General features: G+C 50.6%; 7 protein-coding genes and 1 long non-coding RNA gene across 24 annotated transcripts in view; 5 read left to right on the top strand and 3 right to left on the bottom strand.

Annotated features, from left to right (window-relative positions):
• TIE1 (tyrosine kinase with immunoglobulin like and EGF like domains 1) overlaps window positions 1-4,740 on the top strand; it is a 19,240-nt gene extending 14,500 nt beyond the window's left edge. For 2 of the 3 annotated variants that reach the window (XM_049094346.1, XM_025420452.3), the window contains 6 exons: window positions 448-561; window positions 663-733; window positions 1,779-1,819; window positions 1,906-2,002; window positions 2,086-2,185; window positions 4,268-4,740. In XM_049094346.1, the coding sequence (XP_048950303.1) occupies window positions 448-561; window positions 663-733; window positions 1,779-1,819; window positions 1,906-2,002; window positions 2,086-2,185; window positions 4,268-4,339 (495 nt within the window). In that variant the 3' untranslated portion in view covers window positions 4,340-4,740. Of the gene's footprint in view, window positions 1-447; window positions 562-662; window positions 734-1,778; window positions 1,820-1,905; window positions 2,003-2,085; window positions 2,186-4,267 lie in introns of those variants that run through there. The other variant, XR_007402400.1, reaches the window with a different exon arrangement.
• A 12,960-nt stretch (window positions 4,741-17,700) lies between these two features.
• On the top strand, window positions 17,701-36,544 carry MPL (MPL proto-oncogene, thrombopoietin receptor). Its single transcript, XM_035699201.2, has 12 exons — window positions 17,701-17,813; window positions 17,962-18,094; window positions 18,389-18,567; window positions 19,071-19,369; window positions 19,762-19,924; window positions 20,171-20,297; window positions 26,328-26,506; window positions 26,661-26,803; window positions 28,892-29,051; window positions 29,277-29,373; window positions 31,399-31,486; window positions 31,694-36,544. The coding sequence occupies exons 1-12, from the start codon at window positions 17,735-17,737 to the stop codon at window positions 31,931-31,933; spliced, it is 1,887 nt and encodes a 628-aa protein (XP_035555094.1). The 5' UTR covers window positions 17,701-17,734; the 3' UTR covers window positions 31,934-36,544.
• A 567-nt stretch (window positions 36,545-37,111) lies between these two features.
• CDC20 (cell division cycle 20) lies at window positions 37,112-40,812 on the top strand. The gene is made up of 11 exons (XM_025420448.3): window positions 37,112-37,239; window positions 37,316-37,517; window positions 37,616-37,764; window positions 37,852-37,948; window positions 38,115-38,243; window positions 38,357-38,553; window positions 38,698-38,792; window positions 38,937-39,165; window positions 39,313-39,438; window positions 40,066-40,183; window positions 40,561-40,812. The coding sequence occupies exons 2-11, from the start codon at window positions 37,337-37,339 to the stop codon at window positions 40,737-40,739; spliced, it is 1,500 nt and encodes a 499-aa protein (XP_025276233.1). The 5' UTR covers window positions 37,112-37,239; window positions 37,316-37,336; the 3' UTR covers window positions 40,740-40,812.
• Window positions 40,813-40,947: 135 nt separating this feature from the next.
• Window positions 40,948-45,720, bottom strand: ELOVL1 (ELOVL fatty acid elongase 1). Of its 5 annotated transcripts, none has more exons than XM_025420449.3 (8): window positions 45,565-45,720; window positions 43,077-43,137; window positions 42,715-42,905; window positions 42,455-42,535; window positions 42,236-42,292; window positions 42,046-42,151; window positions 41,819-41,955; window positions 40,948-41,690 (listed from the first exon to the last, which is right to left on the bottom strand). In XM_025420449.3, the coding sequence occupies exons 2-8, from the start codon at window positions 43,120-43,122 to the stop codon at window positions 41,472-41,474; spliced, it is 837 nt and encodes a 278-aa protein (XP_025276234.1). In that variant the 5' UTR covers window positions 43,123-43,137; window positions 45,565-45,720; the 3' UTR covers window positions 40,948-41,471. The 5 variants fall into 5 exon arrangements, with proteins under 5 accessions (XP_025276234.1, XP_025276235.1, XP_025276236.1 ...); XM_025420450.3 differs by lacking the exon at window positions 45,565-45,720 and adding an exon at window positions 45,007-45,397; XM_025420451.3 differs by lacking the exon at window positions 45,565-45,720 and adding an exon at window positions 43,596-43,775.
• A 12,199-nt stretch (window positions 45,721-57,919) lies between these two features.
• MED8 (mediator complex subunit 8) lies at window positions 57,920-63,463 on the bottom strand. Of its 4 annotated transcripts, XM_049094108.1 has the most exons (8): window positions 63,334-63,413; window positions 62,698-62,813; window positions 61,702-61,820; window positions 60,634-60,778; window positions 59,971-60,111; window positions 59,693-59,774; window positions 59,082-59,330; window positions 57,920-58,245 (listed from the first exon to the last, which is right to left on the bottom strand). In XM_049094108.1, the coding sequence occupies exons 4-8, from the start codon at window positions 60,634-60,636 to the stop codon at window positions 58,181-58,183; spliced, it is 540 nt and encodes a 179-aa protein (XP_048950065.1). In that variant the 5' UTR covers window positions 60,637-60,778; window positions 61,702-61,820; window positions 62,698-62,813; window positions 63,334-63,413; the 3' UTR covers window positions 57,920-58,180. The 4 variants fall into 4 exon arrangements, with proteins under 4 accessions (XP_048950065.1, XP_025276232.1, XP_035554790.1 ...); XM_025420447.3 differs by lacking the exon at window positions 62,698-62,813 and having other exon boundaries at window positions 63,334-63,463; XM_035698897.2 differs by lacking the exon at window positions 62,698-62,813 and having other exon boundaries at window positions 63,211-63,350.
• A 66-nt stretch (window positions 63,464-63,529) lies between these two features.
• SZT2 (SZT2 subunit of KICSTOR complex) lies at window positions 63,530-114,878 on the top strand. 5 transcript variants are annotated; one of them, XM_025420437.3, is made up of 72 exons: window positions 63,530-63,630; window positions 74,304-74,429; window positions 74,739-74,912; window positions 75,217-75,387; window positions 79,660-79,791; window positions 80,549-80,690; window positions 81,106-81,212; window positions 84,244-84,454; window positions 84,651-84,821; window positions 85,238-85,472; window positions 85,663-85,792; window positions 86,552-86,694; window positions 86,916-87,068; window positions 87,215-87,329; window positions 87,545-87,762; window positions 87,848-88,063; window positions 88,446-88,524; window positions 88,768-88,862; window positions 89,109-89,277; window positions 89,478-89,592; window positions 89,694-89,804; window positions 90,011-90,181; window positions 90,353-90,447; window positions 90,685-90,808; window positions 90,912-91,076; window positions 91,167-91,371; window positions 91,660-91,775; window positions 91,895-92,141; window positions 93,030-93,171; window positions 93,322-93,414; window positions 93,582-93,660; window positions 93,773-94,066; window positions 94,246-94,387; window positions 94,565-94,672; window positions 94,760-94,823; window positions 95,047-95,232; window positions 95,593-95,760; window positions 95,849-95,927; window positions 96,062-96,133; window positions 96,318-96,519; window positions 97,521-97,620; window positions 98,523-98,652; window positions 99,870-100,022; window positions 100,104-100,206; window positions 100,300-100,405; window positions 100,499-100,610; window positions 101,235-101,353; window positions 101,463-101,627; window positions 101,906-101,990; window positions 102,136-102,300; window positions 102,393-102,560; window positions 102,944-103,089; window positions 103,475-103,641; window positions 103,765-103,862; window positions 103,947-104,079; window positions 104,184-104,314; window positions 104,418-104,518; window positions 104,591-104,752; window positions 104,942-105,209; window positions 105,301-105,380; window positions 105,467-105,592; window positions 105,713-105,912; window positions 107,807-107,897; window positions 108,059-108,139; window positions 108,221-108,295; window positions 110,704-110,917; window positions 111,322-111,475; window positions 111,629-111,751; window positions 111,861-112,266; window positions 112,393-112,509; window positions 113,838-113,906; window positions 114,040-114,878. In XM_025420437.3, exons 1-72 carry the CDS (start codon window positions 63,604-63,606, stop codon window positions 114,181-114,183), a joined length of 10,284 nt encoding a protein of 3,427 aa, XP_025276222.3. In that variant the 5' UTR covers window positions 63,530-63,603; the 3' UTR covers window positions 114,184-114,878. The 5 variants fall into 5 exon arrangements, 3 of the variants coding, with proteins under 3 accessions (XP_025276222.3, XP_025276224.3, XP_025276227.3); XM_025420439.3 differs by having other exon boundaries at window positions 104,591-104,767; XR_003125356.3 differs by lacking the exons at window positions 111,322-111,475; window positions 111,629-111,751; window positions 111,861-112,266; ... (1 more) ...; window positions 113,838-113,906; window positions 114,040-114,878 and adding an exon at window positions 109,971-110,093 and having other exon boundaries at window positions 104,591-104,767; window positions 110,426-110,707.
• HYI (hydroxypyruvate isomerase (putative)) lies at window positions 114,871-117,487 on the bottom strand. 4 transcript variants are annotated; one of them, XM_049094107.1, is made up of 8 exons: window positions 117,238-117,485; window positions 117,047-117,158; window positions 115,931-116,111; window positions 115,699-115,777; window positions 115,558-115,607; window positions 115,393-115,462; window positions 115,136-115,270; window positions 114,871-115,024 (listed from the first exon to the last, which is right to left on the bottom strand). In XM_049094107.1, the coding sequence occupies exons 1-8, from the start codon at window positions 117,434-117,436 to the stop codon at window positions 114,951-114,953; spliced, it is 900 nt and encodes a 299-aa protein (XP_048950064.1). In that variant the 5' UTR covers window positions 117,437-117,485; the 3' UTR covers window positions 114,871-114,950. The 4 variants fall into 4 exon arrangements, with proteins under 4 accessions (XP_048950064.1, XP_048950062.1, XP_025276228.3 ...); XM_049094105.1 differs by having other exon boundaries at window positions 115,393-115,444; window positions 115,931-116,045; XM_025420443.3 differs by having other exon boundaries at window positions 115,931-116,045; window positions 117,238-117,481.
• A 695-nt stretch (window positions 117,488-118,182) lies between these two features.
• Window positions 118,183-119,446, top strand: LOC112642641 (uncharacterized). The gene is made up of 2 exons (XR_003125358.3): window positions 118,183-118,321; window positions 118,966-119,446. It is a non-coding gene; the product is annotated as an uncharacterized LOC112642641 (long non-coding RNA).
• Window positions 119,447-137,658: the final 18,212 nt, after the last annotated feature.

Raw genomic sequence — 137,658 nt, 5'->3', positions numbered from 1 at the left:
CCAGTGTGGAGGGAGGGGTTGATGGAGAGAGGTCCCTGAGGAAAGTGGAGGGTCTTGTGGGGAGGATTTGAGACTCAGGGAAAGGTCACTTTGGGCAAGAGGAAGGCCTTCTCCACTTTCATCCAGGAAGGGAGAAGGAAGGGAAGAGGGAGCTGGTGAAGAGGGGAGGGTGCAGTGTGGTCACCAGAGACAAGCCCACTCTTGCCCCAGGAAGAGAGGTGCACCCTGAGCCTGGCCATGGCCAGATCATGGGAAGGATAGCCAGCAGCGTGACTCTGCTGAGGCAGGAGGCGCCGACCCCACCCTGCTGGCTGGGAAGAAGGCTGAGGTGCTGTCCTAGAGACGGAGGGTGCCCGCAGAGACCAGCTGTGAGGCCAGACCTGTCACTGGCCCAGGAGTCCCGGGCTTTTCATCCCTAGTCTTTCCTGACTCTGACCATGCCTGCAGTTCATCCACAGAGACCTGGCTGCCCGGAATGTGCTGGTCGGAGAGAACCTGGCCTCCAAGATTGCTGACTTCGGCCTTTCTCGGGGGGAGGAGGTTTATGTGAAGAAGACAATGGTAAGTCTCAGTCCCCCCTCTCAGGTTCCAATGCCTGCCCCCGGAGCCCCCGACACAGGCCCCTCCTCCTCACCTGACCCCTCAAACCCACTCTCTCCCAGGGGCGTCTCCCCGTGCGCTGGATGGCCATTGAGTCTCTGAATTACAGCGTCTATACCACCAAGAGTGATGTGTGAGTGTGGGGCTCAGAAGGGGCAGGAGGGATGGGTCCCCTCAAGATGCATATAGACATAACCTAAACACATTTTAGACACGTCTCAGGTAGTATAAGCACGATTTGGGTATACCCAGAGTCTCAGGTATACCTTGGCGATGCCCAGCATCTTAGTGGGAAGGGGGTTGGGTGCTAGCTGGAAGGAGGCATTGTCTTGGAAGGTGTTTCGGTGGTAGGACTGGGGTAGGGAAGTTCAGGGCTGTGTTCATCTGATGCTGGGAGATACACTGGAGAGGTTCGGGAATGACCACTCATGGAATGTTCTCACCTTCTTCTCTGAAGGGCAGGGTCAACCCCACCTGAGAACCTAAGCAGAGCATGGCCCCAAAACCCTTTCTTTATGCTCCTCACCCCCAGATGACCATTTTGGCTGCCCTTCTGCTCCTCTTTCCAGGGAACTGGCTCTGGCCATCAGCCCCTCCCCCTTTGGCCTGGCCTGCCTTGCTCACTGTCCACCACAGTGACTGCCCCTCTGACCACCACTCAGCTACTTCCTGCTTCTGCCCCCAAACCCTCTAGATTTCCTGCCCTATTAGAAGTCCCACCCTGGTCTCCCCTGCATGGAGGTTGCTATAATATAAGAGGCAGTGAAGAAGAAGGGCTCTGGAGTCGAATTGTCAGGGTTGGATTTCAGGTCTACCACTTACTAGCAGGGTGACCTTGGGCAAGCTATCTAATCCGTCAGGACCTCCGTGTCTCCATCTGTAGAATGGGCGTAACAATAGCACCTGTATCACAAGGCTGGTGTGAGGGTTAAATGCATGAACGTGTATGTTAGATCAGTGTGGCCCACGGTGTGTGATTTAAATGTTAGCTGTGATGATGTTGAGCCTGGGGGCGGCTGTGAAGGAGTTCCCGTGGAGCAGACAGCAGCTGGCCAAGGTGGACACTTGCAGAGTAGCCCCACGCAGAGGCAGGGTGGGGCTGCCCCCTGGGGTCCACAGACGCTAGACTGCTGGCCCCTCGGCCTAGAAGGTAACTAAGTACATCCTTCTCATTTTAGTTGGTCCTTTGGGGTCCTCCTCTGGGAGATCGTGAGCCTTGGTGAGTTCCAGAGCCTCAGACCCCAGCTCTCTCCTTACCCCCCCACCCCATTCCCTGGGCTCAGAAAGCTCTGTCCCTTCTTGCAGGGGGCACACCTTACTGTGGCATGACCTGTGCTGAGCTCTATGAGAAGCTGCCTCAGGGCTACCGCATGGAACAGCCTCGAAACTGTGATGATGAAGTGTGAGTCTCCTCAGCCTAGAGCCCCGTGACCCTGTCACCTCAATCGGCCCTTACCCCTCCTCTCAGCAATGCCCCCTCTGCAGGTACGAGCTGATGCGTCAGTGCTGGCGGGACCGTCCGTACGAGCGACCCCCCTTTGCCCAGATTGCGCTGCAGCTGGGCCGGATGCTGGAAGCCAGGAAGGTGAGGAGACTGGGGGTGATGGAGACTAGGGCTCACCAGGCTCCAGGGATCCCCTCTCATAGGAACCAGAGAGCGGCAGCTTCTGTGTCCTTGTCCCCACTGCTAGCTGCCAGGATGGCTGGGCCTCAGGATGCCACCCTCCTTTCCAGCTCTCCATGGGTTGGACACTAGGTCCTCCTAACTCTTCCAAGGCCTCGGCAGCAACTCCCTTCCCCAGGTCCCAGTCCTAGACTGCTTACCTGTCTTCCTCTGCTGGCGCCATCAGCTGGCTCTCATCACCGGGCCACCTCTCCTCACTGGGCACAGAGCCAGAGTAACAATGCATGAATGGTCAACTAACGGAATGGATGGATGCGTGAATGAAGGAATAGAATTAGTGGTTGGATGATATAATAAACATATAAGTAAACACACAATTAAATAACCAAATCTAATAATCATGTGAATAAATGAATTATCAGGTAAATATAAGTGAAGAAATATATCAAAATGAGCAAATGCAAAAAGAGTTCTTCATATGAATTAATGACTAAGTAGCTGTAGGAATCAACAAGCTGTCTTAAGGAATGAAGGAATGATCGGTGTGGGGTGGCCTGGCTGGCCCAGTCAGTGGAGCAGATGACTCTTTATCTCCAGGTGGTGAGTTTGAGCCCCATATTGGGTGTAGAGATTATTTAAAATCGTTTTTTTTTTTAAGATTTTCTTTATTTATTCATGAGAGACACACAGAGAGAGGCAGAGACACAGGCAGAGGGAGAAGCAGGCTCCCTGCAGGGAGCCTGATGTGGGACTCGATCCCGGGTCTCCAGGATCAGGCCCTGGGCTGAAGGTGGCTCTAAACCGCTGAGCCACCCGGGCTGCCCAGATTATTTAAAATCTTTAAACAAACACACAAACAAGAATGAATAAATGATCAAATAACTACATAAATTGGTAAATGATTAAAAAATAGCTTTATGAATAGATGAATAAATGAATGAATTCATGAGTAAACAATTCATTTGATGGGTCCATAAAAACGGAGATGAGTGGATAAAGAAGATATGGTATATACAGTTGACTTCTGAACAATGGATAGGTTGGAGGCACCAATCCCCGGGTAGTCGAAAACCTGCATATAACTTGTGCCTGCCCCAAAACTTAATTACTAATAGCCTACTATTGACTGGAAGTCTTACAGCTAACATAAACAGTCAACTAACACATATTTTGTATATGTATTATATACTGTATTCTTAGACTAAAATAAGCTAGAGAAAAGAAAATGTTAGTAAGAAAGTTATAAGGAGGAGCAAATACATTTACCGTACTGTATGGCATTTATTGAAAAAAAAATCTGGTGTAAGCAGACCCATGCAGTTCAAATCCATATTGTTCAGGGTCAGTTGTGTGTATGATGGAATATTACTCAGCCATCAAAAAGAATGAAATCTTGCCATTCACAGCAACATGGGTAGATCGAGAGGGTACTGTGCTAAGGAGGTGAAATACACCAGAGAGAGATAAATACCATACGATCTCAATTATATGTGGAATTAAACAACAACAACAACAACAAAAACAAATGAACGAACAAAAAACAGAAACTCATAAAACCAGAGAACAAACTAGTGGTTGCTAAGACCCACCGATTTTGGACAAAATCGGTGAAGATTAAGAGGTACAAGAGGTAGAAACTTCCAGTTACACAATGAATAAGTCCCAGGAATGAAAGCACAGCCTAAGGAATATGGTCACTGATACTGTAATAACTTTGTGTGGTGGCAGATGGTGAGTGTCAAGTTGCTGTGTTGTATGCCTGAAACTAATATAATATTGTATGTCAACTACACTTTTAATGAAAAATTTTTAAAAGCAATAAAAAAAAAAAACCCTCTTGTTGAACGATGTGTAAGGGGCTCTCAGCTGAACCCCCAACTGTTGTCCGTTCTGGCTCTGGAGGGCCACCCTCGCCCATGGGGCCATGTTGCTTGAGTCTAAATCAAGGTCTCTTCAAGTGGCCCTACCGCATGGAAGCCAGGGGGCCCCAGGCTAGAGTCACCCGCATCCCCAGCCCACACTAAAGCTTTCTCTGCTTCCCAGGCCTACGTGAACATGTCGCTGTTTGAGAACTTCACTTACGCGGGCATCGACGCCACAGCCGAGGAGGCCTGAGCTGCTGTCAAGCCAGAACCGGGCTCTGCTGGCCAGAGCAAATCCGCTCTCCGACCTGTGACTTCTGATCCTTGCAGCCTCTGATCTGAGCTGCCTCAAGGAATTTTTTTTAACTTAAGAAAAGAGGGGATTCAGGGGTGGGGTGGGCTTAGGGGATGCGGGTCCTCATCCTTTAGAGTTGCTCCCATGCCTTCTGCAGCTACTCTTATAGTGACTCCTCCCATTTCTCCTTCTCGTTCAGCCGCTCCACATATATCTCCTCTTCTGCAACTGCCCTCACTCAGCCCTTCCTTCAGCTCCTGCACCCAAGCCAGCACCCACACCACTAACATTTCCCATTCGGCTACTCCCCCACGTCTGGCTTTATAATCAGAAAAAAATAAATGCTCTGAGAAGCTCCATCCAATGTCTTTCTTTTACTTGCTGGCCAATCCCAAGGAAAAGTTAAACCAAAGAGAAACTCGGACTTTCCAAGAAAAAAAACATGGTCCCTAGTTAGACAACCATAGGCCCAAGCCCTGTACTGGGGGTTGTCTCTCCGTGCTCGGGAATGTTCTTGAAGATTCATTTTACACAGACACCACCACCCACGTCTCTGTCCTATGAGAAGTCCAGTTTCCCCTGGTCTCCTGGTCTCCTCCCTGTCTCCAGCCCCCATCAGCAGCAGGCCTCCTGATGTCTCTATGTAACTGCTCGTCCAAACAGTCCGAGCCAGGATCAGCTCCACCTCAGCTCAGACTGACACCTCAGTACCAGACAGATGCTGGCTTGTCTTGAGCTCCCACCTCTGCTTATGTCTCTTGGTGGCCTTCCCTGGCTTGGTAGCCACCTTACTGACCCGCCTGTAGGCCCCAGAGGAGGAAGGCAGAGGTCACTTCCAATTTGAGCCAGTCACGGCAGGATTCCTTCACCTTCCACAGGGTCTTATTGTGTGCTGGGAGGTGCTTGTGCCCTGAAAGCTAGGCCCATATCACAATCTCAGGTTGTGTGGCCTTCAGGTTTGCCCATGCTTTGGATTTGCCACTGCTGTCCTCAGATTTCTCTTCCCCCAGTCCTTAAGAAACAAGATTTGTCTTGCTTCACATGTGTTTTCAGTGAATCAGATGAAATCAAAGAAAGCATAACACAGTATGGCATTGTAATAACATGGATTCTAGAATCACATGGATTCATGTGCAGGTTCCTACTATATCACTTACTGTCTGTGTGACCTTAAGCAAGTCACTTAACCTCTCTGAGCTTCAGTTTTCTCCTCTACAAAATGGGTTTAGTAATAGCTACCTCACTGTTGGTAGCACTAAATGAGATTACACCAGCATGGACTGCATTGGGTCTGGTACATAGTACATGCTCAGTAAGTGTCAGTTGATATAATATACAAATGTAAGGAGTTTGGAAGAGGCGGTGGTCATTATCAGAACCTGTATTCCAAAAAGACTTGAGTGGTTGGAGTGAGGGGCTGAATTTAAGAAGAAGTGCACTGGAGTAATTGGGAGGCTATGCAGGACGGGGAGGTAGGATTTGCTAGAATGAAATTTCAAATCTACTGCAGGGATATTTCAAGGTCCAGAATACAAAGTTGTCCTTGGGGTTCAGGGAACACTTGGGTGGCTCAGTTGGTTAAGCATCCGACTCTTGATTTCAGTTCAGGTCATGATCTCAGGATCGTGAGATCAAGCCCTATATCAGGCTCCACGCTCAGTGAGGAATCTGCTTGGGAATCATCTCCCTCTGCCCCTCCCCCTGCTCATGCTCTCTCTCTCTCTCTCTCTCTCTCTCTCAAATAAATAAATCTTTTTTTAAAAAGATTTATTTATTTATTCATTAGAGACAGAGAGAGAGAGAGAGAGAGAGAGAGGCAGAGACACAGGCAGAGGGAGAAGCAGGCTCCATGCAGGGAGCCCAATGTTGGGCATGAAGCACTTAAATTTTTCAAAAAGTCCTTGATGGAGACGAATATATAAACAAAAGTGCCCCTGTGGGGTGACAGGTATGTAACAAACAATGAAACATAGCTGTATAAATACAGCATACTGTGGGAGAGGGAGGGGACCTGGGAAACAGACAGAAAGTAGAGTCAGGAAGACTTCCAGAGAAAGTGACATTTTAATTTAGCTGCGAAGAAAAAGGAGCTTGCCAGAGGATAGGATCCTGGCAGAGGAAAATAGCACCTGTGATGCGGTATGTTCAGGAGCTGCAAAGAGTTCTGTGTGCCTGGAGCAAAAGGAGAAATCAGCTCTGTGCAGGGAGTGAGTCCAGAGAGATAACGGTCCAGCCTGCGCTGGGCCGTGGAGGCAGCATTATGGAGATGGGACTTTATCCTAAGGGCAGAGAGTAGCTTTGGGAGAGCTGAATGCAGGAGTGTGCCACGATCAGATCTGCATCTTTTAACAGATCACTCTGGCTACTGTGTGAAGAATGGATTGTAGAGGAGCAAGAGTGAAGGGGAAGAGTATGCCCATAAATGTAGACTCACTTTGATGAAATGAACACATTCCTAGAAAGGAAAGAACTACTTAAATGGACTAAACCCCAAAATAGGCCATCTGAAGAGACTGATAACAAGTGAAGAGATTTAAGTTAGTAATTTTAAAACTACTCACAAAGAAAGACTCATGTCCAGATGGCTTCACTGGTGAATTCAACTGTACATTCCAGGGAGAATAAATATATTAATTCTTCACAAACTCTCCTAAAAAATGGGAGAAAATAGTTCTCAATTCAATCTGTGAAACCAGTATCATTACCCTGAAACTTAGAGCATAGACATCATAAGAAAACCTCAGTTTGATAGATCTTATGAATGAGGACATGAAATTTCTCAAGAAAATACAGTTGACTCTTGAACAGTGTGGGTTTGAATTGCATGGGGTCCACTCATATGCAGATTTTTTAAAATAATTAACAGTACTCTAAATGTATTTTTTCTTCCTTATGGTTTCCTTACTAACATTTCCTTTTCTCTAGCCTACTTTGCTGTAATAATACTGTGTATAATACCCATGTTAATCAACTGCTATTAGTAAAACTTCTGGTCAAAAATAAGTGATTAATAGTTAAGTTTTTGGTGAGCCAAAAGATATATGCAAATTTAGTGCCCTAACCCCCACATTGTTTAAGGGTCAACTGTACTAGCAAACCGAATCCAGCAACATGTAAAAAGATTATGTACCAACACCAAGTGGGATTTAGCCCAGGAATGCAAGGTTGGTTTAACATTCAAAAACCTATTAATGTAATATATCAATAGAATAAAAAAATACAACCTACATGATCATCTCAATGCAGAAAAAGCACTTGACAAAATCCAACACCCTTTCATGATTTAAAACAAAGAAGCTAGGTATCAAAGGAAACTTCATCAACCTGGTATAGAGCATTTACAAAACCCCACAGCTAACATCCGATTTAATAGGAGAAACCTGAATGCTTTCCCTCTAAGATCAGCAACACAACAAGGATATCTGAACAACAAGGATATCTCTCCCTACTTCTGTTCAATATTGTCCTGGAAGTTCAAGCCAGGGCACCTGAGCAAGAAAAAAAAATAAACAACATGCAGGCTGGAAAGGAAGGAGTAAAACTATTTCTACTTGTAGATAAATGATTGTGTATATCAGAAATCCTAAGGAATCCACTAAAAAACTATAAGAGCTAGTAAATGAGTTCAGCAAGGTTGTAAGACACAAGATCAGCAGATAAAACACAGTTTTCTTCTACACGCTTGCAATGGATAATCCAAAAATGAAAAGAAGAAAACAATTCCACTTACAATAGCATTTTAAAAAGTAAAATACAGGGACGCCTGAGCAGCTCGGAGTCTGCTTGTCCCTCTCGCTCTGCTCCTCCCCCTACCCAAGTAAATAAATAAGTCTAAAAAACAAAACAAAAAATACCATTTATTAAAAAAGCAGTGGGTAAAATGCTTAAGAATAAATTTTTAAAAGATTTTATTTATTTATTCATGAGAGACATACAGAGAGAGAGAGTCAGAGACACAGGCAGAGGGAGAGGCAGGCTCCATGCAGGGAGCCCGACGTGGGGTTTGATCCTGGTTCTCCAGGATCACACCCTGGGCTGAAAGCGGCGCTAAACTGCTGAGCCACCCGGGCTGCCCTAGGAATAAATTTAACAAAGAGTGCAAAACTTGTACTCCGAAGACTATAAGACTTCATTGAAAAAAATTAAAGCAGGATTAAATAAATTGACAAGCCTCTTATGTTCATGATTTGGAAAACTTCATATTATTAAGATGATAATACTTCCCAAATTGATCCACAGACTCAATTAAATCCTTATCAGAATCTTGGCCAACTTCTTAGTAGAAATTGACAAGCCAGTTCTAAAAGCCATATAGAGAATATTCCTCAGCCATTAGAAAGGACAAATACCCACCTTTGCTTCGACGTGGATGGAACTGGAGGGGATTATGCTGAGTGAAATAAGTCAATCAGAAAAGGACAAACATTATGTGGTCTCATTCATTTGGGGAATATAAAAATTAGTGAAAGGGAATAAAGAGAAAGGAGAGAGAATGAGTGAAAATATCAGTGAGGGTGACAAAACATGAGAGACACCTAACTCTGGGAAATGAACAAGGGGGAGTGGAAAGGGAGGTGGGCGGGAGCTTGGGGTGACTGGGTGATGGGCACTGAGGGAGGCATTTGGTAGGATGAGCACTGGGTGTTATGCTAAATGTTGGCAAATGAACTCCAATAAAAATAATTAAAATAAAATAAAATAAAATAAAATAAAATAAAATAAAATAAAATCCATATAGAATTGCAAGGGACCCAGAATAAACAAAATCATCTTGAAAAAGAATAGCAAAGTTCCAGGACTCACACTTTCGAATTTCAAAATTAACTACAAAGCAACAAATACCAAACAAATTAGAATAGAATAGAATAGAATAGAATAGAATAGAATAGAATAGAATTCAAGAGTCCAGAAATAAACTCATGTGTCTAAGGTCAACTGATTTTTAACAAAGACATCAGGACCATTCGATGGGGAAAGAATGGTCTTCAACAAATGGTGCTGGGTCAACTGAGTAGCCACACACAAAAGAATGAAGTTGGACCTCTTGCCAAACACTATACACAGAATTAACTCAATATGGATCAAAGGCCTAAATGTAAGAGCCTATAACTCTTAAGAGAAAACATAATAGTAAATCTTCATGACCTCAGATTTGGTAATGGACTCGGGACAACAAAAGTACAAGTGGCAAAATAAAAAAACTGATAAATTAGACATCATCAGAAGAGAAAATTTATACATCCAAGGACACTATCAAGGAGAAAAGACGGGATCCCTGGGTGGCTCAGAGGTTTAGCACCTGCCTTCAGCCCAAAGCGTGATCCTGGAGTCCCAGGATGGAGCCCCACATCAGGCTCCCTGCATGGAGCCTGCTTCTCCCCCTGCCTGTGTCTCTGCCTCTCTCTCTCTCTGTGTCTCTCATGAATAAATAAATAAAATCTTAAAAAAAAAAAAAGGAGAAAAGACAACCTACAGAATGTGGAAAATGTTTGCAAATCATGTATCTGATCAGAGACTTTTATCTAGAATATATTAAGACTACAACTCAAAAAAAAAAGACAACTCAATAATAAAAACAATCCAATAAATAAATAAATAAAATAAATAAATAAAAACAATCCAATTTTTAAACAAGCAAAGAATTCGAATAGCTCGTTCTCTAGAGAAGACCTACAGATAGTCAATAAGCTCATGAAAAGATGTTTGATATGATCAATTGTCAGGGAAATGCCAATGAAAACCACAAAGAGATACAAATTCACACCCACAGGATTGGCTATAATCAACAAATCAGATAATAGCAAGTGTTGACAAGGAGAAATCAGGACCCTCATACACCGCAGGCAGGAATGTGAAATTGTGTAACCTGTTTGGAAAACAGTCTGTCAGTTCCTTAATGAAATGTAAGTTTCCATTTGTGTTCCCATAAGACCCAACAGTTCCACTCCTAGGTATCTATCTAAGAGAAATAAAAAAATATGTCCACGCAAAAATTTATACACAGATGTTTATAGAAATGCTATCCATAGTGCCAAAATGTGGAAAGAACTCAAATGTCCATCGGAAAAAGAAAATCAAATGTCCATCGACTGATGAAAGGATAAATAAAATGTGGTCTGTCCATCCACACAACGGAGTATTATTCAGCCATTAAAAGAGAATAAAAGAGAATAAAGTATTGATCTGTGCTACAACATGCATGGACCTTGACGCCATGCTAAGCCAAAGAAGCTAATCACAAAAGACCACCTCTTGGGATTCCCGGGTGGCTCAGTGGTTTAGCACCTACCTTTGGCCCAGGTCATGATCCTGGAATCCTGGGATCAAGTCCCACATCGGGCTCCCTGCAGGGGGCCTGCTTCTCCCTCTGCCTCTCTCTCTCTCTCTCTCTCTCTATCTCTCAAATAAATAAATAAAATCTTTAAAAAAAAAAAAACCCAAAAAACAAAAGACCACCTATTGCTTTTGCTTGTATTTCATTTATATGAAATGTCCAGAAGAGACAAGTCTATAGAGATAGAAAGTAGATGGCGTGCCTGTAGAAGGAAACTGTGTTTTGTGTGTTGATCTTGTGTCCTGCAGCCTTGCTGAGCTCATTTTTAGTTCTCAGTGGTTGCTTAGGGCTGGCTGGGAGGAAGGTGGGGGGACAGGAGGGCAAGAGCTACAAGTTTCAGATTTCTTTATGGAGCAATAAAAAAAAGATCTAAACTCGACTGTGACTGCACCTATCTGTGAATACTAAATTCACAACTTCATGGGTGGCTTGTTTGGCATGGGAATTGTACCTTTATTGAACATAAAAGTGTTCAGAGAAAGAATGCCTGAATGCAGCGAGGTCAATGACTGTTCTGGGGGTGCAGGAGGGACGCGGTGAGCCAGAGGAACTCCGCGGGTGGAGGAATGGGTGAGGGTTGACCATGGCAGTGGAAGGCAAGGGAAGAGTCTAGATCACCGCCAGCTCTGTGCAGGGGGCTGGGGTGATGGTGTTAGCAGTCACTGAAAGTACGGCAGCTGATTGTTGCATGGAACTTACTTGCCAGGCCCTGTTCCAGGCACTTTCTACGTATGAATTCCTTCGATCTTCAACAGCCCTCTTAGGGCTTATTAGGGATTATTATTGTCATCCCCATCTGACAGGAGGGAAAACCAGCTTAGAGAGAGTGAGAAACTTCCAGGAAATCTGACAGCTAGTAAATGGCAGAGCTGGGATCCAAACCTAGCTATGCTGACTTCAGGGTCCTTCTTGAAGCCCCAATGCTATGCTGCTTCTCAGGCACAGTGGAGAGGGGCCAGATTGGGGTATAATACAACTCCCAGGTTTTTAAAAAGGGTTCTCTTTATTTATTTGACAGAGAGTGCAAGTGAGCACGAGCAGGGGAGGGGGGCAGAGGGAGAAGGAGAAGCAGACTCCCCACTGAGCAGGGAGCCCGACTCCAGGCTTGATCCTAGGACCCCAAGAGATATGTCCTGAGCCGAAGGCAGACACTTAAGTGACCGAGCCTCCCAGGGGCCCCAACTTCCAGATGCAGCTTAAACGCACTGGTCACGTACTGGCCAGGTCCTGGGCTAAGGGCAGGCCCCCAGGGCACCCTCCAGAAGATGCCCACATTTGCACTGTGGCCTCATAGCAGTCAGAGCCCGCTACAGACTATGCAGCACAGCAGCACCCAGTCTCAGCCTGTCTAGCTGCAGTTCTCGCCACTTCTCTCTAGGGCTATGGTCTCTAGGCCCCCAGGACGGCCTGGATTGGGCAGGGGGTACAGAGCAAGAGACCAGCCCAGACCCTTGCCAGAGAAATGGTGGCAAAGGTACAGCTCTCCAAGCCCCAGGAAGGCAGCCGGCTGGGGAAGAGATGACTGGGGAAGGCGACCACGTTATCCAGAGGGGCCTCCCTGCAGCCTGTCCAGGCCACAAAAACGGAACTCCGGGCCCGTCAGCCCTGAGTCATTCCCTGTTGGCCCCCCAAGGAACCGGTGATTTCCTGCCTGGCCCTCAGCCAGCCCAGGCTCCTCCCATGGTCTATGCATCCTCTTATCTCACCCCATGCCCTCTTCCAAGGCAGGGCAGGCCAACCAGTTGCTGACCGTCTGGGCTGGTCCTCCTGCTTCCTCTGCAGGAAATATGGATTCAGGAGTCAAAGAGAACCCAGCAGCTAAGAGCAGCTCAGGGGCCAGGCTGTGTTGCAGAGGATGGAGAGCAGAAGGGCTCACCGGATGGGGTCCCATGCAGCTCCCTCGCTGGGGGTCACTGCTGGACGAGGACTGGGGCTCCTTTTCCCATTGACTTGACCTACGCCTCTCTTGATGCCTGCTTTGAACTCAGCCTCCTCCCGTGGAAGAGACTCCAGCAGGCCCTGTGCCAGGCACATAACTGTAAATAAGTGAACAAGGACAGATGAAACGGTGACAGGTGTCTATGTAGAGGTTCAAAGAACAGGCTTTGGGATCAAACACACCTGAATTCAAGTCTCAGCTGGGCCCCTTTCTGGTGATTTTGGATTACTCAATTATCCATCTCAGCCTGCATTTTCGCTTCCCTCAAGTGAGGACAGGGCACCTTGAGAGAGTCATTGGTGTGAAGAAATGAGACCGTGCGTTAGCATCATGGACAAATAGCCAGTGTCCCTTGATGGTATAGCAGGTGCGATGCTAGGACAGGGCTCCTAGGACAGGGCTCCAGGAGGAGGCAGCAGGCCTGCTCCCACCCAGTTTTTACCAAGGAGGAGTGACTTAGGATGACAGCTCCCCTCTGGGAGAGTTCTCGTCTCCTCAAGCTCAGGCCAAGGCTAGCATAGCTGTTTACATATAAAAGCACCCCAAAGAGGCACAAAATTTGGGGGTGGGCACTGAGAGTAAGGAAAGATTGGGTGTTTGCAACCCAGATGCCCTCAGGGCAGCCCTTTGGGACCACCATTTCCATTTATATCCAGTTAGAACAGCCCAGTCCCCCCTATTCCACATCCTCGGGAAGTCCACACCCTCCTCTGTTGCTGCCTGACTCTCCCAGGGTGCACACCCTCAGGATCACCTCTCAACCTGAATTCTCTGGCTGCTGTTCTCTCTTGACTCTGCAAGTATCATCACTTTTCTCCCTTTGTTCCTAAAACACCACGAATTAAGGCTGTGTGTAGAGGACACTTTCAGTGAATGCATCTGGGGGTGTTCTGGGGCTGAGCATGCACAGAGCAGGGAGGAAAACTGAGTCTGGGTATTCGGCGGGCGCATCACTGTGTTGCAACTTTCCTCCTACAGTCCTACTGGAAGTTCTCACTGGTGAGGTTTTCTTCTCCTCCAGCTGCTGTCTTTCACTTTACTACCCCTCTTCCTTTTTCTCTGGAGTTACCACAATAGAGCCCAAAATTCCCACCAATTTCTTATTCTGCAAATTTAACTCTCTGCCTCCTTCTTACCGAGGCCATGCCCAAAGGCTCACCAAGTTGTTCATAATCACAAAAGAGCTAAAGGCTTCTGGAAGGAACGTAACACTGCCTTTCTAATTTTAAATTAGCCTCTCTCCCCTGTTACATATAGTTGGGGGATAAGAAAAGTTGGGGTCAGATCTTGAATCACAAAGAAAGTTCCAACAGGTTGAGAAGCTGGAGGGTTCTGTGCCTGGGGAGGCAAGGGACCAAAGCCCTGTGGCAGAAAGGGGATTGGGTCTGGGAATAGCGAGGGGAGTGTCCTGGGGGGAAGAGATCCCAGAAGGGGAAGATGAAAGGCATAGAGGTCTTTTGTTCCAGCATCCAGAGAGGAGTCTTGGTCCAAAGGATCATATGGAGCCACAAAAGGATTTTAAGCAGGGAAAGAATAAAAGCAAATTTGAGCTTCAGAAAAAGCACCGAGTGAGGACATTGGACCATTTGTCAACTCTCAGCAAACTTAAAACATTGACAAAGGCTTGGGGAAATATGGTGCTCTGACACACTGCTGGAGCAATTGAACAAGTGGGACGTTTGGAGAGGAGTTTGGCAAGGCTGGGGAAGTAAGTGATGGGGAGATGGAGGATCCAGGGGCCTAGAGTTACCTATTCCAGGCTGTCCGACTGGGTGGAGATCTGGGGAAAATGGGGAGACAGGCACGGGCTCACGAGAGCCACTTCTCCTGACTCACTGTTCAGTGACATCATGTTAGCAGCTTAAAATTGGCTGTGGTGGAGTATTTGCACCCCAAAAGCTGCAAATGCTACAAAACAGGGCTCCCTCTTGCCCTCGGAGATAGTTTAACGGTACCCTTACTCCCTGAGCCAGGTTTCATCCAGCATCCCCTTACATTCCCCAAGCAATAGCTGCAGAGAGATCAAATACAGGCTTTTCCAAGTCAGGGCTTTGACCTTATATCCTGAGAAAAGCCTAGGCCTGCTGACCTAGGCTGGACCTCAAGGGGCCTACTGGACTCTTTAGCCAAAGAATGGGCATACCTGAGAGGCCTCCTTTCCCCTAAGTCTCTTCTAGTTCCCCTTGATATTCTAAAGAAGCAAAGGCCTGGGGAAGGCACCTCTTCTCAGGCTTGGATGCAAGAGCAGACGGAGAATGAAGATTCATGGATAACTTTCAGGTTCCAGGCTTGGATGCCCAGGAACCTAGGGTGCGATGCAGAACATAGGAAGAGAAAAATCCGCAAGGGTGTGTGGGTTAGTGATCTGGGGACTTGGCGAAGTGCCTCTGGAACAACAGAGACCTCCAATCAAGGAAATGCAAATTTGAAGTTCAAGAGAGTGGTACCATCTTGGGAGTTACTGGTCTACGGATGGAACTGAAGCCATGAGATCACTTGGGGAATATGAAGGGCAAAGCAAGGACACCTGGGAAGCGAGAACATGTCAGAGAAAGAGGAAAGAAAGAAAGAAACTGGGAGGGAATGTTCCAGGAGGCAGGAGGAAACCAGGAGAATGTGATACATTGTAGAAGCCAAGGAAGGAGGAGAAATATCAAATGTTGCAGAAAGGTTGACCTTGATAAAGATTGAGATGAGAGACACAATGAGGTTACTGTGGCTGGTTGAGAGTGAAGACAGCGGTAGGAGGTCAGATTGAAAGAAGTAGGGGCCACCCCACACAAGACCTTGTATCCCCAGGCAGGGCCTGTGTGCCCTGGGAAGTATTTGGATGTTATTCTAAGTTCAGTAGGAAATCATTAGTGGGTTTTAAGCAGAGGAGGAAAGAAGTCTGATTTGCATTTTAAAACAGCTCACTCTGGGGACACCTGGGTGGCTCAGTACTTGAGCATCAACCTTTGGCTCAGGGCGTGATTTGGGGGAGGGGGAGTCCTGTGATGGAGCCTCGCATCAGGTTCCCCCTGGAGGAGCCTGCTTCTCCCTCTGCCTGTGTCTCTGCCCCTCTCTCTGGGTCTCTCATGGATAAATAAATAAAATCCCCCCCCCCAAAAAAAACCCACCAACAACAACCCAGCTCATTCTGTCCTGTGGAGGCCTGAAGGAGAGATGCCCCCCCCACGTTCTCCACCCTCACCCCTTATCCCCTACCCCCACCCCCAAGAGTGCAGGCAGGTAGGAAGCTACTGCATTAGCCCAGACTTGATCTAGATGGTGGGACGTGGAAAAAAGTATTTAGATTCGGGGTACATTTTGAAAGAATATCGAATAGGACTTCCTAGTGAATTGAATGTAGGGTAAGAGAAAGATAGGAATCAAGGAGTACTGAGGTTTCGGGTTTGATCAAGTGAGTAGACGGTGGTGCCATTTACAGAGTGGGTAAGACTAGAGGAAAAAGAAACAAAATCACAAGCTTCGGGGTCAGAACAAGAATCAAGAGTCTCATTTTGGCCATCTTAAGTATAAGATACCCATTAGACGTGCAAGTGGAGATGCCAAGTAGGCAGTTGGGGATTTAAATCTGGAGCCCAGGGGAAGCCACAGCTGGAGATAATAATTTTGAAGTCATTAGCGTATACATAGCGTCAAAGCATTGGGAGTGTGTGGACATTAAAGATGCACTAGACCGGGAGGTTGGGAGGCCCTGGATTGGGGACTGGGGGAGGCCTCCGAAGTCATCCCCATTGGCCAAAGGAAGCTGGTTCTTGTAACCTGAGAGCTGGACAGAATCAGGACAAGCCTGGCCTCGGGAATGTCTGCAGAGAAATGGTGCCGGAGAAACTAAGACCTCACTGGAGGGCAGGAGGATTCCCACTTACTCCCTCTTCCCGGCCCCCAGTCTCTCTGTAAGCAGCATTCATTCAGGAGGAGGAGAGCAAGGTTGCCGTTGAGGCCGCTTAGCCTGTAGAGCCAGCAAAGGTAGCACCAGCTGAGGCCAGAGGGGCTAAATGGGGGAGTTCATGTGGCATGTGCTCCTCTCTATCCCTGCAGGAGTCAAAGCTCCTGACTGGGGGCACAAAGCCACCTGTAGTTCCAGCACTCCCAGGAGGCGGCCTGGGCCTCAGACAAGGGATCACCCCCACTCGATTGCTACTAATGTGAAGAAGATGAGCACAGCTGAGCCCCTGAGACCAGTCTTTGCAGACTTACACGTGTGTTCGAATCATCTGGGGGGCGTTTGGTCAAGGGCAGATTCTGTTTTAGTAGGTCTGGGGTGGGGCCCACGATTCTGCATTCCTAACACATGCCCGGGGAATGCTGCTGCTGCCCATCCACCGGCCACACTTTGAGTGAGCAAAGGACCAGAGGCAGCTCCGGAGGCTACCCACCGGGATGGTGCACATCCGGTTCCGGGGAGAACGTGTTTGTACACCAAGTTATCAAACTCATTAAACTGGAAGTAGCCACCATCTTGTCATGGTTGTGAGGCCCTTGTTTCTCGAAGGACTACACCTTCCAGCGGCTAAGGCGTCGCTGGTGAGCACTTGGGTTCTGAAGCTTGACCTCCTGCGCTTTACCTGTCAGTGATAAAGGTCTGTGATCTTGGGCAAATCTTTCAACTTCTCTGCTCTGCATCTCAGTTTCCTCGTCTCCATAATGGAAATATGACTAGTGTGAGGATGAGCTGAGGCAATAAAGTCCTGGACACAGAGCAGCATAGTAAATGCTCAGTAAATGTTGCTCTTCTTGTGGATACTACACTCTTCTGGAATAGTTGACAGAGACGCACCCAGAGGCTCCGTCTCCTTCTGGGACATGGTCAGAAATGTAACCCCCATCTCCCTCCGGCACTCAAAGGCCTATATCTTCTCTTTTGAATTCCTCCTACGCTCCTGCCCACTCCCACTCCCCCTCCCCTGGCCCCTGGCCCCAGTGTGGTCTGGACGGGCCCCACAGGGGCAGGGACAGGGACAGGACGTGGGGCTGTATCTGACAGGAACCTGAGGGGCTGGCCTGGGAGGGGATTGGGGCCCGGCTTCCTGAGGGGAGGATGGGCTAAGGCAGGCATACAGCGCCGGAGAAGATGCCCTCCTGGGCCCTCTTGGTGGTCACCTCCTGCCTCCTCCTGGCCCCCCAAAACCTGGCACAAGTCACCAGCCAAGGTGAGGTGTATGGAGGGTGGAGATCACCTATACCCAGGAAGAGGGAGCCCTGGGAGGGGTGCAAGGTAGGAGGTGCCCAGCAGTCCCTTATTCTTGTCCATAAACACGCCTGGGAGGACCAGAGCCCAACTCCCCAGCTGTTCCTCAGGTGCCTCCTTGCTGGCCTTGGATTCAGAGCCTCTGAACTGTTTCTCTCGAACATTTGAGGACCTCACTTGCTTCTGGGATGAGGAAGAGGCAGCGCCCAATGGAACATACCAGCTGCTGTATGCTTACCCAGAGTACGTGCTGGGCTGTGCCACAGGCCCCTGGATCCGCCCTGCATTTACCCCGGCTCCTGTAGCTCCCCCGCCTCTGGCCCTATCAGAGGACCACATGCCCTCAGTAGCCACTGAACAGAGTACTTTGGCCAGCCCCAGCCCCAACCCCCCATACCCCCCAACCCCACCTGTCCCAGGCACTGAGTAGAAAAGTGGCAGTAATGGAAATAGAAGTTGGGCTTGGGCCCAGACCTGGGTCGCTGGAGCCTGTCAAGGTGGCCATGGAGGCAGAGCAGACTCCTCCTACGCCCACAGGGAGAAGCCCCGCGCCTGCCCTCTGAGCTCCCAGAGCGTGCTCCCCTTTGGAACCCGATACGTGTGTCAGTTTCCAGCCCAGGAGGAAGTTCGCCTCTTCTTCCCCCTGCACCTGTGGGTGAAGAACGTGTTTCTGAACCAGACTCTGACCCAGCGGGTACTCTATGTGGACAGTGTGGGTAAGGGCCACCCTCCTGTCACCCTGGCCCCTCTCTCTGCTGCCCTCAGTCCAGCTCCTAGGATCAGCCTGGTTTGTGCCCTTTGAGGGCAATGCGGATGCCCTTCATTAGCAGACCGCCAGAGCTCCTTCAGGACCCCCGTATCATTCTTGGCAACCAGAGCTGGACTTCATTTCATACCAGAGACAACCTGTGCCCCACCCCCCATCGTTAACCTGTTCATTTCCTCATTCAACGGTTACAGAACACCTACTGTGCTAGGTGACAAGGACACAGAGATGAGGGCACTGAGGCTAACAAACCTGCAGTGGAGTCACTGTTCTGATGAGGAAAGGAGAACAGGCCAAGGAACCTCCTTGCCCTGGCCTCCAAGAGCAATGGCCTGTGATCTAGAATCCACGGGCTGTCCCAGCCAGCTTCCAGCTCCCCTCCCTACAGTCCATGGGTTGAACTATCAACTGTGGCACTCAGAGAGTTCTCACGTACCCTGTCTTGCCCCTCAGGCCTGCCAGCTCCCCCAGATATCATTAAGGCTTCTGGCGGGAGCCAGCCAGGGGAACTTCAGATCAGCTGGGAGGCCCCAGCTCCCGAAATCAGTGATTTCCTGAGGCATGAACTCCGCTATGGCCCCAAGGATCCCAGGAGTTCCATTGGTCCCACAGTCATGCAGCTGCTGCCCAAAGAAACCTGCTGTCCAGTTCTGCAGAGACTGAACCCAGACCCAGCTCTGCACCAGCCTCCATGTGTTCAGCCCATGATGCTCCAACAGGACGGACCAGAGCAGACCTTCCCAACTAGAGAAGTATCCTAGCCTTCTTCTACCCCACCTTCTACATCCTCCCCAAGATTTTGCCCCAAGAAAGGGAAGGCCATACTTTGGGGATTCCAGACTGGGCTGGTGCTTGGGGAGTTAGTATGGGCTTGGGAGCCATATCAATTTAGGAATCTCCCACATTGGGTCATTCACACCAACAGAATTGAGTGTTTCAGGCCTTTGAGTTAATGGTGATTTTCCTAGAAAGCTCTGAACACCACCTGAAACCCACTCACCTGGCCCCTAGTCTGTGTGCATATCTATCCAGTGAGGAACTGGGCATCTCTCCACAGGTATGCTATGGGGCTTCAAATATAAGAGATGGAGGCTGTCTCAGTTGAGGCAGACCTAGATTCTGAGGCTGGGATTCTTCTCCCAAGGCTTCATCTCTAACAGTGAGGAGTGGAAGTTGTCTCATCTCGGGGCTCCAGCCGGGTAAATCCTACTGGCTCCAGCTGCGCAGCCAACCCGATGGGGTCTCCCTCCATGGCTCCTGGGGATCCTGGTCCCTCCCTGCAACCGTGGACCTGCCTGGAGATGCAGGTGAGTCAACACAAGAGTGGGAAGATGGGGAGGCGATAGAAAAGATCTCTAGGAGGTGTGGAATGGATATGGAAGCTCTAGGAACTGTGGTGCTTCCTGATGACTTCAAACTTGCCACTGGACAGAGTGAACCATATTTGGGGAGAGAACAAAGAAGGGGGGTAAATATTCCCAGTTATGTGGCTAAAGATGATCTGGAGAGTGGGAACGTGTTGGCCCTAATGGGACTTCCTTCTGTTAACTCAGTGGAAATCGGACTGCAGTGCTTTACCTTGAACCTGAAGAATGTTACCTGTCAGTGGCAGCAACGGGACCACGCTAGCTCCCGAGGCTTCTTCTATCACAGCAGGGCACGGTGCTGCCCCGGACACAGGTGAGAGCTGAACTGCTGATTGGGACGTCACGGGAGAGAGGCACGATCATGCAGAAGGGGAGAGATTGCTCTTGGTCCTCTTCACTCCCCTCCCTTGTCCCCAGACCAACTGGCCTCCATGCTCTCATCCTCCAATAGGTATTTTACCTTCTCAGCCTCTCTCCATCCCCATTGGCCTGGGTTTAGCCCAGATTTAATCATAGCACCTGAACCACTGCAACAACCTACATTCTCATTCACCTGCAGTTTATCCCTCATGCTGCTGACAGAGTGACCTTTGTTAAACTTTGAATGGCCTTCCCATACTCAAATGCATACTGAACCCCTCCACCAGCAAATCCAATTAAGATTTCACCTTCAAGAATTACCACCAAGCACCTCACTGATCTGTCACTCCCCCCACACCCAATCTAAAACCAAGTTTGTGTTTTTCAGATTTTTATTTAAATTCTAGATAGTTAACCTATAGTGTACTATTGGGTTCAGAAGTAGAATTTAGTGATTCATCACTTACAACACCCGATGTTCATCACAATACCCTCCTTGATGCTCATCACCCATCTAGCTCATCCCCTGCCAACCTCCCTCCATCAACCCTTAGTTTGTACTCTCTCATTAAGAGATTCATATGGTTTGTTTCCCTCTCTTTTCTTCTTCCCATATGTTCATCTGTTTTATTTCTTAAATTCCACATGAATGAAATCATATGGTATTTGTCTTTCTCTGACTTACTTATTTCACTTAGCATAATACACTCTAGCTCCATCTATGTCATTGCCAATGGCAAGATTTTGTTCTTTCTGATGGCTGCATTATATATATATATATATATATATATATATATATATATATATCCCACATCTTCTTTATCCATTCATCAGTCAATGGACATTTGAGTTCTTTCCATAGTTTGGCTACTATTGATAATGCTGCTATGAACATCGGGTACATGTACCCCTTCGAATCTGTATTTTTGTATCCTTTGGGTAAATACCTAGTAGTGCAATTGCTGGGTCATAGGGTGGTTCTATTTTTAACTTTTCAAGGAACCTCCGTACTGTTTTCTAGAGTGGCTGCACCAGTTTGCACTCCTGTCAACAGTGTGAGGGTTCCCCTCTCCCCTGCATCCTCACCAACACCTGTTGTTTCTTGTGTTGATAATTTTAGCCATTCTGACAGGTGTGAGGTGGTAGCTCACTGTGGTGTTTTTTTTTTTTTTCTCTCATTGTGGTTTTGATTTGTATTTCCCTGATGATGAGTGATTTTGAGCATCTTTTCATATGCCTGTTAGCCATCTGTATGTCTCCTTTGGAAAAATGTTTATGTCTTCTGTCCATTTCTTAACTGGCCTATTTGTTCTTTGGGTGTTGAATTTGTTAAGTTCTTTACAGATTTTGGATTCTAACCCTTTATCAGATATGTCATTTGCAAATATTTTCTCCCATTTTGGAAGCTGCCTTTTATTTATTTTTTTAGACTTTATTTATTTATGCATGAGACACAGAGAGAGAGGCAGAGACATAGGCAGATGGAGAAGCAGGCTCCCTGTGGGGGGCCGGATGTGGAACTCATCCCAGGATCCCAGGATTCCTTCTGGGGTGAAGGCAGATGCTCAACCACTGAGCCACCCAGCACCCCCCCCAATTAGGTTCCCTTTTAGTTTTGTTGATTGTTTCCATCACTGCGCAGAAGCTTTTCATCTTGATGAAGTCCCAATAGTTCATTTTTGTTTTTCTTTCCCTGCCTACAGCCACATGTCTAGTAAGAAGTTGCTACAGCCAAGGTCAAAGAGGTTGCTGCCTGTGTCCTCCTCTAGGATTTTGATGGAGTACTGTCTGTCATCCATTTTGAATTTATTTTTGTGTGTGGTGTAAGAAAGTTAAAACCAAATCTTGTTGGCTTTACCTACTAAATATCTCCAGAATCTGTCCACTTTTGTTCATCATTGCCATTCCCCTAGTAGGAGCCATCGTGATGTCTCACTTGAGCTACTGAGAAGACTTATTAACTGATCACCTCTTAAATCCTTCAAATCATTCTCCACTTAGAAGCCAGAGTTATCTTTTAAAGTGTAAAAATGAACACAACAGTCTCTGCTTAAAAATCTTCAACAACTCCCCACTGATCTTGGAATTTAAAAAAAGAAGAAGAAGAACCCTATTGTGGCCTCACAGAGTACTTAAAAGACTCAGCCCCTACAAATGCCTTCAGCTTCCTCTTACACCATGCTGCCTTTTCTTCTCTACAAGTCTTTATTTCTTCTACCTGCCACATTGTCTCCCACCTCCAGGTCTTTATACATGCTGTCTACCCAGCCCTCCTGTCCTAACTTCTACTTATCCTTCATGTCTCAACTCAAATGTCACCTCCTCAGGGAACTGGCTCCTGGTCTTCTTCATCAGGTCCAATAGCACCTGATTGTACCACATACCTCTCCTTCCTAAGTACTTATCATAGTTACAATTTTACATTTATACTGTATGTGATTATTTAACTGATAATATCATTCTGTCTCAGGACTCCAGTTGAAAAAGGATGATCTTTTTTTTAATTTTTTAAGATTTCACTCATTTATTTGAGAGAGAAAGAGAATGAGCGAGAGAGAGAGAGCACAGGTGGGGTGAAGGGCAGAGGGAGCAGTAGGCTCCCCGCTGAGCACGGAGCCCAAAGTGGGGCTCGATCCCAGGACTCCAGGATCATGACCTGAGCCAAAGGCAGACGTCTAACCGTTTAACCGACTGAGCCACCCAGGCGCCCTGAGAAAAGCTCATCTTGACTATACATGATCCCTAAGGGCAAAGTCAATGTCTGCTTTTACTCATTAATGTATTCTCACCTACCACAGTGCCTGGAACTTAGCAGTTACTCAGCAAAAATTGCTAAATTAATAAATCATGAAGAAACCGCCATTAACAGTTTTAATGTATTCTTGCAGTTTTTCTATGTACTTACACATATCTATAGATAACATTTAATTTTCAGTATAAATTGGATCACATTATATATATGGTTTGCCAACTTACTTTTTTTCCTTAAAAATGTGTCTTGGAGCCCATTGCAAAAAGATGTAACTGATTCTTTTTAATAACTGCACAGATTTCCACAGTCTAGAGGTGTCATGAATGGATTAAAGGGAAGCAAAACTGACATCACCATTTTTTTTACCCAAACCTGCTCCTCTTCCTTTTGTCCTCCATCAACTCAGTTTTCTGGGCCTGAAACATGAAAGTCACCCTGGACTTCTGCTTTTTCCCCACCCTCCAGGTCCAATCAGAAACAGTCTTGTCATCTCTACCTCTTCAGTATCCCCTGAATCCATCTCTTTTCCTCCACCCCACTTGCCACCACCCTGTTTCTGGTCCTCATCACTTCATACGTGGAGACCATAAAAGTGTCCTATTGGATTTCCCTGCTTCTAGTCTGCCCTCACACATTCTTTCCTACAAAGTGTGGTGACAGTGACCTTCCCAAAGTACAATGCTAATTTTGACAAGTTTCTGTTTAAAATCCTTAAATTGCTACATATTACTACATTACTACAATCCATAATTACTCCAAGACTAAGTTCAAGCTCCTTAAAAAAGTCATAAGGGGTCAGCCCCGGTGGCTTAGCGGTTTAGCGCCGCTTTCAGCCCAGGGCGTGATCCTGGAGGCCCGGGATCAAGTCCCATGTCAGGTTCCCTGCATGATGAAGCCTGCTTCTCCCTCTGCCTCTCTCTCTCTCCTCTCTCTCTCTCTCTCTCTAATAAATAAATAAAATCTTAAAAAAAAAAGTCATAAGGCTATCCACGACCTAGTCTGCCCTCTGCCACTTACCACTCACCACTAGGCCCTCTAAGCTAAGAGCATTCTGTACCACTTAGAATTTCCCCCAAAGCACCATATCTCTTATCTGTGCACAAGCATATGCCTGGGATGCCTGTTTATCCCCTTTGCCTATCCTATTTATAGTCCAAAACTCAGTCCAAGCACTGCCTTGTCCAGGAAGTATTCTCTGACCCTCCCCATCTGGGTTAGATTGTCCTCCTTGATGGGACGCCTGGGTGGCTCAGTGGTTGAGCATCTGCCTTTGGCTCAGGGCGTGATCCCAGCATCCTGGGACTGAGTCCTGCATCAGGCTTCCTCTGAGAAATCTGCTTCTCCCTCTGCCTATGTCTCTGCCTCTCTCTATGTCTCTCATGAATGAATAAATAGTCTTTTTTTTAAAAAAGGGTTTTTTTTTTCCTCCTTGATACCCCTCAAACCAGGCTGTACACACCATAGAAAAATACCATCTGTCTGTTTTTCTACCATTCCCACTGGAATGAGAGCTCCTTGATTATTCCTCTCTATATTCATAGGGCCTAGGACAGTGCCTGGCACATGGATCAACTATCTGTTGAATAAAGAAGTAAATACATAAATTCATTAGTAAATAATTTTAGTAATAGCTAGCCATTTAGGAATTATAATCAGGAAGGAGACATGATTCATTTGTTCAATAAATAATTATTGAGGGTGGCTATGTGCCACACTGTAGAGTGCCAAATAAAACAGAAAAGTTTCCATATTGTTGGGGCTTCCATTGTAGTTGGCGGAAGAGGAAGGGAGGGCTGAAAAAGAAGTAAAGAGACCACGGAACAGGTTATATGACAGAGACTAAGTGAGAGCATGGGGGATGGGTGCTAATTTAGATTGTGTGGTCAGAGAAAGCCTCACCAAGGAGCAGACAGGGAGTGGAGGCCTAAATGGCAAAAAAAAGAATGAGTCACATGGAGATCTAGAGTCAGAGTAATCCAGGGCAAGGTGAAGTGCAAACGCGGTGTACGGGGCACATCTGTAGAACAGCAAGGCAGCCCATGTAGATGAAGGGTGGCACACTGGTGTTAAGAATTATAGGAGATGGGGACGCCTGGGTGGCTCAGCACTGGAGTGTCTGCCTTCGGCTCAGGGGGTGATCCCAGGTCCCGGAATCGAGTCCCGCATCGGGTTTCCTGCATGGAGCCTGCTTCTCCCTCTGCCTGTGTCTCTGCCTCTCTCTCTCTGTCTCTGATGAATAAATAAAATCTTAAAAAAAAAAAAGAATTATAGGAGATGAACTGGATGTTATACTATATGTTTGCCATTTGAATTAAATTTTTTAAAAAAAGAAGCATTAAACAAAAACAAAAAAAAAAAAAAAAAAAGAAGCATTATAGGAGATATGAATGGCCAGGCAGGGAGGAACTAAATCATATGGAGTCCTGTGGGCCCTGGCATGGAGTTTGGCTTTCATTCAAGGGGGGACAGGGAGCCACCGAAGGATTTCAAGCAGAAGAGTGATGTAATATGACTTTCCTTTTAAAAAGATATGTTTCTCTGTGAAATGATGAAGAAGTAAAGGTAGAAGGAGAGCCACCAGTTAGACGTTTGCCTTAATCCAGGCCAGAGATCGAGGTGGTTCATTGAATGTGGTAGTGGGAAAGGTTCAAACAAATGGACAGGTTGGTGATATCTTCTGGACATCCTCAAATCAACGTTTTGGAAGCAAATTCAGGTGGCTCTGTGGAGAACAAACTCCACAAGGGAGTGGTGAAAACGAAGGCAGAAGAGCCAGTTGGGAGGCTATTGTAATCATCTAATAGTAGAACATAGAGAGGTGATTAACAGGCCTACTGTACGAGATGAAAAATATGATCTTTCCACCAGAAAGATGAAGGCTCTTTGAAACAATCCTGTGAAGTAAGGATTATTAACCCATTTTACAGATGAGGAAATGGGAGCAGAGAGAAATCATTTACCAGAGTAGTACACCAATAAGCCAAGACCTGAACTCTAGGGCCCAGGCTATTTTCATGAATCATTTAGCTCTTTGCTTAAGGGGAAGAGGCTGGACACCAAAGTCAACTTCCGAAAACAAAACATCATGGCAGGAAGACAGAAAGCTTTGGAAGTTCATCCAAGGGAAGATTTAGATTATAATCCCTACAGGCCATATCCCGTGGGATGGGATTTATCAGGATTAGTATGGAGGTAGGTCTGGCTCAATGACTCCATGGGGATGATTCTTAGGGATCCCATTTGGGAGAAGTGTGAAGAGGAGAAAAATCCAGGATTACAGCCCTCCCGGTTCTCCCGCTGCCACTTCAAGTCACGAAACGACAGCATTATTCACATCCTTGTGGAGGTGACCACAGCCCAGGGTGCTGTTCACAGCTACCTGGGCTCCCCTTTCTGGATCCACCAGGCTGGTAAGAACTTGCTTCCCTTCTCCTCCCACACACTTTCTGCCCCTACCGCCCCGGACCCCATGCCCCAGGATCACCACTTCTGACCCATGGCCCTGGTGGCATGATATCTCATGCACAAAAGGGCTTAGGCCAGTCCCTGCTGGCATCCCCGTAGTGCTCATCCCCACTCCAAACTTGCAATGGAGGGAGGTCTCCAGTGGGCAGCTGGAATTGGAATGGCAACACCCATCATCCTGGGGAGCCCAAGAGACCTGCTATCAGCTCCGATACACAGGAGAAGGCCATCAAGACTGGAAGGTATGACCAAGGAAAAAATGCCCACAGATCTCACTATACAGGGTATTCCTGAGTTTCATTGGATCTGTTATCAAGAGTGAGGGCATCCATGTACCTGTGTCTGGGTTTGTATATCTATGTTTATCTGATTCAGCTGGGATCTTAACCTGTCCTTGGCATTTGACACTGCTGACTACTCCCATTTAAAGTTTTCTGCTCCCTTTGCCTTTGGGATATCAGTCTCCTGATTCTCAACTACTTCTCTGGCTGAACCTCCTCACTCTTTCCTGGCTCCTCCTTTTCCACCCTTCCTGAATATGTTATGCTTCCTATAGCCCCATTCTAGACTTTTTTCTAGATAAATATATATGCTCACCCTATGTAACTGCTTATAGTTTTAATGACTATGCATTAACCATCACAAACTTACCATTCCAACACCCGTATGGAAAGGAACTTCTATGCCCTAAGTAAATTACCTGAACTTTGGAAGTCTCACTTTTGTCATTGGTGAAATGGAGATACAACTACCTATCTTCCAGAGTTATTAGTAAAAATTAAATGTATAAATATTTAGCATACTGCCTGGCAGATAGAAGGTACTCAATATAACTTAGTTAAATATTACTTTCTCTGCTTTTATTCTCACTAACCGCATGTATTATAACTTCTTACCAGACAGCTCTGCACAAAAGGCCCCTGGGACATTGCAATCCAGTATATCCAAAACTAAACTCCTGCTCCTCCCTAAGTTTATTTTACCTTTTTTTTAAAAAATATTTTATTTATTTATTTATTCATGAGAGACACAGAGAGGGAGAGACACAGGCAGAGGGAGAAACAGGCTCCACAGAGGAAGCCCAACATGGGACTCGATCTCAGGTTCCCAGGATCACACCCCAGGCCAAAGGCGGTGCTAAACCGCTGAGCCACCTGGGCTGCTCTATTTTACCTTTTTATAGGGGTATAAGTTACATTCAGTAAAATACATAGATCTTAAATATACGATTGATCAATTGGTACATGTATACACCCATTTAACCATTGCCCAGATCAAGATATAGGTTATTTCTAGCACCCCAGAAGCTCCTCCTGCCCCTTTCGGCCACACACATACCCCAAGGTAACCATTAGTCTCACTGTATCATTGATAAGTTTTGACTGTTGTTGAACTTAATAAAATGGAACCATATAGTATGTCTTCCTCAAACTTACTTGTTCCCTGACAGTGGCACTACCACTTACCCTGGAATCACCCTTGGCTCTTCCTTCTTTTCCCTTGTCCCTTCCCTCCATTTATTAACACGGAAGTTGAGGTTATTGTACTAACAGTCCTCAGATCCCTACCCCCACTGTCCTAGCTCATCTTTGAGCACCCAGCCTGCCCATCCACCTGCTTAGCGGGTTCCTGAACTACTCTGTAACCCCCAAGCAAGCAACTCAGGCAGCATGACATGCCTCTTCATGCTCCCATTCTCCCTTACTTGCATCACCATTATTGCACTAATTACTCGTAATTATTTACGGGTTTGCATGTCTTCCTCATTAGACTTGTGAGAAACCATGTTTCATTTATCCTCTGTCCCGATGCCTAGCACAGGGCTTGACATCCCCCGCAGTTATGTTTGCTCGCCTCCCTGCTTGTCCACACGAATCTGTCCCTGTATCCTGAGCACCTGGCATCCGCCGCTGGATGCATGTTACTTGTATGTGATGCATGTGAACAGTCTATGTGGCCCTGAGCATCTAAATGTGCCCGGGGTTTCCCGTCGCCTGACCCGGATCCTAGGGAGCACTTCTGGCGGGATGCCCGCGGGACCTGGTCAGTGCTGGGTGCACTTGTGTCAGGAGGAGTAGTTAGTTCTCGGTGCAGGTGAGGTCGGTGTGTCGGGCGCGTTCCTCTCGGGGCTCGGGAGGGCGAGGCGGCTCCGTCTCGCAAGTTTCCGCCGGGATGCATGTATTTTGCCTGGGAGGCCCTTTGCGGGGCGGGGATCCCCGGAGATTCAGGGCGGTAGGGCTTTGGCCCAAAGATGCCAGGCTGCCGAGGCCCCGCCGCCCGAGCCTGCCCATCGCCTCGCTCCCCGCCCCCCACCCCCCACCCCCGCGCAGGTGCTGGAGCCGCCTCTCGGGGCCCGGGGAGACACCCTGGAGCTGCGCCCGCGCTCCCGCTACCGCTTACAGCTGCGCGCCAGGCTCCACGGCCCCACCTACCAAGGCCCCTGGAGCGCCTGGTCAGACCCGGTGAGGGTGGACACCACCTCCGAGACCGGTGAGGGCCGCGCGGGGCGCCGGGCGCTCTGCGGCTGCGCGAGGGGCGGGGCCTGGGGCTGGGGGCGGGACCTGCGGGCCTGGGCTGGGCTGGGGCGGAGTCGGAGGGGCCGGGGCGGGGCCTGTGATGCCGGGGGCGGGGCCTGAGGGGCCGGGGCGGGGTCTGAGGGGCCGGGCCGGGGCTCCGGCCCAGGGCCGCAGAGATCTGACTGGTTTTGTCCCTTAGCCTGGATCACCTTGGTGACCGCTCTGCTCGTGGTGCTGGGCGTCAGCGCCCTCCTGGGCCTGCTGCTGCTGAGGTGGCAGTTCCCTGCGCTCTACAGGTACCGCCCCGGTCACTCAGGGGACAGGGGTGGGAGGCCTCTAAACGAGCATCCCAGGGTTACACTCTGCCAAGGACCGAGGACCACATGTCCACACCTGTGGCTTCAGCCACTTCGTGCACGCCTCCCCTGGGGGTCGCACGCCTCCTTACTCTCTAACGTGCCGCTATACGGGACACCTCCAGCAACCCCACCTCCTGACTCCCCATCTCAGTAACAGGGCTGCTGCCCACGCATCACGCAAACCCGAACACTAGGCACCTCCCTCCCCTTTATCCAGTCTGGCCTGGCTGGCTGGTCATCCCACCTCCTAAACCTCCCTCAAACAGTGGTCCTCTTTTTCCAGCCCTACAGACACTGTCAGGCTACAGAAACAGACCCTCTTCTGCCTCCAATCTAGCCTCCCACAGCCACCCAAATAATCTCAAATCCACATTAACTTGTCACTCCCCTCCTTAAGCCTCATTACTTGCTCCCTAGGATAGAATCCAGGCTCTGGAATGACAAGCAAGGCTCTGTAAAATCTGACCCTTGCCAGCCTTTCTACATCCTCCCACCCTGTGCATCAGCCTTGCCAAACTGTTGGTGATTTCCTCCATAAGTCAAATGGTTTTGCTTCTCACTGCCAGGGACATGCTCCCTGGATGACTAATACCCCTTTATCTTTAAATAACTTTCTCCACCAGCTCCTAGAAACCTTTCCTAAACCTTCCCTGTTGGCTACCCTCTTTGTGCCCCAGTACAGACATCTGTCACAGTACCAGTAGCATTTTACAGTGTTTATTTCTTTATGTATCTTCTCTATACCTTACTTGGTCATCTTTAGATCTTCAGCCCAGTGCCTGCCAAATAGCACACCCTTAAATAAATGTTGCTAATGACTTGCTTATGTGGGAAGACAAAAGCTGAAGAGAAATGTCATGGGAAGTTATAAACAGAAGGATAGAAAAGCAAAATATAACAAACAAATATGATGATGGAATCCACACCACCTCAGTCCTTCTGCTGGTAACATCTTTTGGTTCTTGAAGACTCATCTCAGAAGGGAGCTCCTTCAGGCAGCCTCTCTCGGTAACCCTAGACTAGGTCAGATGTCCCTCCTCTATGCTCTCATCTCTCCTTGAATGTGTCTTTCTTTGAATTTTTAATTCACTCATCTGTATGAGCAGACCGGATTGTCGCCTCTGTGCAGGTAGTCAGATCCAACAAAACAGTTGGGGGATGCTGCTGAATCAGGCAAACTCAGCTTCCTGTCCCCAACTTGCCAGATAAATCACTCCTCCCCTGGAAAGTGTGAGTGAGGTCGCAAAAGAAACCTGAAATGTTATTCAGCGAGTCTTTCCAATGCAGGTTCTCCAATTTACCTTAATCTATCCTCTTCCCAGAGAGACCACCTACCCCAGTAACTTAGTAATAAGCACCGCCCCCCCGGTTCTCTTCATTCACCCATTCAACTAATTTCTTGAGCACCTACTATGAGCCAGACAAGTGTGCTATCTATCCCCTAGAGATATAGGACTCAGCAAACAAACTCTGTGTTCTCATGGAGTTTATATGCTCGTGGAGTGAGACAGACAAACACAAACATGTATGATAATCTAATGTGTATACAATAAGCATACGAGTCAATAAGTGCTGAAAAAGAAAAATAAAGCAGAGCAGGAAATAGTGACAGGGAAGGGAGGTGGTACTGTTTTAGACATGGCAGTCAGGGAAGGCTTCTCCCTCAGGATGGCAGTTGAGCAAAGACCTAAATGACATGGGATGACAAATCAAGAGGAGCAGAGTGCTCCTTTGCAAGTGCAAAGGCCCTGAAGCAGGGCTATTTTTTGCATGTTCCCACCACTGACCCCCCCTTCCCCTCCCTCTCACCAGCGCCCCTCTATCTTATCTCACTTATTGCCTTGACTCTTGCTTCTTCAAGCCTTACTCCCTGACCTCGGCCTCACTCACCCCCAGCTCAGTGGTCTCCCCTTCCCTCTCAATTCACCCCTGTGACTCAGTCTCCTCTTCCTTCTCCCCAAGGAGCCTGAAGCACGCCCTGTGGCCCTCACTTCCAGACCTGCACCGGGTCCTAGGCCAGTACCTTAGGGATGCTGCAGCGCTGAGTCCGGTGAGTGTGTTCCCTTTGCTACTCCCCACTCCCAGCCCTGCCTAGAGTTGGATCCTTGCCCCACTGCCCACTTTTCCAAGGTCCTTGCCCCACCAGCATACCATCCCTGGGCCCTGCCCCCAGCTAACCCTCCTTCCTGCACAGTCCAGGTCTTGCCCCCACCACACCTGCTCTAATCCAGACTCCTTTCCCCACCATCTCTCCCAGCCCAAGGCTGCAGTCTCAGATGCCTTTGAGGAAGTAGAACCCAGCCCCCTTGAAATTCTACCCAAGTCCTCAGAGAAGACTCCAGTGGCCCTGTGTTCCTCCCAGGCCCAGATGGACTACCGAGGCTTGCCCCCTTCTTGCCTGGGGACCATGCCTCTGTGTGTGTGCCCACCCATGGCGGAGTCAGGGTCCTACTGCACCACTCACATCGCCAACCATTCCTACTTACCTCTAAGCTGATGGCAGGCCCCTCTCTCCCCATACCCTGGACAGATCCAAACCCACCAGACTTCTTTTTTCAACCTCCCTACCCACCCCAACCCCACAACACAAACATCTCAGACCTCACGTCCATCCCCCTCTGTCTGTCCTCATAGTTGGGCTCCCTGACACTGACAACGTTTGGTACTGCTGCTGACATAAAGCCGGGTTCATGTATTTGACTAAGCTCCTCTAACTCGCCTGTTTTCTCTCTCCTCCCTAATGCTCGACTCCTTGAGAAGACATCTCCACATCCTCACTTCCCATTTGCTCTTCAGACCATTTCGGTTAGTTCTTCTGCTTTGCTAAGGAAACTACTCAGGCCCAGTTCACTCTAAACCCTGTAATTGCCATGTCTGGTAGGGTCTTGTCAATCCTCAATTTATTTGGTCTCTCTGGGCATGTCATGGTGACGGCTCATTTCTCCTTTAAATTCTCTCCTACCTTGGCTTCCATAATATCACCATCTCTCCTGGCTCTGAGTATACGAGTAGTTAAAAGCACAAACTCTTGAGTCAGAGCTAGGTTCAATTCCTCTTTTACCTACTTGCTAGCTGTGTAACCTTGGGCATGTAATTTAAAGCCTTTGAGCCTTGATTTTCTCATCTATAACACAGAGATAATGACAGAGCCCCGCAGAGTTGTGAAGAGGACAATGAGCTGATCTAAGTAGAGCACAGTGCCTAGGACATAGTATGTTTATATCTGAACTATTGTAATTATTCCTTCCTGTTCTCTTATCCTGGCATCTCTCCCACCCCTTAATTATCATAGCTCCTCAAGAGTCCATTGCCTTTCCTGTAAGCTGGCCATTCCAAAGTTCTTATCTCCAGCCTTGACTTCTACTACCGTACCTGTGATGCTTTCTGCAAGGAATTGTTTATGTGTCTGCCTCCTACTACTAGATGTGAGCTCCTTGAGGGCCACAGCGCCATGATTTATTTGTCTCTTTCCCCCCAGCACCTAGAGCAGTGCTTGGTGCAGGAGAGTAGGCCTTCCATAAATGTTTCTTTTTTCTTTTCTTTTTTTTATAAATGTTTCTTAAGTGAAGGAAATCTTCCTGGACAGTGCCACCTTGATCCCATGCTAAGCTCCCTCATTCTCTAAGCCATTCATTCGCAGCAGTAAATGTGCTTAGGCCAGGGGCACCTGGGTGGCTCAGTCAGTTAAGTGTCTGCCTCTGGCTCAGGTCATGATCTCAGGGTCCTGGGATCAGGCTTCCTGCTCAGCGGGCAGTCTGCTTCTCCTTCTCCCTCTGCTCCTCACTCCCCCATCCCCCCGCCATGTTCTCTCTCTCTCTCTCTCTCTTTCAGATAAATAAATAAAATCTTTATTAAAAATGTGCTTAGGCCATTCTGGTTATGGATTCTCCCGATTCATTCAAACTCGAAAATAAATGGTATTTTTTTTTTATGGGCTACTAAGCATACCCACTATGTTAATCAGGGTCTTGGCAGAAATAGATGGCACACTCAAACTGAGCATCTTGATGAGAGTCTAATAAAGGGTGTATTTATAAAGATGAGGCAGGACTTAGGAAAACCGTCAAGGAATAGTGCCGTACCCCAGGGCTAACAACAGCTGGGAACTGTACCACCCGTAGGGGGCAAGGGGCAAGGGGGGAGTGTGGTTACTAGATCTGGAGAGAGCCACTCTAAGAGAGGGCTGCCTGACTGGAGTGTGACCTTTGGTAGAGAGCCAACCTGTGACGCCATGGCAGAGAGAGAGCCAGGGGAATAAATAGCTCTGGCTCACTCTCCCTCCACCCATTGTTCTCCCCTGTATTAGTTTGCTAAAACTGCCGAACAGACTACCACAAAGTTGGTGGCTTCAAGAACAGAAATGTACTGTCTCACAGTTCTGGAGGCTAGAAGTTCAAGGCATCATTAGGGTTGGCTCCTTCTGAGAGCTGTGTTCATGCCTCTCCCCTAGCTTCTAGGGGTTCCCTGGCAAACGTGGCATTCCTTGGCTTGTAGAAGCATCACCCCCATCTCTGCATTTATCTTCACATTATTGACATTCTCCTTGTGTGTATCTGTGTCCATGCTTCCCCATTGCATAAGGACACCAGTCTCCCTGGATTGAATGACCAAAATGACCTCACCCAAATGACCTCATCTTCACTAATTACATCTGCAGTGATCTTATTTCCAAATAAGGTTCCACTCTGGGGTATTGGGGCTTAGTAATTCAACATATGAACTTAGAGGGAGTGGGGTGGACAAAGTTTAATCCATAGTATCCTCCAATTAGTAGAACCCAAACGGGAACCAAAGCCCAAGGGAATCCATTGATATAGGCCATATAAATCACCCTCACAAGGCACAGGGCATGGTAGAGACGGATATAAGAATATGTCTGAATGGGACAAATGGATGACATCCAGTATACTCATTTTCCTTCCCCTAGCCATGGTCAAGGTTCCAACTCTGGTCCTAGGGACTCAAGACTAGGATTGAGATCCACAGCACTGAACTTCTCACCTTTACACTCACACTTAGCCATCATATCCTGACCACTTTTACTTCCTAAGTCCATCTGCTCCATCTCCACTGAGCTATTGCTACAGCCTGCTAACTAATATCTCTGCCTCCAGTATCTCTCCTTAAACCCAACCTGTCTGCTGATTGATCTTCCTATCCATCCCACTCCATACCCCTAAATCTTTAGCTTCACTCTTCAGAACCTGATCTCTTCCTCGTCTAGTGTTTTCCTACCTTAGGATTAAAAATGTTAACATAATACCAAGCACATAGTAAACACTCGATGTTTATTGAGCTATTTTTATTATCATCCCAACTGGGCTGTTCCACCACTTGGATGTCACCTGTATTTTATTCCTTTCATGCCCTTTGCTTTCCTAGACTTGAGTTCTAGTAGGAGTCCTCCCATCTAACCAGCTCTTTGGCTCTAATTATCCTTCTCTAAAGCCTTGTTCTCCATCCCCTCCACATGAGAAGCAGTGATCTTTCTTTCCTAACTGGAAAGCTCCCTGTGTTTTCTATCCCATTTCTTCCTGAGTAAGGTAACCCAAGCACCTTGCTCTCTCAGCTGGCCCTTGCCTGGCTTCTTCCATTTCCCTCGGCTCTTTTGCCTCCACCTTCAGACATGTATAGGCTCTTGGTACTGGTTCCCTCAAGCTCCCATGCACTGTCCCTGTCTCAATCTCAAATTTCTCACGCAAGTATCCCATGCTTGCTGCCTCTACACGTTCCCCATCCCCAGCCTTCTTTCTCCAGCCCTTTCCTTGAGCACACACTCTTCTGATCCAGCTCTCTCCAATGTTGCTGATGATTTATCGTCAATGGCCAGACCTGACCTTTTCTGTCATCATTCTTCTTAACCATTTTGCATATCTTAGAATGCCTCCCTCTTTACGGTCCATGTCAGTATAATTTCCACTGACTCCTTTCATTCCTTTATTTTAAAATGTATGAAATCCCTGAGGTTTTCCCCCTATCCTTCTTTTTCTCTATAGTTACCCTTACTCCAGAGGTTTGTTGGCTACGTCTTGCATTTAGATATGTTTTGTTTGGCTCCTCTCTATGCAGAAACTTACTGATTCCACAATGTCTAGCAGATAAAATCCCAATTCCTTAGCTTCACATTGAATTCCAAGCTTCACCAGCTTGACTCTAAACAACTTCTACATTCTCTGAGGTTCAGGGTCTCCCTGTCTCCAGCTGCAATTCGTCCATGTAATTGGAAATTAAAAAGAAAAAACATGAATACTTCAAAATCAAAATTAATAACAATATTAAGTTTGGGATAAGAGCCCCATATTTTTCTCTGTCATCATGAGTGATCTAAGGTAATTATTAGAAACATGATTTTTCCAGCCTCTCTCTGGGACAGTAAACAGCATATGATTAGGAGTGAAGGTGTTAGCCGGATAGTTTGGCTCCGCTATTTATTTTTGGCTGTGTGCCTTTGGACATGTTTCTAACCTTTTTCTAACCCAGTTTCTTTTTCCATAAAAAGGGAATAGAGTATCTGCCTTATGGGACCAAGGATTAAAGTCAATAATGTATGTAAACTTTTTAAACACGGTAGTTAGTGGATGGCCAATAAATGGTACCCATTATTATCTTTATTACTGCTGCTTCACCTCTAAGCATATTCACACAATTCATTCAGGTCCTTATGAGAGCGCTGGATTGAATGGGAGTCAGACCTGGCTTCCCACCAACTGTGTGGCTCAGGCAATCCCTTCCCCTGGGCCTTGGCTTTCTCATCTGTAAAATATGGGTATGTTGCCAGGATGGGGAGGATGCACCGTGCTCAGATTAGACTAGTGCATCTTTACAATTCTTGCCACCTCTAAAGCCCCATGGATGGAGGTAAGCCACAATGGCTCTCAGAAGGCAGTCCCAATCTTATATCTCCAGAAAGGCAGGTCTGGGTCCTGATCTTTCTTCTTGACCTTAAGGAATTCATGCCTTTCCCACCCTCATTTTCCCCCATTTGCAAAACAACAACAAAACAATTTTTTTAAAAAATTTTATTTATTTATTGGACACAGAGAGAGGACAAGCAGGGGAGACGTAGAAGGGTAGGAGAGGCAGATTCCCCACTGAGCAGGGAGCCCGATGGGGGGGGGGGCGGGGGGGACGGAGGGGCTCCATCCCAGGACCCTGGGGTCCTGACCTGAGCCCAAGGCAGCCGCTCAACCCCACCGACTGAGCCACCCGGGCGCCCCACAAAACCACGTTTCACGCGTGCTGCTCCTTCCTAGCAGTGCTCCCGCAGGCACCAAGCTAACAAGCTAATAGCTCTGGCTTCTTTCCGCTCCTAAGCTGCCCAACCACTTCCCCGCCCCTGCCCACCTGCCGCCTCTCCCTCCTCTGAACGGCTCGGGGCTGTGGGGCCCTCCACCGAGTTCCGGCACTTCCGTAGCATCAATACCACCCACGGGCCGGCCTCAAGAGCGAAGGGCGGACGCGGGGAAGGAATGAATGGAAGCGGCTCGGGAGGGCGCAGGCCCCGCCCCGGCCCCGCCCCCAGGCCCCTAGGCCCCGCCCCTCTCGCCTTCAGACTCCGGGCCTCCGGGGACCAGCCTTAACCCTCTCGCCCTTCGAATCACGCTCCGCGGCTGGATTCTCGTGAGATCTGCGGCTCGCACCGGAAGCCCCGCCTCCCGTGCCGTCAAAGGCCAATGGGCGAAGGCGACGGTTGCGACGGTTGGGTTTTGAAGGAGCCAATGAGTGCTCGGAGCGGAGAGTTTAAGGAGCGCAGGCCGGCGCGGCGGAGGCCGGTCGGCGATTGGAGCCCGCTGGGAGCTGCAGGTGGGAGGCCGTCGCGGGGCGCGGGCGGGGCGCGGCCGGGGTGGCCCGGGCTGAGCGCGGTCGCGTCTTCCCCCAGGACTCGGCGGGCACCGCGTCCATGGCGCAGTTCGTGTTCGAGAGCGACCTGCACTCGCTGCTGCAGCTGGACGCGCCCATCCCCAATGCGCCCCCCGCGCGCTGGCAGCGCAAGGCCAGGGAGGCCGCAGGCCCGGCGCCTTCGCCCATGCGGGCGGCCAACCGGTCCCACAGCGCCGGCAGGACCCCCGGCCGGACTCCGGGTCAGTGGGGTGCGGCGGGCCGCGGGGGAGGGAGGCGGGCCGGCCGACAGCGCCCCAGGAGCCTGCTCCCACTCTCGGCCTCCCTCTCCCCGCGCCAGGCAAGTCCAGCTCCAAGGCTCAGACCACTCCCAGCAAACCCGGCGGGGACCGCTACATCCCCCATCGCAGTGCTTCCCAGATGGAGGTGGCCAGTTTCCTCCTGAGCAAGGAAAACCAGCCTGAAGAGAGCCACACGCCCACCAAGAAGGTACGTGATCCAGAGGGATTTGGAGCCCAACACCAGCCCGTGCACCCTGGACCATGCATCCTGCCTCACGCCCACCCTGTGTGCCAGGAACATCAGAAAGCCTGGGCTCTGAACCTGAACGGTTTTGACGTGGAGGAAGCCAAGATCCTGCGGCTCAGTGGAAAACCACAGAATGCCCCAGAGGGTAAGACCTGAAGTTCTTGTTTCCGGGAGGGAGGTGTCAGCACGACCCTTAGTCTGCTCCTCCCACCTAAGACTGTGGTGAGGGCAGGTGTTGATCTGACCTTCCAGGCTAGGGGCCGTGGGAGGACCCCGTTGTCCCACTGTGTGGGCCCGCTGGGTTGCCACAGGTTACCAGAACAGACTGAAAGTGCTGTACAGCCAGAAGGCCACGCCTGGCTCCACCCGGAAGACCTGCCGTTACATTCCCTCCCTGCCAGACCGAATCCTGGACGCCCCTGAAATCCGGAATGACTACTGTGAGTGCAGCCTTCCCCTTGTCCATTCATTGGATGGAGGGAGAGGGCCTGGGCACCGGGCACACGGGGAAGCTCATGCTCCCCCTCCCCGTCCCCCTTCCCTGCTCTGTCAGACCTGAACCTTGTGGACTGGAGCTCTGGGAATGTGCTGGCTGTGGCGTTGGACAACAGTGTGTACTTGTGGAGTGCTAGCTCCGGTGACATCTTGCAGCTGCTGCAGATGGAGCAGCCTGGGGAGTACATATCTTCTGTGGCCTGGATCAAGGAGGGCAACTACCTGGCTGTGGGCACCAGCAGTGCTGAGGTGCAGGTGAGACCCGTCCCTCTGCCGCAGGCCTGTGGTGCACAGACCCAGGGGGCTTGTCTGGCAGGAGCGGGGTGGGACACCAGCAGTGCCCCTGTGGGCACCAGTGGCACGTCGCAGTGTCTGATCCTAGCAGCCTTCTCTCTCCAGCTGTGGGACGTGCAGCAGCAGAAGCGGCTTCGAAACATGACCGGTCATTCTGCCCGAGTGAGCTCCCTGTGCTGGAACAGCTATATCTTGTCCAGGTGTGTGGTTTTAGCTGGTCTGTTGCAAAACCTGTCTGATTTTTGCCAGCTCTCCCCAGAGATGCACCTGTGAACTGAAGCAACTCAGTCCTGCTGGCAGTGTGTGGCACTGCCGCTGACCCTCGTTCCGTTCCCTTCCCTCAGTGGCTCACGTTCTGGCCACATCCATCACCATGATGTTCGGGTCGCAGAACACCATGTGGCCACACTGAGTGGCCACAGCCAGGAGGTGTGTGGACTGCGCTGGGCCCCAGATGGACGACATTTGGCCAGCGGTGGCAACGACAACTTGGTCAATGTGTGGCCTAGTGCTCCTGGAGAGGGTGGCTGGGTGCCCCTGCAGACATTCACCCAGCACCAAGGGGCAGTCAAGGTGAGAGTGGGGCTGGGTTGGGTCCTCTGCAGACCCTCACCCGGAACCTGGGAGACGGGATGGTAGTTTTGGACAGAATTACCCTGTGACCCCAGTAGCTCCTTGTCTAGCCCCTGTACCTGCTGATTCCACGTTTATCCTACCTAGGCTGTAGCTTGGTGTCCGTGGCAGTCCAATGTCCTGGCAACTGGAGGGGGCACCAGTGACCGACACATTCGCATCTGGAATGTCTGCTCTGGGGCCTGCCTGAGTGCCGTGGATGCTCAATCCCAGGTAGTCTTTTACCTAGCCTCTCCCTCCCAGAAGCAGTCTTACTCTGTTTAGTCTTCCTTGGGCAACTGTCCCCACTAGTGGCTTCGCCGATTCTATACCCTGATGATTTCCAGAATTGTGACTTCACTCTCGCTCAAGAGGTCAGGACCACACTGATATGTGCGGCTTAACTCCAACCTCAGTCCTGTAGGTGGCAACGCCCTAATATGTCCTAAATTAAGTTTGTCGCTTCTTGTCTCTCTGAAATGTGTTCCTCTTATATTGTTTGAGAGGGCTAGAACCTACTCAGGAATCTGCAAGACTTCCTAGAATCTTTCATCGTCTCTTCATCTAGTCACCGAAACATAGCATTTCTTTTTCTTTTTTTTTTTTTCCTGGGCTCAAAGGCGCACCCTGTCCTGCAGGACGCCCCCTCCCCCGAAACATAGCATTTTTACCTCAGGATCATTCACATGTGTCCCCTCCCCTCGAGGTCACTCTTCTTCCCAGCGGAGGCCCATTTCAAGAACTGTGGTGGTTCGGGTCCGAGTCTGGCACCTGGCGGGGCCCCTGATACTCCAGTGGACTTAGGTCTCATTTGGATAGTGTTGCTCTATGTTGTGCCCTCACCTCAACCCCTCTCCACAGGTGTGCTCCATCCTCTGGTCTCCCCACTACAAGGAGCTCATCTCTGGCCATGGCTTTGCCCAGAACCAGTTGGTTATTTGGAAATACCCAACCATGGCCAAGGTGGCTGAGCTTAAAGGTAGGTGCTAAGCGACAAGCCAGACACAGAAGGCTACATGTTGCATGTGGCTGATCACATGAAATGTCCAAAGAGGCAAATGCAAAGAAAGAAAACAGATTGATGGTTGCTGGGGGCTGGGGGGGAGGGGAGAGGTGAGGAGAGACTTTATTTAGGGAGTGATGAAAACATTGTGCAATTAGTGTCGTGATGGGGTTGCACAACTTTGTGAATATACTAAAAACCAACCAATTGTGTACTCTAAAGGGAAGAATTCTGTGGTATGTGAATGGTCTCAGAGGTGTTCTAAAAAACAAAAGGAATGTGGCCCTCCACACTGGCGGCTGGAGGTGTGTCTATACTCCCATGCACTCATTTGTTCCCTCCTCGTGCCTCAGGTCACACTGCCCGGGTACTCAGCCTGACCATGAGCCCGGACGGGGCCACTGTGGCCTCAGCAGCCGCAGATGAGACCCTGCGGCTATGGCGCTGCTTTGAGTTGGATCCTGCGCGGCGGCGGGAACGGGAGAAGGCCAGCGCGGCCAAGAGCAGCCTCATCCACCAAGGCATCCGTTGAGGACCAACTCATTATCCCAGTTTTTTGTTTTTGTTTCTTTTTTATTTTTCTAATAAAGTCATGTCTCCCTCTCTTCTCCTCGCATGAGCTCTGTCCAAGCAGCCTTCCCCAGAGCTCCTGTCCACTGTCCTCAGAGCCAGAACCATCCCTCCTGTTTGCAGACAGGGCTGGCACCTCTTCATTCACACATGTACACACGCAGCCTGGGTGGTTTCCTCTGTCACTTTTAATGAAGACCTAAGTGAGTGAACAGCCTCCACAGGCTGTAGTCCCAGGCCCCCCACCCACTCTGACCTTTGGTCAAGAAGCTTCTGCTTCAGTGTGGGCTAGAGAAGGAGGAGGGGTCATGGGTCCAGAGTGACAGATTATTGCTGACCTCTTCAGTGTGAGGAAAAAGGCCACAAGACCCTGGTGGGGGCCAGTCCTGAGTGCTCCCCTCCCAAGTTTAAGGCCGGGAGGGGAAGATGAGTGTCCCAACCCTTGAGCCCCCGGCTCTGGAGTGGCAGAGGGTGGTGCGGCCGTGTCCTCGGAGCTGGCTGGGAGAAGCGGGTGAGCGACGGAAGCCGTGGTCCCTGTGTGCCAGCTGTGGGGAGGGGAGGGCCTGCCCCCTGCTCAGTCCGGACCACACAGGGCCCTGGTCACAGGTCACCGGTGTAGGCGGGGAGGACGTCAGATGCTGCCCAAGGTGCAGTCCTGAGGCACTTAGGTGGGCACCTAGCTAGGCCACGTTTCTCAGTTGGCCTTGACTTTGGCGGTACCTGGAGCTCCGTTTTGAAGTACACGGGGCAGCCGTTTGCCTTTGGTATAGGAGTGATACCAGAAGTTGGAGAAGAGCACAAAGAAGATGGTGCCGTACATCCAGATGAGGTGGATGATGACTGGGTACTGGTAGTCACAGCTAGGCATGAAGTAGTACTGGGAGATGTGCAGCGACACCAGCACGAACTGGATCTAGAAGGGAGAAGGCCAGGGTCAGATGAACAGGGGCAGGATAGGGAAAGGCTGAATGCGGAGGCCTGGGGTCAAAGGGGAGGCAGGATGAATAAAGGGGGGAGGGTGGCTCCAGCTCGGCCCCTCACCAGCTGGATGGCTGTCATGTGCTTTTTCCACCACAGGTAGGGCTGAGCCACAGGGCCCAGGGCGGACAACCCGTAGTACAGGTACATGACGACATGCACCGAGGAGTTGATCATGGCGTGGAAAGAGCCCATTCCTCCTGTCGGGACAAGGAGCAGGGTCAGGAGAGGCCAGCAGCTGGTCCTCAGTGCCTGCCCCTCTCCCCTCCACCGTGGCCTTCAGCACTCACCCGGGGCAATCTTTACCCCCCACCACCAGCTCCAGGGAAGCACGGAGTGGTGGAAGACATGGAGGAAGGTCACCTGTCCATCTTTTTTCCGGAGAATAAAGATCACCTAAGAAGAGTAGGGAAATGGGTTTCAGAGCCAGGGTCTCTGCTTTCTCCCCACCAGGTCCTCGTATCTCCTGTAACCACTCACCGTGTCCATCAGCTCGATGAACTTGGAGAAGAGGAAGAGCCAGGCCACTCGAACCATCTGCAAGAGGTCAGACAGCCTTAGGACCCCCACACTACTCCAGAAACGTCTCAGAACTGGCCCATGAGCCCAGGTCACACCCAAACTGCTATCCCCAGGGTGCTTATAACCTAGCACCAGTACCCCCCGCCCCCCCCCCCCACCCCGGCCGCCCCTGCTTACCCTTAGTGCCTCCGGGCTGTTGGAATAGTCTACAGGATCGCAGCGCCAGGTGTAGGTACTCAACCAGCCAGACATCAAGAACTAGGAAGGGGTGTGGATTAGACCACCAGAGGCCCACCCCGCCCAGTCCCTCCAGCTATCTAGCTAAAGCAATGGATCTGAGCCTCTCTGGAAAGGAGATGTCATGCTCTGACCTGACCTCAAAGCCTGCCCCTCATCTTGCCAGCAGGAATTAAAACCTGGGCATCCCAGGGGCCCACCTCATAGACAATGTAGAGGGAGAGCGCCACCAGTGAGAAGTTGTAGACAATCATGAAGCCCCGGAGCTGGAAGGGCTTCCGATTGGCCATGATGCGAGGCCCAAGTGAGAGAACGAAGTACACGTAGGTCAGGAGGATGGAGGTCATTAGCAGGGGGGACCCCATCAGAGGGTAGCCCTGGAGCCGAGGATCTGTGAATAAGGGTCCAGGAGTCAGGAGGAGTCACGGGGTCCGAAGGGGCCCCACCAGGTGGACAGGGGTGGGGTCGGGTCACAGAGGGTCAGGGAGTCCCTAGGGACTCTCCACTAGGAGACAGCCCCAGATCCAGGGATCCTGGGGCAGGAGGGAGGACAGCAGCTTACCTGCATACTTCATCATCTCCTGGTACAAGTTCACGACCGCCTCCATCCTGGCTATGGAACTCTGGGGAGGTGAGGGCGGTGGGTATCAGGGCTGGGTGCCTCCATCCCACCCCTGATCCCCCGACAGGACACAGACCAGACCAGACAACTCCTGACACCTCCGTGCAGAAAGGCCAGAAGGGTGAGGGAAGGAATTGCTGGGGGTCGGGGGTAGGAGGCAGCTTCCCGCCCCTCCACACCTCCCCTCCCTCCCTCTCGGCTCCACCACCGAGATTCTTCCCACCGACCTCACTCCCCCTCTCCCTCCACAGGAGCTCTCCGTTGCCGCGCTCTCCGGAGAAGCTCACCTTTCCTCTCCAGAGTGACTGCCTGTGCCTTGCCCGCCAGTCTCCCACTTCTCCAGCTCTGGGTCTTTTTTCTCCCCGGGGATCCTCCCAATCCACTTTCGGGATGCTCGGCTCCCGGGACGATCCCCCCCCCCCATACTCCCTCCTCTCCTTGGCCCTCCTGGTCCCTCACCTCCCGCGACTCCGTCTCCGCTCTCCGCTCCCTGCTCCCCTCCTCTCCGGCACTCCCCTCCAGCCCTTCCTCTCCGGAGCCTGGCCCTTTGAGACTCCTGCCCCGGCGGCTCCACCTGTCTGACTAGATCTGGGAGCGCCCCGCCCTCCACCCGCCCCCGCTGCACTGCGCATGGGGTGGAGGGTGGGTCCAGGCCACAGGTCAGGGCCTGGAGGAGCAGGACCCACCAGGATTGGGAAAGCCAAGAGGAAAGCATGGGACTCACCACCCACCCACCCACCCCGGACGGCCAGATGAGCTAAGGCTCTAGCTTAGTTTTGAGCCAGAAACCTCCAGCCCAGCCCTAGCCTTGGCCCAAAGAGAGCTGTTGAAAACCCATACCCAGCATCCTCTCCTGATCTAGCCATAAATTCTCGGTTTGCCCTGCTTCGGAATGGGTACGGTCGCCCTTCTCTCCCTGGGAGGGGCAGGGAAGCCAGTGGCATGTGAGGAGGTGGGTGAGTGGAGGAGGTCTCAGGAATCTTCCCCTCCCTTAGGGAGGGTCCTAATGAACTAGGCCCTCTCCCCCTCAGAACCCGAAGGAATGTCGGGGGAGGGCACACTGGGACACGAAAGCCTGGGCCCAGACCCAGGAGGGCCAGGGATGCCGAGGCTGTCCCAGAGGGACAAGGCACTCCCCTCACGGCCAGGGCAGGAGATGCTCGGCGGCGAGCCGCCTGACCCAGGTGTGCCCGGTTCCCTCTATCAAGAGAACAAGCCGTGCAGGCGCTTAGTGAAGAATGTCCGTTTCACCTCCTGACACATCCACCCAGGCCATCGGCGTGCCCCTCGCACACTCAGCTGGGCACACATCTCAGGTACTCCCCCAGCCTCTGGGTTGACCCCCAACCACACCCCGCCACGGTCGGTCTCTGAGCCCTCCCTCCCACACAGCTCTCTCCACCACCACCGACAGGCTGACCCGCGGTGAGCAGGAGCACACAGGTGTTCACGGTCACGCGGAGCCCACACACCGTCCTCTGACACACCACCCAAACAAGCCTCCGTGGACTCTGACACGCACAGTTTCTGATGCTCAGACCCACTCCTGATTCCACTCACGCGGGCAACATGCCCCAAACACTCACACGGCCTCCTTCGCTGGTCCTGCGTTACCATGTGCAAGTGTTCATGCTCACACCCTCGGGCCTACATGCAGATTTACTCACACGTACGTGAGTCACAGATCGGTGTGGTCACAGACATAAACTCAAACACCGCACTTAGAAGTGAGTGAACATAAAATCACCCACACCACATTGAGACACACCTGCCTTCGGTCATGCACGCAGATCTCTCCCACGGATGACAATCCCCATTCATTCATTCACCATCCGATCTCACGGGTCGCCTCTTCCGTGGCGGGGCCTACCTGGCACAGGCCTGTGCTCGCACACGCACACACAGTTCCTCCTCCCCGACCCGGGAGCCTGCCAGCTGGTTATCTCTCCCGCTCTCTCAACCACCTCCTCGAGTTCGCCCTCCACAGACACTCATGCACCCTGGAGGTCAGGAGCGGCTCGAGGCTCTGGAAATGACCTGTCCCCAAGCTTGAGGAGCGCCGGGTGTGTCCCAGGAGGGGAACCAGGCGGGTGCTCCCTTGAAGACGGATGGAAGGGGAAAAGGAGACAGGCAGGGGCCGGGGGAGGGGAAAGAGGAGGAGAAGAGCCCGAGCGAGGAGAGGGAGGGGGAGAAGGAGGGTAGGAGGCGCAGAGGGAGGGTCGGGAGGTGGTGAGAGAAGGCCTAGGTTTGAGCAAATAGGGGCCGGGAGCGGAGGGAGGCGGCCGGCCAGGCCCGCCCCGGAGAGCTGGGACCTCCCACCCACGGTCCCTGGAACCGCCTCGCCCACGGGCAGGGCAGGGCAGGGCGGGCAGGGCGGGCAGGGCGCCCGGGCACGTGGACGGCCCGCGCGTGGAAGGGCCGCACTCACCAGCGGGGGCCGGGCGGGCAGCAGCGGCGGGCTCGGAGGGAGCAGGGCAACACAGAAGTCCCCAGGGCCGGCCTGCCTGCCACTTCCTCATCTGCTGGGCCGACTTTCTGTCACCAGAGGGGGACGGGGCGGGCCGGGCGGGGGGCGCCTGCTGATTGGCCCCGACTCGGCTCGGCCCGAGGGGCGGGCGCAGGGGCGGGCCGCCAGATTCCGGGGCAGGAAGCACGCCCAGCGGGGCTCCCCACCCCTTCCCTCGGCATCCCGCGGCCCGCCCCCCGCCCGCCCGAGGTGCACCTTGCTCGCGCCGGGCCCTCCGGGGACAGTCCACCAACGCGCCCCACGCGCCCTGATGGGCCCTGCCCTCCGGGGCGCCCCCTCCAGGGGGTGGGGGGCGGAGGCAGCACGTGTGTGCCGGGGCTGGGCTGGGGGAGCAGCTGGGCCGGGAAGCCTTCCCTGCTGAGCCCTAGCATTAGGAACTGCTAGGAGGGCTCCGCAGTGGGAGAGTCCGAGTGGCCCGAGGCAGGAACAGTGAGTCACTGGCTAAACTGGCCTTGAAGGCAGTGAAAGGAAAAAAAGGCAAGTGGAGCCAACTGTGGCTGAATGCGGGAGGGAGGGCTTGAAGGCCAAGCCGGGCAGTTCGGTTTTATTCTGGAAGCACAGGAGAAACAGCGAAGGTTTCCGAGGAGGCTACACAGTCAGGCGTGTGTCATCAAATATTTATTGACCACCTACCGTGTGCAAGAGTGTGGTAAGTGCTAGTGACACATCGGTGAGTGAGGCAGATGCTGTCCCAGCATGGGGTTTACCACCCAGCTGAGTCACTTCACTCTGGCAGCCAGGGTGATGAGGTTATTGAGGCAGGCCAGGTGAGAGCTAACAGCCTGACCTACGGAGGTTTGGAGACTGATGGGATGAGAGTGGCGGAACCAGAGACGTCCCCAACACAGGTGGACTCGTTCTCTCTACATATACTTAGCTGTCTACCCGGCTTCCTGCGCTCTCCCCTCTCAGCTCCACACACTCACCCACGAGACTGAACTGGGGTGAGGACCCCGTTTTAGCGGAATGAAATCTCTATCTCCAGGAGCTCCTGGGGTGGTGCTGTGCATATAAGTGACCCAATAACTGCTTGTCAGACTGGATGGTGTAAATGTGGACGGGAAGGGAATTCAGAAGAGACAGTGGTTTGGGAAAAACATATGTTCATAAATGGTGGGCTGGAGCCATGTGGGAGTTCAATCTTAGAGGTAAGAGGCCAGAGCCAAGGTAGAGCTATGATCCAGCCCATCAGTAGCTACCCTTGAAAGGAAAGGGCGGAAGAATTCAAAGGCTCAAATTTCATGGCGTTTTATAACACTAACCCTTCCCTGATCTCGCCTTGAGCCTGCGTTATTCTCCTGGGCCACATCCTGTTGCCCAAGGATGTCTGCATCTTTCACACACCTCCACCCCTCTAAGCCTTGTCCCCTGGCTCAATACAAGGTACAGCTCTCCCAGGTAGTAAATCACCTCCCTCCGCTCCCGCAATCCTACAGCAAAGCAATAATCTGCAACCTCCTCCACTAAGTTCCACTCAGTCCTGTGTTAGTGGTCTCCATATCTCTTGCACCGGGCCCACTGTCTGGTTCATTTGATCCTTCGTAATATTTGTGGAGTGAATATTAGAATAAGTGAGACTGTGAGAAAGCCAAGAGAGGTCGTGGGACCCAGAGTCAGGTGGGGAGGACAGTGAGAATTCAGAAGGCTTTTTACTCCCCCTGGGAGTGGCAGTCTCCCTTGAGTCAATAAATATTTGTTGAAAGCCTAATGTGGTCCAAGTATACTTTGGTGGCTTTGGGGTCACCCCTGCCTCCAGAGGCCTGAGTTTTAAGTCTTCTACTGAGGACCTGCATGACCTTCTGCAAGTCGCTGAATCTCTATAAAACAGGAACTGTGCCTCCCTCATCGTCAAGAGTGGAGGAGCTAGCCCCCACACAGTGCTTAGCACTGCTTCTGTGCTCGACACTTCACAGACACGGTGGGAAGCAGCCCGTACACCACTCGTGATAACCAATGTACCAGTCTTGTGTGTGGATTCATGAACATCGGTTTAACAAATATTTCCTAAGTGCTTACTGTGTACGCACAGTGCCCCGAGAGTACTGCCAAGAGGTTCTGGATTCAGCATCCATCTAGAGACAAGTCAGACACGAACGAAGCAGACTACTGGAGATGATGTGTGTGCAGTCCCACGGGTCAAGTACAGTAGAGGCAGACTTCAACTACCCATTTATTCACTTGGGCCATGGTGGTCAATGTTGACTACATGAATGAACAGGCGCCAAGACTCCCTTCGCTCAGTTCCCAGGAGACACCGTCTTCCAACATCTGATAGATGTCACGTGGCCCCAAGTCCTACAAATGGCATCTCCAGGGCCCTCAGTTTCCTGCAAAACACTTGCAGTCTAGAGGAGAAGACAGACGTCTAGATGACCAATCATAGTAGCAGGTGGCGAGTGTTCCCACAGAGATAAACAGAGGGTTATGAAAGCGCTGAGGAGGAGCACCTTACCCCAGGGTGGGGGTGGGTTCTTGACGGCTTTGTAGAAAGGACACCTAAGGTGAACATTGAAGGGCACTTTCTAGAAAGCAGGGAAACACAGGGGCAGAGGCAGGCACATGTGTGAAGGCACAGAAGCAAGAGATGTGGTGGGTTTGGGGAGCTCTAGGTAGTTCAGTGCAGCTCCAGCTCAGAGGGCAGAGAGGTCAGGGCAGGAGACACAGGCAGGAATCAGTTTATACAGAGCCTTACATGCCACGGTAAAAAGTTTGGATTTTGTTCTGTTTATGTTTTTCAGCCATGGCTGCATGCAATCACCTGGGGAGCTTTTAAAATATCGATGTCTGGCTCTCACCTTCAGATGGACTCTAATGGCTGTTTTTAACGGGAAGAGGCTTGAACATGTTTACGGGCTGTGCGGAAGGAGACAATGGGATCCAGCATACAGAGGGAGGGATTGGCTTCTGACTAAGGAGACCTCTCAGACTGACTTGTATGGGAAAGGGTAAATCTGTCAGGTGACTGGGAGAGGAGGTCATTTGGGGCCTGCAGAGAAGCTGGGTGGAAGGGACAGGTTGATCAACTAGAGAGACTGAAGGGGTCCAGGAACTCAGTCCTGATAAGCTGGAGAGTGGGGGTTAAGGGAAGAATGCCCAGTCCAACAGCTAAAATTCCCCCTCCTTCATGGAACCTTCCTGACCAGCTGAAAGGGAGGTGACTCTCCCCTAGGGTCCCACCCTGTCTGACGCCCAACTTGTTCACTACTCTCTCAGGGGCCCTGCTCTATCCTCATTCCCCGGAAGATAAATCACTGATGTACTTTCTGCAAGGGTTTGGTCTGAAAACCACCATCCATGTGAAGGCCAACAACTCCATTCCCATAATGATCGGAGGCTTGACATGTTTCAGCAGAAACATTTAAAGGAAATGGGATCAAAGAAGCAGGCATAGCAATGAGGAACAAGTGGGAAAAGGCAGGCCTGCATGAGCAGGTGGGCAAATGGGGAGCAGTGGAGGGGCTGCGGCATGGGAGACGCGGGGAGTTGGCTACAAATGACAGGAACTGAGGGTCTAGGCTAGCGGACACCAGAGTGGCAGGTAGAGATGGAAGCAGTCTCCAGGGGCTGTGTCAGGCTTCTCCCTTCCCCATCCTGTAAAGGACTAAGGGCACTTTCTACCCAGTCATCACACAGGAGTTGGGGGGAGGGCTGAGTCTGTGAGGACAGGGGAGTGAAGAGAGGATGAAGGGTCTGTCAGTTAATCACTCTGCATATCCCTGGGCCTTTGCCAGCTAGAGGGTGTCCTCCGCCTGAAGCTGAGACCTTTGCTGAAGGAACCCGAGCTGGAAAGATATCCAGAGGGCAGGAGGGAGAGACTGTGTGCAAACACCCATCATGTTTGTCCGTGGGCAGCCAATGCCTACATGCTGTGGGCAGCAGTCAGTGTTCACTGAACAGAACGAAAGAAACTCCGGTATGGGGAGAGGGCTCTGAGAGGCCCTGCAGAAAAAGCTGTGGAGAGAGAAAAGGGAAGATTTTGGGTTCGGGACAAACCAGGGGAGGTCAAGATGAGGGAAAGAGAGCCAGATCCAGAGGGTGTGTTGAGAAGGGCCAAAAGGGGAAAAAGAGAAAGCGTAGCTTATTGTTCAATACTTTCTCTGGCAAGAAAGGGGCCAGCTGCTTTCCACACACTCCTCAGGTTCGGTTCTGTACGGTTAACTACTATTAGCACTGCTTCGTGGACGTAAAGAGTGGAATCAGAAACGGTGATGGAGGGACGCCTGGGTGGCTCAGTGGTTGAGTGTCTGCCTTCAGCTCAGGTTGTGATCCTGGGGTCCTGGGATTGAATTCTACATCGGGCTGCCAGCAGGGAGCCTGCTTCTCCCTCTGCCTGTGTCTCTGTCTCTGTCATGAATAAATAAAGTCTTTTTTTAAAAAAAAAGGTGATGAATTCTCTCAAGGTCACGTGGCAAGTAAGGCAGCAGGAACACAGGTGTTCCAGGCTGAGGAAAAAGTGTGGACAAAGGGATGGAAGGAGACCAGCACAGCACAGGTGTAGGGAACTGGTACATCTGATTCTGCTTGGCCAAAGGGTACGCGGAATAAGGGGCCTTCATGTGCAAGAAGGTGAAAACATAGGCTGGCCCCAAATCCTGAAGTAGTCTGAATGAAAGAATGAGGAGTTTTGTTTGTATTGGGGGTGTCCCTAAGAATTTTTAAGAAAGATGTTGGTATGACCCCCATTATCTGTTACAAAGACAAACCTGGGGACAGTATGATGTATAACCAGCAGGAAAGGAGAGGAAGGGGATCCAGCTGGGAGGTGTGACCCACGGAAGGCCTGCCTTAGAGCAATGGGAGTAAGCAGGAAGGCAGGACAGAGCAGAGAGGACACAGGATTGACAGGAAGGTGGTCATGCTGGATAACTCAGGTGGGAGCGGAGTGGAGGAAACTAATGCCTTCGGGGACATCTGGAGTTTGAAGTAAGATGGCACATTCCACAGGCAATCTTAAACACGGTTCTGTAGGCTTAAAGAATGGACTTGAGGAAAAAAAGGACTTGAGGGCTTGAGGAAAAAAAAAAAAAAGTCCGAGGATTCCCTGAAATCCCACAAAGTGGGCTGTGGGGGCTCAGACACTTTCCCACCCCTTGCTTTCATTTCCTTTAGGAACTCCTGCCCCCACCCCGCTAGCCTGATAACCACGGTGGTCTCCCCATTTCCCTCAGTCCAGGCTCCTAGTGACACAGAATCCAAGCAAGAACAATAGGAGTTCGTATACGAGACGAGCCCTGCTGCCGCAGAGTGGAGAAATACAGAGTCGGGGGCCTTGGCCATTGGAGCCCTGGAGCCCACCTGCAGCCAGTTACCCTTCAACCCCCCATCCCCATAACCCAAACACACCGGGGTCCCCCTTTCTTTGTGTTTGGCTAGGGCTAGTTTAACTGTACTGTGTTGTAACCAAAGCAGTCCAACACACCATGATGCAATAACGATGAAATTGCTCAGGAGAGAGTAAGGGAAGAGAACAGTAGTTAGTATTTGAGGGCTGACTCTTGACCTCAAGGACCTTTCATGCCGTTCCAAGAAGCTTGGACTTTACCCTGTAGAAAATTATGAGCCACTTAAAGGTTTAGCTTTCATTTTAAGTATGTTCAGTGGAGGACTGAACATGTTCAGTTGAGGACTGGGCTATCACCCCATTTCACAGAGGTGGAAACTGAGGTTCTTGGAAGTGAGACAACTCTTCTAAGGTCACACAATGAATGTGTCCAGATCAGATATAATTTAAGAATGGTGGAACGTACAGGGAAGGAGATGGCAAAGGCAGGTAACCCTGGAAGGATGAGTTATTCACTAGATCAACGAGGCGGGGGGCTCGGAGCAGGATAAAGAGGGCAGAGCCTGTGCAAGCAGTGGAGGTGTGAGACGGCACCAGACTCCCAGGTCCTGGCTCCAGGTGAGAGGGCTCACAGCTTAAGGGCAAGAATAGGGGAGCTGCCATGATACAACGAGGCCTACGGGGCAGGTGGGGAATGTGAAGAGGCAAGCACGAGCTCTGGTCTGCCACACCTGGGGAATTACAACAGCAGCCCACGGACACATGAGCGCAGGCCTAATAAGCGTGGACAAATGAGAAGGGAACTCATCACAAGTACACACAGAAAGAGACTTCTGCATGGTGTAGGGCCCCCTTTAGGGACAAGATGGAGGCCGACTATGGAACTGAGTCTTTACCTGGTTGGGATAGGAGATACGGTTTAGGAGGGAGGATAAAGAACATTTTGGGTGAGGGAGCCTGTCGTTTGGTCTCAAAGCAAAATGACACAATTGAAGAGACCAAACTGGGCTTTATTGGAAGAGGGTGGGTGTCAACTAAATGGGAGAAAGAAAATGTACAAAACTAGATGCAAAAATGACTTCTCACGCCAGATAAATCAGTGTAAAAATGCTCTGCACTCGGTGCTGAGGTGATACCATGGGGGCTGAGATGCACGCAAAGGATCTCTCAAGAGGCTGCTGAGCATGACATCCCCATAGACGAGGTGCAGAGGGAGGAAGAAGTTCTGTCCTCATAAAGGGACTGATCGATCGTTGGTTTAAGCAACAATTGCTGACGGCAGTTCTAGACACTACCTGAGGACAGCGAACGTTTATTGAACATCTATCGTTAAGCACTATTCTGAGCACTTCCTATGTATTAACCTAGTTAAACATCACAGCAATCCTACAATACAGCCACTAATACCATCATCCGCAGGTATAAGGAAACTGAGGAACAGAGGTAAACTAATTAGCCCAAGCCACACAGCTAGTAAGTGGCGCAGCTAGGATTTGAACCTAGGCAGTCTGAACCTGCTCTTTTAACCTAAACGCTACACGGTACTCTCTCTCCAACATCAACTAAATCACACCACTACTGGTAATAGCAGCAGCTAGCACTTCAGAGTGTTTATGCCCCGCTGAGTGCTATACAGTGTGCCAGACACACACATTTCATGCCAAAGATCACACTGCTCTCATGTAGATGGACTGCGATTCAAGCCCTGACAGCTCAGAGTGCTTGAACTTGGAGAACAATAAAGAGCATAAAAGAGGAAGTAAGTGACCTTATTTTGAGTGGCACCAAGTTGTGCCCACACTGGGGTGTCAGCGAGCTTCACAGAGTTCATGGCTCAACTTTTAAAGATGACTGGGTATCTGCAGACAGAACGATGGGGCGAAATGTTCCTTGCAGAGGGAACCATGGGACTAAAGGAATGGAGACCAGAAACAGTTTGTGACTTTCAGGAAACTTTAAGCAGCTTCTCTGGCTTGGGAATAAAGTGGGTGGCAGGACAACAGAGAAACTAAGTCAGGAGAAGTCAGGGGGCCAGATCACACAGAATCTTTTACTTGCCTTCCCAGGAAATTTGAGCTGTTTTTCACTTTTTCAATAAAGTACATGTAATGGCAAAAAAGACAGAAAGAAGTATTCCCCAGGGAATCTGGTGGCTTACTCTGAACCCCTTTGGACTAGTAGGAATTCCTTGAACTCTATTTTCTCTTAAGAATGCATATGTGATCATTTTTCGTTCTCTAAATTACCCTCAAGAAAATGAGTGTTCTAGGGTGATTTGATCCTAGGACTTTTAGTATGTGTGGCACACTGCCCCACCACCCTGCCAGGTACTTGGACTCCCATTTGAGAAACATGGGGAGGGAACTAACTACCAGAGGATTTTAATCAAGGGAGCAATGTGATCCGATCAGTTTAGAAAGACCTGGCAGCCATATCAAAGATGCGTTGGAGTGGGAGAGGGAGTCTGAACACCACTCTTAGGGAAAGAGGCCTAGGGCTTAAACTGCAGGGCAGGATGGAGAGATATTAGAAAGTCACAGAGACAAGATTTGGTACCTGCCTCGGTAACAGGGGCTGGGACCCAGAGAGGGAAGGATTTAGGGTGGCTTCCATAGACCTAGCTCAGGGCACACCCAAGAAACTGGAAAAAAAAAAAAAAAAAAAAAAAGACAGGCTTAGAGGGAAGGATGATTGGACTTGAACGTTCAGAATCTGAGGTACCTATGGATCCTAGGGGCAGAGAGCTCTGAGCTGAAAATAAAAGTGGTGGTCACAGAGACAGCAGGCAGAGAGAGAGGCCAAGAGCTACAGAACAGGAACGGTCAGAGATGTAGAGGCCAAGTGGGGAGAAAGAGATGAGAAGGAAGCGGTGAGCACTATCAAATGCCATGGAGATCAAGTCAGATGAGCACTAAAAAAATCCTGGATTTAGCCAGTAGGTCAACAGTGATGTTTGAGGGGTGCCTGGGTAGTGCAGTAAGTTAAACGTCTGCCTTCGGCTCAGGTCATAACGCTGGGGTCCTGGGCTCCCTGCCCGGCGGGAGTCTGCTTCTCCCTCCCCTCTGCCCCTCCCCACTCCCCCTGCTTGTGCTATCTCCAATAAATACAAAAATTCTTAAACAAACTAGTGATGTTTGACAGAGTAGTTCCAGAAGAATGGTAAAAGGAATGGCAGGTGTGAAAGAAGAGGTAATGTTGTGTGGTCCCTGTATTTCACGAGTGTGGCTGTGAGTCAGTGAGCAGGGATGTGGGGTCAAGGAGTACCATGGAAGAGACACTAAAAGGACACTTCCATGAAAATGGAAGCAGCCCAGAGAAAGTAGTAGAAAGAACAGAGGTGGTATACAAGCAGGGGTGTGGGCAAGAGAAGACCACAGATGGGAAATATGGGTGAGAACCAGAGAAGGCAGTGGAGTGGCAGAGGGCAAGCAGGGAGCGGAGCAGCCCAGGCCTCTGATCGTTCAGTAGGACAGGTTATCATCCCATGGAAAATGTCATTTACTGCTTTCATTGCAAGTCTCTCTGGTCACAGATCTTGCCCACGGGATAGAGGGATGCCAGAGAGGTGGAAGGTAACTTCTGACATACATACTACATGCATCTCTGGGGTAACTTACCACGTCTTTGATGAGTTTTCACTACAGAACTAGTGCAAGCTAGAAAACAATCATAGGGAAGTACTCTGGCAGGATATGGGTATGATAACTTGCAGGTGACAGAGAGGGAACTTCAGTAATAGTTTGTACAGGTTTGAGGGCTGATCTAGGAAAATTCTGGCCTATTTTATATAACATAGTCACGCAATGAGGGAAACAAGCAAAATGCATGGGAATAAATAGGCTTGTGAATCACTGCCAGAGACTTTAAAGCTAGGAAGGATCCCTGGGATCAGCCAGTTGACAAGACGGAGACCCAGGGAAGTCAGGTGCCTTGTCCACAAAGCACGTGGGGAAGCGGCCATGTAAACTCATCCAGAGACCATAACAGAGATCCAGATCTGCCTGTGACCCTAAGAGGCACAAGAACAAGGGAGAAGTTAAAGGGAAGAAGAGAAGAAAAGAGGGAGATTGTTCTGTGGGACACACACGTTGAAGTGATGGGGTGCCACGGCCTTGTCAGATGGGCTGGAGAGTTTGCCTTCTGCTTCAACTAGAAAGCCCCGTCCGCAGAGCAGCAAATGCTTTCCAAGTGTTACTCCTGTGTGTTTGAGGCCATCAGGCCAGAGCCACATCAGAGCCTCCACAGGTTGGCATGAATAACTCTCAGGACTAAACCAAAAACAGACCACAGCCCCTGGCCCTATTCCTGGCCCACCACTAAACTTCAATAAGCGATCCCCCCACATCTGGAAGATGGAAGAAAACGTACAGCTCTTAGTAATTTCTCTGGACAGTAATCAGGCGTTGACCCAGGGTGGGCGTTTGGAAGGATTCAGCCTCCGTCCCGCCTGGTGCTGGGATCAGCTCACACGGCTCCTGTGTCCACGGGGCACAGAGAATACATTGTCCGTAAGGAGGATTATTCTGTACAAGAAGCTCAGACAAAGGGAGAGGTTGTTCCCAGCTGCCTGGGGGAGGTGAGCATGGGGTGGGAAGTGGGACCAGCCTTGCACTAGGGCATTCCTGCAGAGTGCAGCTTCCTCCCTGACAGCAGGACAGGACGTGGGCAATCCACCCCTCCAGCTCAGTCCTCAGGCCAGAGCCCATCGTGGAGCTGGAAGGAGCACTCAGCTACAGCCCATCTATTTTGGCCATTTCACAAAAGTACAAGGTTATGTAAGGCTAGCTAGGTAGGTGGGGCAGCAGACGACCTCAGAAGGGGTAGAGAACGGGGTGACTGGGGCAGTGAGTAAAAGGGAGCTTCAATGACGGAATTCCAGCCACAGGCCAGAGCCGGAGATGCTGTCCTAGGCAATGGCTGTCATGCTGATACGGATTAAGTAAGCCTCTGCCATCAGCGGGATGAAGGCCACACTAAGTAAGAGCTCATGGTTTCGCAGCGCTTCTTTCTCCACCCTGGACATAATCCCAGGAGACAATGGCCTCATCTCATTCTCCAGGGGCCCTGAGAGTAGGAGAAAGCACAGTCCCCAAGCAAAACAGGGGAGTCGGAAACAGAGGAATACCATCAAAGGGAAGCGACACTGTTTACAAATTTTAAATCTGAACAAGTAAGCCCACCATGTCCTCTTCTTCAAAGGAAGCTCCATATATACTCGCTCCCGCGGAAATGGGGGGAATGAGTGTGTGAGGGAAGGGAGATGCTTTCCGTTGAGGCATTTACTGGGTTGTCTGAGTCCCAAAACTGGCAATGCTACATAGGTGTATGCACTCCAGAGGGGGTGGGGGTGTGGGTGGGGGGTTGGAAATGAGAACATGTGTTTCCAGAGTAAAGAATATAGATGTGAGCGCCTCCAGAGTAAAGAATGGGGCCCAAGAGGTGGGTGAGGTCCTGCACATGCTCCTGTTGGGGCAGGACGGCATTTCCACTCTGGAAGGACAAGGAACCCGTTTCAAATATTATGGTGGCAATGAAGGTGGTATGAGCCTGGGACAACAAAGAAACTTGGGGTTGGTGCCTCGCAAGAGGAGAGAATCTTCTGAGGGAATTAAGGACCTAGCACAAAGCTGCTTCAGGGGTTTTAGAGCAGCACAGCTTGAACCCTACCCAGTATGACGTTTAGCTCTGACACTTCCAGCAGAGACGGAAAAGATAAGAACAGAAGGAACACCTGAGTGGGCTGACAGAGCAATAGAGCAGTACTGCTGACATGGAGGAAAGGTCTGGCATGGCCTCAGAGCTGATAACAGGACTCCTCGTGTGGCGGTGTGCTAGGACCAGTAAACTCTACGGATACCGTTTCTTGTCTTGATGGAGCAGGAGTGGATCTGACACATCGCGGACCACTTTTCCAGTCCTTTGCTGCCACAGCCTGGCACAATTCTGACCGGCACCAAACAAAAGCCAAAGGACTGGTGTGTGACAGAAGAGAACAGAAAAAGGCAGCTGGAAGGTATGGGCAGGCTCTCTGCATACCTCTTGGGATTTTTAGATCAAAGCTAATCAAAGCTAAGAAGACATTTTATGGGGAACAAATTGGAACCACCTTGCAGCAACTCTGAAAGTTCTGACACAGGGCCTCTGACCCCTAGAGAGCTCCCTCGTAAATCACTGTCGGCTAACATGGACCCCGTGGCCATCAATTTAAAGGACTTCAGAGAAACCCTTTGGTCTTCTCCGGACTCAAACCCTGCCCCTGCCTGCAAAGGAGCACCAAGAAAGGGGGATTAGGTTGCAGACCCAACTCACTCTGCTCTTCAGCTTTATGTAAAGCATGCAGAGGTCCTGAGGGCTGTCCCCACCCACCAGCAATCTGGCTCTCTCATTTGAGCCACAGTTTTAGTGGACTGGAGGAAAGCCATCCTGGCCCGAGTCCAGGAACCAGGAGCTATTATGAGAGCAATGAAACCCAGAAGAAAGACGGTGTGAAGCGTGATTCCCCTCTCCCTCTAAAATAAGAAAAATGAGTCCAGGGAGAAGGGGCTTCATGTGCTAACAAAGCCCCTTTCTCACACAGTCCTACCTGGTAGAGCCACTTCCTGGGAACCCCACACCTACTAGACCTTCAGCATCTTCTTGGATGTGTATAAGATAGGGTGAAGGAGAGGGGAGGGCAGGCCCACGCTTCACCAGAGCTGTGGGTGGACCCTCTGACCCAGCCCAGAAGCCCCGTTGCCGGCAGCCTGGAGAGATGGCCCTGATGGAACCTGGGCAGGGGGGGCCTGTGGAGCCGACATGCCTCTAAAGACATACACAGGCTGTGACAGTTTCCGGCACCATAAAATATGGACAGGCTTCCAAACAGAACAGAGTGGTCCATGATCTTGTGTCCGTCAGCTCACCGCTGACACGAAGGAGTATCAGATCCCGCTGGGTTCTGGATCCAGGACTGAGGAGGGCAGTGGGAGAAGTGGCTGTAGAAACTATCATTTATTGAATGCTCATTATTTCATAGGCTGTACTGTTTTACATTCATTTTCTCATTTCAGTCCTCACAACAACCCTATGAGGTAGGTATCACCATTTACAAAGAAAACAGGCTCGGAAAAATCAGGTCACTTGCCCAAGGTCACTCAGCTCGTCTGTGGTGCAGCTGGAACCTGTCTGGCGCTGAAAGCCCATGTTCTCTTTATTGTACCCATCTAGTCCAGCTTTGGGAAAAGTTGCCGGCCACACTCACCGCTGGTAGGGATGCATTGAAGCAGACTTGATGTTGGTTTTTATTCCACTTGGCATTTTCCCTAAAAGGAATATGAAGAAAGACACCTGAAGCACCTTAAGACTTTCATGATAAATCAGAGAGGTGGTCTCCCAGGCTCCCTTCTGCCACCCTTTCGCTCTTTCAGCTCAGAACCTCTGTGGCCTCTGACCCCGGGTAGCAAAGATTAGAGGTGTGGGTCCTGACCAGCCCTCTCCCGGAAGGTATCTGGAAAAAAAGGACTGATAGTAGGAGGGGTCAGAACACACCCCAGCAAGTCTCGTGCTCAGCTACTTCCGGAAAAGACAGCTAGACCCCATTTACTGTCACAGGCGAAAGACTGTTCTCTCTTACTGTAACTGCTCCATTTCCTGGAGGGCTTTGGATAAAAACAAAAAAACCAAAACAAAACACAAAACACCTCTTCTAGCTACGCACATCTGAACTCCTCCAGACTGTTCTCATAACTATTAACAGTAGATCAGAGAGATTGAATACAAAGAAAAGAGTACACATAACTTGCTTGTCTTTCAATCCCAGCATCCCTACTGAGTGGTCTTAACTGAGGCCCACCCACTGGTCTAAGACCCCAACAGCACACTCAGTGTCCAGAGTAAATGGGACAAGAAGGTAGTTGACACAGAGCTCTAAGATGGGGCTGGGAGGTGCAGTTCCTGCTGCTCGAAGTTCTTCCTTTCGCTGGTACCTGCTACAGAGTCTCAAAAGAGTTTTTTTACTCTTAAAAATTGATTTCTGGGTCACAGTCCAAGGAGGATAGGAGAAAATCTCCAACTCTGGGATACTGGGGGCCCAGACAATCCAGCTTATCCCTATTTCCTTGCTTTGAGTCTGCTACCATGTCATCCTCCGCCACCTTACCTGTTTGACCTGCCTGGGCCATCTGCACCCCACTGAGCAGTGGTTGCTGTTGGCTCGGAGCTCCTGCCATCTGTACTTGCTGTAATCCTGAGGCTCCAGCAAGGATCGGCCCAGCTCCTGGCTGGCCGGGCTGGCCAGGACCACTACTACCGGAAGGCCTCCAATTAGACAGCCCCTTCCCAAAGGCCACAGCTGCTACTAAGGCATTGGTGTCTGCGGGGTTAAAGGTCTGCTTGTTTGGCCGGAGACCTGAAGAAAAAGGGGAAGTGAGGAGCTTGCGATGCGCCTCTGACCCTGGACTAAACCTGGCAGCAGGAAGACCAGCCCCAGGAGCCTCAGGGCTTCAGCAGCATCCACACTCACCAGCAGCCCAGAGAAAGAGACCCCAAGAGACCCCCACAACTATCTCAGAATTATCCCTTCTCATTTTGCCCCTTTCCTCTGCCTGCTCCAGGGCTGGCCTTCAGTATAAACGGCAAACAGAATGGACACATCCCTCTCCTAAGCAGTTGTCTTCTATCCTCACTTCACCACCACCCAAACCACCAGTCTTAGTCCAGTCATCTTCTCCTCCTTTCCCTCTTCCATTTTTGCCACCAATCCTTCCATACCTCCACTCTCAGATTCCCGTTCCTCTTTGCTGATTTTCTCCAGAAGGTTTGAGCACATTTTATTCAAGCTCTGGATCTGCTTCTGTAACACACATACATTTGTGCAGAGATCAGAGCAGACAGGAAATACTTGTGATGAGGGCTGTTCCTTGTGCTCTTCCAGGGGCAACTTTTATATAATCAACTGCGCACCCCTACCAGACACCAACAGTACTGCCCAGCTTCTCATGAAGGGCCCCAGGGGAGGGGGGAGCAGCAGGGCAGTGACTTGGTCCAACCTGAGCTGCGTCGGCACCGATGCGAGCAGCATCTGTTGTGAGCTGCTTCTCTTGCTCTTCGACCTCAGGGTCAGGCTTGGTTCTCAGGTGGTCAGGGACCACCTCGTGGCTGAAAACAGGCACTCGTCCTTCAGTCTGCCGCTGTAACACACAGATGTTACTGATCCTCCCATGCAATCCAAGACAATTCAATCTGGCTTGCTACACAGCTCCTTCCACTGGCAAATGGTACATTTTTGGGGAAAACACAGCCTGACACTTACAGTATCTGGCTTCCTAGAACACTGTTGCTCTTACTCCCTGCTTCATTTCTATCTGCTCACACCTCTATTTCTACCAGACCTAGAGGCAAGTTTCTCTTTGCTACATTTTAATAAAATACCAAAACAGACAAAAATCACAAAAGAACACACTTTTTCCTCAAGATAGATATTGGAGGAGAAAGGTCTTTGCCTTGGGCACAGAGGCCTCAGGTTTATTTGGCACTACTTGGAAGTAGCTCCCCAATTCCAGAAGGAAAAAAAGGCCTCAATAAAGCAGCCCTTGCTTTCTATTACCACACACTACACATTCAGAACTTCTAAAATTACCAAGCAACAATTGTGCCCTAAGCCCTCATCTAAGAATTTAATTTCCCATGTTATGCCCTTCTTCTCTTCTTACCATGAGATCTTCATCACGGTCTGGAGACAGCACCAGGGGGATGATGACCTGGTTGCGGAACAGCGGTGTCTTTTCATGCTTCAAGACCTTGTTCAAAGTGTTCAACTGTCCAGAGAGCAAGGCGAAGCTGTCCAGGACAGACGGCCTGGTAGTGGTAAGAAGGTGTCACAATGTTCTCAGTAAAGTAGCCTCGAAGGGGTCTTTCAGACTAGGAATACCCAGGCTCACTCGAAAAAGACTCAGAGCACTACAGCTGGACTGGGCAGGAACCAGACTGGATCCCAGGGATTGTGGGGTTATGAAAACGGGACACGCTTTTAGTTTCTAACATGGATGGAGAAATAAGGCAGCTCATTATTTGAATGGGGTAAAAGACCAGTGGCAAAGTAAGAACCATGGCTATGCTTATCATTAAAAATTTATAAACTGAGCAAAAAGAGATCTTTCAGGCCTGAAAACAGGATCCACACTTCCAGAGTAGGTTGGACCTAAAAGACTCAGCAATATCTATCGTAAGAGACCCGAGATGAACGCTGTACTCTTACTATAGTGGGAGGACCCACTGACGGAGTACCTCCTCCCAAAGAAGTCAAGGGTGACAATCAAAAGCTAGAAAAAACTTGGGTTGGAAAACTGGGCATTTCTCTATTTCCGTGCCACAGTGGCCCTAAGACAAACTTCACTTGTTAAATGTTGGGAAACATAGATCTTTTCAAATTAAAAGATGTTTGCAGGACAGCACGGGTAGCTCGGTGGTTTAGCACCGCCTTCAGCCCAGGGCGTAATCCTGGAGACCCGAGATCGAGTTCCACGTCGGGCTCCCTGCAGGGAGCCTGCTTCTGCCTCTGCCTGTGTCTCTGCCTCTCTCTCATTCTGTGTCTCTCATGAATAAATAAATGAAATCTAAAAACAAAAAACAAAAAAACAAACTTGGAAATTTAAAAGAAAAAAAAATGTTTGCAAAGTGATAAATTGTGACATCCCTGGAGATGTCCTATCAATCAGGAGGCCTGCCCCCTCAACCCCCACCCCATGGAGCCCTCCTCAGCTTGCCCTGGCAACCCTTACCAGGTCAGCCGGTCATACTCGTTCTCCAACTTGTATATGAAACTCCCCAGTGAGTTCTTCAGATCAGCCACTTGACTCAGCAGTGCATCTAATGATGCCTCCAGCTGCTTCTCCTCCCTCTGCACCAATAGGAACAGGTTGGTTACCCAGATAGGTGTGGCTATGTCGTATACAGGGAAGGCTGAAAAGCCGGGATGACAGTATGCAAAACTAGTCAAGTAACCCAGGATCTCACTGGTGCAGGAAAGCCAGGCTGTTCTCTATCTTTGGTATTTGGGTTACAGACAGCATCAATTCTTAGACCTTTCAATCCATTTGCCTGACCTCAATTCCTCCTTTCCCTCATTGTCTGCTAATTCATGTCTGGCTTTCCTCTGTATTAGACACTCTCTCAGGGAAGCCCGCGTGGCTCAGCGGTTTAGTGCTGCCTTTGGCCCAGGGGCCGTGATCCTGGGGCCTCAGGATTGAGTCCCATGTCGGGCTCCCTGCATGGAGCCTGCTTCTCCCTCTGCCTGTGTCTCTCCCTCTCTGTGTCTGTCATGAATAAATAAATAAAATTAAAAAAAAAATAGAAACACTCTCACTGAGGCATTTTTTTCAGACATAATCCCTGGGCTTTATTAACTTTTGTGTGCCTCTGCAGTATTTTGTCTTTCTCTTGTCCTAGAACTTGCCTTGTGAGCCTGGAAGTTCTTGCCAGTCACATAATCTCCGGAAAACATACTCATGCTTGTGGAAACGAAGGAAACTAAGGTTTCCCTGAAACTTGTACCCCACGGCCCCTCCCCCACTCCTCATCTGCGTCAGCATTTGAAGTTTTCAAGCTTCTTCTTGCTGGATTAGTCGGCATTCGCTTTATCTCTGTGCCCTTCGCTTTATCTCTGTGCCCGTATTCCTGCGTCCCTTCCACAAGCTCACTCAGCCTGAAGACATTTACTGACAGCCAACCAGGTGCAAGAAAGTAAGTGGCAAGTGAAAAACAAAGACAAAACGCACATGCTCCTAGGCGCCAGAGACACAATTTTAAAATGCTGGGGTGTCTGCAGTTTCCTCCCGTCTGTGGTCTCCAGTTTTACTCCATTTCTTCATCCTCAACAACTAACAGGCTCAGGCTGGGAGAAATGATGCAGAGCTGTCTTGCAAACTCACCAAGGGGCATGAGGAGGGCCTGGATCCGGGGCTCCACTCACAGAGCCTCAGATTTTAAGTAGCTCGGCTCTGGGCCTCCCTCCCCTTCCCCCAATCCCTCGGGCTCCTCTGCAATTCCATCCAGATCCCTCACGTCTACATCCAACAGCTTGGGCAGGGGCCGGAGCCAACTTGCATTTTCTTGAGCTGCCTTCCTTGCATTGCATATCAACCGTCCCAGTTACCGTAGCCTGATCCCTCCGTGCACGCCAGCTAGTCCACGCAGCCTCCTTCCCCACGACAAGGCCCCAACCTCCCATCTCTTGCCAGGTGGGCCCCACCCCCACCGCTCCAGTCGTCCGCGCCCCCGCGGGCCCTTACCCGTCAGCTACGCGCTCTGCCCCTCCAGTCGGCCCCGACTCCTCACTCTCTCCTCGGCCAGCCCATTCTCAGTCCTGTCACCTGAAGCTAGCTAGCGGTTAACAGCCCCAAGCCCGCTCTCACCTGCATGGCGATGGCGGCGATGGCGGCTATAGCGGCGGCGGCGATGGCGAAGGCGGCGATGGCGGCGGCGGCGGCGGCGGCGGCGGCGGCTTCCGCTTCCGGTTTCCTAGTCGGCGATCCACTCTGAGAGGCCTCGTCCCCCAATCAGAAAACTCAGGGAGAGCGCGGCCCGCCCACTCACTTCCGGTTCCGGCGGGTCTCCGGGAGCCGGGTCAAGGGTCAAGAGTGGAGCATCTTCTCTGGCCCGGGCCGGCGCGGGAGGGCTGTGTGATGGCCTCGGAGCGCCCGGAGCCGGAGGTGAGGGGCGGGCGGGCGCAACGCAGGGCGCTGGACCCCGGGCCCCGAGGAGGAGGCCTCCTCCCGGTTTGGGGGCGGCCGGGCCGCGTAGCCTGCGCAGGGACCGGCCCGGCCCCAAAGGCCCGACCACTGACTGAGCCTCCTCCCCGCGGCCCGCAGTGTCGTCGTGGGGGCGGCTAGAGCAGAAACCCGTCGCTTTGTTTTGTTTATTGAAATTTCAGACACGTCCCCGGCTCCAGGGCTCTCGGATTCTTCGGTCTTTAATATCGATGTTAACAAAACCTGAGGTTTGATTTTTCTACCGCAGTTTCCGTGGGCAACATGGCACTAGTACGTTGATGGTTTTTGCATTTCTGCAGGCATTGGAATGCCGTGAACAGCGTGAGTTAACTTAGTTGTAGCGCTTATGCACTTAGGGAGCAGCTTTGGTTTCGTGGGAAAAAAAAGAAAAGAAAAAACATTTGGCTCAGAGTGAAGTTTCGTCCCAGTATTGGTGTCGCCATTTAGCTGTCTGTGCAACTTTGGGCAAGTCTTGACTATCCCGATCCTGTTTCCTTCTTCATTAAGATACCTGCCTTACGGTGTGTTGTGAGGACCTTCTGCATTAAACCAGAAAATGCATATGAGCACCCATTAGGTGCTAATGAAAGGAACTTGTACGTACATGATGTTACTCAAACTTGTGCCAGGGAGGTGGCAATATCCATTTCTCATTTGCAGATAAGGAAACCCAAAAGTGAAGGTTAAGTACCTTACCCAAGTGCTGCTGAGCTGGGGAGTAGCAGAGTTTTGAAATTAGAAGATCTGAGCATAAAATCAGATTTGGAAAGAACATCACTAAAGGAAGTGCCCAGTATTCTAAGAGAATATATGAGTAGGTGGGAAGGGTGAAGGATGTGTATAGTGACATAAATAGTAGTTATTACTTAGTGAATGCTTACTGCATGCCAGGCACCATTCTCGACACTGCAAATATCAGTTAGTGCTCTCATCCCTAGATGCTTTTTATCATCTCCATCTTTCATTTGGGGGAAATTGAGGCACAGAGCTCACCAAGCAACATAGTAACACAGCTAGTAAGTAGTAGAGCTAGGAATCCCAAACAGGGGGCCTGGCTCCAGGTCTTATGTTCTTAAACTTCGTGATTATAGTATAACAACATAACCACAGGATGGTAAATCTCCAGTTTGTGGGGATTTGGTGTGATGAGACCCGAGATTAAGAAATGTTGCCCTATTTTAAAGAATCAGATAGGGAAACCTGGTGGCTCAGTCAATTGAGCTCTTGGTTTCAGCTTAGGTCATGATCTCCCGGTGGAGAGACCCGAGTCCCATGTTGGGCTCTGGGCTCAATGGGGAAATCTGCTTGAGAGTCTCCTTCTTCCCCTTCCTCCCTCAAATAAAAAAATAAATCTTTAGAAAAAAACAAAAGAATCAGACATATTCAGGGATAGCGGAATAGCCTATGCATCGTAAATATCAATATTGAGAAAGCCTGAAAGAATTTGGAATACATCTCTTTAAGGATTAAGATGAGAGGAATTGGGGGGATGTTCTGGGAAAATACAGTATACCTTTTAGGCAGGTAGTCTAAAACAGCACTGTCGTTCCCCCCCCCCCCATTCTTGCTCCCCCACCTCAAATAAATAAATAAATAAATAAAACAGCACTGTCCAGTAGAAATCTAATGCAAATCACATACGTAAATTTTCTAGTAACCCCATTTAAAATGGTAAAAAGAAACAAATGAAACCAGTTTTAGTAGTGTATTTTATTTAACTCTACATTTACAAAATATTACCGTTTCAACATGCGATATTTAAAATTATGAGATATTTATCATTCTTTTTTGTACTAGATTTTAAAAATCCAGCATGTATTTTATACTTAATAGCACTTCTCATTTTGGACTATTGAACTAGCAACATTCCAGGTTCTCAGTAGCCCCGTTTGGTAATAGCTTCCATATTGATCGGTGCAGATCTGTAGTAACTTGGAGTCAAGACAAAGTTGGAGTCTCATTCAGCCAAAAGCTAAGCATGTGTCAAGTTCTTGATCTGAATTTCTGAAAATTTTAACTCAGAAGGTAAGGGGAGTGAAGAGTTCTGCCCCTGGTCAGAAAAGTGACTGACTTTTAGAGGTTGTTAAAATCCCAAGAGAAAAAAAATTGGGCATAGTCAGAAATCATTCATTCATCAAATACCTAAAATATTTTATGAGTGCTACTATGGACTCAGAATCATGCTAAGTATCAGGGTGGATGTGGAGCAGTGTAAGACAGACATGTCCCCTATTTTAATGGAGTAAACAAACACTGAATTATAATGAGGGCTGCAAAGGAAAACTACAGACTGAATTAATGTTTGAAAGGGATTCTTAACTGACTCTGTTAGGAAGTGTGAGAAGGGAGGGCTGGGTTGAGAATGCCTTCTCAGAGAAATGACATTTCAGCCTGAAAACTGAGTAGAGGTTGGCCATGAGCAGAGGCAGAGGCGATTGTGAAAATCCTGAGAGAGAAGGAGCTTAGAGCCTTCAGAGGACAGAGGAAGCAGTGGCCAGTGTGGCAGTGGGAATAGCTAACACTTCTGGAGTGTTTATCGAGTATTGCCTAATCCTTGTAAAACCTCCATGAAATAGGCACTGTTATTTTCCCAATGTCACAGATGAGGAAACAAAGGCACAGAGAGTTTAAGTAACTTCAGCAAGGCCTTGTACTAGCAAGTGGCAACAGAACCAGTGTTTAAAAGATCCCAGGTGTGTTGATGCAGTGGGAGATTGGGGAGAGATGAGCAGATTCAGGTTGAGCCCACGCTAGAGGTTCAGGACTTTGGCATAAGCACAGTAGTAAGGAGTCTTCAGACAATTCAAGGGGGAAAATTGTCTAAATTGTTTCATGGGATTCTATGAACAGAAAACAGCATGAGGGTTAGAAAAGGTTTCAAAGATGATACTTTAACCGCAAAGGGACAGGTGCAAAGAGCAAACAAAACCCAATAAATTGAGAAGGGCGATGTTTTCTTCATGCTGATATACATGGTATGCAGCACAGTGCCTAATTATTATTCATCTTGTTATACATACATGGTATGTAGGTCTCAATAAATGTTCCAAAGAATGATAGGCTGCTTCTACCATTATTCAGATTCTTATTGAATTGCAACAACATCTTTATGAAGTAGATATTCTTACCTACATGTTATCAATGAAGAAACTGAGGCCTAGAAAAATTAAGTAACTTGTCCGAGCTCACACAGATAGTAGTAGAACCAGATTTGAATTGAAATCTCTGACTCCAGAACCACGCTTTCTCTGCCAGACTACTCCAAGAGGAATGCGCTTCGGACTCGGGTATTAAATATCAGGGAATCAAAGCTCCATGGGAGTCTGGATGCAGGGAGAACACAGCTAATTCAGGGATTGTCAGATGTTAAAGTAGAGGAATCCCCCTGTTAAATTTCTGTTCTGGAGTCCTATCAATTCAAATTCAGTTGGTTTGGGTGGTGCCCAGGAATCTGCATTTTAATAAGCACCTGAGGCCATTCTGATGCACCTGGTCCTTGGGTCACACCTCAAAAAACTACTCTTCTATCTGCTTAAATTAATTATTAAGTTTTCTGGATCTGATCAATTACATCTTGCATCTTCGAGATGGTGATTTGAACACCTAGCTGTTGACTTTGAAGAGGTCATGGATGAGGCAGAATGTTGCAAGAAAGCTCAAATTGAGGAGATGTCCCTGGTTTTAAGAGGATGGATTCTGTAAGAACTGGTTGATGAACTAGGTGGGTTTCAGCTTGGCCTTGGACAGTCATTCCATCATTCAAAACAACTTTCAAGACAAGGTGGAGAAATGGAAGAGTACTGTAGTGGAAATAGGCGGCCTAATAACCACTAATCTAAATGTTGTCTAATAGCACAGCACCCATCTGTGTCCCACCTGGTTTGTCCCCCCTTTCCCTCCTTACCTAGCAAACCCTGCTCAACCTTCAGGGCCACTTTCTCCCGAGACCCTAGTCTAGGTTAGGTTACTTTATTATATGCTGCCACAGAACTGCATTCTCCTTTGGTGCACTTACTCAGTTTGTAATAATATAGTAATTAGAGAAATTATTTGATTAAATTTTTTCTCCATTATGGGGTAAATTTTTTGAGAGCAGAGAATGCCAGTTTTTGCTTTCCAAGGTATCCTTAGGATCCAGCCCAGTGCTATCATGTAGCTGGCTCTCCATAAATTTGTCGACCAATGAATGAGTACATACTCTCCTTGTCTCTGTCCTCTTTGGACTGCGATGAGGAATTGATGGCATCCTGATCGAATTAGCAGGGAAATTAAGCTGGAAAGAGATTTGCTAGAAGGCAAAACAGCACTCCGAGCTTCACAATAGAAAAACAGACTGAATTTATCCAATGTAACAAGACTAATTGAATAATTGTATGTGTCCCAAAAAGCCAGCTGCATGAGGACAGAATGGAGGATGTGTCTTAACAGCAACATAAGTGAAAAAGTCATGAAGTTTCCCTGCACCAACAGTACAGTCAATCTTCCAAATAGAACTTAGGAGACTGAATCTGTGACTGCACCTGGATATTGTATTCCATTCTGGCCCCCACATTTTAAGTTGAAAAAGAGACCAACCAAAGCTCATAGGCATATGATCTAAGATATAAAATAATGAGGAAACTAAAAACCATGCCATTTGAGATATACCTAAAGAATTTGGGATTGGACGCCTGGGTGGCTCAGCTGTTGAGCGCCTGCCTTTGGCCCAGGATATAATCCTGGAGTCCCAAGATCAAGTCCCACATCGGGCTCCCTGCATGGAGCCTGCTTCTTCCTCTGCCTGTGTCTCTGCCTCTCTCTCTGTCTCATGAATAAATAAATAAGATATTTTTTTTAAAAAAAATTTTTTTTTAATTTTTAAAAAAAAGCTCCCAACAGCTTGGGAGATGTTTACAATGGAGAAGTAGACTCCAGACTCCCCTCAGATGTTTGCTAGATTCTCCTTTGGCAGAGGGTCAGGCTTTCCCTGTGGGGCCTGAGGAAGTAAAACCAAAAGTGGGTTAGATGTTTTCAAGAGAACAGATCTCAAGGTTGGGTGAAGATTATATCAAGAACATATTTTGGCGCAGATAACTGGGGAAGAGCAAAACTGGTGAATGGCTGTCCGGACTCCTTCCAGACTTAAAGGAGAACCTGATGGTTGAAGTACTTGTTATTACTTGTTACACTAATATGCTGTTGGAGAAGGTGATTATATTTATAGAGGAGGAAACTAAAGCTCAAGCCCAGCGGCTCCACTATAGAAACACACTGTCTTTCAAAACAAATCTGTTGAACCCACACCAGCATTCCCTCCCCAGATTCCAAGAATAGTAGAAAAAGAATATTAGAAAAGCACATATTAGTGAAAATCTGGTAAAAACTTATACGGAAGCAAAGGAAAAATCCACACAATAAAATAGGCTAGTTTTTTCTGTAAAGTACATGAGGAAGGAACACTTGAATAACAAAGAGCAGATGTTGACAAAAATGAAAAATTTGGAATCACTGGTAAGAAATTCAGAACAGAGCTTGAAACAGAGAAGAGAATAAATTAAGCTTATGAGAGCAATTTCCCTTATTTATACATTTCATTCAACAAATATTTGAATACCTAGTGTGTCTTGGCACTGTGCTAGTTGCCAAGGATACAGCAAAGAACAATATATAGACACAGCTTCTACCTCCCTGGAGCTTCTAGACTTGTAGGTGAAACAAACATTACGAAATACAGAAATTCTTCATTATAAACTGTAGTAGGGGCTATGAAGAAGAATTGTAGATTGTTTTATGAATGCTTGACATGAGGTACCTGATTTAGTTTAGGGGATCATAGAAAGATTCATTCATTAAACCCAGAATTGCCAAGATTTTAGTCCTAGAAGATGGAGTGACCCAAGTGTTCCCAGTTGTTCCCACGGTGCTGATTTAACCTGGCTCAGTTTGGGCCCAAACTCCCTTTGTTGTTTCCTTGCATAGCTGAAACAGGCTGGCATTTGGAAAACAAAGTCTTTACTAAGTACCAAAGAGGAAAATAGTAACCGAGATTAGTGTTAAGATGATCTCACCTGGGATCCCTGGGTGGCGCAGCGGTTTGGCGCCTGCCTTTGGCCCAGGGCACGATCCTGGAGACCCGGGTTTGAATCCCACGTTGGGCTCCCAGTGCATGGAGCCTCCTTCTCCCTCTGCCTATGTCTCTGCCTCTCTCTCTCTCTGTGACTATCATTAAAAAAAAAAAAAAAAAAAAAGATTACCTCACCTTGAGAAGAGTTGTACTGATTATTAGTTTTAATTTTTTTTTTAAGTAGGCTCCACGCCCAGTGTGGAGCCCAGTGTGGGACTAGAACTCATGACCCTGAGATCAAGACCTGAGTTGAGATCAACCCGGTTGGATGCTTAACCAACTGGGCCACCCAGGCATCCCCTGATTATTAGTTTTAAACATCACTTTGCTTTGCTTAGAACAATATGGTGAATTCACTTATTCAGCAAAATCATATAGAGCATCTGATGTCCTGGGTACTGCTTAGGCTCAAAGAATAGAATGATGAACAGGATGCTGAATTCAAGTATCCTTCTTATTCTCATAATATTCCAAGCCCCATTCCCGGTGCATGGAGCCTGCTTCTCCCTCTGCCTATGTCTCTGCCTCTCTCTCTCTCTCTCTCTCTGTGTGTGACTATCATAAAAAAAAAAAAAAAGAAACAAAGAAAAAAAAATATTCCAAGCCCCAGGGGTGCTTGAGTGGCCCAGACCATTAAATGTCTGCCTTCAGGTCATGATCCCAGGGTCCTAGCCCCGTGTCTGGCTCCCTGCTCAGTGGGAAGGCTGCTTCTCCTCCCTTTGCTCCTCCCTCCTCTTTCTCTCTCTCTCTCTCTCTCTCTCTCTCTCTCTCATAAATAAATTCTCAAACAAACAAACAAATAAAAAACCTTGGCAGGGGCCCAGCATCAGCAATTAGATAAGAGTGGGCACCCATCTTACACCCACACCACTTGTCCTGAGGGAGAACTTGACTGGCTCATGAGAGCATCCCACCCTGAGACCAAGGGCCAGGAAGAGGGCAAGTAACTGCTGCAGTTTCCTTCTTTGCAAAGTAGATCCCTGTTCTGTTTTTAGCATCTTGGCGATAAGGATATGCAATCTGATGGGACCTTTTGGGGGAATGGTGGTTAGAAGTGATGGTAAATACCTATATCTGATTTTTCTAGCTAACTCGGAAATCATTCCACAACTAACTGGTTTCCAGTGCTATCTTAGCCATCCTGACACCTTTCTGTTACTTTCTAATTAATCACCAGTTTTTGTCTTATTCTAAAGATTCCTTAAAATGGTAGCTAAGCTCACTTGTCTTGAAGTCTAGTTCAACTGTCTTTACCTGTGTGTGTGTGTGTGTGTGTGTGTGTGTGTGTGTGTATAAAACCAGACTTTCTCAATGAAAGTCAGTGCTGGCTTTACATTCTGGCACAACTGGTGTCTCATGGGGGACCAGTCTCAAACAGTTCCCAGAATGGCTGCTTTGAGTAGCTCTGGTCTAGGCCACTGTCATTTCCCCTGGTTGTTAGGGGATCTTTCTGAATCACAGGGTAGCCAGAGGGAATTTTTTTTTTTTACACAGATATAATGTTACTGCTCTGCTGAAAAAAAAGTTCAGTAGCTTGTCCTAACTCGGGATAAAATCCAAAATCCTGCCCAGTACCTACCTGAGCCCAGTGTAGGGAAAGAAGTGTAATAATAGAGAGTAGGGTGATTTTAGGTTATCTTAGAGACCTAATACAAAATAATACTGAATCATATCATATCAGTGTTTCAAGTATCTTATCTTTCTGATGATGCCAGAGCATCCTTTCTGCCTCCTAGAGATCTGTCATGTTCGTTCTTTCTTTCTTTCTTTCTTTCTTTCTTTCTTTCTTTCTTTCTTTCTTTCTTTCTTTCTTTCTAGATTTGTTTGAGAGAGAATGAGTGGGCGGGGGAGAGAGCAGAGGGAGAGGAAGAAGCAGACTCCCCACTGAGTCCAGAGCCCAATGTAGGTCTCAATCCCAGGATCCCAAGATCATGACCTGAGCCCAAGGCAGAGGTTCAACCAACTGAGCCACCCAGGTGCCCCAAATCTTTTCTGCTCATCTTTTTTTTTTTTTTTAAGATTATATTTATTTATTCATGAGAGACACACACAGAGAGACAGACATAGGCAGAGGGAGAAGCAGGCTCCCTGCAGGGACCCCAATGTGGAACTCAATCCTAGGACCCTGGGGGTCACGACCTGAGCCAGAAGGCAGATGCTCAACCACTGGGCCATCCAGGTGCCTCTTTTCTGCTCTTAATTAAGTCCCTAGTTCTATCCATTTGTCACTCTCAGTCATTGGGCTCTGTGGCTTATGAGGCCTGGGTTTGACTTCTGATCCTCTACCTACTAATTATGTTAAATTTTTTTCAATATTTTGGACCTCGGAATTTTTCTGTTCAGTGTTTTATTTTTTTTTTTTATTTTTTTTTTATTTATGATAGTCACACACACACACACACACACACACACAGAGAGAGAGAGAGAGAGAGAGAGGCAGAGACACAGGCAGAGGGAGAAGCAGGCTCCATGCACCGGGAGCCCGACGTGGGATTTGATCCTGGGTCTCCAGGATCACGCCCTGGGCCAAAGGCAGGCGCCAAACCGCTGCGCCACCCAGGGATCCCCTGTTCAGTGTTTTATGTGCAGACTGAATGAGTGTACTTGTGTGAAGAGCCTTGTATTGTGCCTGGTAATAACCTCTAATAGTTGATTTTTATAATATTCTTTATAAGTGTCAGGCATTGTGCAGAACACTTCATATGCCTGATTTCACTTTACCTACTTAACAACACTAGATCAAGATTAGGATTATATCCATTTATAGGACACACACACACCCCTTGTGCTCACTCATTCTCCAATAAATAAAATCTTTATTTTTTAAAAAATATTTATTTATTTATTCATGAGAGAGAGAGAGAGCCGCAGAGACATAGGCAGAGGGAGAAGCAGGCTCCATGCAGGGAGCCCAATGTGGAACTTGATCCCAGATCCTGGGATCATGCCCTGAGCCAAAGGCAGACACTCAACTGCTGAGCCACCCAGGTGTCCCTAAATAAAATCTTTTAAAAAAAAGTTTTTTTTTTAAGAATTATATCCATTTTACAGATGAGAGCACTGAGGCTTAGGAAGGTTAAGAATGCTTTCCCTGACCTCACAGGCTACTAAGAGGCTGAGTTGGGATTCATGCCAGGCTATCTGAGTCCGAAGTTCTTGTATTTAGTCTGTCCAGGGCACTGTTGGATATATTATAGATGTTCAAAGAACATTAACCTTCTTGCCTTCTGCTTTCACTGTGCCACATCCCAGGGTCTGTTTCTGCATCTTTTGCCACGTGCCTCCTGTCTTGGAAAAGAAAGACTTTCTTCACCTTTAGTCATCACATCTCTGTTCTCCATGCTCCTCTTTGCTCCCAGGCACCCTTCCTTAGTGCTTTTCCAGGGCTTTTTCAGTTTCTCTTCCACATTTCCCCCATTTAGGGGAGAAAACTTTCAATACTACATTTCTTAATAGGTGGTCATTGGCCTCTTCATTTCTCTTCTACCCCTCTCCAGTGCTTGCAGCCTGGCATTTCCCCCTCACCCTTCAGGGACCCTGGAGGAGCAGTTTGCAATTTGCCTAAATGGGAGGAGAGTAATCTTTTCACTGGAGGCTAGAGTAAGGGAATAAAGGAATTTCAGATAACCTTGTTCAGGAAGAAACATTGAGGGAGTTCAGACCAGTGGACCCAGGTTTTCTGCATGAAACAGTAGGTGAGTTTATCTGTTGGGATCCCAGGAGTTGAGAGATCAGGAAACTTCTAGGGGAATAGGAGAGGTTGCTCACCGGGGAGAAGTAAAAGGATTGCTAAAGGCCTGCTGGAGGTGGCACTCCTGGCAAGATTTCTTTGTGTCAAAGTGCAGCTGGCATGGTATATGTGTGGATAAAAGAGAATGTCAAATCCATCCTGAGTCAAGACTTGGCAAGGCTTGTGAGTGGAGGAAGGACAAGGATGCGGATAAGGGAACTGATGCTTGTCAGGACACTGTTGAGTCAACTGCCTGTGAGGCAGTGGTGGGAAGGATCTAGAGTGCTGACCGCAATGAAGTGTGGAGGGTGGGAAAAGTGGGTTGTGATCCACAGAAGTTGAATCTGGAGGCACTCAGCAGGCTTGCTAGTCACCCAGCAAAGAGTCCTTTAGTGGCCATTGTTGTCAAGGCTTCTTTGGAGGAAGCATTGGCATTATTGATTATCTGCTCTGTTGTAAGCAATTTGCCGTGCATAGGGACACAAGACTAGAACAAGATACAGTTCCTGCCCTCAACAAGTTCGTAGCTTATAGGAGAGACACCTAATGTGAAAGGTCACTTCATCAACATAGAAGTCCGCATAAGGGGAATGGGAGCAGAGAATCAAGTCCTTGGGAGCACTTTGCACTGAGGTGAGAGTTAACTTTTTGCCTCTGCTGCCTTGTCTCTCACTTAGGTATTATGAACTCCTTAGACAAGTTATTTCCGTGTTGATCTACGAATGCTAGGAACTTAGTGAATTTTTACATTTTTTTTTTTTAATGTCTCTTTGTGTCCAGGTAGAAGAAGCTGGGCAGGTGTTCCTGTTGATGAAAAAGGATTATCGAATCTCCCGAAATGTCCGCCTGGCCTGGTTCCTCAATCACCTGCATCAAACTGTGCAGGCCACACCCCAGGAGATGCTGGTGAGGCCCAGAAACATACAGGATACGCTAGGCTGGCCCAGAAGGATCTGATTTTTTAAAGAGAGTCCTAGAAACGGGAGGGGAGATTTATCCTGGGGGGGGGGGGGGTCTGATTCTAGAATGGGCAAGTGACTTTGCCAGCAAGATGGTTTCACAGGGGAAATGTTTAATTTTCTATACAGGAAGAATATATGGTTGGGCTGTGGGAGCTGGAGCCAGTGGTTTGCCATTGGATATAGAAGTTCAGGTCCTGGAAATAAAGGGGTGACTCTTCCCTGACACTTTTCTGGTCTCTATCCTAATTGTCAGCTCCAGTCTGAGCAGGAGTTGGAAGTCCTCAGTGTCCTGCCCCCTGGGTGGCAGCCAGATGAACCAGTGGTCCCAAGGCCATTTCTCCTTGTACCTTCCACCCGGGTCACCTTCCTGGCTTGGCAGTATCGATTTGTCATTGAACTCGACCTTAGCCCGTCCACTGGCATTGTGGTAAGGGATTGAGGGGAGACAGTGGGAGGGAAGGAGGGAGAAGAGGGTGAGGGAGAGAGGGAGAGGCATGAGAGAAGTGGAAAGTGATCCCAGCCTACCATTGGAGGAAGGAAACAGGCTTGTACATGGTGAGTGTTTAAAGAGATCCCCTTCCATCCGTGGCACTGTATTATGTGTGTGTGGGGGTGTGACCAACCTTCAGATAAGAGTTCCACTGAACCATGGAAGCTGCTTGCTCCTTCCTGCCCTCTGCTCAGGGCTGCTTTGGTCACACTTGAGAGATCTTTCTCTGCATTGCCCTCAGGATGATTCCACAGGAGAGATATTGTTTGATGAAGTTTTCCATGCCCTCTCCCGCTGCCTGGGTGGGCTGCTTCGACCCTTCCGCGTGCCCGGATCGTGCATCGACTTCCAGCCTGAGATCTACATAACTATCCAGGCCTACTCCTCAATCATTGGCCTGCAGGCCCACCAGGTATTGCTTCCTCTCCTGAAGTCCATACCCCCAGACCTCATTTCTGAGAGTCCATTGATCAAGCCCTTGTCTCATCTCTGCGGTCTATGCCCAGAGTCCCTAGCTCTGCTGGCTTCTTGAACCTATTTACTAGTCATCTCTGAGTCTCTCTCCTCTCAAGAAGAATCTGTTCCTCTGTTCTTCAAGAGCCTTCTCATGAACTTTAGGTCATTTGGCCTTGATTGGACAAATGCCTCTCTCATTCCTGTAAGTCTGTGGTTCCGGCCCCTGAATGTCTGTTTTATGCCACCACCACTCTCCTAATTTGATTAGAAGGTTTGCTTGTATTCTGACTCATGGCCCTACCTCTGGGAGATGATCTTTTAGAAGAATTTTATGATTTTGAAATATAACAAATACCCAGAAATATAATTTCTTCCAAGGACAGAGGAGGGTCATTTTCTCTGAGGGCCTTGTGAACTGCCGAGTGTTATGCTGACCATACAGATAATTACAGGGCTTATCCACCACCCAAGCAGGCTATCACGAGACACTCCTTTTGGACAATGGCCAAGTCTGTTACTGGGATATCTGTTTTGGGCATAGATAAGCAGTGGCCCAATTTCCCCTCATCTGCTTTTAACCTTTTAACCACCCTCAACTCATTGGTAGGGGCTTACCCGGAAACAATCTTTAATGGCCATGTTGTCACCTTAGCTGTCAAACAGGCTGTGAGAAAGGGATGCGAGGAACAACACCTGAAGGTCTGTAATCTACAAGGCAATTGGTGCAGGTCTGGATCCCAGCCCTCTGTTGTGTTTTAAGTGCTCTCCTAGCACAGCTGTTAGGACTGTTGGTTGTAGGCTACATCCCCAGAGAGAAGCCTGGCTTCGCAGGCACTAACAGCCAAGATAGGGAAGACATGGGTGGTAGGTAATCACTCAACACTTGGTTCATCTTGGCAGATGCTTTCTGAAACCTGATCTGTGCAAGGCCTGGGCTATGTCCCAGAGTCACAGATGAATCAGACACTGTCCCTGTCCTCATGGGAGGAGTTGAGAGTTTAGTGGGGGAGACAGATATTGAAGGAGGTAGTTTCAGTTGAATGTGATAAGGACACTGATAAGTAATGACTCGGTGCCGTGGAGCACCAAGAGGGAGCACCCAGCCAAGCCTGGGGCTGCAACAGGAAAGACTTTTGCACAAAGAGGCATTTGAAGTGAGTCTTGAAGGAAGGATTGAAGTTAACCCTTCAAAGAAGGTGGACTTTCCGGACAGATGGGAAATGGACTTTCCAGACAGAGAGGCCCAAAAGCAAAGCCACAGAGCTCTGGATCTGTGCTTCCCAATCACAGGTGTCCTAGTGAACTACATGTAATTCTATTTGACAAAATAACGTTTGAATGTGGGGATGGGGACTGGTAGTAAAGAGGAGACAAATAAATGGAGGGGCAACTGACTGGCTTAGTTGACAGAACATGTGACTCGATCTTGGGGCTGTGAGTTTGAGCTCCACATTGGGTGTAAAGATTACTTAGAAATAAGATCTTTTTTTTTTTTTAAGACTTTGTTTATTCATGAGAGACAGAGAGAGGCAGAGACACAGGCAGAGGAAGCCTGATGTGGGACTCGATCCCAGGACTCAGGGATCACAACCTGAGCCAAGACACTCAACCACTGAGCCACCTAGGCACCCTAAAAATAGGATTTTTAAAAATTAGGCAGAGAGAACCAAGCAAGGTTACACTTATACGGTATGCTTCTATATTATTCGAACAGTATAGCCTTTTGGAAAGTAATTTGCTAGTATGTAGTAAGGATAACAATAATGATCACTGTGATTGGAACTTTCTGGGAATGTTTTCTGATTAAATAATCTAAAAGAAAAAAAATTTTTTTTAATAAAAAAAGAGAGGGCAGCCCCGGTGGCTCAGCAGTTTAGTGCCTGCCTTCAGCCCAGGGCCTGATCCTGGAGACCCGGGATCAAGTCCCACATCGGGCTCCCTCTCTGCTTCTCTCTCTCTCTCTGTGTCTCTCATGAATAAATAAATAAAAATCTTTTAAAAAATAAAAATAAAAAAATAGAGATAAGTGGAGGCAGAATAAGAGAGGCCTTAAATGTCATGGCTAAGAACTTACCCTTTGTTCTATAGAGGAGTTTAGTGTGGTGATGACAAGTGCTAGTCGTGGATTCACATACCCCTGTATTTGCTTGCTGGCTGCATCCCCTTGTAAAAGTTACTTAACCACTCTGTACATCTTTGTCTTTTCCCCAAAATAAGGGTATTAACAGTACCAATATCATATGGTGATCGAGTTCATATATATCACTTAGAACAGTGCCTGCCATGTAGAAAACATGCAAACGTTAGCTATTAGAACTGTTCACTATTATTAAAACTATTAAAAATGGGAGGTTTTTCAATGGATGGTAACAGGATCAGATTTGTGCTTTGGAAAGATAGATTGGAGGGCGCATCCTGTTGGGGAGAGCAGGCAAGAAGATGAATGCAGCCCCAGAGAAGAGGTGGGCCCTGAACCAGGGCAGCCCCTGTGGAGAAGGAGCAGGCTTACTCAGATTACCTCACCCCCAGGGGCCTCAGCCCTGGGCTAGCTTCTTCCCTATCTCTAAAGCTCCCCAAGATGTATCCTGCTTTTCCTTAAAACAAAACAAAAGTTAAAAAAAAAAAGTTAGATCACGTGTATAGCGTATGTCCGTTCAAAGAAATTTGAAAAATACATAAAATACAAAGAAAAACAAAACTCACCCAGAATGAACCACTACTATGAACATTTTATGGAATTTCCTTCTTGTCTTTGAGTACTTGTTTATCCTTCTTCACTACCACCCCACCGTCCAAAGAGAGGAGAAACATCAGGCGAATTCCAGACATGTAGTTTGACATCCTGCTTTTTCAGTGTATAATCTGGGCATTTTTCCTTGTCAGTAATTTTTCTTTGAAAATATGATTTTTAATTGCTGCCCAGCTTAATATTTTATCGCATTTTATCATTACATATTTAGCCAGACTCCACTGTTGGGCTCTTGGGTTGATCCACTTTTTACTCCTATAAATGGTACAGCTGTGAACAGCTTTCCCACTTTAGAGCCCCAGTTCCTACTATTGCTCTGATTCTGGTTTTCTTCTTAGAGTCCCCTTCTCCCCTCTTCTGGCTGGGACCATCCCCTTCCCAGTCCCAAGTAGGGAGTGAAGATGTAGTTATTGCCCGGGAGGGCAGGGGCAGGGGAACAGCAGGCATATGAGAAGGTGTTAGGAGTCTGAGAGAGAGAAGAGATCACAGGGGCCACCAGGCCTGTGTGAAACTTCTAGGATGGGCGTACTTATTTATGTTGAAAGGAGGAGGAAAGGAATCCCATGGAGAGAGAATGAAGGTATTAGACAAGAGATCCAAGATGAGTTGGAGAGATTAGCTTTGGGGGGAAGAAAAAGCAAGGAATCTTTTCTTCAGAGCCTTGAAAGAAAACCAAAAACCCAGATAATGTAAACACGGAGCAAACATTGTAGGTATTTTCTATGGGTTGGAGAGTAGTACACCGTTGGGGTGAAAGTAAGCCAGGAGTTCCTGTTGACTGGTTTCCTTTCTCTGTGAAGAGACAAGTAAGGGGCAGCCCTGGTGGCTCAGTGGTTTAACACCATCTTCAGCCCAGGGTGTGATCCTGGAGACCCAGGATCGAGTCTCACATCGGGCTCCCTGCATGGAGCCTGCTTCTCCCTCTGCCTGTGTCTCTGCCTCTCTCTCTCTCTCTCTCTCTCTCTCATGAATAAATAAATAAATAAAATCTTTTTTTAAAAAAGAGAGAGACAAGTAGGAGTTACCTGCTGAGGTTAAAAGGAAGAAAGGAACGCTCAACTGGGAAGATGATTTTGAACCTAAGAGAAAACCTACCTGTGCAGTGTTTAGAAATCAACAAGAATAAGAGTATGAGTCAGAATGAGAAAGGCTTTGCCAGGCTGAGGTGGGGCAGTCTGGTGACCTGAGATGGAAAGTCTTATGGCACCCCCATGCGGGAGCTTGGGGAAACCCAGTGTGCAGGACTGTAAGCAGAGGGAGGTTGTGAACCCAGTTTAAGGTCATTAATAGCCTGATACCCTGATGGAGGAGATGATCTGATAAGAGAGGAGCTGGCTGTGAATTTAGCCAACTTTAGATCCTGGGTGAGAAGTCAGGATCGCATAGAGGGAGCTGTGGAGAATAAATAGGGAGGCCAGATGGGGGCTTGCCAGTGTCCCCCCAACCTTCATATCTTGGTCTTTCCGTTGTGCTTTTCAGGTGCTGGTGCAGGGCTGCCTTTTGGACCCTTCTCAGCGAGAGGCATTCCTGCAGCAGGTATACGAACAGCTCTGTCTGTTTGAGGATAAGGTGGCCACCATGCTGCAGCAGCAGTATGACCCCCAGAGTCAGGTATGTGGGAGAGAAAGCAGGTGGAGGCCATTTAAAGAAACTATTAAGAGACAGAAGGGAGAGAAGAGGGATAAGCCCCAATATGGAGGGAAGAGAGGGCAGAAAAAGGGTCTAAGAGCCAGAGTGAGCCAAGGATAGAATTGCTGGTGAGTGCACACAACAGGTTCCTTCCCTGCTAGAGGAGGGAAAGGGTCAGCTACATTCCCCAAGACATGCACTCTTGCCAGGAGAAAATGTGAAAGCTGTTTGCCTGTGTGATTTCAGTCCTAGATGTCCTTCACTGGATCTGAGAAGGTGATTGTGGGTGGCTTTGTTCTCTAGGACTTTGTACAGTCAGGGATAAAGCTGCTTGGACTCAGTTGAATGCACTTGCTCATTCCTTTGGGTATCCTAGAAGTAGCCCACATATCTGAAGTCCTACATGTCTGAAGACTTAATTTGATTGATGTATAAAATATTTTCTAATAGCAATGGGAAACTACAGGAAAGGGGTCTTATTGACAAAAGGTGAGGAAGCCTGCTCCCCTGTAATCTGGTGCACCATGCGTTGCCAGGCTGCCTGTCCATCTACGGGTCAGCATCTGAGCACACCTGGGCGAGCAAGCATAGTCAGGACTCGGCTGCACAGCAGGGCATTGGGGTCTTCACAGGGTAGGCCTGTTGGCCCAGGCAGTGCGGGGCTATAGATTCCAGCGTTGCTGTGGAAGGGACAGTCGTACCATCTGTTGAATTCGGTCTCCTCTGTGATTTGGGCCAGGCAGAGGACCAGTCCCCAGACTCAGGGGAGCCCCCGGGCCGGAAGGTGGGAGTCTCCATGGTGACAGCTGACTTGGGGCTGGTCAGTATGATTCGTCAGGGCATCTTGGCACTGCAGTTGCTCCCTTCAAACTCTAGCGCAGGTCAGTATAAGGAATGGTGGTGAGGTTGGGGAAATAGGAGGGTGTAGGAAGGGGGCATTATCAGTACAGATTGAGGTTCCCGGGTACCAGTGGGTCCCAGGGAAGAGGATCTGATCTGTCTCCTTGTTTGAGGAAGGTCAATGTGCACAAGTGTGTCTCTCAAGTACCCTCAGCTCTGACAGCCATCTGGGACCCTAGTGGGAAGGAGTAGAGCTCTAAGGACATCACTTAGGACACCAGGATCCAGCACTCAGGAGGGAGAAGCAGGATGGACGGGAAGAAGAAAGGGTGTTTGCGGATATAAAACATATTGGTTGGTGGGCACTAAGGCCTTATGGGCCCCATCAGTTGAATGCCCCCCTGTGACTTTGATCTGGTCAGTGTCCCCAGGTCTGTCCGATGTTTCCTGCTCCAGGTATCATTGTGATCACAGATGGGGTGACCAGTGTCCCTGATGTTGCCGTCTGTGAGACGTTGCTGAACCAGCTTCGCAGTGGCACCGTGGCTTGTTCCTTTGTGCAGGTGAGGACTTTCTAGGAAGGAGGAGAGGGAAGTATGATATATCACAAAGTTGGACATGGCTGGTTACTTTCTTTTTGGGGGGGCGGGGACTGGTTACTTTCTTACAGGTGATGATTTCCTACAGAAAGCCAATAACATAGTTACATGTGTGTTATTGGGGGGAATAGTTGTCTAGAACAGGGTACGCAACAGTGGTGGGAGAGGACTCTCATCTTCATCCTTAGGGTATGGGGAGACAGCATGTTGTAATAATAAGAGTGCTGAATTTGAAATCTCATGGTCATTTCCAGCCTCATCTCCTGCATTAGGTTAGTTATCACTGTTTTGATTGCAAAGATTGGAAAACCCAACTCAAACTAGCTTGAGCAAAGGAAGGAATAGGATAATGCAGCCAATTTGGATTGATGGAATAGGAAGGGTAGGAAGCAAAGCACTCTGGGAAACAAGGCTGGAGGGTAGGCATTGGCCAGAACATGAAAAGCTGGTTCTGATATGTTAAGAACTTCAGGATAATTCTGTGGGTGATGCAGGTAAGCACAAGGAAAGTCACTAGTTGCATTTATGTTTTATAAAGGTCACTCTTGGTGCTGCATGAAGGCAGGAGTAGAGGCAGGGGGATTATTAAATGGAGTGCTCAAGGTAAGAGAGGAATAGGGCTGGGAATAATGGTTAAGAGACCAGGGGATAGAATTGAGAAAATGGAGAGGTAGGGTCAACATGACTTATGATTAGCAGAGTATGAGGGGTGAGCAAGAGAGGTCGAGGGTGTCTCCAAGTTTGTGACCTCAGTGGTAACTGGATAGCTGACTGGCAGAGCAAATAGGAAAAGAAGCAGCTGAGGTAGAGTGAGGACAAGATGATGAGCCCAGGTTTGTGCATGTTGCATTTGAGGTGTCTGTGGGTCAACAGGATAGCAGTTGAAAGCATCACCTTTGGAGTTAGGCATGCTTGGCCCGAATCCTGGCTCCACTTATGAGCTGTGGGACACTGGGCACATCGTTTAATTCTTGGTCAGATTCATTTGTAAATGAAGATTATAACAGTGCCTACCTCGTTGGGTGAGACAATGCATTTAAAGTGCTCAGCAGAGTGCATAATTATGTCATAGGCAGCTGCTATTCATAGCAGCTAGCAGTTGGATATGCAGATCTGATACTCAGGAGACAGCACGAGTTGAGAGAGTTAGGATTTGTCAGCCTACAGATGGTAATTGGGCAGAGAGGAGGGCCCCTGAAGAGCCTTGGGGAATACCAGTGTTTAAAGGTCTTTCATAAGAAGCGGGCCCAGCAAAGAATGAAGGGAAATAATCAGACAAGAACCAGAGGATTCTGATAGCAGGGAAGTCCCAAGTTTGGGGAAGAAAGGAGCGGTTAACTGTGAGATGCAGCAGAGAGATCAGGTAAAATGAAGAATGAGACATACCCTTTGAATTTGATGATTAAGGGGTCATGAGGATCTTTTCTAGGCCATTTCAGCAAAGAGATGGCAAGGGAGAGGATTGCAGTGGGTGGAAGAGTGGATGGAAGAGAAGGAAGTAGAGACAAGTGGACATGAGGACTGGGCTTGTTTCAATTGAGTGGGGAGCAGGAGAGAAGGGAAGCCAGAGGGAAGTGCAGGGTGGAAGAGGCAGGTGCTTTGTTCTGCCGGTTTGTTTTCCAAGCTAGAGACTTTAAGCATGTTTCTAAGGATCCATGAGGAAGCGGAGTTTGAAAATAGGGAAAGAAAAAGGAAGCCTGATGGAGTAAAGTGTTTCCGTGGACGAGAGAACACTGGCTCAAAGAAGTAGATCAAGGAACTCTGCTACTCTTTGCTAGAGAGTAGCGCTTCTTCCTTTGAAAGGAGAAGGATAAAGTGATGATAGGGATAAATTCGTTTAGGGGCCTCGGGTCCCTCTCTGAAGGAAAAGGTGAGGGTGAGTACTATGAGGAGGGGCAGCCAGAGTGGGGGAGAAGTGTTGAGGACAGCCCCAAAGGACTTGCTGGGTTGGGTGTCACATGTGTACCTCTCTCCATTTGGGATCCAGTAGAGAAGTGGTGATCCTTGTTGGGGTTTGGAGGTCGAAGCAGAGTGAGGTCAAGAGGGCCAGGGATAGACTTAGAGAGCAGAGGTTCAAGGGCTTGCAGTCTTAATGAGGTCAAAGAGCAGCAGGAGAAGGAGAATGGAAAGAATCCAGAGGGATACAATGGTGTGTAATCAGTAGGATGTGGCAATTGAAATTGCAAAAATGAAGTGGTTCCAAACGAAGCCAAGGGCCAGCATGTAGGCAACAGGCGGCAGTGGAATACAGAGAGTTCCTGGAGATGAGGGTTCAGGAACTGAGAGATCAAGGAATTGAAACAACTCAAGTTTTTCTGTGAAGGACCAGCTAGTAAATATTTTAAGCTTTGTTGGCCTATATACAGTTGGCACAACTATTCAGCTCTGCTCTTGTAGCGTCAGAGCACTCACAGACAAGATGAATGGGCATGGCTGTGTTCCAATAAAACTTTATTTACAAAAACAAGTGATGTGCTAGATTTGGCCCAAAGGTTGTGTGTAGTTTGCCACATAACCTTTGGCAAACTGATCTATGGGCCTAGTATTCAAATTATGGTCCATGGACCAGCAGCATTGGCATCACCAGGGAGCTTGTTAGAAATGGAAAATCTTGGGCCCACCCCACACATAATGCATCTTAACAAAATCTCCAGGTGTTTTATATATATCCTAAGGTTTGAGAAGCACTTTGTTAGAGACATTGAAGTCTCTCCAATAGTAACAAAAAGCAGTTCTCAAAATCTTTAGTGAGTGATGCAGTCTAGCGTTTGATGTTCTAAAGAAGGGTGTAGCGACATGGCATGGGCTTCAGACAGGGGCCCAGGGAAGGACAGCTGCAGAGCAGCAGTCTGTCCCGGGAGAACATTGACCCACTCCCAGCTCTGTGGTCTCCGGGGGTGAGAGCAGCCACCAGCCTAGTCTCTTCCACTCTTTTTGTACTTCCTTCTTGGCTGCCTCTTTTGGAGCTAGGCCTCTAATTGTTCATTTTCTCTAGGTGGGAGGAGTTTACTCTTATGACTGCAGTTTTGGCCACGTGCCCAACGTGGAATTGATGAAGTTCATCGCAATGGCCACATTTGGCTCTTATCTGTCCACGTGTCCTGAGCCGGAACCAGGCAGCCCGGGTCTGACTGTCTATCACCGGGCATTTCTCCTCTACTCCTTTCTGCGCAGTGGGGAAGCCCTGAACCCCGAGTATTACTGCGGTGAGGGGCAGACTGGGGCAAGGGGCGGGGGGCAAGGGTGCATAGCACAGACCCGGAGGTAATGCCCTGGGGGACCTGAGCACAGGCCTGGGGCCAACTGTTCTGGCTCGGCTCTCTCCCCGGGGATGGCCGCATAGCCCCTCCCTGTAGCTCTCTGATAGCCACCCACCCCTCTCCCACCCTGCTGGTCTTCTAGGCTCCCAGCACCGCCTGTTTAATGAGCACCTGGTGTCCGCAAGCAGCAACCCTGCCCTGGCTCTGCGCCGGAAAAAGCACACTGAGAAGGAGGTGCCCGCTGACTTGGTCAGCACTGTGTCCGTACGGCTTCGGGAGGGATACAGTGTCCGAGAGGTCACGCTGGCCAAAGGTAAAAGGGTCTCTAGGCCCTGCCGTGTCACGCAAGTCTCAGACCTGCCAGATGGAGCAGCAGGCACCTAGGGATCACACAGGAGATTCTGCTTGTCATTGGAAACAAGTGGGTTATGATCTGCCTTCAGGACTTAGTTCTCTTAGGATTTAGCTTCCCGGTTCCCTCTCCTTTGCCAGAGGTGAGTCAAATGAGGGTGGTATGGTGTCCTGAATTTGGCTCTGTTCTCGCATCACTCCTGCAAACTCCCATTTGTGGCAGTTGGCAGGCTCTAGGCCTGAAATCTCTGGAACCATGCTTGGAACCTTTAGTTAAGCTAGAGTTCCAGGAGGTGGGTGGGGGTTTCGGGTAGAACTTGGTCCCCTGCTGGAGTCCTGCGTCTTCTTCCCCCAACTGGCCTCCCACTTCCCCCATAGGAGGGTCTCAGCTGGAGGTAAAGCTCGTGCTGTTATGGAAACACAACATGCGCATTGAATATGTGGCTGTGGCACCCTGGCCCCTGGAGCCTGAGGGCCCTCGAGGAACAAGGGTGGAAGTGACAATGGAAGGTGGCTATGACATTCTGCACGATGTGTCCTGTGCACTAAGGCAACCCATTCGCTCACTGTATCGTACCCACGTTATCCGACGGTTCTGGAACACACTGCAGAGGTGAATGAGGTCACCACTCAGTGAATGATGCCCCGTTTGTTGTGTGGAGGGACAGAGGTGTGGAACTGGGAGCTGGTGAGAGTCCCCCTGAGCACCAGGCTTGTGTCCAGGGTCACTCGTCCTCCTGAGGCTCCCTTCCTCTGTGCCCACCGGAGTCAGGTGTGGCTCAGGGTCGGCCCTTATTCTGCAGCATTAACCAGACGGACCAGATGCTAGCCCACCTTCAGTCCTTCTCTTCAGTCCCAGAACATTTCACGCTTCCTGATAGCACCAAGAGTGGAGTGCCACTCTTCTATATCCCTCCTGGCTCCACCACCCCGGTAAGTGGCTCTGATGCTTATTATCCCATTAATGCCATGTCCACCCAGACTTGGATTGGCACAGCTTCTAGAGCCCAGAGCCACCTTCTTTTTCTTTCCCTCTCAAGTCTGAGGCACTTAAACCAGAATCCTAAGCTTTAGCCTTGAGAGCATTCTCCTCCCTCCTTCCAAGTTCCTGGCAGAGAAAGATCTATAGAGAGAGGCTGTCCTCAGCAGACCGCGGGGGTCCGAGGTAAAGACTTGGAGAACATCTAGATGCCCGTGAGACCCTTCTCCACATGGTGTATTCTGGCCTCCCCCGGCATCTTCACCCATTTCCCACCAGCACCAACTACCGTGGACTGTGTATTTTGCAAAGACCGTAGCTTCCTTTGTGCTAATAATTTCACACTCGGCCACAGACATCGGCCTGATGCTGCCAGGCGGGGGCTTATGCTGGCATGAAGCCGCCTCACCCTGAGTTCCTGCCATCATTCAACTGCTTTCCTCTTCAGTCAGTGATGGAGATGTGGCAAACCGCATCCTTGGTCTGAATTTAGCTCTAAAGGGCTACACAGTCTGTCTCTGGGCTCATCCCAATCTGACCTTCATCCTAGAGGCCTCTGTGTTTTGCTTCTCTCCCAGGCTGAGCTCTGAGTTCCTTTAGCCATAAACCATTGCCCTCTCTGAGCCCTGGACCCCATAGTCCTGTTTGCTGTGTGGCTCTTGTGCCATGTTTCTTTGTGAATGCTCCTATAGGGCGGTCCTTCCTGTCCCCAGGTGCTCTCCCTTCAGCACAGTGGGTCCGACTCATCCCACGCCCAGTTTGCAGCCTACTGGAAGCCAGTGCTGTCCATGGATGCCAACTCATGGCAGCGCTGGCTGCACATGCATCGCCTGGTGCTAATCCTGGAGCACGACACGTGAGTACCCTCTGCAGGCCAAGTGGACAAGGAGTGATGGGGAAGGGGAGCAACTGATGAACTCTCACCCACCTTCAGCCAAGGATAAACTATAACCCTTCCCTAGCCTTCTGGGTTACCCACCCCCACCTCCTCAGACAGGACCTGGAAGAGACAGGGAGCAGTCTGTTCTTTGCCCCCAAGCCTATAAGATCTGACCTAGGCACGCACCCATCTTGCAGACCGATCCCCAAGCACTTGCACACCCCCGGCAGTAATGGGCGCTACAGCACCGTGCAATGCAGGATCTCACACTCCTCGCTGACCTCTCTGCTTCGGGACTGGAGCAGCTTCGTGCTGGTTGAGGGCTACTCATATGTGAAGCTGCTCTCCAGGTGGGCAAAGTCATGTCCCCTCGCTCCCCGCCCCCCCGTCACCACACCCCATGCCTCTTCTTCTAACCCCAGACCTCACCACTCCTTCTCCTCAACCCACTGACTCCCAGTCTAGAGTCTGCTCACTGACCCCCGTTTCTCCCTAGTGCCCCAGACCAGCCACCCTCTTCCTTCTACATGGTCCGCATCATTTCCAAGGCCCCGTGCATGGTCCTTCGCCTGGGTTTTCCCATCGGCACACCAGCCCAGGCCCGACACAAGGTGAGCTGAGCCCTGACTGCCTCCCAGACCTGGGAACCCTGGAGAGTAGACTCAGTCTTTCTCCTCAACTCATACAGGGCCAGGGCCAGTAGAGATGGGAGACCCCAGACCAAGAAAGGCTTAGAGTAGAGGGCTCTCCCACTTTGTCTGGGGGCCCCTTCTCCCAGACCTATAAGAGACAGGGTTAGGAGGATCTGATCACTTTTCTCCTCCAGATTGTGTCTGGCTTACGGGAAGAGATCCTTCGGCTGCGTTTCCCTCACCGGGTACAAAGCAAGGAGCCAACACCCAAGGTCAAACGAAAAGGGCTGGGGGGCATTGGTGGGGGCAGCTCTCCCTCCAAGTCCCCCCCCATGCTGGGCCCACAGCAGGCCCTATCTGACCGGCCCTGCCTTGTGGTCCTACATAAGCCCCTCGACAAGCTACTCATCAGGTTGGTGTAGAGGCTGGACCGTACAGGAGGGCTGGGGCTTAGCTGGGTCTTGAGTGGAGGTCGAGGTGTGGCCTCTGTTGCCCAGGTATGAGAAGCTACCCTTGGACTACCGGGCGCCCTTCTTACTGACACTGGAGCCACCAGGGCCACTGCCATTGGTGTCCGGCCGCTCAGCCTCTTCCAGCCTAGCATCTCTGTCCCGCTACCTCTACCATCAGCGCTGGCTCTGGAGCGTCCCATCAGGCCTGGCTCCCGCACTGCCACTCAGTGCCATTGCGCAGCTTCTGTCCATCCTCACTGAGTACGTCACCTCAGCATGACCGGGCAGCTCGGGATGGGGAGAGAGCAAGTGTAGATTCTGGGTTGAGCCACAGGCAGAAAGTGAAGTGAGACCCTGCCCTCTCTCAGCCCCTGTGCCATCGCCGTTACACACAATATTTAGCTCAGAGCAGCGCCTGTCCCTGCCCTGCCCTGCCTTCACTCCCACACTCCACAGTCGGCCTGTGCAACTAGAATTTGTTGTACCCAAGGCACCCATGATCTGAGGAGGGCTGCCAGCAGACAGGTCTGCCTGGGTGGCTGCCAGAAGTGGCCACATACGGGGATGGGGGGCAGTAGGATAGACTCTGAGTGTCTTTCCCCAGTCTTATCCTCTCCCCACCCCCACCTTTATGGGGCTTTAGAGTCCGACTCTCTGAAGGCTTCCACTTCGCCTGCAGTGGGGAAGGAATCATCAACATGGTCCTGGAGCTTCCAATTCAGGTATGTGCCATCCCTCATGACACTTCCCCACCAGAGTCCATCATCAGAGGGACACTTGCCTCCAAGCTGCGTTGGGACTGCTATAAACTTGGCCTCATGGGGACCCTGTGACCAGAGGACCTGAAGACTGAGGCCCATCCCAGGACAATGTGACAGGGCCTAGGGTTCTGAGGGCTAGAGCTGGGCCAGGCTGGATCTCTGACTTGGCCGAGGTTTGCCCACCATCTCCCGTTTTGCCCCTAGAGCGAGCCCCTGGGGCAGGCTGCAGGTGAAGAGAGGCACACGTGCGTTGTGCAGTACATCCTCTTCCCCCCACACTCTACGTCCACCAAGGACAGGTGAGACCCAGGCTCTCTCTGGGAGCTGCCTATCTCCATATTCCCACTTCTCCTACTGCCCCTGGAGTTCTGTCTCTGGGCTGTTAGAGAGTCGGGGTAGGGGTGCTTCGTCAGGCAGATGCCTGTCCGGAAAGTCACATGGGAATTATGTTTGTCCTGTGCCCCCTCCATGGGCTGATCCCCTGCCATTGGTTGTGGATCAGACTCTCCTCCCTGCCAGGCTCAGGCCTCCTCCTCCTCCTTTAGCTTCTCAACAGATGATGACAATGATGTGGAGGTGGAGGCCATGGAAGGAGACTCAGAGCTCAACCTGGTCACCGAGGTGTGGGTGGAGCCTCAGTATGGGCGGGTGGGACCCGGCCCCGAGAGCTGGAAGCACCTCCAGGACCTGACTTACTCTGAGATCCCTCGAGCTGTGAGTGGCCTCGAAGTACCCCCACGCCTTAGCGGGTGAGGTGCCGTCCCCTCTAGAGTACCACAGCCCGCGGCCTTCCTGGCCCCTCTGTCTCTGTGGTCTGCCTGTCTGTGACCGTGTGGGCTTCCTTGAGAGCTGGACCCCAGAATACTGTGGCCTAGGGACAGGCTGACCCCTGACCTCTGCTGTTTGTGCCCCAGCTCCACCCTCGGGATGCAGCCTGCATAGGCTCCATGCTGAGCTTCGAATACCTGATACAGCTGTGCCAGAGCAAGGAATGGAGTCCTCTGCCCCCAGAGCCAAGGGTCTCTGATGGTCAGTGGAGAAGGGACCCCTGGGGTGGACCGTGGTGTAGGGGGTGGGCGGCAGCCCTAGTTGGGGCATCTGGGTCTCACTATGGGTCTTATCTTCCTTAGGATTGGAACAGGGAGATACCTGTGTCCACGAGATCCCTTTCCATTTTGACTTAATGGGACTGTTGTCTCAGTGTCAACAGCTCCAGATGTTCTTCCTTCTGCTTTCCAGAGGTGGGTGAACTTCATACTTACTGACCCACACCTAGAGGGCCAGCGGGCATGGGAATGATAGAGAGCAGATGAGTCTGCAAACAAGCAGATGAGTGCTGGGGCAAGAGGAGGCTTGGAGGCCACCCGAGGGCTGCCGTGGTCAGGGCTGAGCCAGGGTGCTAGGCCACAGGAGGCTCTTGGTGCTGAGTGGAGTGTGTGTCGGGCAGAGCCAGAGGGCGTCCCTCTCGCCGAGGGGCCCTGTCCCGCCAACGACATGGTGCTGTGCCTGCTGCACAGCTGCCTGGGGCAGGAGCTGAGTGACCGGGAGATCCCGCTGACCACGGCTGAGCAAGCCACCTTCTTGAGTGAGGTGCTACGACGGACCTGCCACAGTCCAGGTGAGCTCTCACCTCTTTCCTAAAGAGCACACTCTGGCCCAGCCCCCTTTGCCCCACCCCATGAGGGGTGGGGGAGTTCTGTCTTTGGGTTTGGGCCTCCCTGTCTCTTCACCTCAGTGCCCTGCCTCTGCTAGCCCTGCCCTCGTCCACCCACCTCTACCCCTATTGTAGGTCCAGAGGAGCCACCGGCAGGGGGCCACGGGATCCTAAAGGATCAAGCAGTCAGCAGCACCCAAGCCACTGGAGACTCAGCACTTCCTCCCCTGGTCAGCACTGATTTGTCTCCTTGAGCCGGTTTTCCCACTGACCTCCTTCTGTTAGCACGTATTCATGCCCCGATTTTGTATCGCCGAGGATACTAAGCGCCTCCTGCCAGCGACAGGATACTATCACTCCCCTTTGTCCTGGATCTCACAAGCTGTACCGAGGGCAGCACTCCAGGGTAGAGGAAGGGAGCAGGGGTTGGGTGGTCCCTTGCAGATCACTCTGTTTCTCTCTTACAGGCTGGAGGCCCTCCTGAGACTCTCAAGCCTCTCATCTGTGCCCAGCCCCCACAGTGGCGCTGCTATGCAAGGCTTGTGACTCCCCAGCATGTGTTTCTGACTTTCCTCCCAGCTACCTTCCCAGGTACCACCTGCTTACCTTCATCACCAGCCCCAGATACAAACCCCTGGGCACCCTCACTGGCCCACCAGGCAGCTCTGACTTCTATCTCTCTTCTCTCCTTCAGACGTCCAACATCTGGCTGCCTGTGGCCTGGAGGGACCCTCTCAAGAGGAGACAAAGCCAAAGTTCGGGGATTGGAGTGGGGCCGCCAGCCCGAAAGATCTGGGAGGACCTGGAATGAGGGCTCCAAAGGCCCAAGTCCCCATGCTCAGTGTTACGCCAGCCGGCGGTAAGGCTGCTCCCTCTTTGGTCAGTTAAGCAGGAGCAGGAATGGGAGCAAAGAGAAAGCTTGGAGACCATGTGACATCTCTTCCCACAGACACTGCCCAGGACCCAGGGGACCTAAGCCCACCTTTCCGTCGGGACTTACAGGCTTATGCTGGGCGTCAGGCTCCACAGACAGAGGGTGCCGATGGCCCCCGGACCCGGTGTCCTGTTTACATCTATAGCTGTGCCCTGGAAGCGCTGAGGGAGCAAATGGTTGGCCTGCAGCCCCCTCAGGCACCCCGAGACCTCATCTTTCGGTGAGTACCCTCAGTGTTGACCTCGGTCCTCCCCCAGCCACGGCCCCCAGCCAGGGCTCATGAACACACTCATGGGTACGGACAGACAGGCTGATGATCAAGGCAAGGACTCAGTCCATGTCCTGCCTACTCCTGGTTTAGCTTCCTTCAGCAAATCAGTTGAACTTGCTGGGCCATGAATACGTTCAGTAGAGACATATGGACAGTCCGTGGGAGCGTGGGTGGATGGGGAGTCTGAGATGTCCTTTAGGAGAGTTGGCCAAGCTTGCGCCTCCCTCCTATTGCTAGGACTCCGTTCCTCGACCAGCCCTCCCCATCCTCAGTCTGGATGGAGCCCAGGTACAAGGAGGCAGCCAACCATTGTGCCTTGCTGCAGGAGCATGCTCAGCGATGCTATGTCCGTGGTGAGCAGGAGGCCATGCGAGAGAGCATCAGGGAGGAGCGAGGCTTCTCGGGATTATGGGCATGGGCACTGGAGAGGCCATGCCAGAGCTCAACTGTCATGGCCCCTTCCACTTTCCAGGGCTGTTCCGGAGTTTGCAGCAAGCACAGAGTGTCAGCTCACAGGACTTGCTGATAGCAGTCGATGCCTGTGAGGAGCTGCTGCAAGAAGTAGACATCACCCCTTTCCTTCTTGCACTGTGTGGCCACACTCGGAGTCTGCCCCAGGCACCCCCAAGCCCTGGGCCTCTCAGCCCTGGGCCCTTCAGCAGCAGCATCGAGGAGGCCCCTGAGCCTCGAGAACGAGCCATTCTGGCTTCCGAGTCCAGGTTAGGATTGGCCCTGAGTGGTGTGTGAGGCTGCACAAAGTCCCTGGAAAGAGAGCTTCTGAGCCAGGGTGAGGGCTGTGCAAGGTGGTGCCCACACACCACGGAGGCAGTTGCTTTGTCGCCAGCTTCTTGCTGCTTCCCAGGCTTCTTTCTCCCACCTATAGTCTCTGTCTTCTGTTCTGGCCTGGAGTGTTGAGCTGGGTGAGAGGTATGTAGAGTTGCCAGCTGCCATCAGTGAAAGTAGGAAGCTTGTTCTGAGGACATTTGTGCAATAGTAGTAACCTCTGGAACCACTTGTGCATTTCCCAAGAGCATGTCCCTCACTGCTGAGTCCCCGGCTCACCTAAGAGGTCCAGCAGGACCCTGATGGAGGGAGGGAGAAAGGCAAGTGAGCAGACATCTGTGTGTCTGCCTCCCACAGTGTATTAGCCTCGAGGAAGCAGAAGAAGCGGAGGGAGGAGTGTGCTGACGATGCCCAGGCCCCGAACTCCAGCCCTTTTCCCCATCTAGAGCTCTAGACGCACCCCCCACCTTTCATGCCCTGAAATCCATGCATTTTCTTCTCACCAAAACTAACTTCTCTATCTGCGTTCTCCCATGGGTGAATGAGATCACCCTCCACCCTGCAGCCCAAGTCAGAAAACTGGGAGTCCTCCTTACTCATTGCTTCATGTCACAGAAATGTCCGGTCGTTAAGAAACGTGGGGGTTCGAGCCAAAATGGGTGGGTCGGTTCCCCTTGCCCCTCGCACCACCCGTGCCATTGTGCCAGGCACCCTTGCTAGAGCCGAAGATGGGTGTGTGCCACTCCCAGTAGGGAAGCAGGCTCCTCCAGGACTTGGCGGTCCTTAGTGCCTCGACACCCCTCACCCCCATCCTGCCTTCTCAGCATAGAGACCGAGGACCTCAGCGAGCCTGAGTCTCAGAGCAGCCGTGTCCCTGGCAACCCAGACCCTAGCCTGGAGATCTCTCTGACAGACATTTGCCAGCTCAGAGGAGAGGCCCATGATGCCCTTCATAGCCTCATCCAGGTGGGACGCGTGCTGAGGGCAGAGGAGGTTGGAGGCCTGCCTGTGCTGTCCTCTCTTAGGGGTGGGGGTGGGGGGGCTGTGTAGGCATCTACTCTAGGGTAGGGGGCAGTGTCCTGCCAAGGGCCGGCTGACATAATAACTCCCAAACAGGAGAAGTTCCTGGAGATCAGTGGTCTCCACTTCCGCACGGTGCCCTCCAATCCGCACTACTTCTTCTATTGCCCTCCATCCAGCCGGCGAGAGGCGAGTGGCTTCTTCCCTTCCTCCCTTCCTCCCTTCCTCCCTGGTACCCCCTGAGCCATAGCCTCACTGAGCCCCCTGAGTCTAGATCCTCTTGACTCTTGGCTCCCTGAGGCCTGGATGTGACTCTTGTCCTGCCTCAGATAAAGCTCTCTCTTTCTTTTGCTCAGGATGAGGGCCCCCGGGACATAGTAGACAGAAAAGTCAGTGATCTGGAGTTTTCAGAGGCTGAACTCCTAGGAGAAGAAGGTGTGTGGGCAAGTGGGTAGAGGTGGGAAGGCTGCTTCAGGCCACGGAAGCTGCTTCGGGGCCCTCCACCGCCAGCCTCTCCCAGCCACCACATGACATGCTCCTTGTCTAGGAGACACGTCAGCCTGCTGCGTGGTCACTGAGAGTGACCCAGAGCTGGAAGTAGAATACCGAGAGAGCCGTGAGGCAGACCTGGGGCCCGTGGGGCTTGACTCCGCCTCGCTGTCAGATGCAGACACCGTGAACCCTGATGAAGACTCCTTCAGTATACTGGGGGGCGACTCACCGACGGGGCCTGAGAGCCTGGTGCGTGACCTGCCGCCTCTCTTCCTGCACCTCACGTGCTCTGTGCGGCTGCATGGGCAGCACAGCTCAGTACCCGTGTGCAGCCTGCCCACCTGCCTGGGTGAGTCCAGGGTACCCGAGGGAGGGCCCCAGGTGCCAGGACAGCCTGCCTGCCTGGCAGGCTGGAGAGCACACCTGGCAGGGGGAGAGCCCATGGCTGTAACTCATGAGCGCTGAGGACTTGAAGTCTGTGCTTGTCCCTGGGCTCCGGCAGCCCTCTTGACTTTTCCCCTCTCCCAGGCCAGGTGCTTTCCAGTCTGGAGGGCCCCCCCCTTGGAGGCCGAGTGCCCCTGAGGGACCTCAGTGTTACCCTGGACGTCTTCGTGTTAACCTTGCCTCTGGAAGTGGAGCTTCCCCCAACCTCGGACCCTCAGCACCACAGGTGTGGCAGCAAGTTTGGTGGGTGGATCTAGGGCCTTGATGGGGGTAGGGGCCCATTAAAGAATCTAGAGACACTTGGGGACTCAGGACCCCTTGAGGATTCCAAGAAAGGAGTTCTGAAGAGGCCCAAGGAAGAGAGTAGCTGCTGCTCTTTGACCTTTGCTCCCACCCTATTCAGATCCACCTCTGAAAGCAGTGCTTCATTCCCACGATCTCCAGGGCAGCCATCATCTTTAAGGTCGGATGATGGCCTAGGACCCCCACTGCCACCCCCAGAAGAAGACAGGTACTTCCCTTTCTGTCTCTCAGGGTTCCTTGCTCCCTGTCAGTTTTGTTTTTTGGAAACCAACATCTAAACTTTTCTTCCACCTAGGCACCCTGGACTGTCCAATTTGGCCACACCCCACAGATTGGCTATTGAGACCACCATGAGTGAGGTGAGGGCCTTCCCTCCTCCAACCTAAGTGGCGACCCCTCAACACTGTAACTGATACCCTTTCCATCGTGTGAGTAAGGTTAAAGGGCTCCTTTATTCTAAGATCAAAGTAAGGCCGCCCTCAATCTGTGAGGCCAAGTGTCTTCTGGTCTGCAAGTGAGGGGATGCCCCAACTGGCAAGGAAGGTACCCTTCACTACTTGCCGGATTGTTCTCTGACTGTAGATCCGCTGGTTGCTGGAGGATGAGATGGTGGGAGCCCTCCGAAGAGGGGGCATCCCCCAGGGCCCTACTCTGCACCGTGCAGCTGCCCACATCCATAGCTCTCCTGGACGCTCTACCTGCCTTCGCCAAACCCTACCACTGAGTTTTGTGTTTGGACCAGAACGTTCCCTTACACAATTCAAGGAGGTATGCTGCCCTCAGAAACCCCCCTGGTCATCCTGGAGCCCATTCTTCCCTGGACTTCAGATACAGAAGTAGAAGTCCTGGTTTGATTCCATAGCATTACCCTCTGGACGGCCGCCTCACCACATTGTCCCTCACCCCGTGCCTGGCAGCCCAACTCAGTGGGAAGAGACCCTGCTCCCCTCCTTGCCACTATGCCTGTTAAACTTTAGGCAAGCCACTGAACCTTTGCACACCTCAGTAATGGGGGTGCCAGAGTCTGCTTCACCAGGTAGTTTTGAGGATCTGATGAGGAAGTGTGGGGTGCCACATACAGGGAAGGCTGCTCTTGCCTAAACTGTGACCTTGGCTCCTGCTCCCCAGGAGTTCCGCCGCCTTCACCTCCCTGGCCATGTTCTTCTTGAGGATTCCGAAAGTGGCTTCTTCTTTGTAGCAGTTGGCCAACAGCCAGGTGGGTCCCAAAGGGAGCCCCCTTCGACTGCCTGGTCTTGGCACAGCCACGAGGACAGGGCTGAAGGCATCGAAGGGGAGGTGAGCCTTTCCCGGGATGCCTTGGGAATGGAGGGGGTAGAGGTAGGTGTGTGGAGCCTATATTCACTTCTAACTTTCTTCCCCTCAGGCCCTGACAGCCAGCCCCCAAGCCCCTGGCTCCCCAGAGGGTTCTGAGGGCACCCCCCTCCTCAGCCTGCCACAGGGAGGTAAGAGAGGACTCGGGTAAAAAGTCTGGGGGCTAGGACCAGGGACTTGTAGGTCCCTGGCCCAGCTTCCATTTTCAGAGGGCGGTCCTCAGCCAGATCAATAGAGGTTCCAGGCCTTTCCCTTCTCTTCCCAGGGAGCCAGCCTGGGCCCAGCCGGGGGCTGAGCCTTATGTCCAGTCAGGGCAGTGTGGACTCTGACCACCTAGGTAAGCTGGGACAATGGGGGAGGCCTCTAGGCTGATGGGAGGCAGACTCAGGGCTGTGCGGCAGGACCAGGCAGGGGGCCTCAGAATGGACTGACGTGAAGGGGCCAGGCCCAGCAAACCTGATGATGCTCACAGGATCAGATGAGCCAAAGGATGGGACTGAACTTAAGCACGTTTGACACAGGTTACGATGGTGGCAGCAGTGGTTCAGACAGTGAGGGTCCCAATGAGACCCTGGGGGAGAAGGCTCCCTTCACGTTGCGGACCCCACCTGGGCCAGCACCTCCCCAGCCTTCACTCTCAGGCCTCCCTGGGCCCTGCCTGCCTGACTTCTGGCTCATCGTTCGGGTACTGCAGGACCGCGTAGAAGTATATGCTCATGCACGGTAAGTAGCGCCCTGCACCTGACTCTGATGTCTGCTGCTTTTCCCTGGTCCCACAATACTCCTCTCCGGGGTTGTTCAAAAGTAAGACTTGGGACTAGGCTTTGGGCAGGGATCTGACTGCATTCTGGGGCTGGGTGGTCCTGACTACTTCCTGCAGCCTGGAGCAAAGCAGGTCACTCTCTGCTTTCCTAATGGAGTTAAAAGCTGGTAGGATTTTGGCTCCTGGCCAGGCATTAAGAGCTGCCGCAGTTCAGAGCAGCTTCAGAGGTTGACATGGGAATAACAGGTGATACTTAACAAGCGCTTACTGTGTGGCAGACACTGTTCTGAGTGCTCCACCTGGATCAGCTCCTTTCATCTATGCAGCAGTGCTAGACAGTATTACTCTCCTTATGGCAGGGGGAGGGTACTCAAGCACAGGTAAGTTCAGTACTTGCCCAAGGTCAGAGCAGAGGAAAGGGCAGAGCCAGGATTCCCAGCAGAGCCTCTTTATTTTATTTTATTTTTCAAATGTTTTATTTATTTATTTATTCATAAGAGACACAGAGAGGCAGAGACACAGGCAGAGGGAGAAGCAGGCTCCATGCAGGGAGCCCCACATGGGCCTCGATCCTGGGTCTCCAGGATCACACCCTGGGTCGAAGTTGGCACTAAACCACTGAGCCACCCAGGCTGCCCAGCAGAGCCTCTTTAAATATGACTCCCATCTTGGGATGGGGTGGGTTTGAGAAGGGAAGACCACCATTCTGCACAAGATCTGAGAATGGAGAGCAGATGAGCTACGTGAAGGAAGCTTCAGCGTGCTGCCCACGAGGAAGCTGATAAAGCAAGCATGGGATCTGTGTTTCTATAATTGCTACGAAGAGTTCTGCTTTTCCCATTTCCCACCATGTTTGCTTCCCTTTGGCCAATCCTACTCCCTTTTCATGGTTTCTCTTGGCCCCGGCTCTCAAGACCCCAACAACAACAACAATTGTGTCTGATCCATCCCTCCCCTATAGGAGCCTGATTCGGGAGGATGGGGGTCCAGGCACCGAGTGCCGTCACCTGCAGCAGCTCCTGGTGAGACAAGTTGGGGAGATCTGCAGGGAGGTCAACCAGGTAAGGGATAGCTAGGGACAGAGCTTTCTTTTTTAAAGATTTTATTTATTCATGAGAGACACAGAGAAAAAGGCAGAGACACAGGCAGAGGGAGAAGCAGGCTCCTTGCAGGGAGCCCAGTGTGGGACTTGATCCCAGGACCCCGGGATCACGACAAGAGCCAAAGGCAGATGCTCAACCACTGAGCCACCCAGGTGTCCCTGGGGACAGGGCTTTCTGGCATGGGACACTGCTCAGATGAGGCAGGAGTTTCCAGGACTTGACCTTCAGAGGCTCTTAATCTGCCTTGGACATTTCCTACTGAGATACTGTTACTCCCTGGGCTCTACAAGCTGGGGAATGCTCCCTCCCCTCGCCCAGTAAGGCAGGTTACTCTCCCAGACCCTGACTAGAGCTAGCTGTTCCATCTTGTGGCTCCGTGCTAGCATTAAGGATATAATGGTGAACAAGACAGGGAAACCCTGACTCTGGGAGCTTATGTCGCATGGGGGAGATAGACATTGAACAACTAAATTACACAAATTATTTCCATTACAATTGTGAAGAATCATACAAAGGAAGAGTAGAGACTGCTTGCTACAAGAGCAAATGACGGGGTCTGATCTTCTGCAGTGTCGGGGAAAATTGAATTTTTAAACTGAGGTCTGAAGGCTGGGTAACAGATTCTGGCAAAGAGGAGGGACGAGTGTTCATAACCTGGGGTTCAGAGCCCTGAGCCCAGTGACTGTGGGACACATCTCTGATTCCCCAGTGATTACTGATACTTTCTTGATCGCTGACCCCGCCCCCTCCCCAAGATAATGGGCATCCTCTCTGGCCTCTGATCACCCCTGACCACTGCCACCAATGTATGAGGAATTGAGGAATGTTTCAGTTCCCTGATACTCAGCTCCTCCTTCCAGCGGCTGCTTCTGCAGGACCTCCATGACAGTCACGTGTGTAACTCTCTTCTGGTGGCCGAGAGCGAAGAAGATCTGTGGCGCAGCGAGACCCCCTTCCACTCCCGTCAGCGGGCACCGCTGCCTACCGATGGTGAGACCCCACCCAGAAGCCTCCCTCATGGGCTGCTGCTGCCCTTCCAGTAGGAGGATTTGCCTTCCAATCTGCTGTCCCTCCTGACGGGCAGGCACAGGACCCCTTTGGGCTTCCTGAGACTTCTGGTCATGGTTAGGAAGCCTAACAATCTACTCGAGATGCTAATGAAGTCTTGACACTCCTGTCTCTTCTGTTACTCCTGATGACCCCTCACCCCAGCTCAGGGGGGAAAGCCAAATGATGATGTCATTCCTTTGCAATTCTCCCATCCGGTTTAAAAGTAAAATCAGACTACTTCTATATTTAATATTCTCACCAAGTCTGTAGGTGAATGTTCCTAACAGTTCCGGACACTGCGTCTCTCAGCACATCCTGAGATGTGCTCTATATCAAAGCACCATTCCCCTAATTAGCAGGCTTCCCAGGGTTTTGATGGTGTCTTCCGCACATGGAGCATGTGCTAGGACAGCCACACACCTTTGCTTCAAATGCCTTCTGACAGCATGCGATGGGAGACTGGTCGAAGCCCTGAGACAGCCCTTCCTCATTAGAGTCTGTCCACGTGTTTTTGCTGGACAACCAGCATTCTGTTCCAAACTGCAGCCCCCTGTGTGCTCTAAACACTGCTCACATCCAGCAGTGGCTTCTCTGGGAAACCAGGTGGCCCCCTCTGCCATCAGGAGGCTCATCAACCTGGCAACCTGGCAACCTGGAAAGGGTCAGACAGGGTGCTGGACTGTGTCCCTGAGCTCTTGCTTTCTGCCCTACTGCCCTGTAGGTTCTTTGGGGTAGCTGTCCTCCGGTGCACAGTGTTTTCCCTGACTCTGCGGGTGTGTATCAGCACTCCTATCAGTTCTAACTCCTATTCTCCTATCCTATTGCTACTCCCTGTGAGTACACAGCTGGGGGTTTATGTTATGTATTATGACACAGGCAACGTCTCGACGTTATCTTAAGGATTTTCTCATGTCTTACCTGCCACTTCTTCTTAGCTCCTTCTCCACATCTCCCTGAGAGCCTTCGTACTGTGACCTGGCTTCCTAAGAGCACGGTCCTGCCGCCTTACCCAGAATGGCCATTCCTCCCCTGCAGAGTAACAGACAGGGCCAAGGAGTCCTGAGGAGTGAGGACAAGTAGACCAGTTTCATAAGTGAGAAGTAGCGAGAGCAGAAGGCTGTGTCCCGCTTCTGACCCCCTGTCTCCCTTCTCCCCAGATTACGCTGCTGATGAGAGCTGTGCACCCCGAGGGTACCTAGCAGCCACAATGCAGTTTGTCCCTGGCCATTTCTCCTGTGACGTTGTGTGGGGAACCGTGATTCGCGTCCATTCACGCCTGAAAATGGGTCCCAGCATGGGAGTCTCTCGGGGTGTGTGACGGGCAAGAGAGGGCAGGTAGAGTGGGAGGGAATCTGGAGAAAGGGGCGTCCTGAGCCCGTGTCCCTCCACAGCCATCCAGGCCCTGCGCTCCGTGCTCAATGCCTTCTCTGTGGTGAACCGGAAGAACATGTTTGTCTATCAGGAACGAGCTACGAAGGCTGTGTACTACCTGCGGTATGTGGGTGGGCCCTGGGAAGAGGGGGTAAAGCAGGGGTCAAGGATAGGGGCAGAGGACGTATGTCCAAAGACTGTGCCACTCTCTCCCAGGCTCCTGGAGACGTCATGCAGCGAGCGATCATGGGAGGGTGACGCGCTGCCCCCCTCCCTGGCTCTGTCACGAAGCCAGGAGCCCATCTACTCTGAGGAAACATCGGCACGTATCACCCCCTCCCCACCCCCCAAGGCCTCTGTGCTCCCCTCATACTTGGCCCCCTGGAGCCGGGCCCTGACCCATGTTTCTCTGCAGGGTCCTCGTTCTCCCCTGGACATGGCTTCTAGCCGCAGTTCAGATGCTGCTCGTCCTGTGGGCCAAGTGGACAGGCATATCCAGCTGCTGGTGCACGGCGTAGGACAGGCAGGTAAGCGCCACGAGGAGGGGGCAGGGGAGTAACCAGAGGAGGTTCCAGAATCCTCCTGAGACTTCTGGCACCTGCCCGCTCTAGCTCATGCTGTGCTCCCGGTTTCCCTCAAGCAGGAACCAGGCAGAATAGACCCCCGTGATGTTTAGAGGGTAGGCACTGCAGCTCATTGAAATGCAGCTTGGAGAGAGGACCCATTAAAGCCAACACTAGCTGTCTAGCCTGGCTGACTGGGAGGATGGTGGCTCCAGTGGGTGGAAACCGAGGGCAGGTTTGGGGTGAAGGTGCTGGGTTCAGATTGGGAGATGGTGAGCACGAGGGACCCAGTCGGCAACTGGATGTTGCAACTCATACTTATGGCTGACTTAATGTGTACTTGGCCTTGGGCTCAGACCATTACGTATGAGGTAGACGTTGGTATTATTCCCATCATATGGATGAGGACACTGAGGCTTTGACAGGTGACACTCCACTGTCCACAGTTACATAGTGAACTAGAACTTGGCAGAGCTAGAACATGGTGCCAGCCGCCTGCAGTGTGTGGGGGACTGTTCAGGTGTGGGGGTCAAGGGCTGGTCTGGGGGTTGCTGGATCCTCTGCCAGTGACTCTGTGGCTGCGTCAAGGTCCTGAGATTACAGATGAGCTAGTACGGGTCCTGCGTCGGCGCCTGGACGAGGCTACACTGGACGTCATCACTGTCATGCTTGTTCGGAACTGCAAGCTGACACCCGCTGATGTGGAGGTCAGCTCTCTCCCAACCTCAGCCTCCCTCCAAGGCTCGGGTGCGGGGACAGTGTCTGCTTCACCCTCTCCATATAGCTCTGACCCCCCTTCCTTCACACTCCCTACAGTTCATCCAGCCCCCCGGAAGCCTCCCCTCAGAAGTGCTGCACCTGGCCCTCCCTGTCGCCTGCAGGCCCTGGCTTCCTGCCCTGGCCTGGTACCTGCGCCAGAACCTGCTCATCTTCCTGCACTCTCCCAAGTACACGGACAGCAACAGCCGGAACCACTTCCAGGTGAGGTTTCAATCCCTCTCACACTGCGTGCCCCGATGCCCCCACACCCCCCTCACTGTGTGACCGTTCTCTGCGGGTGCCACAGGTGGTGTCCCCCTGCCTAAGGACCTGTATACACACACCCATGCCTCCCCCCACCTCCTACACCTTTATTGCCTGCCTGCATCTTCCTGTGCTCCTAGGAATACCTGTCTGCCGTGCCCCACAGTGGACACCATCCCCTGATGGTTTCTGTCTACCCACTGGGGCTTAGTGCTCTGTGGTGCTTCTCTCCCCAGCACCCGCTCCCACCGCAAGGTGGCCTCCCTGACTTGGACATCTACTTGTATAACAAGCCTGGTGGGCAGGGCACCGGTGGCAAAGGTACGCTGCAGGGCGCCAGCCTGGGCCCCTGCCGACTGTGGGAGAGCCTTTTCCTGCCTTATGGCCAACAGGGCCTTTCCCAGCCTTGCAGCTCAGGGCCATCTAGAAGTCTCAGACCTGGGTCTTCCTGTGGATTTCTACCCAGGGGTCGCCTGCATCACTCTAGCCTTCGTGGATGAAGGGGGCAGCCCCATCTCACTGGCATCATGGCCCCCTTCCTCTCCGGGGCCCCATGACCCACTGCAGGAGGAGGAATTTGAGCAACTGACCCAGGTCACTCGCTGCCCATTCGTGTCGGACAGTTCTTCAGGTGGGGCAGCTTGGTCAATGGAGGGGGTATTCAGTTAACACTCTGGGTGGGAACCAGAGGCACCCTCATGTTACACCCATTCTTTGTTCCAGCTCAGAATGGGGCCCCATGGCTCCGACTGGATGTGTGGGAGAAGGGCAACATCAGTATTGTGCAGCTGGAGGAGAAGCTCCGAGGAGCAGCCCGCCAAGCCCTGGCTGATGCCATCATGGAGCTGCGGCTGCTGCCAGCCTCACTGTGCACAGAGGACACATCTCCAGGTACATGGGATCCGGAGAACATCCCAGGCCCAGGGCAAGACAGCGTCTCTGGTGAGGTTGCCAAGGATGGGGGTTCGGGAAGGCATTGCAAAGGCTCTCTCCAAAGTACACACTCACAGTTATCCTTTTATTCTCCACGTCAGCAAGGCCACATGCCAGCAGAAGTACATACATGCAGCTGGTCACCCACTTCAAGAGAGAGATTCCTCCTCAGGAAGCTCCTTCATACGTACATGGTAGCTGTCAGTTGTGTACGCTGCCATTCACTGATAGGCGGGATAAGGAGCAAAGTGGCAAGTCACTCTCACCTGTCTCGGGGCTAGGCTGTCTGACACACGGACTGATGGTTAGTGACGGGAGTCTGTAATGTCTGATGTCCACAGGAAGTCTCAGGAGCGGGTCGTTGGAAACCAAGAGCCCTGCGGGCCGAGCTAGCACCTTTCCTCCTGGGCCTGGCCCTAGCCCTGGCCCTGGCGAGCCTGTGACTCCCCCCAGCAAAGCTGGCCGGCGTAGCTTCTGGGATATGCTGGTAACAAGGGGATGGGAAGAGGTGGTGGACTTGGTGTCTACCTTCTTGCCTGCCTCCTAGCTCCCCTCCATTCCCCTGCAGACTGCCCCAGATGGCCTGTCCCTTGGGGGGTTGCCGAGTGTGGCAGGTTCTCTCGGATGAAGAGAGCCCAGCTTAGCAAAAGCCTTCACTTCCCTTTCTCTCGTGGGGCCCTCACAGCCACCCACAGGAGAAGTAGGGCTCTTACCAGTGCAGGTGCTGGGGCTCGGAAAAGCCAAGTGGCCTGCCCAAGGCTGCGGCCGGCACCTCTGAGCCCCTAGGCTCTCCTTACCATTCCACAATGCCCCCATCCTCCACGCCATCACCCTTCCCAACAGCACTTCCTCATTCACTGCCTTGCCCCTAGAGTAAAACAGAATGTGGGGACTTGGGTTCTCCCAAAACAACTGATGACATTGTCCTGGACCGGCCAGAAGACACCCGGGGCCGGAGGCGTCACAAAACAGAAAGTGTTCGGACTCCAGGTGGAACTGAGCGGGCACCAGGCCCAGATTCTGGAGCCCAGAGACAAAGGTGTGTTGTGTGGTGGTGCGTCAGGGTGGAGGAGGATGTGAAGTCACAGCTGGGTTTGGGGTTTGTGTGAACACACACGTGTCACATGTGGAGGCGAGGGTCTTACACCTGCTGTGTCTTCAGACGCCGGACCACACAGCTAGAAGAGGGTGAGGTGGGGACCTTGCAGCCGGTGTTTGCTCGTGTGACTCAGCGCTGGATGGAGTTCATGGTTCAGATTGGTGAGGGCCCCCTCCCACGCACTCACCCTCGTGGCCTGGTCCCCGTGCTATGGCCCCAGCCTGACTTCTCTGCCCTGGCTCCAGGTTGTGCCTCAGTGTCAAGGAGCTCCACCCACATGGTGTCCCGATTCCTCCTCCCATCTGTCCTCTCTGAATTTACTACTCTGGTCACCTCAATGGCCGGAGACACCAGCGTCCGCATCTTTGAGCAGCATTTGTGAGTTTGGGGGTCTCGTGGAGCCTGAGCTAGGACAGGCAGGGGCTAGGCCTGGGCAGTGGTGGCCAGGGAATGGGGCCACACATAGATGGTCTGCTTTCTAGGAGTTCAGAACCAGAGATCTTCAGTCCTTGCTCCCTTGGACAACTGGGCCCGACTCCACGCCCAGCAGCCGAGCGGCATCTGCTCCTTCTGGGCAGGAACTTCTTGCAGTGGAGGAGACCGACCCAGCAGGGTGAGGGCATGGCCTAGAGGGGGTGAGTTTCGAGTCCTGCAGAGGCAGGGTGGGCTCAAGGGGCTCTGCCTCCAGACCCCTATCGAGCTGCTCTCCCCTGTAGCTGCCAAAGCCGTGCAGCGCTTTGAGCCAGGGGGTGACGGGAGCTCCGGACGAAGCGCTCCCCGGCAGAGGTTCTTGCTGCTGGAGGTCGTGGACAAGAAGGTAGACATGGGGCCAGGGGCTGGGCAGGCGAGGTGGTTCAGTGACCTCGCTGACCCCGACCCCGACTCCCAGCTGCAGCTGCTGACCTACAACTGGGCTCCGGACCTGGGAGCAGCCCTAGGCCGAGCGCTCGTCCGCCTCGTACAGTGGCAGAACTCGCGCGCCCACCTCACCTTCTGCCTCCTCAGCCAGAAGCTCGGGCTCTTCCATCATTACGGCCAGTTGGACTTCCCGGTGCGGGATGAAAAGGTGCCCGTGCCTCGGGCACCCCCCTCTAGTTCTGGTTCTGCAGGGATCAGTTCCGGGAAGTGCCAGTATGGCAGTAGGGGAGAGGGGACGGGCTGCAGGCAGAGGAGTCGGGGGAGGTGAGAGAGGCTCTGGAGGCAACGGCCATGAACCCATCGTGGCACTCTGTCTGCTCAGGAGCCAAACCCATTCCTCCTGCCAACCATGGAAGCGGAGACCCTCATCCGGAGTGCAAGCCCACCGCTGAGCCGCGAGCAGGGCCGGCTGAGTGCGTCCTCTCGGGGTGGGGGCCCCCTTCCCCTGGACACGTTCCCCTTCGATGAGGCCTTGAGGGATATCACAGCTGCCCGCCCCAGCTCCTCACTCGGTCCTGTGCCCAGACCCCCTGATCCTGTCACCTACCACGGCCAGCAGTTCCTGGAGATCAAGATGGCAGAGCGCAGGGGTGAGGTCCTGGGCCGGGCAGGGGCATCTATGGAGTGTGAGAGGGAGGGGGACAGTTCCTGGGGGCCATGACTAATGCCTGCAACCCCCAGAGCTGGAGCGCCAGATGAAGATGGAGAACCTGTTTGTGACCTGGCAGCAGCGTTCCGCCCCAGCCAGCATGCCTATCAGTGTGAGTGGCCCAAGCCCGTGTCCTGCGTGAGCACCCGTGACCCTTTCCTGGCTACCCTCCCAGTCCTCACCGCCTCATCTCCCCAGGCCACGGAGCTGGAGACCCTAAAGCAGTCATCCCGCCTGGTGCATTACTGCGCAACGGCCCTGCTCTTCGACCCAGCTGCCTGGCTGCATGGGCCCCCAGAGACCTCCGGACCCCTGGACGGCCAGGTGAGGCTCCAGATTCCTGGGTTTCTCCCGTGGGACCTCCCTTTACCTCGTGCCTTCCATTTCTCCACCCTGTGATGTGGGTGCCAGCGGCTGGAGCCTTCCTGATCTCCACCCCCACAGCGGCGCCATCGCCCCGAGGCAGGGGCTGGGAGCCGGGAGGCCCCCGCAAGCTGCGAATCCTCAGATGCGCCTCCACCAGGTGCCCGTGAGGAACCTTGGCTGAAGGAGCTGAGCCTGGCTTTCCTGCAGCAGTACGTGCAGTATCTGCAGAGCATGGGCTTTGTGCTGGTGCCACTGCGGCCTCCCTCACCTGCCCGCAGGTGAGCCCCCTCCATCCCCCCCCAACCCCCGGTCCTTCACTGCAGATGAGGCCCCACACACCCTCTTTCCTTTGCCTTGGGCCACATTTAAACAACGTGGACCTCGTGCCTGTCCATCTCACCAGGCCGAACGCATACACGAGGGTCTGGAGAACCTTCTTGTGGGTTCAGGCACACCCTCTGAATCTCAGAGGATGACCTACACATTTGTACGCACAGCCGTTACATCCTCACAGGCTCAGGCCCATGGATGTCTTGTATGCCGACGTGCTGGCGTGCATTCATGCACTAGAAACTGCCAGGCCTCTGGATCTGGGGCTTAGTGATGCCTGGCCCAGTCGCCGCACGGGCCTCTCTGGGTATTTCACATGGCTCGTGGCCCAGAAAGCCCTGTCCTCACTGAGTTGTCTCTCTCACCAGCGACCCCTGTGGCCTACCTGTATCACCATCCTCCCGCCCGTTCTTGGGCAGTAGTGACAGGTCTGAGTCTAGGGAAGTAAGTAGCTTCTCTGTCACCACTTTTCAGGTTCCTGGAGCACAGTGACACATCCACAACCACCTTTCCTGTCCTGTGTCAAATCTCACCCGTTTCTGTGGCCCCTGCTTTGTGCTCCTCACAACCTCTGGGCCTCCAGATTCTGTTCTCAGCCCCTTCCCAGTGGCTGTGGGAACGTACCTGTTCATGTTGCACACAGTTAACCTTTGTGTGTAAGTTGTACTTCCTTACTCAGGACACCATTTGGCCCAGAAAGTCAATTCCAACTCCTTAATGTTTTCTGAAACCAGCTCTCCAGCTCCCAGGCCTGCTCCTCTGGGACCCCACCCCTCTCATTCTGGGCAACAGGACCTGAGCAGGAGTTCTGCTTGCTGCCTTGACAGGTCTCCCTAAAGCAGCATCTCTGAGAGACTTTAGTTTCCATACTTTCCATTCAGTTTGAAGCTCTTCCCAAAACTCTGGGTTCCTTTTTAAAACCAAAGATTCTGGGGGCACCTGGGTGGCTCAGTTTGTTCGGTGTCCAACTCTTGATCTCAGCTCAGGTCTTGATCTCATGAGTTCAAGCCCCACGTGGGGCTCCATGCTGGTTGCGGAGCCTACTTTAAAAAGTAAAATAAAGCAATTTTACAAAAAAAACACTGGGATGAAAAACATATTTCTAGAACCAAATTTTTAGTCAAGCCTTCCTTTCTCACCATTCGTGAAGCATCACCAGTCATTGCTTAAGTCTTGTTCCAATTTCTTTGAGGACTTAACATTTCTTTTCCCCTGAGGCTTTGACACACCCCACCCCAGCCTGCCAGCGAGAGCTCTGGCGGTTTAGAGCTCTGGGGTAATGAGCACCTCCTATTGGCCCTTGCTGTTTTCCTTGCTCATGGTTCCTTCCCTGCTTCTCTTCTCCATCTGCCTGAGTTGAGTAGGCCCATGGGACCCTGACACTGCCATTCCTCAGTCAAAAGAGAACCTCTTTTCCTGCTCAGAGAAAAGTAGGTAACAAGGGCATTGAGCATGTCCTTGAATTTTTTCTTCTGAAATCTTAGACATGCATCAGCCTCTTCTTTCTCCCATCCCACAGCCCCCAGTATGGGGACATCTCCATCCCATCACCATGTCTCCCCGTAGTCTCAGCAGCCTCTTATGCCCTAACCTGCAGGGAGAAGGGCCTGCTTTCCACCTCTCCACGGAGCACTCAGGAGAGAGCCCCGCTGCCTAGACTCTATACCTAGACTCTAGTCCCAGCCACTTACCTAACACAGTACCCCAAGCAGGTCCTTCCCTTCTCTGGCCCCATTTCCACTTCTGCAAGACGCCTTGCCAATGAAATCAATTGTGGGTCTGCTGGCTGTACCGCCTCGCCCGCTGGGCTGCTTCATCCTCTTCCCTCTTCTTTTTCTGCAGCACCAGCCGGCTGAGAGCCATGGCTATCCTTGGAACGGAGGGTCGTGGCTCCTTTTCCTGTCCTAAAACCAAGAGTGATGGGAGCCCCAAGGTAGTGTATCATTGCGTACCTTCCCTGATAGTGCAATCAATGATGCCCCAGACCCAAGTGTCTCTGAGCCAGAATCATCGACCCAAGGACTCCCCTACTGGTTCGAGGCTGGTGAACCCCCAAACTTTGCCCCTGAACCCTTATCTTTATCCTTTCTTTAGAGCACTGGCTCTCCGGTCACCACCTACCACCTGCAGCGGGCACTACCCGGGGGCATCATCCTCATGGAGCTGGCTTTTCAGGTGAGCATGAGGAACAGTGAGTGGGGAGAGGTAGGTCCACCGGTCTGTTGCCCTCCTGACCTCATCTTCACCTCTCTCCAGGGCTGTTACTTCTGTGTCAAACAGTTTGCCCTAGAATGTTCCCGAATCCCCATGGGACAAGCTGTCAACTCTCAGGTATGTGGTGGGGACAGAGAAAATAAGGGGATCTCAGGCATAGGGCTTCCCCAGTGTGCTGTGGCCAGAAAGAGGAAAGCACGGGTGGTCTGGGCTGGGGTGATTTGTTGCTATGGGCTGGATAGGTCAGTGGTCATTCTGGTGCCATGACTAGTCATCTACCCATCAGCCTCACTCTCTCAGTGGGCCAGAGCTGTATTCAACCTCAGCACTGGAGGCTGGTCTGGTCCTTTGGTCATTATGGCACTGACAGGAGCCCGGTAGCGTGATCAATCCATACCCATAGCTGGTCAGTGAGGACTTTTGAACATGGTAGGTAATCTGTGCTGCAGGAAGTCCTGGTCTTAGAGCTGAAGACAGCCAGGCTTTGTCAGCATCGCCACAAACACTTAGAATGAGGACCAGAGTCGCCAGCCACCCAGCGCACCCCTGACACTTAGTGGTTATTTACGTCCCTGTCTGTCGGCCTCAGGGCAGGGCCTCTGTACTCACAAGAGCCCAGCACCCAGGAGTGCTCAGAATGAGTCAGGACTGAGTGAGGTCAGGAACGTAAAGCCCTTGGTACTTGAGTTCCTTCAGCTCCATCAGTCACCAGGCAGGTCATGTGGGGGCCTGTGCCTTCTTTTTGCCTCTCACTTAGCTCTTGAAATGAGGGTCTGACTGGGCCTGGTCTGCCTGGGCCTCCTCATATCTGGAGAGCTCACATCCAACCCGTGGATGGTTGTCTTTGACTTGAGTATGGATACCTAGTCCAGTCCTCACGGGATAAGGTGACCCAGAAAGGCATGGTGACTCTACGTGCAGGAACCTACCTGGGCCAGAGTGCTCCGAAGGGAGCTCTGGACGGGCAGGTATGCTTTCACACTTTACTCTTGTGCTGGCGGGAAGGACCCACTGTGAGACTCTCGAGCCTCTTGAAGTCCTTGTGGTTTCCTGCCCCTGATTTCCATCCAGCTTGGCTCTCTCTGACCCTACTTGGATTTCTAAATTCGGTACCATTGCTATTGTTATTAAGCACAGAGTGTGTATACTCAGCGGAGAGGAGAGTTTTCCTCCTGCTGTACACATAAGGAGACCAACGTGCACAGAGGTAAAGTGCGTGCTCTGGGCACATGCCCGTCGGTGGCGGGACTGGGGCTGTGGGCCAGGAACCCTCAGGTGACACGTCTTCATGCATCTTCCCTGACAGTGAAGTCAGCCATGTCTCTGAGCCTGAATTAGCCCTCCCCCCAACCCCCCACTGGCCCCGGTCTTCCTCTCTTCCTCTTCCCCTCCTCCGTGAGCATCCCGAGCCCCTTGCCCAGGCACCGCTCTAGCACTTCTAATAATCATAATCCGTGGGCAGTTCAGCTTATCCCGTGTTCTCTAGTTTATGAAGACCTCTGCTTTATCTGTGTGTGGTTGAGGGAGGTGAAGCCGAGATGTGACTCAGCCAGGACCACACAGCTACCCTGACCCCTGGGCTGTCCCATCTCCCAGAGCCAGCTCTGTCCTTTCCTCGGAACTCATGTGCACCATGCTTCCGAGGGCACAGGCGTGTAGATTCTGCTAGCCCAGCAGCACAGATCCAGCTGCTAACACGTTCTCAGTGACGGTGACGTCCACCAGGAGAAGCACCAGCTCCATCTCTGTCTTCCTTTCTTCCTCCGTCTGTGGTTCATGCATTCATTCACAGATCAGTTAGAGGAGGCCCACCCTGGCCTCGCCTTGGCAGGACGTCCCAGAAGACGCTTTACAACCACGTAGGAGCTAGATTTGGGGAACAGAGAGCAACATTCCAGGCAGAGAGAACAAGCAGGTACAAAAATGTGAAGAGAACAGACGATGTACTGGGAAGAGCAGGTAGTTCGGTGGGAAGGTCAGGCTGGAGAGATGAGAGGAGCCAGGAAAGACTTCCTACTAGTACATCACCTGCCTGGCCACCTTTGTAAAACCACAGTGCCTCACTAGGTTTCCCATACCACCGTCTTCTAACATGCTACGTACTCATCTCTGCGGCCTGGCATTGGTTGTCTTACTGCCCACCGCTAGGATGTAAGCTCTCAAGGGCAGGGTTTGCTCACTTCCCAGTGTATCCCCAGCGCCTCGAACAGTACCTGGTGGGCACTAAATGAGTATTTTTTGCATCAGTGAATCTGGGCCAGACTGCAGCGGAATCTGGGATCCAGTGAAAAGGCCCTTCTATCAAAATAGTCATCGTTGCAACGTAAACCAAATCATAGTACTGGGTGAAGAAGGGAATATACCGAGGAGGGCTTCCTGTAGAAGTCATCCCAGCAGAGGGGCTCCCCTGGGCCCACAGCAACAGAGGCAATCTTGAATTTCGCTTCCCATGGAAGGGAGAGTGGGGGGAGTGTGCTGGGCAGCCTGCCACCTCCTGACCCGGTCCCCTGCTGCCCACTCCCCAGCTGTCCATGCTGTTCACTGAGGAATGCGACAAGGTGCGCGACCTGATGCACGTGCACTCGTTCAGCTATGACTTCCACCTGCGCCTCGTGCACCAGCACGTGCTGGGCGCCCACCTGGTGCTGCGGCACGGCTACCACCTGACCACCTTCCTGCGGCACTTCCTGGCCCACCACCCCGACGGGCCCCACTTTGGCCGCAATCACATTTATCAAGGTTGGTGCCCAAGGGCAAGCTGGTGAACCAGAAATGGGACAGACCCCAAGGGATCTCCAAACCAGGGCCAATGGGACCACTTCCTAGGCCAGACCCTGCCCCTCCTGTCCCATACTGTTACTCACCTCATGTCACTTGAACCGTGTCCCCTTGTCTCTGGGTTGTCTTCCGCTTACGTTCTTCATACTGTTTCATATCAAAGTTTAGATCATTTGCCATGTGTACCCTGTCCTCTATCTGTCCTGAGCCACATTGGGCCCATCCTGATGTCCTCCAGGACCTAGGAGCCCCCAGAAAAGTAGAGCCAATCCACCTGTTGGAGCCTTAGGGGCTTCTGTCCCCCATCCCAGCAATTATTAGTCTGTCTGTCCTAGCCTCAGCATTTCCGACAACTTGCCCCTCAGGAACACTGGAGCTTTCCACACCACTCATTGCTGCCCACCAGCTGTACAACTACGTAGCTGACCATGCCAGCTCCTACCACATGAAGCCATTGCGGATGGCCCGGCCAGGAGGCCCAGAACATAATGAATATGCCCTGGTATCAGCGTGGCACAGGTGAAGCGGCAGGGGAGCATCAGCACCTGCTCGGGTGGAGCCCAGGTCAAGGCTGTCCGGGCAGTAGGGAGACTGGCATTTTCGGGAGCCAGAGGGCTGGGGTTGCCCTCACTAGAACCTCAGGGTTGGCATCTCCCCATCCCCACTGTGCAGCTCTGGCTCCTACCTGGACTCTGAGGGACTTCGTCACCAGGATGACTTTGATGTGTCTCTGCTGGTGTGTCATTGTGCCGTGCCCTTTGAAGAGCAAGGAGAAGCCGAGCGGCATGTCCTGCGGTCAGCAGATCCCCCACCTTCAATGCGCTCGTTGCCCAGCGTCCCCTGTGCCCTTGTTCTGTGTGTCCCCTGCCCTGGTCAGCACATTCCCACCCTCTCCCTGCCCCAGGCTGCAGTTCTTCGTGGTGCTCACCAGCCAACGGGAACTCTTCCCCAGACTCACGGCTGACGTGCGACGGTTCCGGAAGCCACCCACACTGCCCCCTGAGCCAGAAGCTCCTGGGAGCTCAGCTGCTAGTCCTGGGGAGGCCTCCGGGCTTGGCCTGCCCTCTGGACCGGCTCCGCTGTTCCCCCCACTGGCTGCAGAGGTGGGCGTGGCACGGGCACGGCTGGCCCAGCTGGTCCGGCTGGCCGGTGGGCACTGCCGGCGGGACACCCTCTGGAAGCGCCTCTTCTTGCTGGAGCCTCCGGGGCCTGACCGGCTACGGCTAGGGGGGCGCCTGGCCCTGGCTGAGCTGGAGGAGCTCCTGGAGGCAGTCCATGCCAAATCCATTGGGGACATTGACCCCCAGCTGGTAAGCAGCTGTGGGTTCTAGAAGGGGCTGGTTTGGATTCTAGGGATCCTAGCAGCAGCCGGGGTAGAGGGTGTGGAGGTCTCAGGTGGCTCTGGGACAGCAGATCCAGCCCCTGACTTCCCCTAGGACTGCTTCCTGTCTATGACGGTCTCCTGGTACCAGAGCCTGATCAAGGTTCTCCTAAGCCGCTTTCCTCAGAGCTGTCGCCATTTCCAGAGCCCAGACTTGGGAACTCAATACCTGGTAAGTCTCTGAGCCACCTCTCAAAGGGTAGACAACAGGTGTCCCCCAAAAGGAACCCCAGCCCCTCTAAACAAGGACTGCTTTGGCGGGAGGCCTAAATAGAACAGGATCCAGGTACTCCTCTTCACGCACTGAGCACTGACCCTCGACACAAGATCTGTGAGAACGACCTAGACCTCTGACCTTAAAAACTCAGACACAAGCCTTTGGCTAGAGATCCTGAGGGCCAAGCTCTGGGAAGCTCATCAGTGGTTGGTCTTAGGGCCCAGAAGCCCCTAGGCTTTGGGGCTTTAGAGCTTTGTTACCCCAGGTGTGGTGTTTATACCAGCAGCAACGGCAAGCACTTGGGAGCTTGCCAAGATGCAGATTCTCAGGCCCCAGCCCCAATCTGCTGCCTCAGCACGTGCCTTCTAGCCCATTCCCCAGGTGCACATGAGAGGCTGAGATCACTGCCTGAGCCAGGTGGAGAGGGAGGGGCTCCAGTGGCCAGGGCCTGGGGATTAAGAGACTCGAAGAGGTGGACCTGATGAGAACAGTGGTTGTGGGGAGATGTTCGGAAGACGACTTCAAAAAAAGTAGGAGCTGGTCCGTGGGGTGGGGTCCCGCGACACCTGCTCGTGAGTAGGCTAGTTTCAGGGTGCAAAGGGGCATCCTGGGACGCTGAGGTGAGCTGGTGAGGCTGCGGCTGTGCAGGGCAGTGGGAGCAGATGGGGTGCTCCTGTGGGTGGTGGGCGTGCTGAAGCAGGGGCGGCTTTGAGAGAAGGGTGACAAGTTGAATCGGAGGCCCATGGGGCCCTCCTGGGACCACATTCTAGAAGGTATATGCACGCTGGGGACCTGGGCCCAGGAGAGAGAGACCTGGGTAGCATCTACAAGAACAGGTGGTCACTGAAGCCTGGGAGCAGAAAGAATCACCTGGAAGAGATCACAGAGCCAAGCAAAGGGACAGTCGCAGGGGGTCAGAGACAAGACCCCCGACAGGAGGCAAGGGGTTGTGCCAAGGGTAGAGAGCTCTCTGTCACTGATGGGCTTTGGCGTGCCAGCTTTGTGCAGGGCCTCTCGGTGGACCAGCTGTGAAGCCTTCCAGTCAGGCGCCTCCCCCTCCCTCTGCTGAGGCTGGTCGGGCTGACGGGGAGCCAGCCAGGATGTGGACTGAGGTTCAGTTTAGAGGCAGGGGCCCAGGCCAGTGGCTTGCAGACGGGCTCAGGTGTGGCTATGGAAGCAGGCCTTCCTCACACTGGTCGCGCTTCCAGCATGGCCTCAAGGAAGGAAGGTGGAGGCTGCCTCAGGTGACCTCACTCCCCATGTCACTTTGTGTTTCACTGCAGGTTGTATTGAATCAGAAGTTCACGGACTGTTTCGTGCTGGTGTTTCTGGATTCCCACTTGGGAAAGACGGTGAGGACAGCAGGGAAGGGCTTTCTGTCTGCCTCGTGGGAGGCTCCTCCAGAACCTGCTGAGGCTGGGAGCCCTGCTCCCTGTGCCTACCCTCCCTCCTCTCACCACCGCACCCTTGCCATGTTCCCCACAGTCTCTGACAGTGGTTTTCCGAGAGCCCTTCCCGGTACAGCCCCAGGACAGCGAGAGCCCTCCGGCCCAGCTGGTCTCCACCTACCACCACCTCGAGTCCGTCATCAACACAGCTTGCTTCACCCTCTGGACCCGCCTCCTCTGAGGGCCAGACCAGTGAATGTCCGTTCCTCAAGCCATGGGGGTCTGTAAGATGGCCCACTTGAAGCAGGACTGACCAGCCCTTCCAGGCCCGGACACTAAAGGACAGACAGCCAAAGCTTTGTGACTAGATCTCCGGGGTCTGCAGCCCCAGCCCCTCAGTGGGAGCTGCCCTCCTGAGCACTTGCCACTGCTGGCCGGCCTGGGGCTCCAGAGGGTCAGGTCAGCTCCCTGAGGTACCCATCTCCCCTCAGGCCCCTGGACCCTTCCAGAAAGGGACTCCACCTTCCTGCTCACCTGGTGAAGTCCCAGGAGTTCACACCAGGTGGCGAGCACTCACCCCTGAGAGCCCCTCTGCCTGAATGCTGCCTCCAAGTCTTGGATTGCTGTCAGCCCCTCCGCCCCCATTGTGAGCCCCCTGGTCTTCATTTCCCACTGGAACATCATTGCGGGATGCTGCTGTTGCGATACGACACCTTGGTTCCAACCCCAGCGCTGCCTCTGAAGCCCCTGTGACCACAGGCAAGTCCCTTTGCTCTCGGACCTCTGGTTTCTGGTGTGTAAATGAGGAGGTGGGCTCAAACCCCCCCACGTGCACTGCAGCACTGGTGCCAGAGACTGGGGTACCTGAGCCGGAGCCTGCAGGGTTAGACACTGCGCCCCCGCCCACCCAATAACACACGCGTGGAGAGACGTTCAGCAGCAGCTCTTTAATTCTAGAGATTGAGGATGCTGGGTGCACTGTCCTACAAGTGCGCGTGGGGCAGGACCTCACTGGCCAGCCTGTGGGCGGCCCCGCCTCTCCCAGTAGGAACGAAGCCAGTTCAAGCCCTCTGCGGTGTCTCCTGAGGAGAGGGGGAGGCGGTGGCATTCACCCCAGGAGAAGAGCAGTAGAGCAGCTGTCCCTCCAGAGCTCCCTCCCCAGGGCCAGGCCCGGAGCCCCAGCACCCCCTCACCTAGAGGCCGGTACTCGCAGCCCACAAAGCCCTTGTAGCCTTCGTCCTCCAGCAGTTGGAATAGATAGGGGAAGTTCAGCTCTCCAGGGCTGTCAGGCTCCCCTCGGCCCGGGACCTGTGCCACCTGCACGTGCCCTGGAGACAGACAGATGTGGCAGGTGTGGGACCCAGGCTCCAGCTGAGGCCCGATGGACACATTTTGGGGGGAGGACAGGAGTAGCACAGCAGACCAGAAGGAGATCAGAGACCCCTCTCACCCACGAGGGGCAGGAACTCCCGGATGTTTCCTGTCAGGTTCCCATCCATGATCTGCCAGTGGAACAAGTCCTGGGTAGAGAATACTGGATCACACCCTGCGGCCCGTCCTCCCCAGACATGGAGCACACGGGCCTCCTGAGCAGCACTCCCTTTGTTCCACTTACCATCTGCAGCTGGAGGTTGGGTCTTCCGACCTTCTGTAAGATGGCTGCCGCTGGGAGAGAGCCCGGGGAGGGGGCCGTGAGCCCCAGGGGGAACCCAAGAATCAAAGGGGCCTGGAGGGGGCACGGGGCTGCAAGTCCTACCCTGCTGGGGCATGTCCAGGAAGTACTGGGGGTCTGTGATGCGGGTGTTGATGGGCTCCAGCAGTCCCACGAGGTTCTCCTAGCACCACGGTGGACCAGTGAGCAGAGCTCCGCTGTCAGCCAGCCACTGAAGCGCCTCACCATTCCCTCTGAGCTGGGCCAGCGCCCCCCTCCCTCTGCACACACAGGCGTTCACATGCATATGTGTGTGGCTCTATGGCCTTGGCCTCACCTGAGCCAAAACCCCAGCAGCGTGCCTCAGGTTCTCCAGAAACACGGTCTCCATTTCACTCCTGACTGCTGCTCGGTCAGCCCCCTGGGGTACTCGGCCAGCCATCAGGTGAATCCTGGGGGAAGATGGCACTGGAGGGGGCTGGGGAGTCCATCCTGAAAACAGGGCCCTTGCTCCTTGGCTCCCTGGGTGCGCCCCTTCCAGCTGTGCTCCCACCTCTACCCGCCCGCACCCCAATAGCTGGTCACCTGGCCGCCATGCTCAGTGGCCTGACTGATCCTCCTGTGTCAGCCTGAGGCCAAACCCTTTTCCAGACACCTTTGAGGGTCACACCATCCTCCTGCGTCAGAGACCCCTCACTGTCCTCTCCACCTCTCCTTCCCAGTCGCCCTCTCCTTGGGCTATAAACGTGTGTCGGCCTCACTTGCTAACAAGTACTTTGACCCGTTCCCTTAAATATTCCGAGCTGCCTGTCTCCACCTCCGGCATCTGTTCCTTCCGTCCTTCCCATCTGCTTTCTGCCCCCACCACTCACCAGTGAGGACCCCCGTTGCCAGTTCCAGCTCAGCCCATTTCAGCGGGATTTGACATTTATTTGATCAGCCCCGCGCCTCCTCCTGCCATCACCTCCTCCCTCCTGGCCACACCCAAGTCCAAAGGCAATGTCTGAGCCTCGGGAACTCTGCTGAGCACGCGCGCCGGTCTCTGGCCACTGCATCCTTGCCCCAGTGCCCCTCACCTGTTCATTCCTTTGAGACCCAGTTTAACATCACTACCTGTATCCGGCTCTGCTCCCCGACAGGTGTCTGCTGGCTCCCACAGCTACCATAAACTGACCCTTACTCAAGTGGACCACTCGGTGGTTGGCTTTGCTCTCTCCCTGGCAGGCCAGCTCCGGGCATGGGGTCCCAGCGTGAAAGAGGAGCAAATTGAGGACACGGGCCAATAAGACACAAAAGGCGATTTACAAAGGCTCGGGGCTAGAGGAGTGAAGGGCCCGGGCACTGACTCCGGACCCTCTGCAACCTGGGTGCTCTCTCCCAGACCCCAACCGCGGGGCAGGGTGTTGGAGGAGGCCGGGCGAGAGGGGGAGGAGGAGGGAGGACGGGAGGGTACCTGGGGCAGCCCAGGGCCCGGGCGTACAGCACTGCCTGCTCCAGCCCCTCGCGGAAGGCCGCCTGCCTCCCCGGGACGGCCCCCAGCCCCATCTCCCCTTTCTCTCGGTCCCCTGCGGAGAGAGAACGGGCCTCAGCCCCGGCCCGCCGCCCCGGCCTCACCACCGCCCCCGCCCCAGCCCCGCGGCGCACCGGGGGGCGTGTTGATGAGCACCAGCCGCAGCCCCGCTTCCCGCGCGGCGCGAGCCACTGCCTCGGGCGGCTCCGCGTACGGCCAGGCCACCTCGGCCGCCTCGAAGCCCGAGCTGCCGGCCGCCCGCAGCCGCGCGGGGAGCCCGGGGAGCTCGGGGAACAGCCACGACACGTTGGCCGAGAAACGGAGCGGAGCCATGGCCGGCGGGGGCCCTGCAGCAGGGCAGAGTCCGGGCCGCTCGGGGAGCGGAAGTAGGCGGGGCGGGCGGGGAGCGCGGATCCCCGGAGGGGAGGGTGCAGCGGGGCGGGCGGGGAGCGCAGATCCCGGGAGGGGAGGGTGCAGCGGGGCGGGCGGGGAGCGCCGATCCCCGGAGGGGAGGGTGCAGCGGGGCGGGCGGGGAGCGCGGATCCCGGGAGGGGAGGGTGCAGCGGGGCGGGCGGGGAGCGCCGATCCCCGGAGGGGAGGGTGCAGCGGGGCGGGCGGGGAGCGCGGATCCCGGGAGGGGAGGGTGCAGCGGGGCGGGCGGGGAGCGCGGATCCCGGAGGGGAGGGTGCAGCGGGGCGGGCGGGGAGCGCAGATCCCGGGAGGGGAGGGTGCAGCGGGGCGGGCGGGGAGCGCGGATCCCGGGAGGGGAGGGTGCAGCGGGGCGGGCGGGGAGCGCGGATCCCGGGAGGGGAGGGTGCAGCGGGGCGGGCGGGGAGCGCGGATCCCCGGAGGGGAGGGTGCAGCGGGGCGGGCGGGGAGCGCGGATCCCGGGAGGGGAGGGTGCAGCGGGGCGGGCGGGGAGCGCGGAGCCGCCCGAGAGAGGGCGCTGCGGACCGGGCGGGGGCGGGGAGCGCGGATCCCGGGAGGGGAGGGTGCAGCGGGGCGGGCGGGGAGCGCCGATCCCCGGAGGGGAGGGTGCAGCGGGGCGGGCGGGGAGCGCGGATCCCGGGAGGGGAGGGTGCAGCGGGGCGGGCGGGGAGCGCGGATCCCGGAGAGGGCGCTGCGGACCGGGCGGGGAGCGCGGATCCCGGGCGGAGGCAGGCTGGACAGGGTTGCGCGGATCCCGGGGAAAAGTGCATCTGGGGAGCCCGACCCGAGGTAGGGCGCCAAAAGCCAGACTTTTTTGGTTAGAAAAGTGTGGGGTGAAGACTGCGGCTGGTCCAGAAAAGTGACATTCTTCGAGGCTGAAGCAGGGGAAACGCGGGGAGAGGCGCCGCCCCCGCCCGCTCCGACCGCGGGAGGGCAGACGTGGCCCCGGGCCCCCTGGGCGGAGAGCCGGGAGGGAAGGGCCCGCGCCAGCTGACCAGCCCCTAGAGACCCAGTTGAGGAACGTGAGCTTTAACACTTAGTATTTCCCCCTCACTGTAAAAATAGTATCAGTTCGTGTTGCGACGTTTGAAAGCTAAGAGACGAAATCAAGAACATTTAACTCACTACAGTCATCGCACCACTAACCGTTAGCTTTCCCTTACAGATTAAAAAATAAACATAAGCAGGTCTGTTTTCTTAGAATTCTTATCACACTGTACATGCAGCTGTATGGTTTGCTCTTTCATGTGATGCTCTCTTGTGGGCATTTCCCCGTGTTCTTCAGTACCCTTCAAAGTCCCATACCCAGGCAGCCTAGGATTTATCCTACTGCTCACCGTTGGTGGTCTCTAGGGCTTTTCAAAATTCGTGTGTGCGCGCTGTGAAAACACTTTAATGCACCTCTTGGCTTCACCTCTGAATTTTTTCCCTAGGTTCCTTGGAGATGTCCAGTACGGCATTTGCCAGCCCAAGTCCTTTATGCGGAAAACTGCCCCCCATCCCTCTCTGCGCCCAGCGGCTAGGAGCGGGCTGTTCCCTCTTCCCCCAGCTGATTGGGCCGCAGGAGGACATCTGATCCTAGGGCAGCCCACCCATTACTTTGCCTCGTTTGGAAAGATGATCTGGCCAATCAGATTCTCGTTCTCACAGTTCAACCAAGGAAGTGCTGAGAAAGTCAACTAAGAGGTGGTCTTGCCGGATGGCTGTGGCTGTGGGAGCGAAGTAAGCCGGAGTCGGATGGTAGAGGAAGGCTGGCGCAGACCCGGGGGTAACCAGGTACTAGGGGTAAGGGTGGCACGTGGAGAAACCTCTGTGAAACCCACAGCTGCCTGGGTCTGCACTTCCCAGGCTGGGATGTCTAGACCTTCCTGGATTTCTGTGTCTGTAGCCTCTTAATAATGTTTCTTGAGAGAATTGGAGTGAGTGTATTTCATCCTCGGTAACCCGAATGACTGGGCCGGTTCCTAAGGCCGAAATTACATAACAAATAGGAACACATTTAAGGTCTTGATGCTCTGCAAAATTGCTTTTCAAAAATCCACCAACACGTGAGTGGAAGTCACGTTGGTCTGTTTTCTGCGCTAGCTTTGACAGAAGGAAGCTCCAAGTGCAACGTTAGGAGCACCCAATCTCCATTGTCTGTTCTGTAACTGCTTGGCCCTCTCCCCCAAGGCAGGCTCCCTCAGACCCCTGGGGTCCCCCCCTCCCCCCGCCCCGCACCATTGTTCATCGGAGTGGTTAGCACATTCCATTTCTTCAGCTCTAAGAACAGACTGCCACCAGCTATTACCGATCACCTGACTTCTCGCCCATTTGTAGCTCGTGTTATACTTGGAACTTTGACTTGTCCTGAAACGTGTTACTTGGGTACAGTCCAGTCAGGACCTGACCTCAGTAAGTTTAACATTTTAATCGATCCCAACTTCAGCATGTTTATAGTCCAATGTTGACCATGCAGAATAACACCTAAGGAAAGTAATTCCTCTTTATCACCTCACTGTAAATCTCTGAGAGTGTAAATTCTACTTAAGACTTTAAAAGCACCACTACGTGCTAGGGCCCACCCCTTTGTGTGTATACCCTTTAGGACAGCAGAGATGATGTGTACACATAAATTAGAGGTGCATGACTCATCCCCCCCTAATTCTCTTCAACACCTTCACATAATATATCAAAATAAATCCCAAAGGAATACAATGCCCACGAAAATTATTTCTTTTTTTTTTTCAAGATTTTAAGTGAACTCTTTACCCACTGTGGGGCTCAGACTCACCACCCCAAGATCAAGAGTCACATGCTCCGCCAACGGAGCCAGCCAGGTGCCCCGAAAATTATTTTCTTTATTATTCACTGTTTGACTTCCTACCATATACTACTTTGCAACATAGTCCTTATACTAAATTATTATTGCAAATCTTGATTCTTTGCATTTAACTTTTAACCAAAGAATTTGACATAACAATGAGTTAAGATAACAATAACTTATAAATAGTTACATGGATGATGGCTAAGACTTGACTGCAGAGTTTAGAGTCTTATTTGATCACTGGATTGCACTTGCCAGTGTGATAAAAAAAAAATATATATATATATATATATATACACACACACATGCACACACACGCACATCTCATGTGAAATGCAAATCAAAACCTCAATGAAATTCATTTTATACCTTCCAGACTGGCAAAAAATTTTAAGTCAGACATTATCTAATAGTGGATTGGATTTGAAACAGCTAGAACATTTATTCACTGCCAGGAGAAGTGTGTGAATCCCTACAATCACTTTGGAAAACAATCTTGCAGTATCTCTTAAGGCTGAACACCCATATACGTTTGATCCTGCAGTTCCTTTCCCAGGTATATCCCTTCAGAAAGTCTGCACAGGTGTACCAGGAGTCCAGGGATGTTCATAGCAGCACTGTTTATGTAGCAAAAATAGGAATCTAACCCCAACTACTACGTATGGAGATGAGTGGCAGGCTAGTCATCCAGTGTTGTATAGAAAAGTGAAGAGAAAGCTGGTGGCTCAAATAATAGAATTGAGTTTGCTCTTGTATTCAAGTGATACATGAAGAGCTTAGTGAAGTTTGGGTCAAATTGGAAACATTAGTGTGAACACATCAACTGGATAAATCTCAGAAACATAATCTTGAGTGAAAGAAGCAAATCACAGAGAAACACATAGAGTGTGGCCCCATTTATATAAAGTCCAAAGCAGGGAAAACCAGACAATATCTTGTGTAAGGATGGGAGCATCTGTAGTAGGACTGTGAAGAGCAAGTGAATAATGATGGCAAAATTCAGAATGGTGGTGAGCTCCAGATGGGGAGGGAAAAGAGGGGCGTCGGAGGCTTCAAAAGTAGTGGCCATCCCCTTTCTCTTACACTGGCTGAGATGCTCATGTATGTGTGCACCTCCATTTTATCACTACCCTTTATATCTTGCATATATTTTAGAAATACCATTTTATATCTTTCGTATTTAATAAAAATGAGTCTTTAAAACCTTGTAAGCATTATCGGCACCTGTTAGCCCACTTTGCATTAACGTCCTTCTAGTAGTGTCATCATAACTGCAAGGATTTCTCTACAGAAAAAAAAAAAGGATTTCTCTACAGACAGCCTATTTGTAACAGACTCATAATCACCACGTTTTGGATTTAGGGTGTCGCTGTGCCGTGTAGGGGTCTTTTCTTATATTGCCTGCCTAGAAGCTATGGTAGGCAGCCTGTCGACTGGTCCCCCAGTGATGTCCACCTCCTGGTCTTCACACCCTCTCCCCTCAAATGCAGGCTGGATCTGGCAACTTCCTTCTAACAAATAGAATAGAACCTCAGAAATTAGGTAACAAAAAGGCTGTGGCTTCTGTCTTAGGTGCCCCTCTCTCACTCTTTTACTCACTTGCTCTGAGGAAAACCAACTGCCATATTGTGAGCTGCCTTATGGAAAGACACACGTCAAGGGACTGATATCTCTGGCTAACAGCCAGCAAGGACCTGAGGCCTGCCAACAGTCACGTGAGTGAGCTTAGAAGCAGATCTGCTGCCATTAAGCCTCAAGACTGTACCTCGAACATCTTAATTGCAGCCTTATCAGGTTAGAATCAGAGATACCAGCTAAGCCACCCCTGAATTCCTGACCTACAGAAACTCTTTGATAGTAAATGTTTGTTGTTTTAAGCCACAAAGTTTTGAGGTAATTTTTTGGCAGCAGTAGGTTACTAATAAAGGATCTCTTTCTTCTTCTGGGATAAGCTCCCTGGTTTGAGGAAGCAATGTCACTTCTACCACTCCTTCACCTTAAGGTGTAAATGGGTGCTGCCATTTTCTCATATGATTCTCTCGTCCAAGTCCCAGTGATTGGTCAATGAGTGGGCACCTGACCCAAGCTGGACCAACCATATAACCTGTTACAGACATTGTAGGTCACCTACCCAACATCTGTTCCCTCTCTTTTCCTTCCTAACAGAACCATAGCTCATGGGGACAGTCAGCCAGAGAGAATAAAGCACTGGCCCTCTTACTTCATCTTTGCTCCTTAAAAACCAGATGTCCTAGAACTAACTTGCTTTTGTCATCCCGAGATCCAGCATGGTGCGCCTTTCGGGAAACACTTGGTTTTCTTGGTAAAATGTAAATGCTTCCATTTAAAGACCTGAATCCTGGGCACTGGGGCTATGTATTGATGTCATTTTCTGAATTTATATAATTTCATATAGCCCGTAGCAGAGTCTTTATCTTTCCAAGTCATGAGTTTATACTGATGTTTTCCATTTCACCCAAACTTCATTAAACTCTCCTACCCTTGTTCTAATAGAAGAGTATCATCTTTTCTACCTAACTTTCTTTTTTCAACCACTGGTCTTTATACCACTTCTCTACAGCAGTGCTCAAATCGGATTCGATATATCATGTTCTATATTTTGACATCCAGCCATGTGTTCAATTACAGGTGCCTGGATGTAAGAATATCAACATTCAAGTGTTACTCTATTTTTTTTTTTTGAGCCATTGAAGCTGCATTGCTAAGACTTCAGAAGTGATCTTCCCTGCTTTACTCAGTATGCCAGCAATAGTCCATATCACATGGATTCATTTTGAACTGTATCAGAAAGGAAGCTAAGTCTTCAGTAAAGTTTTCTTTCATAGTCTTCTCTTGTATCCAAGCACGTCCTAGAGAAATATCCATGGTGCATCTACATTAGGACTCTCCCACTAAAATTTCAGCAGAAATTTAAACAGAATCATCTTGCACACACAGTATATTGAATAACATCATTATACCAAACAGCATGGAATCATTTTATGAAATTTGTTTGCATGAATGATCATATAATATTCTTAGAAGAGTATTATCATATTTGCTGTTTCATGTTATACGCCCTTGTCTTGCAAAGGAGATTCCTATAACTGGCCCTTCCGTTTTTATTCTATTACTGGTGGTTGGATCACATCCAGACACTCTTCTTGAGCCCTTCCTTCCCTTACAGATGCGTGCTATTAGTAACACACAAAGCCCTTGGCAGTCTTAGCTAATGGAGTGTTAATGAACTACACACCCATCCACATGCAAACTTTAAACTTGGTTAAATACAACCAGTGTATGTGTGACTCAAAGGGTACAGGTGTGAATATTCAAAACGCTGTTTTTTATGTTTGCAATTTTGAAAAATCTCGGCAACCCTGACTACAAAATCCTATCCTTCCCTTGTTTAATTTTTACACATCTGAATTCTACTCGTGGTGTTATGTATATACTTTTAGCAGCTTGTTTATTTTATAATATCTATCAGACATATGTAGGAAATATATTTTTAGGAAAATATATCAGTCTCCCTTACTGTTCTCTTCCCCTTTCTTAGGCCATTCTTTTAACTGCATTTTATTCCAAAATATGTAGTTTTTTAAGAATTTATTTATTTATTCATGAGAGACACAGAAAGAGAGAGAGAGGCAGAGACACAGGCAGAGAGAGAAGCAGGCTCCACGCAGGGAGCCCGATGTGGGACTCAATCCCGAACTCCAGGATCACGCCCTGAGCCAAAGGCAGACGCTCCACCACTGAGCCACCCAGGCATCCCCCCAAAATTTTGTTATTAAATAATCTCTACCCCCACCATGGGGCTCAAACGCACAACCCCTAGATCTAGTCGTATTTTCAGACTGAACTAGTGAGGTGACCCAAAATACAAAGATTTTTATCGTCCCCCTATTAATGGATAAGGACTGCCTCCAAATCATCACTATTACAAACAATAAGCATCTTTGTATATGTTTTGTGTGTGTACAAATACGAGTATTTCTCCAGCATCTATCCCATAAGTGGACTTGCTAGGTTGTAGGACATGCACCCTGAAAGCTCTAATCCACAGCCAAATTGCTCTTTAAAGGACGTTATCAATTTGCATTCTTTCTATCAGTCTGTCGGAGTACCTGTTTCCCTACATCTTCATCACCACTGAATCATAACATTTTTAAGATTCTTGCCAACCTGAAGGGGTTAAAAATCAAGTCCTTGAGGTACACCTGGGTGGCTCGGTTGGTTAGTTGAGCAACTACCTTGGGCTTGGGTCGTGATCCATGATCCCCATGGTCCTGGGATAGAGCCCTTGGTCTGGGCAGTCCCTGCTCATCAGGGAGCCTGCTTCTCCCCACCCCCCCTCACCCCACTATGCATGCTCTCTCAAATAAATAAATGAATAAAATCTGATAAATAAATAAATATCAAGTCCTTGATTATTACTGAGATTGGACATCATTCCAGAGGTTTATGTGCCATTACTCTTCCCGCTTCTGTGACTTGCTGAGCAGTAGCCTTTGTCTGCTTCTCCTTGGGATTCTTAGTGTTCTAACGAGTCAGTGTGTAGGTACTCTATAGAAATCGCAGACATTACGTCTTTGGCTGTTTTGCTTATCTTTCCCTTTCTTTAAAGCAACATTTGCTGTTCTGAGGGCCTTTCCGTGGAGCTTCCTGTTGCTATGTGGAAAGGAGGGCTGCCCTCAGTCGTCCAGGCGAAACCCCCAGGTCAGTGGAAAGGGGGTGCTAAAGTGCTCAGCTCAGGCCCTCCTCCCTGATCTTGGTGAGAAACCACTGCTTAGGGACGCCTGGGTGGCTCAGCCATTGAGCGCCTGCCTTCAGCCCAGGGCGTGATCTTGGAGACCCGGGATCGAGTCCCACATCGGGCTCCCTGCATGGAGCCTGCTTCTCTCTCTGCCTGTGTCTCTGCCTCTCTGTGTGTCTCTCATGAATAAATAAATAAATCTTAAAAAAAAAAAAGGTAGGCAAGCACTACTTGGTGCTCTGCGGGGGTCACCAGGGTCATAGGACCGGGACTCCTGGGCTGACCCCAGGGTGGGCTACCAGCGAACCTGCCTGCCCCGCAGACCCAAGCCATATTGCCCAGTATCACTGGTGGCTGTCATAAAAGTAATATTTGTATCTCCATCTGTCACACTCCTGTGTCTATCTCTTGATAGGTTCTTGTATCAGTCAGAGTCCAAACAGAAAACAGATGGCACATTCAAATTAGGATAATTTGGGAGATTTTTTAAAAGGCAGTCTTTATGAACGTGTGGGCAGGGCGTGGGGGGATACGGGGCTGGCACAGCAGCCTAGGCCGTGGCAGCAAGCCCACCGCCCTGCCCGGGCCCAGAAAGGTCAAGGGGATGGGCCCTTGCGGGGGAGGCTTGTGTGGAGACAGCCGCCCTCCACCCACAGCTGAAGGACCCCACAGCCTGAAGTGGCCTGCAGGGAGCACGTCCAAGCACCAGACGCCCGGACCTCACTCTCCTCCCTCCTTCCCATCTCTGGCTAAACCAGATAAGCCAAAGCAAACAGACACAGAGGACAAAGGGACCCGGATGATGAGACCAGGCTAGGTCTGCCTACTTGGGCAGAGATTGGGAAGGAATCAAGCTCTGGAGGGACAAACATGGTGCATCCGGCACAGCTCACGTCTTTCCTCCCTTGGGATACACTGTTATCCATCTGAGTGAAGAACTCGTGTCCCAATCCACAGGACGCACCAAGTCTCACTGGCTACTGTTTCACCACATGGCGATCCTAATCCAGCATAATCCCCCCTGAAGGCTCAAAGCATTACCACCACTGATATTCTTTGGATAAGGAATCAGAGGAAAGCTGGGGGAAGTGAGCCAGCAGGATCCTGAAGCAGCCTCTCAAATTCCTGCTCCCGGGCGTGTGCACGCGTTCCCTCCCAAATTCAATCAGACACTCGGTACCACTCTAAAGAGAGTTTGCAGATGTAATTATGGTCCCAAACCGTTAGGAAAGGGAGATTGCCCTGGGTGGTCCTGGCCTAATCAGGTGAGCTCTTGAAAGGGTGAGGGCTCTTCCCGGAGAAGGGATCTACGGGAGGTCTCAAGGCTACAGTCACAGGGAACTGAATTCGGCCACAACCACGTGCTCCTGAAAGAGGCCCCAGAGCTCCAGATGAGAACGCAGCTCAACACCCACAGGAGCTTTCTGAACTGAGGCCGCAGCCATGTCCACCATGCCTGGACTTCTGACCTCCAGCATGTAAGCTAACGAATGGGTGTTGTTTTCAGCTGTTATATTCGTGATAATGTGTCAAGAAGCAATGGAAACTGGGCAGGCCGGTGGCACAGCGGTTTAGCACCACCTGCAGCCCAGGGTGTGATCCTGGAGACCCTGGATCGAGTCCCACGTCAGGCTCTCTGATGCCTGCTTCTCCCTCTGCCTGTGTCTCCGCCTCTCTCTCTGCATCTCTATGAATAAATAAATAAAATCTTTAAAAAAAAAAAAAAAAAAGAAGCAATGGAAACCAAACAGGGGATGAGCAGTAAAGTCACCTAAGTGGAGCGGTTACAGTCCTCATCACCATAGCTGGTGACAGCGCCTAGGTCATACCCCAGCAGTGTGCTTCCAACACTTGATCCAAGTTCCCTCTGCCCTCTTCTAGCACCGCAGCTGGATGAGTTTCCCGACCTGGTGGAATAATTCATACCCTCCTTTTGGAGGAGCTGAGTCATTGACCATCGTGGGTTGTCCATCTTCCACTGACCAGAGCTTTGTAGCAGGAGAAGAAGAGATGTACCCTACACAAAGTCCTCCTCGCCCCCACGGGGGCCACACAATTTTTCCCTGGTGACCAGGAACAGTTACCCCAGCCAGAGAACCCCTGTCCTGGCTACAGAGGGACATGGGGAGCCTAAAACAATCACGATAAATTTCAGCCTCAAGATCATTAGCACTGTGACTGTGGTTCCTGGTAGGAGTATTGCTACTGAACACACTAGAACCTTCGGGTGCGCTGGGCCTACGGTTCTGGGGATGGAAAGCAGAAAGGTCTGCTCTGAAGCATGCATCCTGGCTCTGGGGGAGATGGCTCGTATACTGACGTCTGGTTTACAGCATAGGCTCTTTTTTTTTTTCTTTTTTTTTTTTTTTAAGTGTATTTGCTTATTTATTCTTTAGTAATCTCTATACCCACCGTGGAGCTCAAACTCACGGCTCTGAGATTAAGAGTCGCATGCTCTTCCAACTGAGCCAGCCAGGCACCCTCAAGCCTGTGCTCCTTGGAAGCTGTTTGGTTCCTGCTGGCGCATAACTGAGGCTTTAGTAACCCACTTCATCATTCTCTCCAGCGCCTCGACCCCAGGCAGCAAGCCGCATGGTGATACCAATGATTCTCATGGGCACGCACCAGTTGCCACACTCCTTGTGCTGTGAGACGTGTCCCTCATTGGAGATGACGTGTCTGATACCCCAGTCAGGGATACGGCGTTCTGTAAGTCTGCACATGATGCTGGCAGAGGCATTTCAGGCAGAGAAGACAAAAAGAAACCAGGCTCCGTCTTAATTTTTTTTTTGCTTTTTATTATTATTTTTTATATATAAATTTATTTTTATTGGTGTTCAATTTGCCAACATATAGAATAACACCCAGTGATCATCCCGTCAAGTGCCCCCCTCAGTGCCCGTCACCCAGTCACCCCCACCCCCGCCCACCTCCCCTTCCACCTCCCCTAGTTCGTTTCCCAGAGTTAGGAGTCTCTCATGTTCTGTCTCCCGTTCTGATATTTCCCACTCATTTTTTCTCCCTTCCCCTTTATTCCCTTTCACTATTTTTTATATTCCCCAAATGAATGAGACTATATAATGTTTGTCCTTCTCTGACTGACTTATTTCACTCAGCATAATCTTTAACCCATAAGAGCAAAGCTCTGCTCCCTCTAGGATGGAGCTGTGCCAGGTGACCTCCCTCCGACCCCAGCGTGTGAAATTCAAGAGGTGGCAATTTGCCTCTCACTCTAGGAGGCCCCAGACCACGGAGGCCTCGGAAATTGCACCTACGTGGCAGGGCCCTCCGCCAAAGGCATACATATATCTTGCATGGAGAGTGCTCAGCACGTCCCACTACCCACATCACTTAGCCGAGCTGCCATCAGTGGAGTGAACCGGGGCGATATGTGTCTCTGCCTCTCTTTCTGTGGTTCTCGTAAATAAATAAATAATCTTTAAAAAAAAAAAAAAAAAGGATCCCTGGGTGGCTCAGTGGTTGAGCACCTGCCTTCGGCCCAGGGTGTGATCCTGGAGTTCCTGGATCGAGTCCCACATCAGGCTCCTTGCATGGAGCCTGCTTCTCCCTCTGCCTGTGTCCCTGCCCCACCCCCCTCTCTGTGTCTCTCATGAATAAATAAAATCTTTAAAAAAAAAAAAAATAAAAATAAAAATAAAAAATAAAAAAAAAATAAAAAAAATAAAAAAAGGAAGAGAAACTCTGAGGGTTTTTTTTTTTATGTGCCCCTCTCCTTTTTTTAATTTTTATTTATTTATTTATGAGAGAGAGAGAGTCAGAGGCAGAGGGAGAAGCAGGCCCCACACAGGGAGCCCGACGTGGGACTTAATCCCGGGTCTCCAGGATCACACCCCAGGCCGAAGGCAGATGCTCAGCCACTGAGCCACCCAGGGATCCCCTATGTGCCCCTCTTCAAAGGCAAACGTGTCCTCCTCCCTGAACCCAGAGGGGACCACTATCCCAAATTGGTGTTGATCATTTCATTGCATTTCTTCATAGTTTTATTACATTTATATATTCATATGTACTATTATATATATAATATACTATATGCTGTTTGGTTCGGCCTGTGTTGTTACCCTGCGACAGGTAAAAGTGTATTGTGTGTTCTCTTTTGCGATTGGCTTCCCATCCCCGACACTACTGTTTGCGGCTCATTCTGGCTACCGTGTGTCCAGTTCATTCTTGCTGCTAGGTCCTGTTGCATGCAGCGGTCTCACATCGCGTGGACATTATCGCAGTTTACTTGTTTGCCAGTTGATGGATATTTGCATTTCCAGTTTTCCATAATTATGAATAAAGCAGCTATAAACATTTGTGTATAGATTTCAGTGCAAACATAAGGTCTCATTTTTCTCAGAAAAATGCCTAGGCGTGTGATTGCTGAATGACATCTTAAGTGTATGCTTCACCCTGCCACGCCACCTCCCGGAGTGGCTGCTGCACCGTGTGACAGGCCCTGCGTGGCCTGGTCAGCTCTCACCCCCTGGCACCGACCCAATGGCCAATAACCGTGTGGGGGTGCCACACAGCCCTTCCCTAAGATCTACTGCTGTAGAGCATCTTTTCATTGGCTTATTTCCTACCCAAATATCTTTTTGAGTGAAATGTCTGTTACAAAAGTTGGCCTATTTTTAAACTGAGCTATTTTTTTATTACCGAGTTTTGAGAGAGTGGTGTGGTTTTTTTTTAAATGTATTTTAGATACATATCCTTTGTCAGATACATTTTTGGCAAATATTTCTTCCCAGTCTGCAACTTGTCTTTTTTCTTCAGTGGGGCCTTCCTTCCACAGAGCAGAAATGTTTACTTTTGACGAAGTCTAATTTATTTTCTTTTTTTTAAATTTATTTTCTTAATTAAAGCTCTTCTTTACCTTCTTTAAATGAATCATGCTTTTGGCATCACATGCTAAAAAGGACACAGTAATTTTCTTTTATGTTTTCTCCAAGAGGTTTTATAGCTGTAGGTTTTACATTTAGCCTCTGAACCATTTCGAGTTAATTTTTTTAAAAAGATTTTTATTTATTCATTCATGAGAGACACACAGAGAGAGAGGCAGAGACACAGGCAGAGGGAGAAGCAGGCTCCACGCAGGGAGCCCAACGTGGGACTCGATCCCGGGATTGCAGGATCATGCCCTGGGCCGAAGGCAGGCGCTAAACCACCCAGGGATCCCCTCGAGTTAATTTTTGTATAAAGTGTGAGGTGTGTGTCAAAGTTCTACATATGGATATTCAATTGTTCCAGCAGCTGTTTATTGAAAATACCATCCTTTCTCCATATTTGCATTTGTATCTTTATAAAAAAACAAATTGACCACGTATATGTGGTCCATTTCTGGTCTCTATTCTCTCCCACTTTACGTCCACTTTCTAGAATTTCTATTTTGTTTCTTTTCAAACCTGCCTAATCCTTCCTGATGATCTGTTGGGCCTTTGTCAAACTTTTGATGTCTTTTGTGTTTCTCGAAGCCCCTGGGTGGCTCAGTTGGTTGAGTGTCCCACTCTTGATTTCTGCTCAGGTTATGATCTCAGGGTGGTGGGATCCAGCCCGGAGTTAAGTTCCACACTCAGCACAGAGTCTGCTTGTCCTTCTCTCCCTGTCCCTCCCCACCCCACACTCCCTCGAGCTCACTTGTCTCCTCTCAATCAATAAAAATAAAAAAGGGCTGGCTCCTGGCTGACCCAACAGAGCACATGTCTCTTGATGTTGGGGTCATGCATTTGAGCCCCATTTTGGGTGTTGAGATTACGTAAATATAAAATCTGAAATAAATAAAGAAATAAAGAAATGTGTATGAACTCTAGTTCTTTGGAAATGTATCTGTGGGAAGTGAGGCCTCAGTGAGAACGTGTTCCTCCATGGAGAAATCTTCCATGTTTGCTTCTGCCAACTAGTTGGAGGTACCACAAACCTAGACTCACTTCTAAGTTTAGACTTGAGAGTTTTTTTGACACACCGTTATGAGACATCACTTCCAAGTGAGCAGCCCCTGGTTTGTAGACAGGGCATCCTCACGGTCTTTTCCTGTTGGTAACATTTTTCAGTTCAATCATATCCCTGTTGGCCTGTGGAGAATCCCAGCCTCATGTGGAGGATTCTGGTCCAAACTCCTTACCAGGCACCCCAGAAGTGGTATCCTTTAAATCAACTTTTATTTTATTTTATTTTATTTTATTTTATTTTTTTTTTTTTTTTTATTTTATTAAGATTCCATTCATTCGTTCATGAGAGACACAGAGAGAGAGAGAGGCAGAGACACAGGCAGAGGGAGAAGCAGGCTCCATGCCGGGAGCCTGACGTGGGATTCGATCCCGGGTCTCCAGGATCACACCCTGGGCCAAAGGCAGGCACTGAACCACTGAGCCACCCAGGGATCCCCTGAAGTTTTTTCTAATAACCCAATTTTATTTCTTGATCAGGGAAGAGGGAGCTAGGTCTTCTGATATACAGACAAAGCAAACACAGGTCAACATCATTTCGTCCTAAAGAAAATTATAAATATGAAAGAAGGAAGAATTCGTAACATTGGATTCTCGAAACCAAAAGTCATACTAGAACAGAATTTAATATCAGTTTAAAGACCAAGTCAATTTTCTATCAGGCAAATTCATTCTAATGGATAGAAAACAGAATATGTCGCAAAATAATTTACAGTGTGTTTTTCATAAATTTTAACATAGTGGAGGAGTGAGTACACTGCTCAGCCCCATTCACATATAGGCAGACAGACATTAGAGGACATCAGTTCACAGCATACATTTATATTTTCAATCATGTTAAATTGTTACTTGGGAAGCACAATCTTAAGGAAACAATTTCTGAAGCCCTGTAAACACTGTTTTTTATTTCATTGCCCTCAGTCAAGCTAAAACATCAAAGAAGACCTCAAATACAAAGCTCTATGTTCCAGATATGAATCCCCACTTAGAAGAAAAGATATTGGGCGGGGGGAGTTAAACATGCTTTCTAAGGATCTATATTTGAGACTCCTGGATGGCTCAGTGGTTGAGCCTTTGGTTCAGGTTGTGATCCCAGGTCCTGGGATCAAGTCCCACATCGGGCTCCCGACAGGGAGCCTGCTTCTCACTCTGCCTGTGTCTCTGCCTCTCTCTCTAGGTCTCTCATAAATAAAATCCTAAAAAAAAAAAAAAAAATCTGTTTTTATTTTACTCAGTGACTACAATTCATGACTGAAGTGGGGGGACCCCCTCTTGGTTCTTCTATTAAGGTAAAATCTATGTACAGTAAAATGCTCAGATTTTAATGGATTTTGACAAGAATATACATTCAAGTATCATTACAATCAAAATAGTAAACATGTCCATTACACAGGAAAGTTCCCCCAGCCCTAATCCAGTCACCTCTCCCACACACCCCCATCCAGGTGAAGCCACTACTCTCACATCTGTTGTCATAGCCATTTGTGGGGATCATATATCCGAGAACTCTTCTGTAAGGAGACAAATAGTAGCGCGCCTGGCTGGCCTCAATTGGTGGAACATGTGACTCTTGATCTTGGGGTTGTGAGTTTGAGCCCCACGTTGGGTGCAGAGATTACTTAAAAATGAAAGATCTTTAAAAAGAGACAGATAGAAGACATTTCATGCTCTGCAGCCTACTGGTCATTACTACTTTTCTTCCTCCTCCTTCTCCTTTGCAATCTTCTAAACATGTAAAAACCACTCTTAGCTCAAGGTCACACAGAGAAACTGGTATGAGGCCCAATTTGATCAATGGGCTGTCTAGAGACATCTGGGTGGCTCAGTGGTTGAGCATCTGCCTTTGGTTCAGGGTGTGATCCCGGGGTCCTGGGATCGAGTCCCACATCGGGCTCCCTGCATGGAGCCTGCTTCTCCCTCTGCCTGTGTCTCTGCCTCTCTCTGTGTGTCTCATGAATACAAAAATAAAATCTTTTTTAAAAGGGGGTGGCTATCTAGAACCCTAAACAAACAAATAAATAAAATAATTAATTAAATAAAAACCTGTATGTACTCTTTTGGTCTGGCTTCTTTCACTTAACATACTTTAAAGATCCAAACATGTATTACGTGTATCAGTCATTTGTCTTTTTTACAGATTTGAAGTTTGTTGATTTTTTTCTGTTTTGTCTGCCTCTCTTTCATTTGTTGCGACTATTATTTCCTTTCTCCTTTATTATTTGAGTTTAATTTGCTCTTCTTTTTCCAGCATTTTAAAGCAGAGACTTAGATAATTGATTTTTAGATGATCTTGTTTTATAACATTAGTATTTAAAGATAAATTTACTTCTAAGTGCTGCTTTAGCTGCATTCCCCAAATTTTGATATGGTATAATTTAATCATCACCCACTTCCAGATTGTATATTAATATCCCTGTGATTTCTTATTAACATAGAGGTTAAAAGTGTGTCCTCTAATATCTAAATGGGTATTTTCTGGTTTTTAAATTTATTTTTGTTTGTTTTTAACTTCCTTCCACGGTGATCAGGGAACATACTCTGTATGGTTAAGTCCTTTGAAATTCACTGAGACTTGTCTTATTGCCTAGAAAATAGTCTACTTTGGGGGCACCTGGGTGGCTCAGTTGGTTAAGCACCTGGCCTTGGCTCGGGTCACGACCCAGGGGTCTGGGGATCAAGCCCCACATCAGGCTCCTTGCTCAGTGAGGCGACTGCTTCTGTCTCTCCATCTCTCTGTCCCTCCCCCTGCTTGTTTTCTCTCTCCGTCTCTCTCTCTCTCTCTCAAATAAATAAATAAAATCTTAAAAAAAAGAAAAAGGAAAGAAGAAAGAAAGAAAGAAAGAAAGAAAGAAAGAAAGAAAGAAAGGAAGGAAGGAAGGAAGTAAGGAAGGAAGGAAGGAAGGAAGGAAGGAAGGAAGGAAGGAAGAAAATAGTCTACTTTGGTAAATGCTCCTCCTCTTTTTTTTTTTTTTTGGTAAATGTTCCTCCTGCACTTGAAGAGATGTATCCTGAAGTTTTTGTTGTTGTTGTTGTTGTTGTTGTTGTTGTTGTTTTATCCTGAAGTTTTGAAATCAGTGTTCTATTTATAAAAACTTATAAATGTCAATTAGGTCAAATTGGTTGAAAATGTTAGTTCAAATATTCTGTATCCTTATGATCTTTAGTGCACCTCCTTTCCCAATTGCCAAGAAGAGATAACAATTTGAAAAATGTATACATACCTGTATCAGTCGGCTCGGGCTGCCATAACAAGATACCACAACTGGGTAGCTTAAACAACAGACATTTATTTCACATAGTTTCTGAAAGCTGGGAAGTCCAGCATCAAAGTGCTAGCAGACTCAGTTCAGAGTGCAAGCCCTCCTCCAAGCTTGCAGACAACCAAGCTTGTCACCGTATTGTCACATCCCAGACAGAGGAAGAGCTCTGATCTCTTCCTCTTCTTATAAGGACACTAATTTCATCATGAGGGTCCCACTCTCATGACCTCATCTAAAACCTAGTTACCTACCAAAGGCCTTTCCTCCCAAAACCATCACTTTGTGGACTAAGGCTTCCCCATATAAATTCACAGGTGGAGGAACACAAACATTCAACCCATAACAGCAGCTAATAACAGCCTAAAATACATAAAGCAAAATTGACAACTATCAAGACAACTAGTCAAATCCATGGTCATTGACGATTTCACCCTCTTTCTTGAAAGGTTGACCCTTTTATCACTAAGAAATGATAGCTTTGGGGGTCCCTGGGCGGCTCAGCGGTTTGGCGCCTGCCTTTGGCCCAGGGCACAATCCTGGAGTCCCGGGATTCAGTCCCGCGTCGGGCTCCCTGCAGGGAGCCTGCTTCTCCCTCTGCCTGTGTCTCTGCCTCTCTCGGTCTCTCTGTCTATCATGAATAAATAAATAAAATCTTTTTAAAAAAATGAAATGACAGCTTTATCTCCAATAATATTCTTGTCTTAAAGTCTGCTTTTTCCGTTTTTTTCCCCTCGTCTAGACTTTATTTTTTTTATTATTTAAATTTTACTTAGTTAACATACAATGTAATATTAGTTTCTGGAGTAGAATTCAGTGGTTCATTACTTATGTGCCAAAAAAAAGTCTACCTTTTCTAATATTAAACAGTGATAAATTCTTTCTTTCTTTTTTTTTTTTAATAAATGATTTCTTACACTTCCAGCCAAGATAGAGTAGCAGAGACCAGATTATCCTCTCACTGGAAACAAACAAAAACAGACAAAATATATGGGACAGAAATTTTCAAGACAGTGAACATCAAGGAAAGAAGACGTGATCCCTAAGAGATGGGAAACAGATCATTTAAATTCTACGATTGTCAGGACGTCTGGGTGGTTTAGTTGGTTGAGTATCTGACTCTTGGTTTCAATCTCAGGGTCTTGGGATCAAGCCCAGCATCAGGCTCTGTGCTTGGCATGGAGTCTGCTTTGGGATTCTTCTCTCCCTCTCCTTCCCACACTGTCCCTCATCCCACTTGCACTCTCTCCCACTCTCTCTCAAATTAATAAATAATAAAATATTTTTTAAAAAAATAAAAATAAATCCTATGACTGTCCAAACCTGATGCCTTGGGAGAGTTTCTAGGTCAAGGCATAAATAGGGGGAACTTGGGCAGAATCTAGAGATGCCATGATTTGAGAAGATGGAACTGAGAATCTGGAGACGAGGTAGCTAGAGTTCATAGAATAGAATATGAGAGTGGGAAGAGCTGCACGGAGAGAAACCCTGAAGATTTACAGAGGATCCCACTCCAGTATTCAAGAGTCCTAGTCAGTGCATGTATGTGAGGACACATCCTGAGACTAGAGAAAGAATCATCCAAAAGGATTAGAGGGAATAGTGCCTGGCACCCATACAAGTCCACACTAGAAAACTCTAAATTCATCAGATATTAGGCACAGTACTCAGGCATTTTGTAGAATGGCCCCCAGGAGTGGAAAATAATTAGTCTTAGACCGAGCACTGCTACAGACTCACCTAACACCTGAAAGGATCAAACTGTTTGAAAGTAATTTAGTTGCATCCAGAGCAAAGCTCAAGAAAGATTAAGAGAAATGGGAATCAAATCCTGCTCTGAAAAAAAATTCTAGCGACACCGGGGTGGCTCAACCGTTTAACATGTGCCTTAGGCTCAGAGCATGATCCCGGAGTCCTGGGATCGAGTCCCGCATCGGGCTCCCTGTAGGGAGCCTGCTTCTCCCTCTACCTGGGTCTCTGCCTGTCTCTGTGTGTCTCTCATGAATAAATAAATAAAACCTTTAAAAAAATTCTAGTCTGTCAACCACTAATCTACTTTGTCTCCATAGAATTGTTTATTCTGGACATTTTGTATAAATGAAATATTTTATCTGTGGTCTTTCAGGTCCAGCTCCATAATGTTTTCAAGATTCATTCATGTCATGCAGCATGTATCAGTACTTCATTTCTTTTTATTGTCGAGTAATATTCCATTGTATGGATGTATCAATTTTACTTATCCATTCACCAGTGGATGGACACTGAGTTGTTTCTAGTCTTTGGCTACAATGAATGATGTCACTATGAACATCTGTGTATAAGTTTTTGTGTAAACATGTGTTTTCATTTTTCTTGAACGTCCACCTAGCAGTTTAAGTGTTGGGGGTCATATGGTAACTCTGGGTTTAAACATTTGATGAACCAACTGCTAGATTGTTTTCCAAAGTGACCCATTTTAAATTCCGCTGGCAACGTACAAGTGTTCCAATTTCCAACATCCACACAAATACTTGTTATTACATGTCTTTTTTATTATAGCCTTCCCAGTGACTGTGAAATGGTATCTCATTGTGCGTTTGATTTGCATTTCCCTGGTGGTGAATGATGCTGAGATCTTTTCATGTGCTTATTGGCCACTCGTATATCTTCTTTGGATTCTATTGGCTTTTCACCTCTACCAGCAAAAGGGAGTGGGACGAGAAAATCATAATAGCAAGTAGCAGGTGGACTGTGGCCAAGTCACCTTCCTTTAGGGGAGGGCAGGGGTCTCTCAGGCAGATTACCTCACTAATAGGTGAATCCTGATTGACTGGTTTAATATTTCATTTCCAGGAGAGACTGAAACTGTCATTAAGTCTCAGTTTGGCGATGGAGGGCTTTGCATAAGTGACTCCATTTGGGGCCTATTGTCTTGTTTTTAAGAACTGCTTCCCCTGAAGTGGGCAACTACTGAAGTCTCTGCTCAGCTCTTTTAGGCTTCCAGCTGTTTTTCTTCCTTAATCTCTTTGGAGTCCCTCCACTCTTGTAGCTTAGGGATCAGCCAAGGGTCTTAGAAAAATTTATATATAGATTTAGTGCTGCCCCTTCTGTAACTCCTTTCTTTCTGGTTTTCCCTCCTCGATGCCCTGCTGCTCTGACAGTCCCAAACCCTGTCCTGTGACTACTGAGGCCACAGCTTTCTGTTTCTTCTCTATCCTTATGTTTTGCAACAACTGGGAAGTACCCTCAGAGGAGAAACCATATAAATGTGGCTCTCACCCACACCGTTGCATTTCTCGCAAGAACTGAATCGCCTCAAGTTTTTTGCCTGCTTTTAGTCATTCTCCCAGTCATTGCCTTCCAGTCATTTCCAAAAAATA

Source organism: Canis lupus, chromosome 15 (genome assembly GCF_003254725.2).
Source record: "Canis lupus dingo isolate Sandy chromosome 15, ASM325472v2, whole genome shotgun sequence".
NCBI classification, from domain to species: domain Eukaryota; kingdom Metazoa; phylum Chordata; class Mammalia; order Carnivora; family Canidae; genus Canis; species Canis lupus.
The sequence above is the reverse complement of the archived record's forward strand: the minus strand, read 5'-3'. Positions and strand labels throughout refer to the sequence as shown.

Coding starts and splice junctions, on each gene's coding strand:
- SZT2 (XM_025420439.3), top strand. CDS start 63,604: ATGGCCTCGGAGCGCCCGGAGCCGGAG. Junction 96,134..96,317: donor TGTGGACTCTGACCACCTAG/GTAAGCTGGGAC, acceptor CGTTTGACACAG/GTTACGATGGTGGCAGCAGT. Junction 107,898..108,058: donor AGAGTGATGGGAGCCCCAAG/GTAGTGTATCAT, acceptor TCCTTTCTTTAG/AGCACTGGCTCTCCGGTCAC.
- MED8 (XM_025420447.3), bottom strand. Junction 60,779..61,701: donor GAGTATGACCGGCTGACCTG/GTAAGGGTTGCC, acceptor TACCACTACCAG/GCCGTCTGTCCTGGACAGCT. Junction 59,331..59,692: donor ACGGGAATCTGAGAGTGGAG/GTATGGAAGGAT, acceptor CTTTTTCTTCAG/GTCTCCGGCCAAACAAGCAG.
- ELOVL1 (XM_025420449.3), bottom strand. CDS start 43,122: ATGGAGGCGGTCGTGAACTTGTACCAGGAGATGATGAAGTATGCAG. Junction 42,906..43,076: donor GGAGATGATGAAGTATGCAG/GTAAGCTGCTGT, acceptor CCTTATTCACAG/ATCCTCGGCTCCAGGGCTAC. Junction 42,152..42,235: donor TCATCGAGCTGATGGACACG/GTGAGTGGTTAC, acceptor TACTCTTCTTAG/GTGATCTTTATTCTCCGGAA.
- MPL (XM_035699201.2), top strand. CDS start 17,735: ATGCCCTCCTGGGCCCTCTTGGTGGTCACCTCCTGCCTCCTCCTGGCC. Junction 26,804..28,891: donor AAGGCCATCAAGACTGGAAG/GTATGACCAAGG, acceptor ACCCCCGCGCAG/GTGCTGGAGCCGCCTCTCGG. Junction 29,374..31,398: donor CAGTTCCCTGCGCTCTACAG/GTACCGCCCCGG, acceptor CTTCTCCCCAAG/GAGCCTGAAGCACGCCCTGT.
- CDC20 (XM_025420448.3), top strand. CDS start 37,337: ATGGCGCAGTTCGTGTTCGAGAGCGACCTGCACTCGCTGCTGCAGCTG. Junction 37,765..37,851: donor GCCACACGCCCACCAAGAAG/GTACGTGATCCA, acceptor CCTGTGTGCCAG/GAACATCAGAAAGCCTGGGC. Junction 39,166..39,312: donor AGCACCAAGGGGCAGTCAAG/GTGAGAGTGGGG, acceptor TATCCTACCTAG/GCTGTAGCTTGGTGTCCGTG.
- HYI (XM_049094107.1), bottom strand. CDS start 117,436: ATGGCTCCGCTCCGTTTCTCGGCCAACGTGTCGTGGCTGTTCCCCGAG. Junction 115,778..115,930: donor CTGCTGGGGTTTTGGCTCAG/GTGAGGCCAAGG, acceptor CCGTGGTGCTAG/GAGAACCTCGTGGGACTGCT. Junction 115,463..115,557: donor CCAACCTCCAGCTGCAGATG/GTAAGTGGAACA, acceptor TTCTCTACCCAG/GACTTGTTCCACTGGCAGAT.